The 144,179-nt window shown below is 43.4% G+C and overlaps 2 protein-coding genes and 1 pseudogene across 3 annotated transcripts in view; 1 reads left to right on the top strand and 2 right to left on the bottom strand.

Moving 5' to 3' along the window:
* Positions 1-12,779, bottom strand: part of LIMA1 (LIM domain and actin binding 1) — a 113,618-nt gene extending 100,839 nt beyond the window's left edge. For both annotated transcript variants that reach the window (XM_055129095.1, XM_004601813.2), the window contains exon 1: positions 12,664-12,779. The gene's annotated coding sequence lies outside the window, so the exon portion shown is untranslated. The remainder of the gene's footprint in view (positions 1-12,663) is intronic.
* Positions 12,780-29,824: 17,045 nt separating this feature from the next.
* Positions 29,825-79,751, top strand: LOC101558833 (ATP synthase F(0) complex subunit C2, mitochondrial-like; annotated as a pseudogene).
* A 66-nt stretch (positions 79,752-79,817) lies between these two features.
* Positions 79,818-139,011, bottom strand: FAM186A (family with sequence similarity 186 member A). Its single transcript, XM_055124588.1, has 19 exons — positions 138,949-139,011; positions 131,321-131,537; positions 128,462-128,632; positions 108,195-110,565; positions 107,840-107,978; positions 103,688-103,909; positions 103,196-103,261; positions 102,911-103,018; positions 102,626-102,697; positions 102,263-102,412; positions 102,056-102,085; positions 101,684-101,842; positions 100,268-100,411; positions 93,744-97,252; positions 86,992-87,184; positions 82,328-82,482; positions 81,136-81,138; positions 80,126-80,308; positions 79,818-79,848 (listed from the first exon to the last, which is right to left on the bottom strand). Exons 1-19 carry the CDS (start codon positions 139,009-139,011, stop codon positions 79,818-79,820), a joined length of 7,986 nt encoding a protein of 2,661 aa, XP_054980563.1.
* Positions 139,012-144,179: the final 5,168 nt, after the last annotated feature.

Genomic DNA, 144,179 nt, shown 5'->3' with positions numbered 1-144,179 from the left:
ATGAATACTGAACCTATATTTTTAGATGATTAAAGACTTCTTTACAGAAAAGCAAACAAAGAAATATCAAAGGGTCAGAGAGATAGTACAGAGGCTAAAGTGCTTGCCTTACATGCTGCAGACTGGTTAGATTCCTCACACCACAAATAGTCCCCTTAACACTGCCAAGAGTAATTCTGAACACAGAGCTAGGAATAAACCCTAAGCACCACCAGGTGTAGCTCCCCCAAAAATACTGAAGAAAGAAATGTATAGACAATAATATATAAAATTAAAAGGCACACAACTAAATGATTGACCATAGGACAAGGAATTTGAGGGGGGTGGAACACCTGGTGGTGCTCAGGGCTTACTCCTGGCTCTGTGGTGAGGGGTCACTCCTTGTAGTGCTCAGGAGAACCATAAGTAGTAGTGCCAGGAAAGAAACACCAGTAAGCCCAAGCATCACTATCTGCATTCTCCCCAGCCTTTTTTTTTTTTTTTTGCTTTTTGGGTCACACCCAGCAATGCTCAAGGGTTACTCCGGGCTTTGCACTCAGGAATTACTCCTGGTGGTGCTTGGGGGACCATATGGGATGCCGGGGATTGAACCCGGGTCGGCCGCATGCAAGGCAAACGCCCTACCCACTGTGCTATCGCTCCGGCCCCTCCCCAGCCTTAAAGAATATTTTTCAGATGAAGAGCTTATATGAATCACAAAGAAAATGACTAAGAATAATTTCTATATAGAATATTGGAAGCTATTAAACTGGCCTGTCAATATAAATCTCTTGTCACAGGTGAGACTGCTTCATATCTACTAGAAATGATGGGGTTTTGTGGAAGAAATCTGGAGGGGTCTTATTAGTTCACCAGATTGCCAGGTATTTAGCTATAGAAACTCCTGAAAAATATTTGAACTAGAGAGATTGCTCAAGTGGTTAGAAAGCATGCTTTGTATGTGGGGGGCCTGGGTTCTAATCTCTGGACAGGATGGTCCCCCAAAATCAATGGGAAGGACCCCTAAGCTGAATAGAAGTTCCCGATCACAGCCTGGTGTGGCCCCAAACAAACAAAATCCCTCAATCTTTGCAATTTTAATTGTCCTAAAAGTTAAAGGGCTGGGCTGGAGAGACAGTAGGTTAAGGTTAAGGCACTTGCTTAGAAGGAAGTTGCCTCTGTGACCCTGATTCAAACCCCAGAACCCATATGGTTCCCCTAGCACAGCCAGACATGGCCTTTGAGCACAGAGCTAAAAGTGGCCCCTGAGTACAGAGTGTGGTCACAAAACAAGCAAATGTTAAAGGATGTAAATACATTGAATAGTGTCTAGGTTTCAATCCACGGTACTCCATGAAAACTGCCTTCACTGCTGCTAGGCTCTACAATGGGGGAAGGATTAAGACGTGACAAAAAAATAATTTTAGAATCTCAAGTGGAATGGTGACTCAAAGTTTCCTTTAAGTACAGAAATTGTATGGACTTTGTTGGCTTTTTGTTTTGTTTGTTTGGCCACACCCGGCTGTGCTTATGGGTTCTTCCTGGCTCTGAACTCAGGAATTACTCCTGGCAGGGGACCATGTGGGATGTCAGGGATCAAACCTAGGTTTATCACGGGACAAGCCAAGCGCCCTACCCACTATCACTATCTCTCTAGCCCCTGAAATGGTATGGACTTTGGAATCTGAAGGCCAACCCTCTTATCTTACAGATAAAGCTCAGAGAGAATGAATGATTTACCCAAGACCAACAGGTTAATTCCTAAAACCAAATTAAAATCTTGAGTATCAAACCAGCACCCTTTCCATCTTTACTACTTTTTTACCAATGACAAAACTGATTTCTCATAACAATCACATTTAAAACATCACAATTTAACTTCTGTACACTTTTCACTTTATTATCCCACTCAATTTGATTTAATAAAAGTCTGTACTCCCTCCTCAAAAGCCTCAGTTAAAGAATTTCAAACAAAAATATAACAAAAACATAACTAAAATGTTAATGGGCTGAGGACAGAGCTCAATCCTAGCACAGGAAAAAAAAAATACCCAGGCCAGGGAGAGAGCTCAAAAGGCCAAAGTGTATGCTTTGCATGCAGATGCCCAGGCTAGATTCCATCTCCCCCACAGCACTGCATGGCTCCCCAAATGCTCCTTCAACTCCGAGCACAGAACGAGGAGTTGCTACGCACCTCTGGGTGTGGGACAAAAATAAAACAACAAAACAGGGGCTGGAGCAATAGTACAGTGGATAGGGCGATTGCCTTGACATGGCACTTGGGTTTCAATCCCTGGCATCCCATATGGTTCCCCAGCACTTCTAAGAGTAACCCCTGAGCATCGCTGGGTGTGACCCAAAAAAGCAAAAACAAACAAACACACAAAAAACCCCAACAAAACATACTTAAGACCCTTGGGAGTCAGAGAGGTAACATAGTGGTAGTCTTTTAGGCAACCTAACTGGCTTCAATCCCAGGATGTAGGGTTCAATTCCCAGAGACTGAGTATGGTTTCCTGAGCACTGCCAGGAGTGATCCCTAGCATAGAGCCAGGAGTAAGCTCTAAATATCATTGGGTATAACCCCAAACTAAAAACAATACAAAAAACACACAAGTAAAAAAAATGGAAAAAAGATTAGTCAAAAGATAACAAAAAACACATTAATCTACTTTGCTCATGAAATTAGGAAAGAATAGAAAATTGAGCCTTGGGGACCAGAGTGGGTAGGGCGCATGTCTGGCATGAGGCCCACCCAGGTTCAATCTCTGGCATCCCATATGGTCTCCGTGAGGGCGAGCCAGGAGTAAGCCCTGAACACAGCTGGGTATGCCCCCCACCAAAAAAAATTAGCATTATTATATACTAAGATAGGCATGATCACTGCAGGTGAGAACATTAGCCTTAGAAAAAATAATTTGGCAACAAACTTTACTATTTTTAAGTTGCCATGCCCCATTGACCCAGTAATTCAACTCCTTGGAATCTAATCTCGGAAAATAATGATTTGTATGAGTATTTATGTATAAATCTTGTCCTCAATTTCTCCACTTATTAATAATGTAACACTCAAAAACTAACCAAGTGCACAGTAAAATTATACATCAACATAATACCCAACAACAAATATTAGGGTATTAAACATCCACTGACATTGTCATCAAATAATTTTGATGTGGGGCTGCAGTGATAGCACAGTGGGTAGGGTGTTTGCCTTGCACACAGCTGACCCGGGTTCAATTCCCAGCATCCCATATGGTCCCCCGAGCACCACCAGGAGTAATTCCTGAATGCATGAGTCAGAAGTAACCCCTGTGCAATGCCAGGTGTGACCCAAAAAGAAAAACATTTTTTTTTGATGCTACAGAAAATCATGATGTAAAGTATAAGAAGCACATACAAAATGATAGCTACTACAATGCTAGCTCAAGTGCTTGAATATTTTTGCATGTATGGGTGTGTGACAAAGAAAAATGGTTTAAAGGAAATAAAACAAATGCTAGTTCTCCTTTGAATGATTATGAAATATTTTGTTCTCTTTTTAGTTTGTTTTTATTGGGGCTGAGCTGTGGCAGTAGACTGTATGCCTTGAATCCGTGAGTTGGGTTGATCTTTGGGACAAGAAAAAAAAGCTTTTCAGATTTTTTTCCTTTCCTTTATGTTTTTGGTGAAAATTAATTTTATTGTGGTAAGAACAATTATATTGTATAAATCTACTCTCAGCAGATTTTTTAGTGTATTTTTATACATAAAAGCAAATTTTCTATAACATCCTAAGGACATGTATCAAGAACATATTCACCTTGCATAATTTAGATCTTATGCTATTTGGGGTCTCCAAATTTTTTTTATAATAAATATACAAAATTATTTTCTTTTTATTTGGGCCTCCAGAGGGGTGACTGGTGGTTCTGGTGGGTCACTTTCTATGATCCTCAGTAGGTGGTTAAATGACAGGGATCAGGGGCTTGATTGACAGTACAGCAGGTAAGGTACTTGTCTAATAGATGTTTGACACACGTCCAATCCCCAGCATCCCATATTGTCTCATGGGTCTTGCCAAGACTAATTCCTGAGTGCAGAGTCAGGAGTAAGCTCTGAACAATGCTGGGTGTGGCCCAAAATTAAAAAGTTCAATGCTAGGGCATGAGGATGCAGGACTACTTGGGCCCTGAGGTACCAGGATTACCTGGGTCACTGCGGCAGTGCTTAGAGGCCCACTACTAAAGGCCTTCAGGACCACCCCTCAAAATGCTCAGGGCCCCCTGTGGTGCTAAATGTTCCAGAGTCCATATAGTGCCAGGGCTCTAACTCTTGTACTATCTTCTGATTCCTGAAATTCTAATTTCCTATATGTGTATGTATGTTGGCATGTGTTAAAATAATCCAAAACCATGTATATATAAATAGTACCACAAAACTTTCTAAGAAGATAATTTGGCAAGTCACACATATGGAGGTATAACTTGAAGTCATGGATAAAATCGCATTGCAAGGGGAGTGTATAATACACTATACAGCAATACTACTGGACAAAGTCATGGCAAACACCCACATTAAGGGCAGAGAGACTTAGTGAAAATAAAGAGAGAAAGTCGGGGGCTGGAGCAATAGCACAGCGGGTAGGGCATTTGCCTTGCATGCAGCCCACCCAAGTTCGATTCCCAGCATCCCATATGGTCCCCCAAGCATTGCTAGGGGTGATTCCTGAGTGCAAAGCCAGGAGTAATCCCTGTGCATTGCTGGGTGACCCAAAAAGCAAAAAAAGAGAAAGAGAAAGAGAGAGAGAGAGAGAGAGAGAGAGAGAGAGAGAGAGAGAGAGAGAGAAAGTGGTTAGATCAGAAGATAGAAAACCAAAAAAGCCAAGTGAAGGAAGAACCAAATGTCCACTTGGTCAAGTGTTGCCAAGTAGGAGGAGGAAAAATGTGACCAGTGATCTGAAGAAAATCACTAGATACTATTCTAAGACAAACAGGTTTTCTTTTAGTGCTGGAAGTTGAAGCCAAATCTGAGCAAATGGTACCTGTTCTATGTGGATGACTATTAAAAAAAAAAAATCCTGGCTTATTTACTTGAATTTCAATTTAAAAAAATGGGTTAGAGAGATAGAAGGTGTTTGCCTCACATATGGCCAGCCCTGGTTCAATCCCTGGCACTGTACGTTTTCTATACAATAGTCAGGAGAGCAATCCCCAAACACAGAGCCTGGAGTTGCTCCTGAACACCACTGGATGTGACCCGCAAACAAGCAAAACAGAATAATGGAAATCTAAACCAAGCAAAGCCTATAAGGATTACTACTCTGTGAGTAGTTAAGACAAAAATTGACAATACTTTGGTGTGTATGAAAAAAACCATGTTTGACGGCTTATTTATTTTATCTTTATTTATATGGTTTTGGGACCACACTCAGTGGTGCTCAGAGGTTACTCCTGGCTCTGCATTTAGGAATTACTCCTGGCATATGGGGCCATTATGGAATGCTGGAGACTGAATTCAGGTCGGCTGCATGCAAGGCAAACACCCTACCCATTGTACTGTAGTTTTGGCCCCAACGTTGAAGGCTTTTAAAAGTTTTCTAACGGCGATAGCTCAGTGGACTAACTGCATGCTTTGCATGCTATTCCCATCTTCTGTCTGGGTTCAATCCCTGGTAAGGAATTGGAAACACTATGACCCCAAGCACAGAGCTGAGAATAGACCCTAAACACTGCTGGGTGTGGCAGCCTCAAAACAAAAGGAGCAAACAAATCTGAAATAAAGAGGCTGAAGAGATAGCACAGGAGATAAGGAGGTTGTCTTTTTTTTTTTTTGCTTTTTGGGTCACACCAGGCACAGGGGTTACTCCTGGCTCTGCACTCAGGAATCACCCCTGGCGGTGCTCAGGAGACCATATGGGATGCTGGGAATTAAACCCGGGTGGGCCGCGTGCAAGGCAAACACCCCACCCGCTGTGCTATCACTCCAGCCCCCCCCCTTTTTTTTTTAAAGAAAGTTTTATTGAAACTTATTTAGAAAGATGTGATGGAAGAAAAAGGTAGAAATGGGGGCTGGAGCGATAGCACAGCGGGTAGGGCGTTTGCCTTGCACTCGGCCAACCCGGGTTCTAATCCCAGCATCCCATATGGTCCCCTGAGCAACGCCAGGGGTAATTCCTGAGTGAAGAGCCAGGAGTAACCCCTGTGCATCGCCGGGTGTGACCCAAAAAAAAAAAAAAAAAAAAAAAAAAAAAAAAAAAAAAGAAAAAGGTAGAAGTACATATTTTAGAAATAATACAAGCTTCCCCAGCGTGGAAATAAGCAAGAAAAGATATGTAGAGACAAGCAAGAGAGATACATGTTCAAAGGAGAACACAGGCTTGAAAAGCAAGTCAGAGTTTGTCTTGTATGTGGCCAACTCTGGCTTGAATCCCTAATACCTTATGATATGTATCAAGGGTCACCCCTGATACAGAGCCAGGAATAGCCCTTGAGCACTGCTGGGTGTGGCCTCAAACATCCTCCCCACTAAAAATACTTTTCTGTATTGCAAAATATGTTATAGGATAAATAAGGGGGTATTAGCTCCACACATGTATCGAGAAGTAAAAACAAGTTGCATCAATTCCCCCAGAAGATTAAAGTTCTTAAGCTCAAAGAATTATTAAGGAAGTCTGGAGAGAAAATAAAAGAAAAATGTGAAATTTCATGGTATCATACTAACATTTTATGAATAGATATGTGACGTCTCTGGAAACATTTTCAGGTATAAAGAAATCTTTTGACAAGCTGAATAATGGATTGCCTGTTGGGACAAACCCAGTTCCTCTTATGAAAAAAAGGTCTGCATTAGCACAGTAAATTGACTGAATTTCAAAGGCTTTTCATTTAGTCACAGAATAAACATACCAGTATAGCCCTATCAAGAGCACTATACAGTGCCATTTACTATAAAATCCCAGTATCTGGAGAGAGAACTCAATGGACTGAGCCAATACTTTGCAAGTTAGAGACAGGGCTCAATAACCAGCACCCTGCCCTATACAGCCTCGCACTGCAGATGGAGTGACCCCACTACACTCCTAGTGTAGCCCCCAAACAAAAACAAGCAAACAAAACTCCCATACTAAAAGCCTCAATTCCACAATTATTACAGAGAAACTACTCCATTTATAACCGCTTAAATGATTTATAACCACTTGCTAAAGAATCTAAAGAAATTGAGAATCCGTATTAAGTAATTTAATATCAGATTGGAGTGACGGTAGCAGTAAAGTGCTTGCCTTGTACATAACCAACCTGGGTTCAATCCCAGGCACCATATATGGTTCTCCATTACCCCAGCTCTACCAGAAGTTGTCCCTGAGCTCAAAGTCAGGAGTAAGTACTGAGCACTGCCAGGTGTGGCAAAGAACAACAACAAAATTTCCTTAACTTTCCCTCAAAAAACACAGAGAAATGACATAGCAATCTTTGAGTCTTTTTAAAATGAACTTCTGATTTAGAAAACTTATACACTTTCCTATCTGCGGAAAGAATACAATTCCAATCCAAATGCAAGTCATCTATTTCTTAGTGTATGAATTAACAATGATTTAAAACTAGTTTACTGTCAATTATAAATAATAAGACTCTTGGGGCTGGAGCAATAGAACAGCAGGTAGGGTGTTTGCCTTGCACGCGGCCCACCCAGGTTTAATTCCCAGCATCCCATATGGTCCCCTGAGCACTGCCAGGAGTAATTCCATAATTCCTGAGTGCAGAGCCAGGAGTAACCCCTGAACATCGCTGGGTGTGACCCAAAAAGCAATATATATATACATATATATATACTTATAGAATAATAATAAGACTCCCAATTCATATGGACTTTTATCACAAAGTTTTCTAACTATCTACACTCTCAACATTCTTTTGTACTTCTGTATATACACACATCTTTGATGGAGCACTGAGGTAATTACAGTTGAGAGTTGAAAAATATGAGAGGAAACCCTAAGAGGAACCAATAATTAAAATTGTTTTTGAAAACATTACAGGAAAACAATATAACTGTTGCAGATAAACAGAATACATGAAAATATGATTTAATGTCTTTCCAAACATTCCTAGTGGAGACTACTTCTCTAGAATGTAAACACAAAGAAGGTAATCAGTATCAAAGAAATGTGTTTTTTCAGCAGGTAGGGCGTTTGCCTTGCACGCGGCCAACCTGGGTTCGAATCCCCGCATCCCATATGGTCCCCTGAGCACCACCAGCGGTAATTCCTGAGTGCAGAGCCAGGAGTAACCCCTATGCATCGCCGGGTGTGACCCAAAAGGCAAAAAAAAAAAAAAAAAAGAAATGGAAAAAAAAGGGAAACTTTGATAAATGAAATCACCACCATTTGCATTGGGAAGATGCTCAAAGGACTGGGCATATGCTTTGCATGACGGAGTTCTGGGGTTTAAACCCCAGTAAAGTTTGGTTCTCTCCTCCAATATCAAGTACCAGAGGGTGCCCCCTCTCTAAAAACAAGAAACAGCCATATCCTCTATGTCATTAATTCAAAAACCTATTTTTTAAAAATGAAGAGGGGGCAGAGGGCAGAGGGATAGCACAACAGGCAGGATCCTGGGTTTGATACTTGGCAAAACATGTTCCTCTGAGACCAACAGGAGTAGAAGTAATCCCAGTGTGGAAGGAGAAGAGAAGACAATAGTACAGAAGGGATCATGTCCAGTTCATTCTCTGTACTAATGAATACTAGCACACAGTAGGCAATTAATGAAGCCCACAGTTACATGGAGAGCACTTACATCTATTACAGTCTTAAGATCATCAATACTCTGTAAATCTGAAACTTCTGATTCATTGCTTTTTTACCCATCCAGATGGAAAAAAAGAAAACAAAGAAGAAAGACAAAGAATGGAAAGAAGGAAAAGCCATTTGGGGGCATCTTTAGCAAGAAAAAGTAGTCTATGTTATAAAGATGTGTATTTGTTTTGGGCCCATACCCAGAAGTGTCAGGGCTTACTCCTGGCTCTCTATTCAGGGATCATACCTGGCAGTGCTCAAGGGACTACATGTGGTGCTGGAGATTAAACTCAGCTGTGTGCGAGACAAGTACTCTACCTGCTGTCCTATTTCTCTGACCTTAAGATGTACTTTTTGGTTTGTTTTGTTTTGGGGCCACACCCAGAAATACTCAGAAGTTAATTCATGCTCTGCACTCAGGAATTACTTCTGGTAATGTTTGAAGGACCATATGGGATGCTGGGGATTGAACCTGGGTTGGCCGCCTGCAAAGCAAATGACCTACCAGCTATACTATCACTTCGACAATCTTAAATTAAAAAAAATTTTTTTTTTATTATTACTTTGGGGCATTTTTTTGTGGGGGGGAGGTGGACACCAGGCATGCTTACGGGTTACTCCTGATTCTGCACTCAGGAAATACTCCTGGTGGGCTTGGGGAGCCATATATGGGAAGCCAGGGATTGAACTCAGATCAGCTCTATGCAAGGCAAATGCCCTACTCACTGTGCTACTGCTCCAGCTCCTAAGATGTGTTATTATTTATTATTTATTTTATTTTTTTAAAGATGTGTTTGTATTTATTTATTTATTTATTTATTTTATTTTTGGGTCACATCCAGCGATACACAGGGGTTACTCCTGGCTCTTCACTCAGGAATTACTACTGGCGGTGCTCAGGGGACCATATGGGATGCTGGGATTCGAACCCGGGTTGGCCGCATGCAAGGCAAACGCCCTACCCGCTGTGCTATCGCTCCAGCCCCTAAAGATGTGTTTTTAATAGATTTTTTTTTCTTTTTGGGTCACACTCGGTGATGCACAGGGGTTACTTCTGGCTCTGCACTCAGTAATTATCTCTGGCGGTGCTCAGGGGACCATATGGGATGCTGGGAATCGAACCTGGGTCGGCTGCGTGCAAGGCAAATGCCCTACCCACTGTGCTATTGTTCCAGCCCCAAATAATAGAATTATTTTTCACTTCTGAAGCTTTTTCTTGGAATATTAGTAAGCTGAAATTTGGTTTTATTTAACAAGAGTCTGGAACAAAGCTTAAATACACCATGCTAAACAAAGTAACACACAAAGTGATTTTTACAAAATGGTGCTGTTTTGCTAACGTTGCCAATACATCATTCTTTTCTTGGAGGCTCTCAGTTCAGGCATTGCCTGATAACAACACTCCAACAGGAACAGAGAGAAGCTAGCTCCTCCAACTATTTACTGAACTGCTGCATATTTAAGGACATGACCAAACGCCTCTTCAAAGGCCATATCTTGGCAGAACACAGCGAAAGAAATATAAGTGATATAAATACATGAAGGGGTGAGGGCTGGAGAGGCAGCACACAGGGTAGGGCATTTGGTACATAGCCAAACTGATTTTGATCCCTGGCACCACATATGATCCCCAAAGCAAACAAACTAAATACATGACAAAAGAGAAAGAGAAGCACTATACTTTTTTTTTTTTTTTTGGGTAGGAGGGTGCCACACCTGGCAGTATTCAGGGTTCATTCCTGGCTCTGTGCTTGAGATCTCGTGCTGGGATAGAACCCAGGTCTGCCATATGTAAAGCAAGTGCCATACCTGTTACAATATCTCTCTGGCTCTCTATTCCTGGCATCCCATATGGTCTCCTGAGTACTGCCAGGAAAGATTCCTCAGAGCAGAGACAGGAGTAATCCCCCCCAATTATATATATGTAATATAAATTATATAATTATAATATAAAATGTAAATTATATATTATAATGATATATAAAATATATTTGCTCTAAAAATATTTTTATTATTCATTCTTATTTTTGCTTTGTTTCTAATAGTAGAAAGGGTAATAATAAATAAAGAACTATATTCTTTGTACTACAGGTACAAAAAATTCTACTCTGATTTTAAGTACTGCACTGACTTTACTAATACTATAAATTCTGTTAATATGTCTAAACCATTTGATTTTAAGTCCTAATTTTATTTTAGATTTTGGACCATACCCAGTTGTGCGTAGGGATCATTCCTTGCAGTGCACAGTGAACCATATTTGGTGCTGAGATTAAACAGGAGTCACAGCATGCAAACCAAGCGCCTTTACCCTCTGTAGTATCTCTCTGGTGCTATACAAGCACTTTTAAAAATCATTTTTTGGGGCCAGAGCGATAGCACAACGGGTAGGGCGTTTGCCTTGCACGCGGCCGACCCGGGTTCGATCCCCGGCATCCCATATGGTCCCCTGAGCACCGCCAGGAGTAATTCCTGAGTGCAAAGCCAGGAGTAACCCCTGTGCGTCACCGGGTGTGACCCAAAAAGCAAAAATAAAATAAATAAAAAATCATTTTTTGGGCCAGAGCAATAGTACAGCAAGTAGGGTGTTTGCGTTGCATGTGGAGATCCCAGGTTCGATCCCCGGCATCCCATATGGTCACCCAAGCAACAGTAGGAGTTAATATCTAATTTCAGAGCCAGCAGTAACCACTGAGGATCACCAGGTGTGACTTAAAAAGGGAAAATAAATCATTCTCTTCAATTAACTCTATAAAGCTTTGAACACCATCACCTTCGTCTGGCTACAATTCTACAGGTTTATTTCTACTTTGTTTTTATGTCACATCAAGTGATGCTCAGGGGTCACTCCCTGTGGTGCTCAGTTGGGAACAGAACTTGGGGCTTTTGCATATACTGTTCCAGCTCCAGCCCTTTGAGTCATCTCCAGAGTATCCAATTTGTTTCTCTATCAGCTCTCCGAATAAAATATTATTTCATGATTCTTGAAACATTTATCATTTGTGAATAGTTCGTAACAGTTACTACATAAATAAAAAGTATTGTTCAACTGTTTTAATCAAGCTCAGAGAGAATATTTAATCCAAAAGAAAACTTCACTCCCACCTCTCATGGGCATTATCTTAAAGACTGAAAACTTCCTACATACTTTTGATTAACTCCAAAAATCAAGCCAATGTAACCATCGGGATTAGGCAGGCTTTGAAAACTGGAATTAGTTGAAAGACAATAGTAGCTGCACTATCTCTCACCAGGATCAGCTACCTCCTTGTTACAAGCACCAGTAAAGAAGCAAGGAAGGGCGCCAGATGGTTCGCTCCTAGCACATACAACTTCAAGCTGAGTAGGTGTATCCAGGGGTATACAATTACCTTATATTAACACCTACTTATGCTGGTGACAGGTGCAAGTGGTATACACACTATAGCCATCCGAGCTGACGCTTCGAACTGCAAAGACTGTTACAGTCTCAACACATTGCACACGTATCTTAAACAAGTTTATTTGGCAAAATGGGAGAGGAGAAAACTTGAAGACGGAAGGAATTGTTGAAAATGAAGGGAAAAGAACAATTTACTACCAGAATGTGCCCTGGGAGGTTACTTTGAATTTTGGTGAGCCACCTTCCTCCAAAAAGAAGTTAGCGAGCAGGGTTTCTGATGGAAGAGGGACGTTTTAACAGCTCCCTCCCTTAGGGAAGAAAGGTTCAGTACATAATTACTCCCAACCCAGCGCAGTACCCCTAAGTGATCAGCGACTCCTCCACTCCCCGCCTCGAGGGGGAGGGGTTCACGCTTTTTTCCCCCCCGGCAGCTCCAGAAGTCGCGGGAGACAGAGGGTGCGGAGGGAAGCTGGGTTCTTCGCGCTCTTTCTTGCAGTTGCAAGACGTGGAGAGAGCAGGCTCTTACCTCGCTAAAGGCGGTCTTTCCTCAGCGCTGCAGCCAGCCCTGCCGCGGGTCCCCGGCGTTTAGTCCAACGCACCTGTCGCTACCTAGCAGGAGCACCTACATCCCCTGAGGCCCCGCCCCGGTCCGGCTCCGGGCCCCGCCCCGGGACCCGCCCACCGCCGCGGGGACGAGCACGCCCACCCGTCTCCCGTGCGCGCCCCCGGTGCAAGCGTGCGCGCTGCCGGCCACGTCCCCTGCCGGTGGCTCGGGCGAAGCTGTTCCCCGTGAGGGGCGTGACTGACGGCTGGGGCGGGCGGCCCGTGTCCGACTCCGGACGCTGCTGGGACTCGCCCACCTTAAAGGCCTCAGCCTTAACCTGCTACTGACTCAGTTACCCAGTCTGATTTGGGAGCGACTGAACGCTTCGTCCGAAACTCAACTCGAGGCGTCCTGGGCCCGGGTGCGAGGGCTCTGGGTTCGGGCCTCAAGTAGAGCGTGTTCTAGGCGTTCGTCGGGGGCGCTGGAAGAACGTTCTCTGAGTCCGGCTCCGCCTGCCCTCAGAACTCGCGTCTCCTCGCTCGCTCCCTCGCCAGGGAGGGCGTGGACGGGCGCGGGCTCCCCAGTCGCCCGGGGCGCTGCGAGGTGCCGCGGGGAGAGTCCGGAGACGGTCGGGCGGCGCCGCGCTTCACTTCCGGTGGCCTCCGAGGGGCTGTGGAGTGGGGTCCGTCCCAGGGGTGGGCTCCGTCCGTTTTCCCGCCCCACGCCGAGCCCCGTAGCCCGTGAGCATCGCCGGGCTTGCCACCCACCCCCCACCCCCGAAACAAACGAAGTTTCCGTTCTGAAGTTTCTCGTAATTTACGTAGTTTGTAAGGTACGTATTAGGGGCTCGCGGTGACACTTCGGACAACAGTTGAGGAATTTTTTTTTTGGTTTATATTTTTCCTTTGGGGGCCACACCCAGCAGTGCTCAGGGGCGATTCCTGGCTCTGTGCTCAGGAGTGACCTCTGCCGGTGCTCAGGGAATCTTTTTTTTTTTTCCGCTTTTTGGGTCACACCTGGTGATGCGCAGGGGTTACTCCTGGCTCTGCACTCAGGAATTACTCCTGGCAGTGCTCAGGGGACCATATGGGATGCTGGGAATCGAACCCAGGTTGGCCGCGTGTAAGGCAAACGCCCTACCCGCTGTACTATCACCCCTGCCCCACACGGAATCATTTTGTGGTGCCGGGGTCGAGCAAGGTTTGCGTGACGGGATCAGCCTTGTGCAGAGCAAGCGCGTTCTTAGCTCCTGAACCCCTACAATTTTATTTCAAAGGAATCTCCCTTTTGAAAGAAAATTAGGGGTCCCCTACAGATCATACTCTGCTGTGGGTACTGGCTTGGGCAGGGCCACCAGGGCTGCTTGGAGTTTAGGCTTCACTTCCGTGTGCAAGTGCTCTTCCACTTGACTTTTTCCTCAGTCCCCAACTCTTTTTTCCCTTCTCCCTTTCCTTTTGTAGTCACTACTGAAATGATAGTGGGGCTCTCACCTACTTGGTTTTGGTACTTGAGCAGAGATTGGGGTGGGGGTGGGGGTGAAGTGAGGGGTTGCACGCTTTAGTTGTGTCCCTTGTACATTTGCTCGCTCAGGGTTGCTCTCATTTAGTTTAGGTGCTGGAGCATAGAGTGCGTACTCACTTGCCAGGTTTGTGCTACTTTCCCTCCTGCTGAAGCTTTTATTGGGTTTCGGGTCATCATACCCTGGTGGTGTACAGGGCTTAGTCCTAGCTCTGCTCAAGGATCACCCCTGTAGTGCTTAGGTGACGATATGTGTTTGGTGACAATAGAACCTGGGTCTCCGTGCCTTAACCCCTGTACTATTTCTCCAATCCCTGCAGGTTTTTTGTTTCGTTTGTTTTGGGGCGGGGGGGCAAGCCCGGCAATGCTCACGAGTTACTCCTGGCTCTACTCTCAGGAATTACTCCTGGCAGTGCTCAGGGAACCATATAGGATGCTGGGGATCCAAGCCGGTCTGCCGCATGCAAGGTAAGAACCCAATCTCCTCCAGCCTGCCCCCCCTGCACTTTTTAAATACTGTAAAATAAATATATTTATTAAAGATTTAATGAAACAATAAACTTATCGATAGTAAGGAGGGCAATAGAAGTAAAAGAAAATGAATTGATAGCCAATTGTTTGCATCTGTAATACTGTATAACAAGAATACTGTAATGCTAAAGATAATGTAGTCATACTTAAGACTATTAGAAAAGAATGCCTCGGGGGCTGGAGTGATAGCACAGCGGGTAGGGCGTTTGCCTTGCACGCGGCAGACCCAGGTTCAAATCCCAGCATCCCATATGGTCCCCCGAACACCACCAGGAGTAATTCCTGAGTGCATGAGCCAGGAATAACCCCTATGCATCACCGGGTGTGACCCAGAAACCAAAAAAAAAAAAAAAGAAAAGAATGCCAAATGTATACTGTAACTTATTTGGCACATACATATTTGACTAAAATTGACTAAAATTGCCAAATAAGATATTAGCACATATTAACGTCTCACATTCTTTTTTTCTAGTATTGCTTCAGTTAGCAGTTGAATCAGTTTCTGTACTGGTTATGATACTTGTTTCTTTAAAAGAATTGTTGTGAGGCTGGAGCCATAGTACAGTGGATAGGGCACTTGACTTGCATGTGGCTAGTTCCCAGGTTTGATCCCCAACACTTTTGAGCCCACCAGGAGAAATTCCAGAATACAGATTCAGGAGTAAGCCCTGAGACCGCTCAGGCGTGGCCCCCATAACAAACAAACAAAAGAATTGTAAGCAAAAGAGTGTATTTCTAATACATTATTGTCTACCTTTAAATAATTGTGTCTTTGATAATGTATGTTTGATTGAGAACTTAATTGAGTTTTATTGCTTATGCATTAATTCAAAGACATTTGAAATAGCTACAAATTTATTAGAAAATTGTCTTGAAGTAGTTTGGCACTGTGTAAATCAATTACAATTCAGTATCTGAAATAAATCCATTACTTAAAAGTATTCTGGATAGAATTTATTGTTTATCACCAATCCAATAAAAATAAAGCTGAACTTGAAACTCTGGTAAAAAATTGGTATGATTGAAATCAGTAAAATTTATGAGACTCAGGGGGCTGGAGCGATAGCATAGCAGGTAGGGTGCTTGCCTTGCATGCAGCCGACCTGGGTTCAATTCCTTTGCCCCTCTCGGAGAGCCCGGCAAGCTACTGAGAGTATCTATCCCGCATGGCAGACCCTGGCAAGCTACCCGTGGTGTATTTGATATGCCAAAAAGCAGTAACAACAAGTCTCACAATGGAGACATTACTGATGCCTACTCGAGCAAACTGATGAGCAACAGGATGACAGTGACAGTGACAGAAACTCAAGTAGAGGAAGTGTAATTTACAAACTGCTGTTGTTATATGTCAAGCATATTCTTCATTATATATGCATTTTTCTCATTCTTTTTATTCTGGTTTGGCTAAGATATTAGCACATATTAACTTCTCACAAAGCCATGCTTTTAATGATGGTATTTTAAAAGAATTTCCATTACTTTTTTTTTTCCTGGTGATTTTTTTCTTGTTGTTGTTGGGGGGACACACCTGCAGTGATGGTCTCTAGTCTTAACTTTATGCTTAGGAGTAGCTTTCCAGAGTTTCTTAAGGAATCATGTTGTGCTGGGGATCAGTTATGGGTCTCCTGCTGCAAAGCATGTGCTCAGTTCTCTGAGCTCTCTCAGCTTTGGAAAACTTTGATACTAGGAACCATGAATCTCATGTTAAAGATTTTAGTCATTTGGATTTTTTTCCCCACCCTGGAGAAGCCTATGTTCTCTCTAAGTACATATTTTCTATTTTTCTCCCATCACATCTTTCTAAATATATTTAATTCAATAAAAACGATCTTGCTTCACTTAAAAAAAGAGATTTAAGTCATTTAAGTTAAAAGACATTCATAATAAAATAGAAAGTTTACATAGAAATGTGACTAAAAACAGAAATGTTACCAAAAGTAGAAATGTTACTAAATTACTTTTCTTTTTATTAGAAACTAATCATTTATTTTTAAGTTAAAAAAAGGTGTATTACCTCTCCCTTTTTTGTTGATGTTGTTGTAATGACTTGGGGGTTCCTTACCTGTTATTCACACACTTATCTTTGGAGCTTGTCACATCAGATTGTGGTGCTAGCACATTTAGCCTTGTTATATGTCAAGCGTTTTCTTCATTATATATATATTTTTCTCATTCTTTTTATTCTGGTTTGCTTACTGAGGTTTGCACTCTTTTAGTTTTCATGCTTGCTAGGGGCCTTATTATTTTAGGAGCTTTATTATTGCTATTATTATTTTGTTCTTGATAGGCACTGTTCACACCTATATTTCAAGTTTGGAAATGCCCAAGTTGGGGAAGAGAGAAAGACAGACTGACAGAGACAGATAAAGAGAGAGAGAGGGGAGAAAGAAAGAGGAAAAAAGAGGAGGAAGAGAGAAACCTCAATTCCTTTTTTTTTTTCTTAAGATTTTGGCAGGACTGGAGCAATAGCACATCGGGAAGGGCGTTTGCTTTGCATGCGGCTGACCTGGGTTCGATTCCTCCGTCCCTCTTGGAGAGCCCGGCAAGCTACTGAGAGTATCCCGCCCACACGGCAGAACCTGGCAAGCTACCTGTGGGGTATTTGATATGCCAAAAACAGTAACAAGTCTCATAATGGAGACGTTACTGGTACCCGCTCAAGCAAATCGATGAACAACAGGATGAGAGTGCTACAGTGCTAAGATTCTTGGCCACTCTCCTCTGTGTTTAGGGTTTACTCCTGGCTCTGCACTCAAGAATCACTCCTGATGGGATTCTGGAGACCATATGGGTTGCAGGGGAATTGAACCTGGGTTGGCTATGTGGAAGGCAAGAACCCTATCCACTATACTATTGCTCCGGCCCCCTCAATTCCTTTTAATTATTAACTAATATATTCCAGTATATGAACATACTGAAATATATTAGTTTACCAAAATATATAAATATACTGTCACTGTCACTATCACTGTCATCCCGTTGCTCATCGATTTGTTCGAGCAGGCACCAGTAACGTCTCTCATTGAGACGTTTGGATATGTTTTTGGCATATCCAATACACACGGGTAGCTTGCCAGGCTCATATAAATATACATAAACAAAAAATATAAATATATGAATCAAAACATATAAAAATATATAACCAAAATATGTAAAACAAAATATATTTTGTTTCAAGTTGGGGGAATTGGAAATAAAGCTACTTTGAATATTTTGTAAATAGCCTTACACATTTTTTTTTTGTTTGTTTCATTTTGGGGGGCCAAACTCATTTATGGTCATGATTTACTCCTGGCTCTGTGCTCAGGATCATTCCTGGTGATGCTCGGGTATCATATGCAGTGCCAGGGATTGAGCTTGGATTGGCTGCATGCAAAACAAGTACCTTAACTTCTACTATCTGTCTCTGGTCCTGTTTCTTTATTAAAAATTAATGATGCTGTCCCAGGAGAAATTTCAAGGTTAGTAAGTTATTGTAGGGAACATGTCTTTTTATTGTTGCTGATAGGTAGTTAGGGGGCCAGAAGATAGTATAGTGGTTAGGGCATACAGTTAACATACACCCAATCTGTGCTCTATCCCCAGAACCTCATGGCCTCCTGAGTATCTCCGGTGTGGCCCAGGTATTTCCAGGCACCACAAAGCCCAAACAGCACTGCATCCTAAGGCTCTCATTTTGAACCACTGGCCAGTTGGCAGAATATTGCAGTGAGTTGACCTCTTGAGAATCACTTGGGAGTCCCCTCCCCCCAAAGAAGCAATTTTTTTGATTGCTTATATAGCTTAATTTTTTCAGAATTAGAAAGGGAATAAAAACTTGTTTTATTAAAAATAAAAGCTGTTTATTATTAAGGGAATAAGAACTGTTGTGTGGTAGAATCTTTAAGCTGCTGAAATTGTTAAGAAAGAAAAAAAATTTAAATAGCAAAGGATATACGAGAATAAATTCTGTTCTTTGGGAATAACTGCCACATAAGTACTACAAATTAAGGAAAGGGATTTCCTGACTTTTGCTTCCAAGCAGTTCCAATAAATGAAGGAAGATTTTCCATTTATAAAACATAACTGGCAGGATTATTGTATTTCCTTTTACTCTTTTAGGATTTTTAAGCAGACATACACTAATATTCTTTATAAAACTATGGGATCCTTCAGATTTATAGTTTGCAAAATGTTAAATTATTCCACCACTCTACTGGGAGGCATCCTTTGCTTGGATGGAATGGGCTTTGGGCAGAATGCTGGACCTTCTGGGATGGGAGAGATAATACAGTGGGTAGGGTGCTTGCCTTACACAGAGCTTGATCCCTAGCACCTCATATAGTCCATATGGGTCCTAAACCTTGCCTGCAGTAAGCCCTGATTACCACTGGGTGTGGCCCCCAAACAAAAGAACAATGTATTTTCTGTACACACCTTCCCCTTCCTTTTAATTAAATTAAACTTTGCGGGGCTGGAGCGATAGCACAGCGGGGAGAGCGTTTGCCTTGTACACGGCCCACCCGGGTTCGATTCCCAGCATCCCATATGGTCCCCTGAGCACCGCCAGGGGTAATTCCTGAGTGCAGAGCCAGGAGTAACCCCTGAGCATCGCCAGGTGTGACCCTAAAGGCAAAAAACAAAACAATAAATTAAACTTTGCCCCTGCGCCTGAATGTATTCACCCAGGGCCCCTCATAGGGCATGGGTTGAGTTTCCCTTCCCACCCTGAGCAGAGCCCCCATGGTAGAGGACCACCAGAACCCAGCCACAGCCATGCTCAAGCTCCCTCTCCATATGTTTGGACTAGCCTCATGCATGAAGAAACTGGCAGAGTTCCCAGGTGTGTGGGACTCAGGGCCAAGATTTCCAAGCCTGCTCGGATCGGGATTGGGCCTCTTCTGCTCAGATCCCCCACTTTCCAGTTGCTAGGCGGTCACGCCCAGAAACTGCCCCCAGCGCCATGTAATCCCACCAACGGCCAACATCCAGAGACTACAAGACCAAGCTCCTGGTAGTTTATAGCCTAATTCTCCCCTTTGGAGAACCTGGCAAGTTACCAAGAGTTTCCTGCCTGCATGGGAGAACCTGGCAAGCTCCCCGTGGTGTATTCATATGCCAAAACCAGTAACAATGATGGGTCTCATTCCCTGATCCTGAAAGAGCCTCCTTGTGGCACCGTTGGGAAGGACGAGTGAAAAGAGGCTTCTAAAATCTCAGGGATAGGATGAATGGAGCCGGTGCTGAAATCGACAATCAACAGGATGATGATGACGATGATGTAATTAAACTAATTATTTTGGTTTTGGGACCACACCTGGTGCTGCTTGATGGCTATTTCCAATACAAGTGCACGGGGATTGCTTCTGGCAGTGTTCAGGGGACCATGTGGCCCCAGAATCAAAACCAACTCTGGTGTCCAAACATGTACTCCAGCTCACTGAACTAACTCTCTCACTCTAATTTACTTTTTTACTTTCTTCTGTTATTGTTGATGTTGCAGTAGCCAGGGCCACACATGCACCTGGCTGTGGTTCTCTCTAGGGGTTGCATATTAGGCTGCAGTGCTTGTACACATGGTGGTTACTCAGGTTTACTCTCCTCTAGTTATGGTGTTTTTAGTCATATTTGCTGAGGTTCTTACTCTTTTTTTAGGAGATATATGTATGAGTGCAGTGATCACTTGTTGTCAGTATGTACTCATACATTTGCTTACTGTGGTCTCAATTCCTGGCCATGGTGCTTCCACACCTTTTCTTGTGCTGGCTGAGGGATGCACCCCTTGTGATGTTTATATGCATCTGGTAATGGTGCAGCTGGCAGTCACTTGTGGTACAGGGATCACAGACAGCAGAGCTGCAAAGCTGAGAGAGCAGAACTACCAGAATCATGATTTGTGTATGTAGGGACCAGGGATTTGAACTTCTAAGCATACACTTGCAAGGAAGGCATTTTAAGCCACACCCTATTTCTCTGGATCATCTTTTACTTAAAAATAAGTCAGGGGCAAGTTTCTTGCCTTCTCTAAGGCTCAACTTCTTTCTTGGCAATAATTCTTCTGTGACTGTTGTCATGAGGATTAAAAAGTACCTACTATTCTGCTTAGCATATAGTATACATGTAGTAAATAATAGATCCCTTTCCCACTTCTAGTCCTGCTCATATAGACTGAAAAGTTTTCTGGAGGTAAATTGCATACCCTGCAGCAGAAGCTAATCCATTGGCTCTTCCTCATTCTTTTCAGTAACAGGATGACTAAAGTTTAAAAAGTCCTGGAGAACAGGAGAACATCTGAGCTGGGGAATCAGACTCTAGGATAAGAAACTAGTTCAGCAGGAAGTGTGTGCACTGTCAGTCTCTTAAGGATCATATGCTCAAGGTGTCCAATCCCATCTCACATGTTTAATACCTCAAATGTCACTTGATGGGAGAAGACTCTCTAGGGAACTCTGTGAGAACAGTAACCAGCTGTAGTAGAGGGCTGACCTGAGAGCACCTTTTAGTCTTTCTTTATCCTTCTTTGTCCTTGTGTAATTTAATTATCTCTTGCTGTGACTTTTACATTCAAAGATACTTATTATTAGCATCCGTTACCTTAAATCACCAGGTCCTAACCCTTTCACCTCCTTCCACCTTTACCCATTAAAGAGACAGCATTGTTGCCTAATTTGTGTCTGGTTCCTCCATCATGCTCCCTAGCACACTTTTTTTTGTATAGTGAAATTTATTTCTAGATGCAGATAAAAAATCTTTTCAAAATTCTCCACCTTGGGACTGGAGAGATAGTACAGTGGGTAGGGCACATAAAAACTGACCCAGGTTTGGGGCTGGAGTGATAGCACAGCGGGTAGGGCGTTTGCCTTGCACGTGGCCGACCCGGGTTCGAATCCCAGCATCCCATATGGTCCCCTGAGCACCGCCAGGGGTAATTCCTGAGTGCATGAGCCAGGAATGACCCCTGTGCATTGCCGGGTGTGACCCAAAAAAGAAAAAAAAAACTGACCCAGGTTTGATGTCTGGCACCACATATGGTCCCCTGAACACTTCAGGAGTGATCCCTGAGCACAGAACAAGGAGTAAGCCCTGAGCACTGCTGGGTGTAGCCAAACAACTAAAAATAAACTAACATAATTTCTTATTTATTGGAAAGATTACTCACATTTCTGAGTATTTTGTTCACATATACAATAGCTCTTGTGTATGTGAACATTTCCATACTTTTGAGATATTGCAGAAAAATTACCAATTTCTATTTTTTAGAATATCTGCCCAAAGGCAGAATACTTTTAGATTAATAATACAAATTTATTATTATGTTTATATTATCAGTTCAGTTCTATTGAAGAGAAAAGTGAAGATTAAGCTTTATTATACCATTTATGTCCCAATTATAAAATGTTAGGCCAGATTGATTGTTCAGTGGGTAAGGCTTGCATATGGCTAACTTGGGTACGGATCCCCAGCACCCCAAAATCTTCTCCCAGCCCACCAGGAGTGATCCCTGAGTGCAGTGCCAGGAGTAATCCCTGAGCACCACTGGGTGTGGTCCAAAACCAAACAAAAAATAAGATTTGGACTTTATAGTTAAATCACAAGGAAGGAAACTAGGATTACAACATAAAGTTGCTAATTATATTCTTTTTTTTGGGTAGAAGGGAAGTGGTGAGGGGTCACATCTATAGGTACTCAGGGCTTACTCCTGGCTCTGTGCTTAGTGATCACTCCTGATGGTGCTAGGGAGACAATGTGCAGTGCTGGGGATTGAACCAGCATCAGTATGTACAAGACAAGTGCCTTACCCCTATATTATCACTCTGGTCCCTAATTATATTCTTTTTCACATATATAAAACTTCTATTGTATAGTATGTTGAACCTATTTAAAATATATAATATACCTTGCACGAAGCTGACCAGGGTTCAATTCCCAGCATCCCCTATCATCCCCTGAACACCGCCAGGAGTTAAAAGCCAGGAGTAACCCCTGTGCTTTGCCGGGCGTGACCCAAAAAGGCAATAAATAAATTAATTAATTAAATAAATAAATAAATAAATATGCAGGCCTCTGATTCTATATGAAAAATATACTCATATGTATGAATATGTATTCAACTTAAACTATAGCACTATTAAATATTTATTTGATTGGTTGATTTCTAAAAGCTCATTGTATTGCTTCTTTTATTTGTGCATAAATTTGTATCTGCTTGGATGTGTATAGAAACTTTTAAGACTTTTCTTTTACAGTGTTACTGTGATGCAGTACTCTCAAGTGTAAGAAAAACACCAATTCCTTAACATTTTCCTAGAGAGAACTCTACCTAGAATAAACGATGAGATACCTCATTTTTTTGAGATGGGGGACATACCAACATTGCTCTGTGCTCAGGGATCACTCTTGGCAGTGGTTGTGGGGGTGGCCATATGTGGTGCTTAGAGATGGAACCTAGATTGGATACGTGCAAAGCACTCTCTACCCGCTATTGCTCTGGCTCCTGAAATATATTTATTAAGCTACTATTACATGATAGACATATTTGCTGCTATACCTGACTGAATATCATTTAAAAATATTTCAGTCTGCACCTGACCTAGATGGTTTTATTTATATATTCTTCCAACTTAAAAATAAAAACAACAGAAAACTGAGCCAGAGAAATAGTACAGCTGGTAAGGTGCTTGTCCTTGCGTGCGACTGACTGGATTTGATCCCTGGCTTCCCATATGGTCCACCAAGCACTGTCAGAAGTAATTCCTGAGTGCAGAGCCAGGAGTAACCCCTGAACATCACCAGGTATGGCCCCAAAATTAAAAAATGAGTAAAATTTAAAAAGAAAGCTATGACCAGAAAGATAGTATAGGGGCTGTAGTGCTTTGCCTTACATGCAGCTCATCTCAGTTAGATCCCTGACACCATTGTGATCTCCTGAACAATCCCGTACAGAATTGATTCCTGAGCACAGAGCTAAGGGTAAGTTGAGCATTCCTGGAAGTGGTCTGACCTACCCCTGCTACCTCACCCCCCCAAAAAAAAAAGTGGAGGGGAGGAAGGTATAAATAGGTAAGTTAAATCTAATTAAAATATCTCTAGGACATAGGAAAAGTGAAAATGTTGGATCCCAGGAATGCAGTCCTGATAGTTCTGTTATTTGTGTCAGGCAGTTCTGCTCTCTGCGATCCCTGGTGTCACAGTGCTTGTCTGCCCTCCTGTCTTAACATCAATAAGGAAGGGAATGAAAAAAAAAGTGAAATATTACTCAACTCTTTCCATAAGATCACGATAGTCTTGATACCAAAAACAGAGAAATAGAGGGTTGGAGAATATAGTAGTACATTGGTTAAGGCATTTTCTTGCTTGCCCCTGACCAGGAGTTGCTCTTAAGTTTCAACCAGGTGTGGCCCAAAATTTAAACAAACAACCAGATAGGGAGAGAAAGAATTTTTCTTTTATCTTCTATTTTTTTTTATTTTTAGGGAAATAAAATTAAAGGTCAGTGTCAAGTTTCACAATAAAATTGTTAGTGACCTGACTCCTGTAGTTATAGATGTTTTTCAGGAACACAAATTTGCAGTTAGTTACGTGCTGGAGAACAGCCCCTGGTGAATAGGTCTGAGGTAAGGAGGATGCCACTAATATTAAGAAAAGAGACAGAAATAAGAGAGATAAAGCTTGGTGTCAGGAGGCTAAGAGTCTCCTCGGCTGAGAGCCCTGAGTGTCCTCCATATATAATATTTATTGTTTAGAACCAGTATTCACCAGAAGGTGAAGGACAGGAAGACCAAAAGATAGGCTTTTTATTTATTTATTTATTTTTGTCAAATGCCTGTCTTAATCTACCTGGGCTAGATTTTCACACGAGTGGGCCTCAGACTGTCAGGCCAACATCTTCGTAATGAGATTTCTTTTTTTAAAAAAAATTTTATTTATTTATTTATTTATTTTATTTTTAAATTTTATTCTTTTACTGAATCACCATGTGGAAAGTTACAAAGCTTTCAGGTTTAAGTCTCAGTTATACAATGCTCAAACCGTAATGAGATTTCTTAAGGGGAGATTCTTGGGAAAAAATAGCAGAGACAAAGCAGTTACAGGACCTCTGGTGGGGCACCATTCCTCCTTGGATACCAGCATTCTGGGTTTAAAGGTCATATAAGCTACCCTTCCCATCCGATTTCCTCATCTATCTACTTAGTTCCCAACATGTATGTATGGGGTGTTTGTCCAGACCTAGTGGTACTCAAGGCTTACTCCTGGCTCTGTGATGAGGGGTCACTCCCTGGCAGTACTTGGGGGACCATTATACAGTACAAGGATTGGCCATATCAAGGCAAGCACCTTAATCTCTGTACTAGCTCTCAGGTCGAGGAACACTAATATTCAAACCAAAAATAAACTATAGTTTATCTGTAACTTTTTATTATTATTAAAAACATGGGAGGGCATACTTGGTGGTGCTGAGAAGGACTTATAGATGCCAAGAATCTAGGATTCCCCAAAACAAAGCATGCACTTAAGCTCTTTAAGCCATCTCTTGGCCTCTTAGAATTAATTTAAAATGTAGTAACTATTTTAGTTCATGAACCATATGAAATAGGTTATGGGCCATAATTGACTTATAGATTATGGTTGTCAAATTCTATATTAAACTATTTAAATTATATAACTCAGTGCTTTTCATCCTTTTTCATTTGCAATTCTAGCACCTTCCCACATACCTGTTGTTGAAAACCAGTGCTGTAGATTTTGTTTAGATGAACTCATATTGTCATTAACTGCTATATCTTGAAAATTTAGATTTAATATTACTATTGTGATTTTAGAGGTCGAAAATTGAAGCAAAGAGGGATTAGATAGTTTACTTATGGTCATAGTTTCTGTGTAATAGGCCTCAGATATGATATTTTATTTTTTCAGAGGAGGGTGGGAGCACACCAGGCAATACTCAGGACTTACTCCTGGCCCTGTGTTCACAGATCACTCCTGGTGGGCCCCGGGGAACCTACTTTCTTTTATTATATGCGTGTTGAATAGATCATAAAATATTGTGTCTTTATAAATAAACTGAAACTGAAATTGTCAGAAATGTAAACATTTTCCAGACATTACTGGTGCCCACTTGAGCAAATCGATGAGCAACGGGATGACAGTGACAGTGACAGAATATTAGAGGGACATCCCAGAACTGGATCCATTAGGTAAGTGGGTTGTGTGGAACATTGGCTTGTGGTAAAAAACATTGGAATAAGGAGTGAATAAAGATCTGCAGTCTCCTCTGCATTCTCACCCCATGGGAGCTGACCTCATCTAGAAAGCACAATGTTTATCCAGTCGTTTCAGTGTGATGGAAGTTCCTGATAATTGAACTTTGGCAGTTGTTTCTAAATAGCGAACCACAGAATTTTTACCTTCATTAGAGTCTCACATGTACTCAGTTTATCTTTGTTATGCAGAAGAGTTATTAAAATTAGATTTATTTAATTTGTATTTTTTTAAAAAGGGGACCACACCTATCAGTGCACAGGGGCTACTCCCAGTCTGTCCTTGGGACTTCCTCCTGTTGCTGCTCAGAGGACCATATGTGGTGCTAGGGATCAAACCTAGTTTTCCTGTATGCAAAGCATGCACACAGCAAGCTATTATATCTGTAGATTTATTAGATTAGTTCCTATAATTAGATTTATTAGCAAAGTCTTTTAAAAAATTTTTTTAACTAGTGAGTCACAGTGAGGGTGCAGTTACAGATTCAAACATTTTGTGCTTGTTTTTCCCTCATGCAGTGTTTGGGAGCCCATCCCTCCACCAGTGTCCATTCTCCACCACCAATGAACCCAGTATCCCTCCCTTAATATCTTTTTCTTGCTTAATGGCTATTGCTAGTACTTCCAGTACTATATTGAAGAGAAGTGGTGAGAGTGGGCATCTTTGTCTTGTCCCTGATCTTAGAGGAAAGGCCCTTAGTTTTTCCCCATTGATGATAATGCTTGCCATAGGTTTGTGGTAGATGGCTTTGACTATCTTGAGGAAAGTTCCGCTAAAACCCATTTTGGTGAGAGTTTTCATCATGAATGGATGTTGGATCTTGTCAAATGCTTTCTCTGCATCTATTGATATGATCATATGGTTTTTATCTTTACTTTTGTTGATATGGTGGATTATGTTGATTGATTTCTGAATGTTAAAGCATCCTTGCATCTCCAGGATGAATCCCAATTGATCATGGTGTATGATCTTTTTGATGAGTTGTTGGATTCTGTTTGCTAGTATTTTATTGAGGATCTTCACATCCGTGTTCATCAGGGATATTGGTCTATAGTTTTCTTTGTTAGTGGTGACTTTGTTTGCTTTTGGTATTAGGGAGATACATGCCTCATAAAAACTGTTCAGGAGGGTTCCTGTCTTTTTAATTTCCTGGAAAAGCTTGAGGAGAACTAGCAACAAGTCTTCTTTAAATGTTTGGAAGAATTCGCCAGTGAATCCGTCTGGACCTGGGCTTTTGTTTTTGGGGAGACTTTTGATTACAGTTTCGATTTCCTTGATATTTATGGGCCTATTCAGGTACTTCAAGTCTTCTTGGTTCAGTCTTGGGAGATAGTAGAAATCAAGGAGTTTGTCCATTTCTTTTAGGTTCTCTTGTTTTGTGGCATACAGACTTTCAAAGTAGTCTCTGGTGATCTTTTGAATCTCCTTGGTTTCTGTTGTGATGTCCCCCTTTTAATTTCTGATTCGGTTTATTAGGGTTCTCTCTCTCTCTTTCCTTGTGAGTCTTGCTAGCGGTTTATCAATCTTATTTATTTTTTCGAAGAACCAGCTCTTTGTTTCATTGATCTTTCGGATTGTTTTTCGGGTTTCCATATCATTAATTTCTGCTCTAAGCTTTATTATTTCTTTCCTTTGATCTGGTTTGGGTTCCTTTTGCTGGTCCTCTTCTAAGATCTTGAGCTGCGAAGTCAAGCTATCTATATAGGCTCTTTCTTCCTTCCTGAGGAAAGCTTGCAGAGCTATAAAATTTCCCCTTAACACAGCTTTAGCAGCGTCCCACAAGTCTGGTAGCTTGTGTCTTCATTCTCATTTGTTTCGAGGTTTTTTTTATTTCTTCCTTGATTTCCTTCATGACCCACTCATTGTTCAACAGTGAGTTGTTTAATTTCCAGGTGTTTGATTTGGCTCTCCGTGTCTGTGTGTGATTAACTTCCATCTTCAGTGCATCATGGTCTGGAAAGATTGTTGATACAATTTCTATCTTCCTGATTCTATTAAGGTATAATTTGTGGCCCAGAACGTGGTCTATTTTGGAAAACGTTCCATGTGCACTGGAAAAGAATGTGTATTCTTTCTTTGGGGGGTTGTATAGCCCAGTATAGGTCTATTAGCCCTGTCTCCTCCATTTCTTCCTTCAGAGCCATTGTTTCCTTGCTGAGTGTTGTTCTTGTCGATCTGTCCAGAGGTGATAAGGCAGTGTTGAAGTCTCCAACTACTATCGTGGTGCTAGTTATGTCCCACTTAAATTCTGTTAGGAGTTCTTTTAAGTATTTTGCTGGTCGTTCATTAGGTGCGTATATGTTTAAGAGTGTGATTTCTTCCTGTTGTACATATCCCTTGATAATTAGAAAATGGCCTTCGCTGTCTCTTCTGATCTTTTTCAGCCTGAAATCTATGTTGTCGGATACTAGTATGGCCACCCCAGCTTTTTTTGAGGGAGTTGTTTGCTTGCAGGATTGTTTTCCATCCTTTGACTTTGAGTCTGTGTTTGTTCTGGCTATTCAGATGTGTTTCTTGTAAGCAGCAGAAAGTTGGGTTTAGTTTCCGAATCCATTTTGCCACTCTGTGCCTCTTGATTGGTGCATTTAGATCATTAACATTGAGAGAAATTATTGTCATGGGATTTTGTGCCATCTTTCTGTAGGGTTTGTTTTTCTTGTAGGGTTTTTCCTTGTCTTATAATAGCACTTTTAGTCCTTAAGTTTGGTCTTGAGTCTATTAAGTTCCTGAGTTGTTGTTTCTCCGTGAAATAGTGTATGGTTCCTTCAAGTTTAGCTGAGAGTTTAGCCGGGTATTCTTGGTGAGGCATTCATTTCATTAAGTTTTTTCACTATATCCCACCATTGTCTTTGGGCTTGGAAGGTTTCCTCTGATAGGTCTGCTGTGAATCTAAGGGGTGCTCCTTTGTATGTGATTTCCTTCTTTGATCTTGCTGCTTGCAGTATTGTGTCTCTATCCATGGCATCCATCATTCTGACTACGATATGCCTTGGGGATTTTTTATTTGGGTCCCTTTTAGCTGGCACCCTTCGGACTCCTTGGATCTGGATGCCACATTCTTTAGCTCTGGGAATTTCTTAGCAATGATGTCTTTAATTGTGTTTTTTTCATTGGGATTGGTTCTCTGTGCTTCTGGTACTCCAATGATTTTTATGTTGTTTCTCTTGAGGTCATCCCCTAAGACTCGAATTCATTCTAGAGCCATTTTGAGGTCTTTTGCCATTATTTGTTGTTGCCTATATGCTTTCTGCAGCTCATCTTCAAGCTCACTGATTCTGTCTTTGGCTGTAGTCATTCTACTATTGAGGGCTCCTACTGAGTTTTTTTTTTTTATCTCATCTACCGATTCTTTTAATTGTGTCACTTTTGTTCGTAGCTTTGAAATTTCTACTGTCATTTCTTCCTGGATTATCTTGGTGGACCATTCTAAAACTGCATCCATATCCTCTCTTAATTTATTGGATGTTCATTCCATAGTTGCTTTGAGTTCATCAACCATCTTTACTATTTCCTCTCTGAATCCTTTATCTGAGAGGAGGTTGTATTTCTGGGAAGTCCCTGTTGAGGTTTCTGAGATCCTCTCTTCCATCTCTCCTGGCGGTGGGGATTTTCGCTGTTTCTTCATGTTGCTATGGGCTTTACTGTCAGGCGCACTTCCTTAGCTTGTGAGGGACCTCAGTTGAAGATGTGGGGCTATGGTCTCTTTACAAAGGACTTTTTGTGCAGCTTGATGTGTTCACTGACAGTTTTTGTGAAATTAGGATAGGCTAGGCAAGTTGACTATTAGCATATAATGACTAAGATGACCAGGGTATTCTTCATAGGAATAGGTTATACCGATTGTGATCAAAGTGCGATGTATGTAATGGGAAAAATAACTGCGCTGGCCGCTGCTCCAGAAGGAGGCCACGCCCCCTTTGAGACCACGCCCCCTAAAGTGAGGGCACGCCCCCAGCAACCTGGGGAAGAGGCGGGGCTCAGGATGACGCCAAGAGGTGACTGAGAGCAGTGAGGCCTGGCTGGGAGCATCAGAGCCCCAGACCCCAGGAGGGGAGGGGCGATAGGAGAGCTCTTCGTTGGGCAGGGTGGGCAGGGTCACCAGAGGAAAATCCCATCTGATTACCTGGGGAAGAGGCGGGGCTCAGGACGGTACCAAGAGAGCAAAGTCTTTTAAGATTATGTTTAAGATTGTTTGATTAATTTTATTGGGGAGTGGCTTTTGGGCCATACCCACTGGTGCTCAAGAAGGGCTTGCTCTTGAATCTGTTCAGATGTCATTCCTGGCAGTGCTTAGAGGACCATATACAGTACCAGAGATTAAACTGGGTCAGTTACATGCAAGGCAAGTGCCTTACACGCTATCCTATCTCTCTTTCGTAATGTATTATAACCAGTGTTTCTCAACCAGGAGTCATATGGTCATCTGTGTACCCTCAGGATGTTCCAAGGGGGCCACAAATGAAAATGGTATAAACATGGGGCCATGGTATGTGACTTGAGGGCCAACTGGTAAAGTAGAAGGGGTACAGGAAGGAAACAATGTTGGGAGAGGCCATGGTTGGAAAAAGATTAAAAGTTTTAATTAGACAATGACTGTATCTCTGCTGAACTTGAGACTTTTGTTCGTTGGGGGTTACACTTGTGGTACTTAGGGCTTCTCCCCACTCCCTGCTCAGATACCACTACTCATGGTGGTCAGGGGACTATGTAGTGCTGGGGATCAACCCTGGACCTCCAGCATGCAAGAGATGCACTTCACTAACTTGACTTATCTCTCTGACCCCATAAATCTGAGATTTTAATTAATTAGTTTATGTTTTGGGAAACAGTCCACATCCAATGGTGCTCAGGGGTTACTGTTGGATCTGAATTCAGGAATTACTTCCGGGGATGCTAGGGATTGAAGCCAGGTGGGCTGCATGCAAGACCAAGTCCTACCTGCTGTATTACTGCTCTGGACTCTAAATCTGAGATATTTTAATGGGAGATGAATAGAACTATGTCTTTTGTTTTATTTTGTTTAGGGTCCATCCCTGTTGGTGCTGGGGGCTGCTTCTGGCTCTGTTCTTGGGAGTCTATGCAGTACTAAGGATTGAACCCAGGGCTTCTACAAGCAAAGCATGTACTCAACGTTTTGAGCTATCTCTGAGCTCATTTAGCCTTTTGCTGAAAATTTCTCAGACCTTTATAGGTTGGGTACAGTTTAGCCTCAGGAAGAATTCATGAATATAATAGTCAGACTGAAAACTTTTTCTGTAACTACTTATAGGACTGTTTTCATTAATAGTTCTTGATGCACAATTCCCCGATTAGTATAGATGTTGCTTTAATATTTTCCTGGCTTTGAGTATTGTTGAAAACTCTGGTGCTGCTGGTATTCATTCTTAGAGTTCTGCTTATCAAACCATATGATTTTGTCATTTCATTTCTATGTATTTACTATGGAGAGAAGATATTTACACAAAGACTTAAAGATGAATATTTATATCCATGATATTCATAATACCTAAAAGCTAGAAAAGAAGCCAATGTCTACTAACTGGTGAGTTAATAAAACAAATTAGAATTCAGTGAATTGCTGCCCATCAATAGAAAGGAACAGAGTTGGACTGGCGTGATAGTACAATGTTAGGGGGGACTTGCCTTGCATGAGGCCCACCTAGGTTCAATCCCTGATATCTTACATGATCCCCGAGCATCACCAGGAGTAATTCCTGAGTGCAGAGCCAGGAGTAACCCATAAACTTTGCTGAGTGTGACCCCCTTCTCTCCCCCCAAAAGAGAAAAGTCTTAGTACACAGAGTATAGTCTGCTGTGTAAAGGAATTTAAGCACAGTAGACTGTGTGCTGTGTTGTTTAATTTATACAAAATTCACAAAGAAGCAAAACCATAGTGAGTGGAAATAGAGTAGTGTTTTATAGGGATCAGGAATGAGGGAAGACACTAATTGTCAAGGGTTCCAGGGGACCTTGTGGGGTAATGTAAATATGCTATATTGATTGTGATGGTGCTTACATATTGTATAATAAAAATCAATGAATTTAATTACATATGTAAATTGTATCTTAATAAAATTACCAGAAAGGATAAGGAAGAAAAAATGTCATGCTAAACTGCATTGCTATCTTTAGAAGGATAAGGACAGCATGCTATCTTTAAAAGGATAAAGACAGCATGTGATCCTTATAAGGGTAAAGATAGCATGCTATCCTTAGAACGTAGCTTGGTCTTTCTGTCAGTAACTGCACATACTGTTTTCTTTTGTATTAAAGCATAATAATTTTCTTTTTTGGACCACACCCAGAAGTGCTCCTGGCAAGGCCAGGGCCTTCCCCACTATACTATCTCTATGGAACTCAGGACTAATTTTCTAGGGCTGGAGCTGTAGCACAGTGGGTAGGGTGTTTGCCTTGCACTTGGCTGACCCAGGTTCGATTCCCAACATCCCATATGTTCCCCCAAGCACCTCAGGGAGTAATTCCTGAGTGCATGAGCCAGGAGTAACCTCTGTACACCTATCTCCGGGTGTGACCCCAAAAAGCAAAAAAACGAAAAAAAAAAAAGGAATAATTTTCTAGGCTGTATGTCAGAGTTGGCCAAGATGAAAGGACTAGGGAAGTAGCTCAGTTGTTTATCTGTGGCGGCCCCATATGTGCTTGTAGTCCTGTTTTTGGTACTTGGTAACTCTGCTGTTCTGATTCTCAGTGCTATGCATACTGTACAACCACTCCATAGCCAGTGTGTGTGAGTATCACAACTAAAGGGGCATAAGCCCTACTGAGCACTACTGGAAAGATGTAAAAGTGCACCATGGCCAAGAAGTGTATTCTCTGGCAAGTCTGTGTATACCATGTGACTTCAGACAAGTACTGCAGCCAGAATGTGTATGATCACACAAATAAAGACGTTGACTCTTAGAGAACACCTCAGCTAAGTATGTGAACACCATAAGTAAATATAGGAGCACTACAGCCAGATGTGTGTAAGATGTGTGTATGTGTGTGTGTTTGTGACTTCCCTCCCCCCCAACCTATCGTGATAATACCATCAACAACAACACAAAGAGAAGGAAGGAAGGGAAAAAAGAGTTGACTATTCTGAATTCATTTGATTTGGTATATGCCACTCTTTTGTTTTTTATTTATTTATTTATTTATTTTGCTTTTTGGGTAACACCTGGCGACGCTCAGGGGTTACTCCTGGCTCTGCACTCAGGAACTACTCCTGGCGGTGCTCAGGGGACCATATGGGATGCTGGGAATCGAACCCAGGTCGGCCGCGTGCAAGGCAAATGCCCTACCCGCTGTGCTATTGCTCCAGCCCCTCTTTTGTTTTTTAGTTAAAAAATATATTTTTTTCTTTTTGGGTCATACCCAGCAATGCACAGGGGTTACTCCTGGCTCTGCACTCAGGAATTACTGGCCATGCTCAGGGGACCATATGGGATGCTGGGAATCGAACTCAGGTCAGCCGTGTGCAAGGCAAATGCCCTACCTGCTGTACTATCACTCCAGCCCCCTAGTTAAAATAGTTTTAATGTGGGGCTAGAATGATAGTACAGCAGGGAGGGCATTTGCCTTGCATGCAGCCAACTCAGGTTCAATTCCCGGCATCTCATATGGACCCCCAAGCACTGCCAGGAGCAGTTCCTGAGGTGCAGAGCCAGGAGTAAGCCCTGAGCATTGCTAGGTGTGACCCATAAAGAAAAAAAATTTTTAATCAAAGAACTATGACTTATAAAGTTACTGATAGTTGAGTTCTAGGCATATAATATTTCAATACCAGTTCCATACAAGTGTGAACTTCCCCCCATCAGTGTTTTCCTGTACTTCATCCCTCCTCCCTGCCCCTTGACAGGTACATTACAGAATTCTGTGGTTGCAGCTTAGATCTCATGTTTTCAGCGTTATTGAGTTTGTGCTTTGGATGTATAATTATACCACTCTTCCACACCATCAGTATAACCAAAGCCCTAATCCCTGTTCCCCATTACTTCCTTTTCTCATTTTATTTATTTCCCCCTTGATTTCTTTCTTTCTCTGTCCTCCGAAAGCTCCGGGTCAGTGGTGATCTGGGTATTCTTTCTTTACTACATTATATTTCTTCATCCAATTGTTCTATATACCAAAGATCCACAGATAAGTGAGATAAATCTTGTGTTTGTCTTTCCTCTTCTGGCTTGCTTCATTCAACATGATTATCTTCCAGTTCCAACCAGGTTGCAGCAAGTTTCATGATTTCATTGTACCTTGTAGCTCCATAGTATTCCATTCTGTATATGTATTATATATTCATAATCCATTCATCTGGCATTGGGCATTAGGTTGATTCCTTATCTTAGGTACTGTACTAAGTGCAGCAATGAATAATGGTATGTATATCACTGTCATCCCGTTGTTCGTCGATTAACTTGAGTGGGCACCAGTAACATCTCTACTACACTCAGCCCTGAGATTTTAGTAGCCTCTCCTTACTTGTCTTTCCCAAGGATTGGAGGCTCTTTCAGGGTCAAGGGAATGAGACCTATCATTACTGTTTTTGGCATATTGAATACGCCATGGGTAGCTTGCCAGGCTCTGCTGTGCGGGCCGGATACTCTCGGTAGCTTCCCAGGCTCTCCAAGAGGTATATATCTTTTACTGTGTTTGGGATATGAATACACCAGGGGGAGCTTGCAAGGCTCTTTCATGTGGGCAATAGACTCTTGGTAGCTTGTCAGGTTCTCTAAGAGGGAGAACAAGGCTATTAGATGTCGTGCGGCTGCAACAGGCTGCACGCTTCCGGGAGCTTGATCTTATAGTCTCTGGATATTGGCCATTGGTGGGATTACACGGCACTGGGGCAGTTTGTAGGTGTGGCTGTCAAGCTACTGGAAAATGGGGGGTCTGGGTGGAGAAGGCCCAGTCCCAATCCAGCAGGCTTGGAGATCTCACCCCCGGGTCCCACACACCTGGGTTCCTCTGCCAGTCCCTTCATGTGTGAAGCTTGTCCGAACGTGTGGAGAGTGGCCTTGAGCATGGCTGTGGCTGGGTTCCGGGGGTATTCAACAGTATGTATATATTCTTTCTTTTCCTTTTTGGATCACGACCAGTAATGCTCAGGGGTTACTCGTGGCTCTGCACTCAGGAATTACTCCTGGCACTGCTCGGGGGATCATATGGGATGCCAGAAATCGTACCAGGTTGGCCACATGCAAAGCAAACACTCGCTGTACTATTGCTCCGACCCCCTGTATATATTCTTTGGAAAGAATGTTTTTAAGTCCTGGTTGTAGATGTCCCAGAGCAAAACTGATGGGTTACGTAGCAGCTCAATTCTAAGTTTACTGGGGACTCTCCATACTGTTTTCTACAGAGTCGAACCTGTAACATTTCCATTAGCAGTGGATGAGAGTTCCTTTTTCCACCACATTTCCACCATTTGCTATTCTTTTAATGTACATTCAGGACTTCTTTCCTAGTGCAAAAGTGTTATGAAAGTCAATTCTATTCTATTATTCTGATTTTCTTTATGCAAGTGACTTTAAGAAGCATGTACATTATTTGTCTATTTTTCTTCCTCTTTGGTCTCTTTAATTGTTTTATTTTATTTTTATTTTTTGCTTTTTGGGTCACACCTAGTGATGCACAGGGGTTACTCCTGGCTCTGCACTCAGGAATTACCCCTGGCAGTGCTCAGGGGACCATATGGGATACTGGGAATCGAACCCAGGTTGGCCGAGTGCAAGGCAAACGCCCTACCCACTGTGCTATTGCTCCAGCCCTAGGTCTCTTTAATTTTTAATTTCATTTTTCTTGACTTCTCTTTATTTCCATCCTACAGTTCATTTGATTCTAGCTATATTTTGTTATTGTTGTTTTAGGTTGCATTCTCTGGAAACAGATTTTGAGATAGATTTTTTTTCTTTTTTTTGCTTTTCTTTGTGGTCACACCTGGTGATGCACAGGGATTACTCCTGGATCTGCACTCAGGAATTACTCCTGGCGGTGCTCAGGGGACCATATGGAATGCTGGGAATCAAACCTGCGTCAGCCGTGTGAAAGGCAAATGCCCTACCTGCTGTGCTATCACTGCAGCTCCAAGATAAAGATTTTTATACTCAAAATTTATTGGAGGGTTTACTTGGTGTGAATTCAGAAAGCATGGGTGCATGGGATGCGAGCATTTGGTGGCCAAGAACTGTCCCCCTGGCCAGCCCACTGCAATGACGGATGAAGGACAAGGGAATAGTGGGATGGAGAAACAGGGCCCCAGGCTGGTTGGTAGTCAAGGACCATTTATTTCATTCTCATCGTCATCCTTACAGTTGCATTCTCCTACAGCATAGGATTTCTTCCCCTTTTACAGCATAGTAATTTCTCTAGTATACTTAGATCTCTTGAGGGTCATTATTTTTCTTTTTCCCCTTTTAAATGTTGTTATTTTCTTCCCTTTCCCTCCTTGCAGCATAGTTATATAGAAATCATGAAGGGTGAGGTACACGTAAGTGGGGCTGAATGTTATCATAACAATAAATAGATGTAAAACCCCTTCTTCAGGGCAAGTTCTTCTAGGAGATTAATTTAAGGACAAAATCTCATTTGAGGGTTCAGTACTCTAGATTAACAGAATATCCACTCAAGGGCGGAATCCCATCTAGGGTTTATTGCTTTCTTCTTTTCTCAGCTAGTATTCCTTTTAAACTTTCACTGTCACTGTCATCCTGTTGCTCATCGATTTGCTCAAGCTGGCACCAGTAACGTCTCCATTGTGAGACTTGTTGTTACTGTTTTTGGCATATTGAATACGCCCCAGGTAGCTTGCCAGACTCTGCAATGGGGGCAAGATACTCTTGGTAGCTTGCTGGACTCTCTGGAGGAATGGAGGAATTGAACCCAGATTGGCCACAGCCTCGTGCAAGGCTAATGCCCTACCAGCTGTGCTATCGCTCCAGTTTATAAACACAGTAGGAGATATATTAAGCTTAAAGAGTGGCTCCTCACTGGCCAAGCAAGTGAAAACAGAGATAAATAAATGGGACTATCTCAAACTAAGAAGCTTCTGCACCTCAAAAGAAACAGTGACCAAAATACAAAGACAATATACAGAATGGGAAAGGATATTTATGCAGTACCCATCTGATAAAGGGTTGATATCAAGGATATACAATGCACTGGTTGAACTCCACAAGAAGAAAACTGCCGACCTGATCAAAAAATGGGGTGATGAAATGAACAGAAACTTTCCCAAAGAGGAAATCCGAATGGCTGAGAGGCACATGAGAAAATGCTCGACATCACTAATCATCAGGGAGATGCAGATCAAAGCAACAATGAGATTTCATCTCACATCACAGAGACTGGCCCACATCCCAAAAAACAAAAGCAACCAGTGTTGGCATGGATGTGGGGAGAAAGGGACTCTCCTTCACTGCTGGTGGGAATGCCGACTGGTTCCCAAAAAATTAGAAATTGAGCTTCCATTTGACCCAGCAATACCACTCCTGGGAGTATATCCCAGAGAGGCAAAAAGGTATAGTAGAAATGACATCTGCATTTCTATGTTCATTGCAGCACTGTTTACAATAGCCACAATCTGGAAAAAACCAGAGTGCCCAAAAACAGATGACTGGTTAAAGAAACTTTGGTACATCTACATAATGGAATACTATGCAGCTGTTAGAAAAGATGAAGCCATGAAATTTACATATAAGTGGATCAACATGGAAAATATCATGTTGAGTGAAATGAGTCAGAAAAAAAGAGACAGACATAGAAAGATTGCACTCATATGTGGAATATAAAGAAGCAGAGAGGTATGAGTTTGCAATGATGCAATTTATGGCAGAAATTTCTCTGGACTTAGTTACTAAGATACTAAAATACAGAAATCCAAAACCACGCGGCTGCTATTGCGGCCGCTAGACCTCATATCTCTTCATTCTCAGCAATGGAAAACAAATTCTCAAATGCTTTCTTTTCAGCAGGTTCAACTTTGGGGGGAGAAACTCCAAACAATAATAGTGAGTTTTTTGTTGAGATATTGAATGTAATCAAAGTAAAGTGAAAGTAAAGTGAAATTTATCAGCTACACAGGCAGGGTGGGGAGTTGAGGGGGCGGTGGGGGGGGCATACCGTGATTCTTGGTGGTGGAATATGTGCACTGGTGAAGGGATGGGTGTTCGAGCATTGTATAACTGAGACTTAAACATGAAAGCTTTGTAACTTTCCACATGGTGATTCAATAAAAAAAAAATTAACCAAAAAAAAACCTGGTTTGACCTCATGTGAGGCAACTGTCCAACCCACTGTACTATCTCTAGCCCCTCAAATAATTGCTTTACATAAATAGAATATTATTTAGTAGAAAAATAAATGAATAAATAAATAAAAATAAATAAAGAGTGGCTCCTCCTCCGGACATCTTGCTATATATCCCAGACTACAGTCCTCAGGCCAGATTAGTCCTTCCTAACCCCAGCAGGGTCCTTGTCCAATTCTTTTTAGGTCATGACAGAGTTTGTTCCATGATTGTACTCTTAATTTATTATGCTTCTAATAGCACTTAGCTTGACCCTTTTTGATGCCAGGGTAGCTTACAGCTTGCCCTGGGTCCATCCATGTCTCTCGCTGGGACCCTTCTTTTGGGGGTGTTAGAAAGTAAGGGCAACTGAGGCTTAAGTCAAGTAAATATGATGGATGCCCAGGAGTAAATAGTAAATATTATTTCAGTCAATTAACTCCTATGTTACAAAAGCATAGCATCAACTGTCTTCCTGTGTCTATACAAAAAGGGCATTGCTAAACCAGGTGAAGGACATAAAGGAAAGAGAAAAGCAATATAGGATTATTAGTGCCCGATAGAATTGGGGGTGCCTCAGAAGCACTGTTGTGAGAGTAACTCAATAAACCTAAGCTCCCTGTAGGAGGAGCAAGACAACGCACAACAACTTGTGGTCATTCACCCTAGGACAGTAGATACAAGGGCCAGGGGGATCCCATAGCTGGAAAACTGTTTCATGAGCGGAGGGGAGAAGGCAGATGGAATAGAGAAGGGATCACTAAGAAAATGATGGCTGGAGGAATCAGTCAGGATGGGAGATGTGTGCCGAAAGTAGATAATGGACCAAACATGATGACCTCTCAGTGTCTGTGTTGCAAGCTACAATGCCCAAAAGTAAAGAGAGAGTATGGGGAATATTGTCTGCCATAGAGGCAGGGGGAGGGTGGGAAAGGAGGTGTATACCCGGGATATTGGTCGTGGGGAATGTGCACTGGTGGAGGGATGGGTGTTTGATCATTGTGAGATTGTAACCCAAACATGAAAGCTTGTAACTATCTCATGGCGATTCAATAAAATTTAAAAAATTAAAAAAAAAGTTTTGGCAGCATGGAAAATGAACTACACTGCAGTTAGTGGTATATTTGTGAATAGTTAACAACCATTGCTAGGGGAATCAGGAGGTTTAGAACATTTTCCAGGATCTACTTCCAACATACCTCTATTCCCCCACCTTTTTTTTTTTTTGGTCATACCCACTTCTGTTTTGGGAGTTGTTGCCAGCAGTGTTCAGGGAACCATGCAGTGCTGGAATTTGAACCTGGGTCAAAGTATGCATTCCAGCCCCTTGTTCTGTCTCCTCAGCCCATGATGACCAATTTTAAGCCACCAACATGAATTACTGACTATGAGTCTGGAAAGATTAATAGTGTGTGTGTGTATATATATATTAGACATAACTCTAAAAACACAGATAATAGTGTGGTGGGGCTAGAGATCAGGTAGGGCACTTGCCTTACATGTGACTGGCATCCCATATTGTCCTCTGAGCACCACCAGGAGTAATTCCTGAGTACAGATTCAGGGATGTCCTCCAAGCACTGACAGGTATAGCATAAAAACGAACAATAAATAGTCAATCTAGCAAGATTATTGGGAAGTAATTGTGGTGAATAGTGAGAGGTCCCCCCCCCCAATAGGGATAATGTTCAGCAGTGTTCAGCACGGCGGCTTGGACCTACTTGCTGTTTGGGCTCTGTGGTGGCAGGAGGCCACCTGGGTCATACCTGGTTGGTGCTACTGGTCATTACCTTGTTTTTCAGCACAACTTCAGTTTCTTTAAGTTTTTTTTTTTTTAAAATGTGTATGTTTGAGGCTGGAACGATAGTACAGCAGGTAGGGTGTTTACATTGCACGTGACCAACCCGGGTTCGATTCCCAGCATCCCATATGATCCCTTGAGCACTGCCAGGAGTAATTCCTGAGTGCAGAGCCAGGAGTAACCCCTGTGCATTACCAGGTATGACCCAAAAAGAAAAAAAAATGGGTATGTTTAATGACCTGCTTTCAGAATTCTTAAAAATATTAACAATCTGGTCTAGAGAAATAGATGAGTGGGTAGGGCATTTGCCTTGCACATGGTCTCCAGCATCCCATATGGTCCTCTGAGAATCGTCAGGAGTAATTCCTGAGTGCTGAATTAGGAGTAACCTCTGAACATTGCTGGGTGTGGTCCCCAAACCAAAAAATAAATAAATAACAATTTTAAAAATGTTAGTAGTCTGCTTTCACAATACAATAGGAGACCAACTGTAGCCAACAGATCTCTGAAGTTGTGATGACCTGTAGAGCTGTTTCACTTTTGGTCAAGTCATAGGATGTAGGTAGGCTGTGGAAAGAAAGTTGAACCTGGGCTAAGGGGTGTTTTATTGTCCTAAAGGAATTTCTAGGGGATGGAGGTGCTGGAGGTGGGTAGGGTGCTTGACTTGCACTAGGCCACCTTGATTAGATATCAGCACTGTATATGGTTCCCCAACACTGCCATGAATGATTCCTGAGCAGAACCAGGAGTAATCCATGAACACCGACAATTGTGACCCAAAAACTGAAAGAAAATAAAAAGGTAAAGAAATTCCTAGAGAAGGACTTAGTCACCAACATTTCCCCAAATTAGGTATGGGTGCTTCATCCCTGAAGGTACTATTTTGGGAGCAGAGCACAGAGTCTACTATACTTTTGCATCTTATTTAGTCTTGCTTTCTGCTTTGGGACAACTTTTTTTTTCTGTTATGGTATCATCCCAAGCACTTCCAGGAGTGATTCCTAAGTACCAGTACCTTGGATGTGGCTCCACAAAGCAAACAAAACAAAAAAACTTATGATACTTATTTCTGGGGTTTTCTTTTTCTTTTCTTTTGTGGTGGGGGTAGGCTTCTAACCAGAGTTCTGGGGACCTTGGAACCACTCCCAATGATACTCAGCAACCTGGGCTGCTTGGGTCAGTGCTCATTGGCAGTGTGGTGCTGCTGGGGTCCTGTGGTGCTGAGGGGGAAGAGGGAAGAGACATGCAGTGCTGGAGGGATCTGATTCCCACCCTCCCCCTTTTTTCCCTAAGGTAAAATTGTATTGATACTGAACTCTTGTTATTATTTATGTTGAAACATGTTGGATTTCTGTGGTTTAAGTTTTTTTTTTTTTTAATTTATTTATTTTTAATTAGAGAATCACCGTGAGGGTACAGTTACAGATTTATACACTTTTGTGCTTATACTTCCCTCATACAAAGTTTGGGAACCCATCCCTTCACCAGTGCCCATTCTCCACCACCCGTAAACCCAGTGTCCCTCCCACCCTCCCCAATCCCATCTCCCCCCCACCCCACCCTGCCACTGTGGCAAGGCATTCCCTTCTGTTTTCTCTCTCTAATTAGCTGTTGTGGTTTGCAATAAAGGTGTTGAGTGGCCACTGTGCTCAGTCTCTAGCCCTCATTCAGCCCGCAACTCCCTTCCCCCACATGGCCTTCCACTACAATGTAGTTGGTGATCGCTTCTCTGAGTTGACCTTTCCCCGGAACGTGAGGCCAGCCTCGAAGCCATGGAGTCAACCTCCTGGTACTTATTTCTACAGTTCTTGGGCGTTAGTCTCCCACTCTGTTATTCTATATACCATAGATGAGTGCAATCTTTCTATGTCTGTCTCTCTCTTTCTGACTCATTTCACTCAGCATGAAACTTTTCATGCCCATCCACTTAACTGCAAAATTCTTGACCTCCTTTTTTCTAACAGCTGCATAGTATTCCATTGTATAGATGTACCAAAGTTTCCTCAACCAGTCATCCGTTCTGGGGCATTCGGGTTTTTTCCAGATTCTGGCTATTGTAAACAGTGCTGCGATGAACATACATGTGCAGATGTTGTTTCGATTGTACTTTTTTGCCTCTCTGGGATATATTCCCAGCAGTGGTATTGCTGGGTCAAATGGGAATTCAATATCTAATTTTTTGAGAGTCGTCCAAATTGTTTTCCAGAAGGGCTGAACCAGTCGGCATTCCCACCAGCAGTGAAGAAGGGTCCCTTTCTCCCCACATCCTCTCCAACAGCGGTTGCTTTTGTTCTTTTGGATGTGTGCTAGTCTCTGTGGTGTGAGGTGGTATCTCATGGTTGTTTTGATCTGCATCTCTCTGATGATTAGTGATGTAGAGCACTTTTTCATGTGCCTTTTGGCCATTCGTATTTCTTCCTTGGTAAAGTTTCTGTTCACTTCTTTGCCCCATTTTTTGATGGGGTTGGATGTTTTCTTCTTGTAGAGCTCAACCAGTGCTTTATATAAGTGGTTTAAGTTTTGGATAGAAGTTTTAGAGAGAATGAGGATGGTTTGGGGAGTATTTTTTTTCTTCATTTTCTTTTAATTTTAATTTTTAAAAGCTCAAGTGCTCCCTCTTCTGTTGCTCTAGTGAAGAACAGTTTTCCTGATTTTACTGTAATTTTTTGTCAGACTTCTGATCTTCTTTCCTGCCTTACACCACTTGCCACCTGAGATTACATTTTGCAAGTTACTATTTTTTGGGTTATTTTTCATTTTGAGACTGCTATATTTGGAGTCTATTACTTTTTAAAGTGCCATTTTGACCCAGAGTACCACTTTGATCCAAAATTTGTCCCTGTGGATTTTCCAAATTTAATTTCAACCCCTTCCTTCATTATTGTGATGATAGAGGTCATGCATACTAGGTTATAGTGTTCACGCACTTTAGTTGTGGTAGTCTTTCACACTTTGGTTGCAAGCCAGGCCCTGTTGCCCACACTGATCCAGGTTTCAAACCAGCTCTCAGCTTGTTCCACTAAGGTTCAGATAATGAGGAGTAGCTATTTTATTTTACTTATTTTGTGGAGTAGCTATTTTATGTATCACTGTCATCCCATTGTTCGAGTTACTCGAGTGGGCACCAGTAACGTCTCTATTAAACTCAGCTCTGAGATTTCAGCAGCCTCACCTTATTTGTCTTTCCCAACGATTAGAGGCTCTTTCAGGATCCAGGTTCTTATTTTTTGTAAAAAAAAAATACAAACTGAAAATTCACAGCAAACCTTTCATCAGGTACAGAACATAAGGAATAGACTTGATGTAGACTTCCAGGAGTTCAGCCAAGGGGTGATAAATCAGTGGACAGGAATCAAGGACAAAGTTCAAAGGCAAAATCAAAACTGAGATAGAAATTTAGAGTAACCATCATATAAGTGACATTTAAAGCCACAAGACTGAGAAGATTGGAGAGAGAGTATAGGAGTTAAGGCTTTTGCCTCACATGTGGCTGAACTCACCTCTTCCATCCCTTATTTAATCCTTGGCATTGCTAATCTCCCAGAAGCACTGGGTATAGCCTCAATCCCTGCTTCCCCTCCAGTAAAAAAGAAAAGGCTGAGAAATTAAGGGAATATATACAGGAAAAGAGGTACAAAAAATTACCATTCCAACATTAATTTCCCTCCTCTTTCCATTATTATTTTTGCTTAGTGAAGAAAGGGTGTCAAACACATTTGATTTTGATGCTCGATCATTCTTATTTGTTTATTTTTTGTCTTTTGCTCACACCCAGAGATGATCTTGAGTTATTTCTGGCTCTGCACTCAGAAATTACTCCTGGTGATGCTCAAGGACCATATGGGATGCTAGGGATTGAATCTGGGTCGGCCATGTGGAAGGAAAATGCCCTACCACCTGTACTATCACTGTACTATTACCGGCCCCAGATGCTCACTCATTCTTTGTTGTGATTGGGGATCCCAAATGACACTGCCTCAAAAATCATAGGCATGTGGATGGTGCTAGAAATGGAATTTGTAGCCTCATGCTTTCAAGGCAAGTGTTCTACTTATGAGTTATCTCAGGACTTCATACTCCAATATTTTGAGTTCAGGAGGGTAAAGAGGAACTAGTAAAGGAGATATGAGTGGCCAGAAGGGTAGGAGGCAAACCAGGAAAATACAATACATTGGATGCCATATCAAAAAATTATTTTAAAAAAATGATTGGCACTTTCAAATATGTGATAGATCATGAAGAAGGAGAAGTGAACGTTCACCATTAGGTTCAACAATATTGAAATTGTTGGTAATTTTGCTAGTAGGGCAAAGTATGACAAAGTAGGGCAAAGATTTAAGAGAGGAGAAATATTGAAGACAAATGGGTTTACATAACTTTTAAAGATGAGCTTTGCTGTGAAGGGGGTGGGGTGGGCATTTGCTAGTAGAAGAAATAAATCTAAGAGACTTTGGTGGTGGGGATTGGACCACACCTAGTGGCGCTCAGGGCTTACTTCTGACTTTGTGGCTAGGGATCAAAACCAGCAGTGCTTAGAGTTGCAAGGCAGATATTTTTTTTTTAATTTTTTTTTTTGCTTTTTGGGTCACACCCAGCAATGCTCAGGGGTTACTCCTGGCTTTGCACTCAGGAATTACTCCTGGCGGTACTTGGGGGACCATATGGGATGCTGGGATTCGAACCCAAGTCGGCCGCGTGCAAGGCAAACGCCCTACCCGCTGTGCTATCACTCCAGCCCCATGCAAGGCAGATATTTTAACAACCCTGACTATCCCTCTTTCTTTTTTGGTGTGGGGTACACCTGATGGTGCTCAAGGATCACTCCTGACAGTGCTCAGAGGACCACGAATGGAACTGGGTCAACTACATGAAAGGCAAGAACCGTAATCTCTGCACTGTCAAGACTTTTCTTTGTCAAGTTGAGAAAATAACACTATGTTAGGAGGTGGGTGGAATTGATGGTTAGAGATGGAAGAATTACTAGAACAGTGTCCTTGAAAATGATGTCCTTGAAAAGTTCTAGAATACAAGTGGAGGGGTTGGTACTAAATGAGAGTCTGATAGTTCATCCACAGGTAACAAGAAAGAAACCAGAATATGTATACAAATGCAGATAGGGAATTGTGGTAGTAGTAGTAGTAGCTAGTAGTAGTAGTAGTAGTATGTGGAATTAAAATAATTTGTCTCTTCTCTTCTCAGTGAAGTAAGAAACTAGGCCATCAGCTGAGAAAGAGGATGAATGCCTCATAGATAGGAGACAGGAGAAAATGCAAGTTTTGCCCAGGAAAGTCAGAAGTTATGTATTAGGATGTCTGCCATGCAACATTATGGGGATATTTATGGTTAATAGTTACTTAAAGAGAGATAGCACAGCGGTTGGGCTTTTGCCTTTCATGCGGCTGACCCGAGTTCGATTCCTCCGCCCCTCTCGGAGAGCCCGGCAAGCTATGGAGAGTATTGCACCCGCACAGCAGAGCCTGGCAAACTACCCATGCATATTGGATATGACAAAAACAGTAACAATAAGTCTCTCAATGAGAGATGTTACTGGTGCTCGCTCAAACAAATCGATGAGCAACGAGATGACAGTGACAGTAACAGTTACTTAAAGACCAGTGCTGATTGTCTTTTTCTGAAACCATATTGAGCTGCCAGAGTACAGATATGGAATAAATGGAGAAAATTGGATTTAAGGTTGTAGTAAAATAAAATGTATCTTAATACATATTTTTTATTGTTTGGGACCATACCTGATAATATTTGGGGGCAGCTCTGGCTTTTGGGGTGTTTGGGGGGTTATTACAGATGATGCTTAGGGGACCATGCAGTGCTAGGAATCAGAACTCCAATCTCCAGGATGCAAAGCATATGCTTAGCCTGTTGAGCTAGGTCTCTCCCTCAAACAGACTGTTAGAGAAAAGAGGAGCTTAATTGTGATTAATATATACAAAGAACTGATTATAATGATCAAACATAACATTTATTTTATTAAAATAATTTTAGGCACCATAACTTACAATACTATTAATGATTGAGTTTCATGCACAACACACCAGCACCATGCCCCCATCCAGAGTGTCTGCTTTACTGCACCATTGTCCCAGTGTTCCCTCCCACCCTATCTCTCTCCTTTCCCTTCCTTGTGGTGAGCATTGTACTGAAGACCAGTTCTCAGATTTTGTTATACACCTTTGTTTCTTTATATCCAACACATGAGGTCATTTTGTATTTGTTTCTCTCCTCTGACTAGCTTTACTTAACATGATACTCTCCAGATCCAACCACTTGCAGTAAATTGCATAATTTCATCTCTTTTTTTCTAGCCAAGTGGTATTCCATTGTGTATATAGTATTATAATTTCCTTATCCAGTGGTTTATTCTGGGGCCCTTGGTTTTGTTTCAAAATTCTGACTACTGTAACTAGTGCTGCAACTAATATTGAAGTCCAGATGTCTTTTCTTTCTGTTTTTGGTTGGAGGGATCTCACTCAGCAGTATTCAGAGCTTACTCATGGCTCTGTGCTCAGGAATCACTCCTGATGGTGCTCAAGGGACCATATGTTGTGCCAGAGATTCACATAGGTCAGCCGTGTGTAGGCAAGCGCCCTGCCCACTGTACTATCACTCTGACACAGTGTTTGGAAACTTTTAGGAAGCCCACTTTCCAGCCCTTCTTCCTCTCCCTATGGTCAATGTATTGACCTCCCTAAAGTCAATGCAGGCAAAAAAATTAAAATAAATATAAATTCCAAACATCTTTTTGTTGTTGTTGTTGTTTTGTTTTGGGACTATACCCAGCAGAGCTCAGGGGTTACTCCTGGCTTTATGCTCAGGAATAGCAGGTATGCGGGACTATATGGGACACTGGGGATCAAACCCCGGCCAGCTGCATGTAAGGCAGATACCCTACTTGCTCTACTATCTCTTCAGTCCCCAAGTTCCAGTCTTTGATCAGTCTGTTTTGTTTTTATTTTGGGGGATGGTACACCCAGCAGTGCTTAGGGCTTCCTCCTGGCTCTGCACTTAGGGAACCATATGTGGTGCTGGGGTTTGAGTCACCCTCTTTTGGTGACTCAACCAGCTGCATCTTTTAAAAAATACTGTTTTTATTAAAAAAATTTTTATTACTACTTTTTATTGAATCACCATGAGATAGACCATTGCAAAGCTGTTCACAATTGGGTTTCAGTCATACAATATCCTAACACCTATCTCCCCACCAGTGTACATTCCCACCACCAGTGCCCCCCCATTTCTCTCCCACCATTACCCAACCTCCTTTCTCCCACCTGCCTCTATGGCAGGCACCTTTCTTCTCCTTTTGTGCATTATGGTTTGCAATACAGGTGCTAAGAAGTCATCGTGTTTTTCACGGTGTTCAATATTTTTATCAGGAAGGTACATCTGGAGTAGCTTTTTTTTAACTGGTTGGCAACTTTGGGGTGTGAACATGACTGCCAGGGTTTCCAGCAGTCAGAAAGGTGGGGGGAGGTAGTCCCTACAAAACCCAAGAAAGCCAGGAGATTTCAGTCACAAAATCTATATACCCAAATTTTCAGCAGATTAGCAGATTTATATCTTGGTGAGGGCTGTCCCAAGATAGTGGAGTCCAGCCAAGGGGCATGGCAGCAATTTTGGATTGTGGAAGCAAGTGGCTGCTGGGGCTTTGCTTGGGTGGGCACCGGGCCAACCCTTCCCCCACCACCTGCATCTACCCCCATCTGTTCAGCCTTGTATGAGTCCAAGATTAACTGTGGCTTCTGATCTCTTTTGAGATTTATGTACAGGTCTCTGGAGCAAGGCCAATAAATGAGCTTGTAAGGCTGAGCTGGAGGCGGTTTGTGGGCGTGGTTCCCATATACCTAACTTTTGGCAGTTTTAATTTCTTGGAAACCTTGGTCAGAGTCTGTCCAGAGGCAAAGCAGTGATTTTGGAGTGTCAGAAAGGCCAAGAGAACCATCAGGCTGCTGATGCCCTTGTTCCCTCTACCCCCATGTCCAGATTGACCAGCTGGTGGCGCTGCACCCTCTGGGCCCAGTGGCAGCAGCAGCTGCGGCCCAGCAGAACCAGGACTGAGGCCAGGGCTGCTGCTGTTCATAGCTCAGGCGCTCTGGGTGGGCCTTTAGCCACCATTCTGACAGAACCTGACCAGGGGGTACACACCCCCATCCTTGGTCTCCAGACAGTTGGTGCTCAGGGAAAATTTCCTCCATGATGTACTGCGGGTAGCACTGGTGGCATGGGCTGGTCCAGGAAAGAAATGGTGGCAGTGACACCCTACTGGTGGCGAGTTGCCTGAGCCGGTCTCCCATGGTGGGAGCCCGGTGCCCCCTCAACTCTGGGACCCATGCTCTGTGGTAGTGCCAAGTGGGACATGAAGAACCCTATTAATTCATGCTTCTGCCTCCATGGTGGCCAACTGCCCAGAGCTGTGGTAGCTCCGTCAGCTTTGAAACCTGTACGAGCGCTGTAGCCATCTTCATGAGTTCAATTCTGGCCAGTGCTCCACCCTGGGTGCCAGTTTGATTACACTTAAAGCCACTCTTTTTGAAAGAAAGTATATAAAGGGCACTTATAGTCATTCACGCAGAAATTTTATGATCCCATCAGCCCCATTGTTCAGAGCGCTGAGAGTTGCTGCCACTCTGCCAGCTCTTGTGCCTGATGCCACACCGCTGTCATCTTCTCTCTTCTTGCAAATGTCTTTTCTAAATAGTTTTTTGGCTCTTGGGATAGGTGCCAAGAAGTGGAATTTCTGGGTCATATAAAAGCTCACTTCCTCTCGGGCTGGGGCTGATACCGGCTCACGCTCCGCTGAGATTCGACCCCGGTGGCCATGCTTTTGCACGGCCGCTTTGCTGCTGAATGACCAAGATCCAGAGGCCAGCTACACTACTTCTGGTCCCAGCAAGTGCTTGCAACCATGTCTCTAGACTGTGAACTAAGCCTTTGCCCCACGCCGGCCGAGGAGGGGAAATATTCTTCTTCCTCGATTTTTCTTCCCTTTGTGGGAAGAAGCGGTGTGGCGTCCGCCATATTATGGGACTTTTAAGCAGGTATGAACTCGGTGGCGCGGGAAGGTGGGAAAAAAAAATGTGTTTTGAACTTGAAACAGCGGGACACTCGGGCAGTCCCGGGCCAGGGCTGATACCGGCTTGCACTCCGCCGAGATTCGACCCGGGTGGCCATGCTTTTGCACGGCCGCTTTGTTGCTGAACAACCAAGATCCAGAGGCCAGCTACACTACTTCTGGTCCCAGCAAGTGCTTGTAGCCATGTCTCTAGACTGAGAACTAATCCTCTACCCCAGGAAGGGAGATGATGCAATTTCCAACATAAATCTCCCTGGACTTAATTACTAAAATACAGAAATTCTAAACCACGCGGCTGCTACCGCAGCCACACGACTTCATATCTCTTCATTCTCATCAACGGAAAACTAATTATCAAATGCTTCCTTGTCAGTAGGGTCATATTTTTGGGAGGTAAACTCCAGCAACAATGGTGAGTTGTGTGTTGAAACTCCAACAACAATAGTGAGTTTTGTGTTGAAATATGGAATGCAATCAAGGTAAAGAGAAAATGAAGTGAAATTTATCAGTTATGCAGGTAGGGGTGGAGCGTGGGGGGGTTAGGGGGGTGGGGGTGGGAGGTATACTGGGTTTTTTTTGGTGGTGGAATATGGGCACTGGTGAAAGGACGGATGTTTGATCATTGTATGACTGAGACATAAGCCTGAGTACTTTGTAACTTTCCACATGGTGATTCAATAAAATAAATTTAAAAAAAAGCTCACTTCCTAGTTCTTTTGAGACATGCCTGTAGTTTTCCCAAAAGGGTTAACCAGTTGACATTCCTACCAGCAGTGAATGAGGCTCTCTTTTCTGCCATATTCCCACCAACATTTTTTATTCTTTGTTATGTGTGCCATTCTCACTGGTGTGAAACAATATCTTGTTAATTTTATTTACATTTCCCTGATGTGAAGTGATGCAGAGCATTATTTCATATACCTGTTGTCCACTTTATGTCTTTTTGGAGTAAATTTCTTTTCATCTTTTCCCCCATTTTTTTCCATGAGCTTTATTTTTCTTGTAAAGTTCTACCAGATCAAGCATGGGATTTATAATCCAGTACAAAGGAAGTAAAAAAAATAAGGGGGTGACGTTTATGATGAAAAATCTCAGCAAAATGGGCATCAAAGGAACTTTCCTTAATATAGTCAAAGCCATCTACCATAAGCCCACAGCAAGCATCATTCTCAATGGGGAGAAACTAAAAGCCTTCCCTCTAAGATTGGGCACAAGACAAGGTTGCTCACTTTCACCACTCCTATTCAATATAGTACTAGAAGTACTGGCCATAGCAGTTAGGCAAGAAAAAGATATCAAGGGCATACAAGATAGGAAAGGAAGAGGTCAAACTATCACTATTTGTAGATGATAGGATACTAAGAAAACCCTGAAGACTACAGAAAAGCTCTGAGAAACAATAGCTCTGTATAGTAAAGTGGCAGGCTACAAAATCAACACCCAAAAGCCCTTGGCTTTTATGTACAAATAATGAAAGAGAAGAAAGAGACATTAAAAAACAATCCCGTTCATAATAGTACCTCAGAAAATCAAGAAACTCAGAATCAGCTTAACTAAAGATGTGAAAGACCTATACAAGGAAAATTACAAAACACTACTTCAAGAAATAAAAAAGGGTACTAGGAAATGGAGACACATCCCCTGCTCATGGATAGGGAAGATTAACATTATCAAAATGGCAATACTTCCCAAAGCACTATACAGATTTAATGCAGTCCCTAAAGGATACCCATGACATTTTTTAAATAAATAGAAAACTCCAGAAACTCATATGGAACAATAAACTCCTACGAATAGCTAAAGCAATCCTTAGGGAAAAGAAGATGGGTGGCATCACCTTCCCCAACTTCAAACCGTACTACAAAGCAGTAGTCAATAAAACAGCACGGTATTGGGCTAGAAATAGACCCGCAGACCAATGGAACAGAGTTGAATATTCTGTCACACACTCTCAAATATATGACCACTTAATCTTTGACAAAGGAGCAAGAAATGTGAAGTGGAACAAGGAAAGCCTCTTTAACAAGTGGTGCTGGGAAAACTGGATAGCTACCAGAGTTCAAAAAAATGAACTCTGACCTCTGTCTAATGCCAAGCACAAAAGTCAGATAAAAGTGGATTAAAGACCTCAATATCAGACATGAATCCATAAGGCACATGGAGTAAAATATAGGTAGAACCCTCCACAATATTGAAGCTAAACGCATCTTTAAGGATGCGTTTAAGGATGAAACACCACTGACCAAGCAAGTAGAAACAAACAAACAAATAGTACTACAGCAAACTAAGTAAGAAGCTTCTGCACTTCAAAAGAAATAGTGACTAAAATACAGAGAGAGTCCACAGAATGGGAAAGAGTATTTACCCAATACCCATCTGATAAGGGATTAATATCCAGGATATATAAGACACTAGTAGAATTGTACAAGAAAAAAACCTCCAACCCCATCAGAAAATGAGGAGAAGAAATTAAGAGGCTTCCTTTAGAAAGAGATTCAAATGGCCAAAAGGCACATGAAAAAATGCTCCGCATAGCTAATCATCAGAGAGATACAAATCAAAACAATGATGTGATATCTCACACCACATAGACTAGCATACATTCAAAAGAACAAAAGCAACCAGTGCTGGCATGGATGTGGGGGAAAAGGAACGCTCTTTCACCATTGGTGGGAATGCCAAATGATCCAGCCTTTCTGGAAAACAATATAGACATTCCTTCAAAAACTAGAAATTGAGATGCCATATGACCCCACAATACCTCTTATGGGAATATATCCTGAGGGTGCAAAAAATCACAGTAGAAACGACATCTGTACCTATCTGTTCATTGTAGGACTGTTCACAATAGCCCAAATCTGGAAATAACCTGAGTGCCCAAGAACAGATGACTGGTTAAAGAAACTTTGGTACATCTACACAATGGAATACTATGCAGCTATTAGGAGAGATGAAGTCATGAAATTTGCTTATAAGTGGATAGACATGAAGAGTATCATGCTAAGTGAAATGAGTCAGAAAGAGAGGGATAGACAAGGAAGGACTGCACTCATTTGTGGAGTGTAAAATAACAAAACATGAGACTGATACTCAAGGACAGCAGACACAAGGGTCAGGAGGATTGCTCCATAGTTAGAAGCCTGCCTCATGTGGGGGGAGCTGGGGGGAGAGAAGGCACCTGGAATAGAGAAAGGATCACTAAGAAAATGATGGTTGGAGGGATTGGACCGGATGGGAGATGTGTGCTGAGAGTAAATAAAGGACCAAACATGATAACCTCTCAGCATCTGTATTGCAAGCCATAATGCCCAAAAGTAGAGAGAGAGTATGGGGGAAATTGTCTGCCATGAAGGCAGGGGAGAGTGGGAAAGGGGAAAGGGGAGGTATACTGGGGAGATTGGTATACTGGTGGAGGGGTGTGTGTTTGATCATTGTATGAATATAACTTAAACATGAAAGAAAGCTTGTAACTATCTCATGGTGATTCAACAAAATTTAAAAAATAATAAAAAGGATGTAAGTTTTTTAAAAATGAAGGGGTGAGAGTAAGATTGTGGTAGAATCAGTGAAGTAAAGGTTTTTGTGGAGATCAGATTTTGGAGGGTTGGTAGTAATCAAGGAAAATATACTATAAATAGGTGATAATTAAAACAGATTTTAGAAAGGTTGCAGGTTTGTTTTTCTTTTTAATCTCAAGGTCAAAGGAATGATTTATGGCTAGAAAATTAAATCACTAAAGAGAACATTAAGAGGCCAGGTGTTGGAAGGTTCTGGACAAATGCTGAAATTGCTGGAAATTGTGAGAAAAGTACTGGTTAGGGATAGAGCAACAGTGATCAAGGAGGAGGTAAATCACTACACTAGGAAGGATGATGGGAGGTAGGTAGTCTAATGATAGATTTATTTTAATTTTATTGGGAGGCCTCTTAAGGAATATTGAGGGGGCCTAGGACCAACTCAGTGATTCTTCACCAATTAGGCCAATGGTTCAATGCTAGAGCCCAAGGATGCTGTACTGCTCAGACCCTCTTGTACCAGGGAAGATCAGGAACCCTACTAGTGTTTAGGGGAGCTCAAGTTCTACATCTGGTGGTACTCAGAGGACCATGTAGTGCCAGTGATCAAACCAGGTTGAGATGCATATGGGGTATGTATCTCAACTGCTGTAGTATGTCTTCAATCTGATAGGAGACTTAAGTATTATTGAGAATAGGGAATGATGATCTGAAGATAGCAATGAGAAATGAGGAAGAACTCCATTTCTGGGCTAAGTGATAGGGGAATGTGGCAATTAAAATAGATTTGAGAGAATTGTAGATGAGACAGTACTATTAGGGAAGAGCCAGGGGCCAGTTATTGTAATGTTTGAGGGCTATATTGTTATTGTTTCTATATTAATAATCGTTAAATATTTTTACCTACTATCTCCCTTTGCCCCTAATATTTTTGTCCTTAAATTCTAATTTTGCCTGAGATTATATATCTGCTTGTCTTCTTGGAGCTCTTACTAGCTCTTTTCCAAACTGTTGGCTTGTTTTATTTTTGTTGGCTTTTGGGTCACACTTAGTGGTGCTCAGAGACTATTCCAGGCTCTGTGCTCAGGAGTGACCCTTAGTGGTTCTCTGGGGAACACAGGTGCTAGGGAATTGAACTGGGGTTTGCTATGTGCAAGGCAAGTATCATGCTTCTATTACTATTTCATCAGCTCTTATGATTTTGTTTTCTTTGTGGCGACAGGGGTTGAACTCAGAGTTTCATACCTACAAGGTACATACTACTACTGTCATATCCCTGGATTCTTAGTTTGATTTTTTAGGTTTTTGAGCTATACCTGGAAGTGCTTGGGAGTTACTACTTCCTTGGTGTTTGGGGGTCACTTCCAGTGGTTTTGGGGAACCATACAATTCTGGGGATCAAGCCCAGGTCTTCAGTATGTAAAGCATATGTTCTAGCACTTAGCTTTTTCTGGCCTTGGGGTGTTTTTTTGTCGCTTGTTGTTTCTGGCCTATTTTTATCTTTTAATTCAATAATTATATCTTTGGATGGGGTACGGTGCTGCCAGCAGTTCAACCTGTACCTCAAACTGTTTGTTCAGGGTCTTGACGAAGAAGTCTGACCATCTCATAGGTAAGTGGCCACATGTTCTTTTAATGTCCTGTGGAATCCAGTCAGTAACAGCTCTAGTCCAGTGGTCATCTTCAAATTGCATTATGTGTCTGACCCATTTGATTTTCAACGCCTTGGCAAATGAGACAGCGTCCCTGATTCTTGATCGTTGATGGAAGTTGGAACTCCTGATTCCTTCTCTCACTTGAGTGAAACATGATATTCCAGGCACAGCTCTTTTGATTCCTCTTTAGGAGACCCGAATAGAGTTCTTATCCTGTTTTTGTAGGGCTCAGGTCTCTGATGCATATGTTAGTGCAGGAAGAACGCTTCAGTCAAAAAGATGTGCCTGGAGCTGGAGTTTCTTCGTCCTCTTAACAACTTCTTTGACGCTCTTGAAGGCATTCCACGGCACTCTCTTCCTCCTGCACAGCTCAGGTGCCAGGTCGCTCGTCATGATGAGTTCTCAACCTAGGTACACATAACTGCTGCATTCGGAGATGTTCGTCCCGTTGAGGGCAAATGGAACATTAGGAACTAGTCTGTTTCTCATCAACATTGTCTTCATGAGATTCAGCTGCAGTCTGACCTTTCCACACTCACCGTTGAAGTCGGCCAGCATTTGTGCTGCTTGGCTGATACTTGGTGTCATTAGAATGATGTCATCAGAGAAGCAGAGGTAGTGTAGTTGCCGACCGTCTATCTTCACTCTCATTCCTTCCCATTTTGGTCATCGTATGACATTCTCGAGGATGGCACTGAAGAGTTTCGGTGAAATGGTATCACCCTGCTGAGCCCCTCTCTTTATGTCGATAATCACTTCCATGTAGAATGGTGAGAGCCTGGTGGTGAATCCGTAATACAGCTCACGGAGGAGCGAGATGTACTGAGTTTGAACGCCCTGTTTGGCTAGGGCTTCAATGGCCACTTCAGTCTCAACAGAATCAAAGGCCTTCTTTAAATTAGACAGAGCGGCAACTTGAACTCTCATGAAACCTCAATAAGCTTGGTCACTGTGTGGATATGGTCGACCCTGCTGAATCCTTTTCAGAACCTGGCTTGCTTGCGTGGTTGTCCTTCATCTAGTGTTCTGCCAATCCTATTCAGGATGACTCAAGTGAATAACTTGTAGATTACAGACAATGGGCAGATCAGGAGATAGTTGTTGATGTTGTGGATGTCCCCCTTCTTGTAAAACAGGACGGTCCTGCTGGTTTTCCACTGGGACGAAACCTTGCATTCAGACAGGTAGCATGTGAAGGGTTCTATAAAGAAGTTCTAAAAGAAGACCACACCTATACAAGGTCATTGTCAGTGATTTTAATGCCAAGATAGGACCTAGAAGGTCGCCCAAAGAGCTCCACATCAGGACCAATGGCCTAGAATGGAACGATCAGGGTGAGAGACTGTCTGAGTTCTTTATGTTGACCAAGACCATCCATGGTAACTTGAAGTTCCAGAAGGCCGAGTCTAAACGTTGGGCATGGGAGTCTCCTAGTGGACAGTTCTACAACAAAATTGACAACATCATATACAATTGATGGTTTTGCCTGACCAATGTCGCTGTGGTCCCAAAATTCCAAATGGGATCAGACCACCATCTCCTTCATGCAAAATTCTACTTGACAGAGCAGAGAGAAAGAGCTGCAAGGTTTAAGATGAGAACTCCCAGAACGACCACCAACTGGGACCTCTTTGGCACTATTGGGACAATATGGGAAGATGCTGTCATTGACAACATCAATGAGAAATACGATCGACTGGTTCAGCACCTTCATGATTGTGAAAGGAACGCTGAGAGAGAGAAAGCCACAAAAAGACGTTTGTCTTCGGAAACTCTCGAGCTCATTCACTGATGTGGTTTGGCGCGAGCCTCAGACAATCACAAGCTAACGTCCGAGCTCGAAGAGCTGTGCAGAGAAGTGATAAAGGAAGATCTCGGGCTGGAGCGATAGCACAGCGGGTAGGGGGTTTGCCTTGCATGCAGCTGACCCGGGTTTGATTCCCAGCATCCCATATGGTCCCCCGAGCACTGCCAGGAGTAATTCCTGAGTGCAAAGCCAGGAGTAACCCCTGAGCATTGCTGGGTATGGCCCAAAAGAGCAAAAAATAAAAATAAAATAAAAGGAAGACCTCAAAGAGAGAAGAGCAGCAGTGTTGGCTGATGTGGCAGAAGCTGTGAAAGTATTCTCAATACCCGCCTGTCTTTTGCCAGCTATAAGACCAAGATAACTGCCCTCCAATGTCCTGGTGGATCTATCACATCTTCCAGAAGGGCAATGGGGAATGTCATCCATGACTTCTACTAAGATCTCTTCGATAGACATGTCCACCTGCCCCACATACCAAATTCTGCAAGATGGATTTGTCGTTCCCAGTATTCTCCCTTCCAAAATCCGACACGCCATTTCGTCGGTAAAGAAGCATACAGCACCCGGTCCAGACAAGGTCAGACCCGAACACCTGAAGAATCTGACGCCAGTCCTCGTCAATACACTGGCTTGGTTCTTCACACGCTACCTGTCTGAATGCAAGGTTCAGTCGCAATTGTTATGAATAACCCACTAAAAATAATCAAAAAAAGTTTCTTTAGAGGAAAATGTCTGAGGATTGTTAGATTTCACCCTGGAGCCAGTAAGCCCTTGTATGAGATTACTAACATGTTAAAGGTTGATCCTTGTGTGCTAATATATATATATATATTATATACACACATACATACATATATATATTAATTTTTCCCCCGAGATTGGTTGCCTTCTACTTTACACCCCATCAAATGTGGTGTCTTGGATGAGGCTTGTCCAAGCCTATGGAGACCGGTGTGAGCATGGAGGCAATTGAGTTCTGGAAGTTTTTGGCTGCCAGGGTTCTGATGGGGTGGGTGAGGGATTCACTTGCCCCTCTCTGGGTTGCCCAGATCAGACAGCCTGGCGCAGGGTCCAGAGACATCTCTGCAGCACATTGCTCTTGTCTTACTCTCTCCTGAGAGATTTATTTGAGTCTCATTTTTCTTGTATTTGTTTTCCCTAATTTATGAAACTCATTAACATCTGTCTGTAGCTGCACCAGGATAGGACAAATAGTTTAGCACACATACTTTAACTTTTCATTGTTGTTTGGGTGAGATCACACCTATTGGTGCTCAGGAGGTACTCCATAGGCTTTGTGTTAAAAGGTTGCTTCTGGTGGTGCTCGGGGAATTATGTGGTGCTGGGGACTGAACCAGATCCAGTCACATGTGAAGCAAGCACACTAACCCCTACACTATCTCTTCAGCCTCAGCACACACATGAACCTCTGAATTTCATTGTTCTCCACTGTGTTAAATATGCAATATATATCCCAGATATAAATAGATAAGTATTAAGTTTATAATAATATGTATGATTACGTGTTTTTAGTTTGCAGTTTTTGGACCACACCTGGAGGTGCTCAGGGGCTACTACTTGCTTGGTGCCTAGGGGTTTCTCTCAGTGGTTTTCAGGGAACTGTGGGATGCTGAGGTTTGTACCCAGTCCTCCTACATGCAAAGAATGAGTTCCAAACCTTTAACTATTTCTCTGGCTCTATTATACTTAACTTTTGTTTTATGCTGGGGGGGTTCATCTTCTCTGCTCTGAAAGCATCTCTCTGCGACATTACCTCGTCCCCTGAAAACGTATGCCTGCGCCAAATTCATCTTCACTTATTTCTTGGTCAGGAGCTCCTCCGGCTGCAGAGCAGATAACTGTTGTGGTGCTGAAACAACCAGAGGCACTTAATAGATGAGAGCCTCAGCAGCTTGGCTACCTCATGTACCCTGAACACTTTGCTTATTCTAAGCCTATTCATAGCTTTCAAACAAGCACCATTTCCTGAGACATCAACATAGCAGCCAAATTCACTGGGGCTGGGGCTGCCACAGTAGGCTTGGCTGGATCTGTGGCTGGGTTAAGGACTGTTTGAAGAGCCGCTGCCGGTCTTCTCTACAGGTGCGTCCAACCTTGCGCTTCTGCCCTGCATGGCCCCAACACTGGCTACCCGGACAGAGCCCTGTGAACTCCTGCCCCAGTTCTGCCCTGAGCGCCCGCCCACCTAGCCGATGCCAGTCTTCTCTGCAGGTCCGTGGGCCCAGGGACTAGCATCTGGACCAGCTAGGGGTGTGGCCTCCACTGTAGGGGGCGTGGCTTCCACAGAAGTTGGCGTGGTCTCATTTCTATTCCCTCTTCCCAGCACTCTAGACTCACATCCCAATCTTCATCACCTAATTCTGTGGAAAACATCCTGGCTGCCTCAAACACAATACGACAATACGACAGTAGTCTACTGACCTACTCCAATTTCACCAAAAGACCAGTGTACACAAGAAGCTGTCTAAGCCCAATATAAAAGAATACATCCTCCGAAGCTTCACTAGATGCCTATCATAAGTCACAGAAAAGTATCTGAGAGGAAGGTCCTATTCTAGAAGAGGAGAAAGGTGACCATCATCGACCAAGCTCATCCAGAATCCTTTCCTGCAATAAGGGGGAACAGTGCTAGTGAACTGGAAGGTTTTACCTCTATACAACCACAACCATATGAAGAAACAGCACAAATCTCCACTATGAGGAGAGGACAAAGAAAAGAGTCTAAAATCCTCAACAGGGGTTACCCACAAATACGATCTCTCTGATAAAGAATTCCGAGATGAAATGCTGAGGATGTTCAAGGAACTGAAAGAAACAATGGAGCAGACATCCAGAAATTAAAGAAGAAAATGAAAGAAACAGTCGAACAGCCAGCCAACAAAATACAAGAAGAAATGAGAGCAGAAATAAAAAGGCTACGATGAGAAGTGTCACTAATAAAAGTTTTGGTAGATGAAATAAAAAAAATCTCAGTGGGTGCCTTCAACAGTAGAATGGCTACAGCCGAAGACAGAATCAGTGAGCTTGAAGATGAGCTGCAGAAATCATACAGGCAACAACAAACAATGGGGAAATACTTCAAAATAGCTCTAAGGCGAATCAGAGATCTAGGGGATGATTCCAAGAGGAACAACATTAGAATCAACAGAGTACCAGAAGGACAGGGAAGCAACCTCAATGAAAAAAAACACAATTAAAGAAATCATTGCTGAAAAGTTCCCAGAGTTAGAGAATGCAGACATCCAGATCCAAGGAGTCAGAGGGTGCAAGCTAAAAGAGACCCTATCAGAGGAAACCCTCCAAGCCCAAAGACAATCGTGGGATATAGTGAAAAAATTCGATGAAATGAATGCCTCACCAAGAATACTTTATCCGGCTAAACTCTCACTCAAACTCGAAGGAACAATACACCATTTTATAGATAAATAACAGCTCAGGAACTTCATAGACTCAAAACCAAACCTAAAAGAAGGACTAAAGGGGCTCCTGTAAGACAAGAAAAAACACCTACAAACACAAAAAACACCTACAGAAAGATGTCACAAGACCCCATGACAATAATCTCTCTCAATGTCAATGGTCTAAATGCACCAATTAAGGGACACAGAATGGCAAAATGGATTCATAAACTGAAACAAAACATTCTGCTGCCTACAAGAAACACATCTGAACAGTCAGAGCAAAAACAGACTCAAAGTCAAAGAATGGAAAACAATCCTGCAAGCAAACAACTCCCTCAAAAAAAAAAAAAGCGGGGGTGGCCATACTATATCTGACAACATAGATTTCAGGTTGAAAAGATTAGAAGGGACTGCGAAGACCATTTTCTAATTATCAAGGGATACATACAACAGAAAGAAACCACACTCCTAAATGTATTTGACCTAATGAGGGACCAGATAAATACTTAAAACAACTGCTAACAGATTTTAAAGAGGACATTGCTAGCAACACGATAGTAGTCGGAGACTTCAACACCACCTTATCACCTCTAGATAGATCAATAAGAATAAAACTTGGCAAGGAAACACTGGCTTTGAAGGAAGAAATAGAAAAGAGGAGGTTAATAGATCTATACAGGGCTTTATACCCCCAAAAGAAAGAATACATATTCTTTTCCAGTGCACACGGAACATTTTCCAAAATAGACCATGTGCTGGTTATAAAACATACCTCAGTAGAATCGGGAAGATAGAAATTGTGTCAACTATCTTTTCAAACCACAATGTGCTGAAGATAGAAGTTAATCACACACAGACGCGGAAAACCAAATCAAACACCTGGAAATTAAACAACTCAATGTTGAACAATGAGTGGATCAGAAAGGAAATCAAGGAAGAAATCAAAAGATACCTGGAAACAAATGAGAATAAAGACATGAGCTACCAGAACCTATGGGACGCAGCTGAAACTGTGTTAAGGGTTTTTTATAGCTCTGCAAGCAATCCTCAGGAAGGAAGAAAGGGCCTACATAGATAACTTGACTTCACAGCTCAAGTTCTTAGAAGAGGACCAACAAAAGGAATCCAAACCTGGCTGAAGGAAAGAAATAATAAAACTTAGAGCAGAAATTAACGACATAGAAACCCAAAAAACAAATCGAAAGGTCAATGAAACAAAGAGCTGGTTCTTTGAGAAAATAAACAAAATTGATAAACCACTAGCAAGACTCACAAAGAAAGAGAGAGAGAGAACCCCAATAAACCGAATCAAAAATGAAAAGGGTACATCGCAACAGAAACCAATGAAATTCAAAAGATCATAAGATACTACTTTGAAAGTCTGTATGGAACAAATGGATAAATTCCTGAATTCCTATAATCTCCCAATATTGAATCAAGAAGACTTGGAATACCTGAATAGACCCATTAATATCAAGGGAATCGAAACTGTAATCAAAGGTCTTCCCCAAAACAAAAGCCCAGGTCCAGATGGATTCACTAGCAAATTCTTCCAAACATTTAAAGAGGACCTGTTGCCAGTTCTTCTCAAGATTTTCCAGGAAATTGAAGAAACAGGAATGCTCCCAAGCAGTTTCTATGAGGCACATATCTCCCTAATACCAAAAGCAAACAAAGACACCACTAACAAAGAAAACTATAGGCCAATATCCCTGATGAACACGGATGTGAAGATCCTCAACAAAGTATTAGCAAATAGAATCCAACAATTCATCAAAAATATCATACACCAAGACCAAGTGGGATTCATCCTGGGGATTCAAGAATGGTTTAACATTTGGAAATCAATCAACATAATCCATAATATCAACAAAAGTAACGATAAAACCATATGATCATATCAATAGATGCAGAGAATGCATATGACAAGATCCAGCACCCGTTTATATTGAAAACTCTCACTAAAATGGGTTTTGAAGGAACCTTCCTCAAGATAGTCAAAGCTATCTACCACAGACCTATGCAAGCATTATCCTCATTGGGGAAAAACTAAGGGCCTTTCCTCTAAAATCAGGGACAAGACAAGAATGCCCACTCTCACCACTTCTATTTAATACAGTACTAGAAGTACTTGAAATAATGGTTAGGCAAGAAAAAGATATTAAAGGCATCCAGATAGGAAAGGAAGAAATTAAGGTCTCACTACTCGCAGATGATATAATACTATATCTAGAGAATCCTAAAGCCTCTACCAAGAAACTCCTAGACGTGTAGACTAGGAGTCTACAAAACAAATAGACTTGTACAGTAAAGTTGCAGGCTATAAAAATCAATACCCAAAAGTCCATGGCCTTCTATACGCAAATCATGAGACAGAGGAAAGCAACATGAAAAAAGCAATCCTGTTCACAATTGTGCCCCAGAAAATCAAGTACCTTAGAGCCAGCTTAACTAAGGAGGTAAAGGAATTCTACAAAGAAAATGACAAAACACTACTCCATGAAATAAAAGAGGACATGAGGAAATGGAACATATCCCCTCCTCATGGATAGGGAGAATTAACATTGTTAAAATGACAATACTCCCCAAAGCATTATACAGATTCAATGCAATCCCTATAAGTATACCATTGACATTCTTCAAAGAAATGGATTAAATACTCCTGAAATTCATATGGAACAACAAACCCCCACGAATAGCCAAAGCAATTCTTTGGAAAAAGAAGATGGGAGGTCTCACCCTCCCCAACCTCAAACTCTACTACAAAGTGGTAACAATTAAAACAGCATGGTACTGGAACAAAGGCAGAGCCACAGACCCATGGAACAGGGTGGAATATCCTTACACACAACCCCAAATATATGAACATTTAATCTTTGATAAGGGAGCAAGAAGTGTGAAGTTGCGCAAGGAAAGCCTCTTTAACAAATGGTGCTGGCATAACTGGACAACCACATGCAAAAAAATAGGTTTAGACCTCACCATGCACAAAAGTCAGATGAAAGTGGATTAAAGACCTCAACATCAGACCAGGATCCATAAAGTACCCTCCACGATATTGAATCTAAAGGTATCTTCAAGGAGGACATGCCATTGGCCAAACAAGTGGAAACAGAGATAAACAAATGGGACTATGTTAAACTAAGAAGCTTCTGCACCCCAAGAGATACAGTGACCAAAATACAAAGGCAACCTACCGAATGGGAAAAAATATTCACCCAATACCCATCTGATAAGGGGTTGATATCAAGGACATATAAGGCACTGGCTGAACTCTACAAGAAGAAAACATCCAACCCCATCAGAAAATGGGGCGATGAAATGAACAGAAACTTTCTCAAGGAAGAAATACGAATGGCCAAATGGCACATGAAAAAATGCTCTTCCAGCTGGAGCGATAGCACAGTGGGTAGGGCATTTGCCTTACACTTGGCCCACCGGGTTCAATTCCCAGCATCCCATATGGTTCCCCAGCACCACCAGGAGTAATTCCTGAGTGCAGAGCCAGGAGTAACCCCTGAGCATCGCCAGGAGTGACCCAAAAAGAAAAAAAATGCTCTTCATCACTAATCATCAGGGAGATGAAGATCAAAAAAACTATGAGATACCACCTCACACCACAGAGAGTGGCACACATCCAAAAGAACAAAAGCAACCAATGTTGGTGTGGATGTGGGGAGAAAGGGACCCTCCTTCACTGCTGGTGGGAATGCTCACTGGTTCAGCCCTTTTGGAAAACTCTATGGACGATACTCAAAAAATTAGAAATTGAGCTCCCATTTGACCCAGCAATACCACTTCTGGGCATATATCCCAGAGAGGCAAAAAAGTATAGTCGAAATGACATCTGCACTCGTATGTTCATTGTAGCACTGTTTACAATAGCCAGAACCTGGAAAAAACCCAAATGCCCGAGAACAAGATGACTGGTTAAAGAAACTTTGGTACATCTACACAATGGAATATTATAAAGCTGTTATAAAAGATGAAGTCATGAACTTTGCATATAAGTGGATCAACATGGAAAGTATAGTATCATGCTAAATGAAATGAGTCAGAAAGAGAGAGACAGACATAGAAAGATTGCACTCATCTGTGGAATAGAAAGTAACAGAATGGGAGACTAACACCCAGGAATAGTGGAGATAAGTACCAGGAGGTTTGTCCATGGCTTGAAAGCTGACCTCACATACTGGGGGAAAAGGCAGCTCAGATAGAGAAGGGAACACCAAGTAAAGGGTGTTTGGAAGACCTGCTTAGGATGGAAGATGTGTGCTGAAAGTAGACTACAGATAGAACACGATGGCCACTCTGCACCTCTACTGCAAACAACAACACCCGAAAGGAGAGAGAGAACAAAGGGGAATGCCCTGCCACAGAGGTGGGGTGGGGGGAGTAGGGGGGATGGGAGGGATACTGGGATCATTGATGGTGAAGAATGGGCACTGATGGAGGGATGGGTACTCAAGAATTGTATGACTGAAACACACACACCAAAGTTTGTAAGTCTGTAACTGTACCTCACAGTGATTCACTAATAAAAAAAGAAAAGAAAAGGACTGTTTGGAAATCTATTCATCAGTTATGCTAGAAACCCTTCTCTGAAGCAACAGCTCTTCTACAGCATTTTGGACTTCACCCTCTGGGAGGCACGATGCTCTTTTGCTTGATGCTAGTCTTTCTCATTCTCTTTGAAATATGTGGGAGTAGTCTTCACCTCTCGAAGCTATTATTTCTTTGTATTATCTGCTCTGAACTGGGTTCAGCTGACTCAGGGTTTGACAGAGAAGAGACAAATAAGTACTGTTTTAATAATAATAACTCAGGGACCATCCCCAGTGATACTTGAGGGTTACTCCTTTTGCTTGGAGTACTCCTTATGCTTGGGAGACCATATAGTGCAGGGGAATGAACCCATGGCTCCTACATGTACATGAAAATGTAGGTGCTCAGGGAGTTAAATTGTGCTTCTGGTCTATTATTCATTAACAACTTAAAGAAATTATTTATTTTAGTTCTTGGGTCACACTTGGTGGTGCGCAGTGCCTGTTTCTGGCTAAGGAGTGACCCCTGGGGTGCTTAGGAAACTATATGTAGTGTTAAGGGATAGAACCACAGTCACCGTAAGCAAGGAAAGCACCTTACTTTCTGTACTGTCCACCTTACCACCACCACATCATTGGACATTTTTAAGTGGAAAGCTTCTATTTTTCTTTACGTTTCTCTACTTTCACTCTTAGGGTCATACCTAGCTGTGCTCAGAGTTTACTCCTGGCTCTATGCTCAGGGATCACTCTTGGAGGTGCTTGTGTGGTATAGGGAATTGAACTGGGTTCAGTTGTGTACAAGGCCCAGAAACCAAAATAAGTAAATTTTAAAAGTTGTTAATAGGCCAGGATCAAGGGGCCATATGGGGTGCTGGGGATCAAACCGAGGTTGGCCATATACAAGGCAAGTACAATACCTACTTACTATTTCTCCATCTCCCATCTTTGGAGACATTTATTTATCTTGTTCTCTAGAATATGCTATTTTGTTTCTTTCCCTTCTAGTTTTCTTGTTATTTTCCCCTTTGAGGTCACTTCTTTTTATAGGTATCAGTTATCTTGGTGAGTGAGGTGTTTGCCTTGCAAAAGGCTGACCCAGGTTTGATTTTCAGCACTGTCCTGAGCAATACCCTAAATACCACCAGAACTGACTTCTGGGCACTGAGTGATAGATAAGTCCTGATGTGGTACAAAATACAAATACATAGGCAACAGTGATTACATAAAAAATAGTGGGTAAAGATGAATGGGTGAAAAATAAAATAAAAACTCATAAGTTTGTGCCACTTCTCATGAATTAGGGGTCCAGCTTTGAATATTGTCATATACATCTTTCTTATTAGATATCTTTGGCTTTTTATTGAACATCTCTGTATCTTAACTCTAAACTTCCTTCATTTCTTTCCTTTTTTTCTGGGGGGGGAGTCGGATGGGGAGTACACTGGGAAATGCTCAGGGATCACTGGCTGCTTAGGGATAACTCCTGGCAAGGCTTGGGGAACCATATGGTGTGCCAGGGATTGAACCCACATGCAAGGCAAATGCCCTACCTGCCGTACTATTGCCCCAGCCCAAAGCTTTTTTCATTTCTAAATCTGTAGTTTTTTAATCTTTGGCTTAAAAAAAAGCAGACTTGGAAAGTCGGGCCCGTGCTCGGCTCCGGCCGGCCGGGTTTTCGGCCCGGGCGCCCATGCCCCTGCAGAGCCGGTGGATGTGGAACAAGCGGGAACCAGAGACAGCTTTAGGAATTGGGGTTCCAGCAAGTGCCTGCACCCATGTATGGAGACTGTGAATTAAGCCTTTGCCCCACGCCGGCTAACGGAGGAAAGAACCTTCCTTCTTGGTCTCTCTCCCCTCCGGGAGAAGGCGTGGTGTCCGACATTTTGTGGGTCCGTTGAGAAGGTACGAACTTGGTGGCGCGGAAAAAAAAAAAAAAATGTGTGCTTTGAACTTGAAACAGCCGCAGGATACAGAGCCAGCCCTAGTCGGCCCGTGCTCGGCTCCGGCCGGCCGGGTTTTCGGCCCGGGCGCCCATGCCCCTGCAGAGCCGGTGGATGGGGAACAAGCGGGAACCAGAGACAGCTTTAGGAATTGGGGTTCCAGCAAGTGCCTGCACCCATGTATGGAGACTGTGAATTAAGCCTTTGCCCCACGCCGGCTAACGGAGGAAAGAACCTTCCTTCTTGGTCTCTCTCCCCTCCGGGAGAAGGCGTGGTGTCCGACATTTTGTGGGTCCGTTGAGAAGGTACGAACTTGGTGGCGCGGAAAAAAAAAAAAAAATGTGTGCTTTGAACTTGAAACAGCCGCAGGATACAGAGCCAGCCCTAGTCGGCCCGTGCTCGGCTCCGGCCGGCCGGGTTTTCGGCCCGGGCGCCCATGCCCCTGCAGAGCCGGTGGATGGGGAACAAGCGGGAACCAGAGACAGCTTTAGGAATTGGGGTTCCAGCAAGTGCCTGCACCCATGTATGGAGACTGTGAATTAAGCCTTTGCCCCACGCCGGCTAACGGAGGAAAGAACCTTCCTTCTTGGTCTCTCTCCCCTCCGGGAGAAGGCGTGGTGTCCGACATTTTGTGGGTCCGTTGAGAAGGTACGAACTTGGTGGCGCGGAAAAAAAAAAAAAAATGTGTGCTTTGAACTTGAAACAGCCGCAGGATACAGAGCCAGCCCTAGTCGGCCCGTGCTCGGCTCCGGCCGGCCGGGTTTTCGGCCCGGGCGCCCATGCCCCTGCAGAGCCGGTGGATGGGGAACAAGCGGGAACCAGAGACAGCTTTAGGAATTGGGGTTCCAGCAAGTGCCTGCACCCATGTATGGAGACTGTGAATTAAGCCTTTGCCCCACGCCGGCTAACGGAGGAAATATGTAATTTCTGGCAGAATTTTCCCAGGACTTTATACAGAAATCCAAAACCGCGCGGACGCTGCCGCGTCCGCGCAACTTAACATTTATAATTGTCATCAATGTGAAAGGGTTCCATTTGAACAGGTCAGACTTGGGGGGGAAACTCCAAATAATAACAGTAAGTTTTTGTTGAAATATTGAAGGTTCTTAATGTAACAGCCACCTCTGGACTATGAGCTAAGCAAAAGCCCCACGCTGGCCAACGTGGCGTGGAGTACACCATACTATGAGGCGCAGAAAGGGGGATGAGGGGGAAAAATTTAAAAAAAAAATAAATGGAAAAGGAAAAAGAGAAAAAAAAGAGAGAGAGAGTTATGTCAACTATAGTGAGTTTTGTGTTGAATTATGGAATGTAATCAAGGTAAAGAAAAAATGAAGTGAAATTCATTAGTTATACAGTAGGGGGTAGGGGGTGGGGGCGGGGGGTAAACTGGGGTTTCTGGTGGTGGAATTTGGGCACTGGTGAAGGGATGGGTGTTTGAATATTGTATAACTGACATATAAACCTGAGAACTTTGTAACTTTCCACATGGTGATTTAATAAAAATTAAAAAAAAAAAAAGCAGACTTGTAGGAGAGGAGATAAGGGTGAGAGACATAGGAGCAAATTTAGGTCTTTGTTCTACTTAGGTTTTTGTTGATTGAATCAGCATTTTCCATACTACATTTTCCTTCCTAAACCCTATATCCACTAATGTTTCCCTGTGTTCCTACTTTTCAGTATTGTAGTAGGACTGATAGAAAAGGCAGTAATCTACTCCGGACAGTGTGGTAGATAGAAAAGACCTCAAGTCAAACTTTGGGTTAGCCCAAACCTAACCCTGTGTTCAGTGCCAGATCCTCTCCTCTTCTGATCAGTGTTTCTACTTGCCATCTTTACTGCATCGTAATCACCTCTGATCCACCAGGGACTTACTGTTTTATTGGGGTATTTTTTTAAACTTTTTTTTTTTTATACCACATCATTCCCCCACCCCTGTTTTTTTTTTTGTTTGTTTTGTTTTTGTTTTTGTTTTTTGTGTGGAAGAATTTCCAAGTGGTACTCAGGGAGCCCTGGGTACTTGCAGAACTTGATCAGCAGTTAAGTGCTAAAGTTCGAGGATGGGATGCTTCTCAAGCTCTGCTGTGCTGGGTGACCACCAGAATCACCGATTATGCTCAGGCCATGTGGTGTGAGGTATAAAATCTAGGTTGGGTACATTTTTGCTTTCTAATATCTTTTCTATCTCTTGACCTGATGACTTCCCTTTTATGAGACCTTACCCCAAGATTTGGTGAAGCATTCTCTTTCTAGTAATTCACTTTATCATTGTCATCCCATTGTTCATTGATTTGCTTGAGCGGGCAAATAACGTCTCCATTCATCCAGTAATGTCTTCATTCATTCTTGTCACATGCTAGTGTAGCCCAATGGCGTCTGCTCACTCCAGGAACACAAAGAGCCTGAGATTTTAGCAGCCTCTCCTTACTGGTCCTTCCCAACACTGACGCATTGGGGGCTTTTTCAGGGTCAGGGGATTGAGGCCTGTTATTGTTACTGTTCTTGGCATATTGAATACGTCACCGGTAGCTTGCCAGGCCCTGCTGTGCAAGAGCTTACCCCAAGATTTGGTGAAGCATTGTTTCTAGTAATTAGAGCAAGATTAATCTTTTCTTGATTGATTATGGTAGTAGACTGGAAATGAATATATTCAACTACAGAAAGAGTAAAAAATCAAAGAATAGACAAAGTAATATATATATGTGAAAGATAAATAGGCATTCCTGTGGAATTTATTTTTAACCTGCTCGTGTTTTACAGTCAGTTGGGTATCTTCTTAAATCTGAAAATAAGACAAGAAAATTCATCTTATTACAATTTGTTCTTAAACACATTGTACAAATATAAATGGTTTGTATTTATATAGGGAAAATAAGAGTTCCTTCAGAATTTATCAGATTAGACTAAAAAATAAAATTGGTATATGATTTATATTTATAAGATTACTTTAAGAAGATATAATGTCTCTTGGGATCAAAACCAGAAAGAGCAGAGCTTATCTACAAGCTTATTACTTATTAAATAGCATTCTTTTTTGGAAGGCATGCCTAACAGTGCTCAGTAGCTACTCTGTGCTGGGGGCATTGCTCAGAAGGGATCTTGACTATATGTGATGTAAGTGTTCAAGGACTATATGTGATACCAGGGATTTGAATGAGGGTCACAAAAGAATCAAAAGAAGAAATAAAATAGTCATTGATACAAATGAGAATAAAGGCACAAGCTACTAGAACTTATGAGACATAGCAAAAGCTATAGTAAGGATAAGTTCATAGCACTACAGGCATTCATCAAGAAACAAAACAAGTACAAATAAACTGCCTAACCTCATTCCTGAAGAAACGAAAATGAATAACAAAGGAAGCATAAGTAAGTAGGAAGAAAATAATAAAATCCAAGCAGAATCAGTGATATAGATGCTGGAGCCATAGTACAGCAGGTAGAGTGCTTGCCTTTTACATGGCATACCCAGATTTGATTCCCTAGCACCCATATGATCCCCTAAGCCCTGCCAGCAGTAACCCTTGAGCACTGAGCCAGGAGTCAGCCCTGAGTATCGCTGGGTGTGGCCCCAAACCAAAACAAAACAAAAACAAAGAAATCAATGATACTGCCCACTCCAAATGAACCCCTGGTGGCCACAAACTTTTAGAAGAAAAACCCAGATACACAGGACCAGGGACTGAAGACTCTAGGCCACCTGGTGGCAGTGGGGCCTGGGCTGGGCCATCTCTTCTCTTTTCATCTCCCCGATCCTTCAGCGTCCTGGCTGTCACACCCACGAACTGCCTCTGGGCAGTTTTGATGCATTTAAGTGCATCAATAGCCTTGATCCAGAGATTCATAAATTAATCTCAAAATGGATTAGCTCCCTACAGAGATGTCTCCAGACCCCAATCATTTACAGTTTTAGAATTCCAGGAGCACGCAGCCATTTTTGCAGCCATGCAACCTTTCATGATATTCATAATAAGCAATAGAAAATAAATTATCTATCATCTGTCTGCGGCAGGCAGGCTTGGATGGTGGTGGGAAAATTTGAAATAATAGTGGTGGGAAGGACCCTCTGCGCCTAAAGACTTTGATTCCAGAGACCTAACACATCCGGGCATCCAGCGCAGCTTCTAATAGCAATGCACTGGGACTGCGAACTGGGCTACAACTCCGTGCTGCCCGGGGGTGGATCTTCCCTCCCCATCCTGTCTTCCTGCACGGAAAATGGTGGCGGCAGCAGCATCCACATGGCAGGAGCCATCTTTTAAGACTCCTAACCCAGAGGTAGATGATTTTTACACTTGGGGCTCCTAGGGAATCATGGGAAGTGGGTGTAACCGGCACGCCCTCGGCCCAGATAAATTCAGAGCTGCTGAGAGAGTGAAACGGACCCTCTGCGCCTGAAGACTTTGATTGCAGAGACTTCTTATAGCAATGCACTGGGACTGGAGCTGGGCTATGCAATTTCTGGCAGAATTTTCCCTGGACTTTATACAGAAATCCAAAACTGCGCGGACGTGGGAGCTTAACATCTGTAATTGTCAGCAATGTGAAATGGTTCCTTTTTAACAGGTCTGACTTGGGGGGGGAAATCTCCAAATAATAACAGTGAGTTATGGTTGAAATATTGAAGGTTATTAAAGTAACAGCCACTTCGCTGGACTGTGAACTAAGCAACAGCCCCACGTCGGCTGAGAAGAGGAAATATCCCTCTTTCCCGGTTGTTTCCCATTTTCAGGGAGAAACGTGGCGTGGCGTCCACTATACTATGAGGAAGGGGGATGAGGGGGGAAAAAAAAAGGAAAAGGAAAAACGAAAAAAAAGAGTTATGTACTTGGATCAGTGGGGCTACATATCTCTTTATTCTCAGCAATGGAAAACTAATTATCAAATGTTTCCTTGGTAGTAGGGCTGTCTTTCTTGGGGGGAAACTCCAACAACAATAGTGAGTTTTGTGTTGAAATATGGAACGTAATCAAGGTAAAGAGAAAATGAAGTGAAATTCATCAGTTATACAGTTGGGGTTGGGGGGGCGGGGGCAGGGGGTATACTGGGGTTTTTGGTGGTGGAATATGGGCACTGGTGAAGGGATGGGTGTTTGAATATTGTATAACTGAGATATAAACCTGAGAACTTTGTAACTTTCCACATGGTGATTCAATAAAAATTAAAAATAAATAAATAAATAAATAAAATAATAATGTTGGTGGGAAGATGTAATAGTGGTGGGATGGGTGTTGAAATATTGAATGTAATCAATTAATGTGAACAACCTTATGAAAATAAAATTTAAAAATTAAAAAAGAAAAGGAATCAATGATACATAAATAAAAAACACAGTAGAAAAGATCATGAGGCCAAGAGTTGGGTTTTTTGGAAAGAATTAAAATAGACAAATTCTGGGTTGAGTTGCTAACAAAAAGAGAGAAATAACTAATAAATCAGACTAGAAATGAAAGGGGAAGAAATTAGAACAGATACCTGAAAAACACAAAAGATCATATGAGATTACTGTGAATAATTTTTTTCCAATAATCTGGAGAATTTAGAAGAAATGGATTGATTCCTAGAGGTTTACTACTTTAACTTGAATAGATCTATTGCTATCAAGGAAATCAAGACAATTGTCAAAAGTTTCCCAAGAACAAAAGCCCATGACCAGATGGTGAGTTATTCCAAATCTTAAAAGAGGGCTTACTACTTATCCTTCTCAAGTTATTCAAGGAGGTAGAAGAAACAGGCATCCTCCAAAACAATTTCTATGAAACCAGAATTACCTTGATACCAAAAATCAACAAATTATATCAACAGATATAAAAAATCAACAAAAATCAACAGTGAAAATATCTTTGTGAATATGGATGCAAAGATACTCTTTCAATTCCTAAGAAATTGAATACAACAGTACATTAAATATATCATACACCAGGATCAAGTGGGATTCATCCCAGGGATGCAAGGATGGTTCAGTATAAGCAAATCAATTATGTGTTTTACCACATTAATAAAAGGAAGGATAAAAACCATATGTGATCATCTTTATAGAAAGAAACAAGATTCATCATCCATTCATGATGAAAACTCATAACAAAATTAGAATTGAAAGAATGTGATAGTGTAAAATCTATAAGCAGTAAGCCCAGAGCTAATGTTCTTCTTAGTTGTGAAAAACAAAGCTTTAGTTGTGAAGAGCTGAAAGCTAGAAATGAAAGTCAATTCAAAATACAACCTGTTTGCAATGTGAATTAAAACATCAGGTTTCAATATCAAGCCTGCTTCTATAAAATATATTGATAAAAACATAGCCAAGAGTCTCCAAGATTTTTATTTTATTTTATTTTATTGGCCACACTGGTGGTTCTCAAAACTTACTTCTGGGGGGTATCGTGCTGCCAGCAGGTCAACCTATACCTGTGGGACAACTACATCAGCAAAATAATGGTGTCTTCAGGCTTCCTGATACCCCAAAACTGCTGCTGTGCTTTTGGCTGAACTCCAACAACTTGGGATCAAGCTTACCAAGAAATTAAATGACCAAAAGTTAGGTATGTGGGAGCCATGCCCCCAAACCACCTCTGACTCAACTATACACGCTCATTTATCGGCCATAAATAAATCTTGAAAGAAGTTAAAGCTGCAGTTAATCTCGGACCCGTGCATAGATGAATAGACCAGGGTACCCCGAGCCTGCCAGGAGTAATTTCTCAGTGCAGAGCCAGAACCAACCCTTGAGTACTTCCAGGTGTCCCCCCCCCTTAAAAAAAAAACCAAAAAAGACCTGGAAACCCAAGTACCCAACAACCGGTGAGTGGATAGAGAAATTGTGATGTAGAAACAGTGGAATACTACTCAGCTATGAGTAGTCTTGCTGCAATCCGGATGGAATTGGAGGGTATCATCCTAAGTAGAGTGAGTCAGAAAGGAAGACAAATATGAGATAACCTCACTCACATGCATTGTACAGAGAAGTAAAACAAGGGATTAGATGGGCCTGAGTGGGAAAAGACCCTGAGATATGACCCTGAGACATTCCACAGCCTCTCTGATACAACGGTCCAGATTCAGGACCTTATGTCAAATCTTGAAAGAGACTCCAAGCCAACTGGACGAACCTCACAGGCACACAAATCTTCAGGCAGAAAACTAGAGCCCCTCAAGAGGGGGGATGCCAACAGCCCTGGTCCAGAGACACAGCAGTGAGTCTTGGAAGACAACATATCGCCGGAGATCTCTCTGGGTCCTGTACCACGCCAATTTCACCAGGGCACCTCAGATGGAGCAGGTGGGGCACCTCAAATGGAGCAGGTGTTCTCTCCCTGCTTGCTCTGGATAAAGTCCCGGCGACCACAAGCTGCCGGAAGCAAGGCCCAGGTATGTGATTCCAGGACTAAGACTCCAGGCCACACAGTGGCAGTGATGGCAGCAAAGGAGCTGGGCTGTCCCTTCTCAGCTCTCCGCTGGCTTGGGATCCTGGATGTCACACCCACAATCTGCCTCTGGACGCCATCTCAGCGCACCAATGGCCCTGGTTCAGGGACTCCCAGTTGAGTTCCAAAATAGGTTAGCACCTATTTTGTCTCTCATTGAGAGACTTATTGTTACTGTTTTTTGTTTTGTTTTGTTTTGTTTTGGAACCACTCCCAGCAGTGTCCAGGGCTCACTCTTAACTGCCCAGTCAGGGATCTTTCCTGATAATACTTAGAGGACCATATGTGATGCCAGGGATTAAAACCTGGGTCAGCTGCAAGCAAAGAAAGTGCCTTAACTACTGTACTATCTCTCTAGCCTTAGAAAAGAACTATTTGTTACAAACAATAGCAGCAACAAGATTGTTCAAAGGGGTGGAGTATATGCCTTATATGCGTGAAGTCTAGTTTCAGTCCCTGGCATTAAAAGGTCCCCTGAGACCACCAGGAGTGAATCTTGAGCACCTCACTGGGAGTAATTCCTAAGCATCACTAGGTGTGATCCCCATTTTTCAAAGGCAACAATTTATTTAGTGTGTATACTTATGCATATATTTTATACATATGTATAAGAATAATAGTGACAGAAATGGAGGAATATGAAATTTGTTATTGTAAGGCATCTGCACTACCCATTAATTGATATGGTGTTGAGTTATTTGTATTTATTTTGTGGAAGAGATTTGAGGGTCACACCTGGTACTTAGGAGTAATCCTTGGCAGTGCTTGGAGAATTTTGTGGTGGGGGGGCATAAACTGGGGTTGGCTGCATACAAGAAAAGTGCCTTACCTCCTAACTACCTCTGTGACTCAGATCATTTGTAAAAACACACTGCAATGTCCAAGGAAACAATATTGTGTGTGTAAAACATCGTATAGTGTATATATATACACTATATATACATATATAATATATGTATATATATTATATATGTATATATACACTGTATATACATTGTATAGTGTATATATACACTATATATACATATATAGTGTATATGTATGTATACACTATACAATGTTTTACACACACAATATTGTTTCCTTGGACATTGCAGTGTTTTATATATATAACAAATGTATAACTGATAAAGAAAGGAGATAAAATAAAATTATAAAATCTCAAAACCACAAAAGGAAGATGTCTGGCAGGGGGCCAGAGTGATAATACAGCAGGTAGGATATTTTCCTTGCACGCAGACAAACTAGGATGGATTCCTTGAATTCCACATGGTCTCCCAAGCAAGCACTGCTAAGTATAATCTCTGAGCACATAGCTAGGAGTAACCCCTGAGAATCACCAGTAATGCCTCTCCAAACAAACCCTAAAATGTATGACAGACAAAAATAGGAGCAAAGAGGGCAAAAAGAGAAAATAGTAACAAATATGGTACATATTAGTCCAACTATGTAATAGTTTTGGATTGGAGGCTGGTGTTTTAATGATGAGGCATAGCTAAATAAATAAAATATTTTGGCCATAAGTAGCAGAATACCTGGGAAAGAATGATCGAAATTGTAAGATCATTTATTTCTCACTTAACTAAAGCTCAGAGACAATGTATCCAGGATTGTACTGCCAATTCAGTTTAAGTTCAGGGTTTTACTTATCTTCCTCTTTTGTGATCCTTGGTGTATGTCCTATGGTTATCACCTCAGCTTACCAAAAATGACAATAGTTACAAACATTATTTAATTCAACAAAGCAGGAAAATAAATACTACTACTTGTTCCTTCTTAGAAATAGGGAAAAAAAGTGGGAGTAGGGGATGTGGTTTAAAAGGTAAGTAAAATGGTAAAATTCTATTGGTCATAAATATTTTTTGTTTTTGTTCTTGGGGCACATCCTATGGTGCTGTGCTACAGAGATGATATGCAGTGCCAGGGATCAAACCAGGAGCCTCCCAAATGCTTTGCGTACACAAAACATGTCACGCTATCGTCACAGTTCTAGCTCTGGATCTTTGCAGGTACAATTTCTTTTGTCTAGCATTCATGGTATTTTGAATGCTTCCCACTTATTGTACCTGAGACTAGCTATAGTTCTGACACATAGTAAGTAGTTAATAAATATTTTTTGAAAGTAAAGAAGGCAGAGCAAAAGTAAAGACAGGTAAACACAATAGGTAGCTAATCTCCTCAAGACAGATTGCTTCTAGCAAGTATGCCTGCCCAAAGAACAATGAGAATACCTGTCAAAGCTAGCATTTAGATTTAAAAGATAAATGAAAGGATTTTCAGATCAACAAACTGTAAAGAAGTTTATGCTACTAAACCAGTATTTCAAGAAATGTGAAAGTTCCAAATTGGGAGAGAGAAAAAAAAAGTCTAAAATCAACCAAAGACTCCTGGCACACAATCATCCCAATTACTGCCAGGAGTGACCCAGGAGTACAGAGCTGGGAGCAGCCCTTAGCATCACTGGATATCTCCCCCAAGCCAAAACAGTAAAAAAGACTTAAAAAAAATTTTTTTTTAGTGTTTTGGGCCACACCCAGCTGTGCCCAGGGCTTACTTCTGGCTCTGTGCTCAGGAATCATTCCTGATGAGGCTCAAAGGACCATATGGGGTTCGGGGACCAAATCTAGGTCAGCTACTTGCAAGGCAAAAGTCTTACCCACAGGTCAGAGCATTATTACAGCAGGTAGGGCCTTGCATGCGGTCCACCCAGGTTTGATCTCCCGCATCCCATATGGTCCTCCATGCCCGCCAGGGGTGATTCCTGAGCACCACCAGGTGTGGCTGGCCCCAAAATTAAAAAATAAAGGGAATTACCCTTTGTACTCTCTCTAGCCCCTCAAAAAGACATTTTAGAAAGATGAAATTTTAGGGCTGGATTATGCCCAGGTCTATTCACCGTATGGTTACCTGAGTATCACCTGGGTATCACCTCATACCTATTAGACTAGCTATTAGAAAAAAAAAAGACAAGAATCAATAGATGTTGACAAGGACATAGAGGAAAAAGGAATCCTCATACACTATTAGTGGGAATATAAATTATGCTACCGCTGTGGAAGGCAATATGGAGGTTTCTCAAAATATTAAAAATAGATCTACTGGGGGCTGGAGTGATAGCACAGCGGGTAGGGCGTTTGCCTTGCACGCGGCCGACCCGGGTTCAAATCCCAGCATCCCATATGGTCCCCTGAGCACCGCCAGGGGTGATTCCTGAGTGCATGAGCCAGGAGTGACCCTTGTGCATTGCTGGGTGTGACCCAAAAAGCAATAATAAAAAAAATAGATCTACTGTATGCTCTGGAAATTCCACGTCTGTGGTTTTCATTTTTAAAAACTTATTTGAACACTATGAACTTATTTGAGCAAAGTTGTTCATAATATAACTGTTGTATTATGCTGTTTCAGTTGTTTCAGGTATGTAATGTTCCAACACTAACTCCACAATCTATGTGAAATTCCCTTCATCAGTGTCCCTAGTTTCCCACCCACCCTCCAAGCCTCTCCTTAAATTTACTTCATATTGTTTGTTAAAACAAAATGACAAATGGAATTATCAAACCTAGATTAATATGAGTCAATTTGTGACAATTGTTATATCTCACAATGGTGTCACTAAACTCATTGTCTGAGAATTTACTGTGCTGGATGAATGCTAATTGAGTCTTTTTTGTTACTGCTTTCACTCATTCATTGAGCTTGGTATGTTTCTATGCAACTTTCCCATTAAATTTTCTGTGCTCCTACTGGGCTGTCAGTATTATGAAATTTGGAAGTGTTGTGTGACCACATATACAATCTTCTCCAACTACAGGATCTGTGGAGCTGGGATCTGGTGTCTTGGCAACTTGATGAGGTTCAGTGTGGAGCTGGGTTGTTCTTATGCTGGAGCAAACCAGAGGTGCAGGTGAGGGCTGCTGAGCCTTCCCTATTCTGAAAAGGCCCCAGAGTTATCAGCCTGGAGATTGATCTACCTGGGACAATTCAGTGGCTTGGCATTTTTCCTCTACTTCTGTGTTTTTGTCTAATGACACTAAAAACATGAATTTGAAAATATTTGAACTTCTGTGCTCAGTGTCATTCATAATAGTCAAGATAAGAAAACAAGCTAAGTGCCCACTGTCTAATAAATGGATTAAGATATGGTATACTTATATAATAGAATAATATTCAGCTATTCAAAAAAGGGAAATCTTGCCATTTTGCTTGCAGCAATATGAAAGGACTTTGAAGGAATTATACTAAGCAAAATAAGTCAGAAAATTAAAGACAGATCATTTATGATCTTGCTCATATACAGAAATGAAATGGACAAATAAAACAAAACCAAAAATGAACTCTTGAAGATAGCATAGTGGGTAGGGCGTTTGCCTTGCACGCAGCCCACCCGGGTTTGATTTCCAGCATCCCATATGGTCACCCAAGCACTGCCAGGAGTAATTCCTGAGTGTATGAGCCAGGAGTAAACCCTGTGCATTGCTGGGTGTGACCCAAAAAGCAAAAAACAAACAAACAAACAAACAAAAAACAAAAAATGAACTCTTGAAATGACAAGTAGGGTTACCAGTGTATGTAACAGGTAGATAGTGGTGGTTGGTAAAAGACATTTGGTGGTATGAGGAGGGTAGAATATACAGTTGTTGAGGTGTGAAGCAGTACACCTGAAATAGGCAATATTGCAAACCAGTGTTAACCTGAAGGTTTTTGCTTTATTTGTATTTGAGTCACATCTGGTGGAGCTCAGGGATGTTCCTGCTCTGTGCTTATTGTTCAATCCAGTGGTGCTCAGGGGACTATGTGGTTCTAGGGATGGACCCAGGCCTCTAGGATGAAAAACATGTACTCAGAATTGTCTCCCCAGTCAATTAAACCTTAATTTTTAAAAAACTGGGTCAAGAGGATATTGAATAAATAGGAATGTAATATGAAAAATATTATTCAAAGAAAAATGTATATATCTATACAACCATTGTAGTCATGAGAAATTCTATCCCTTAAAATAGGCTGTTGATTTACTCACTTCAAATATGTAAAGGAAACTGATAAAAATTAAATTTCTAATTATACTCTATAACTTATTTAGCCTAATGGTTATTAGCCTGATAACATCTAAATATTAGCCTGATAACATTTCTTTTCATTAACATTTATGCTAATAGTTATGATTTTATATTGCATACATTATATAGTAATGTTTTTGCTATTGTTTACTCTATTATAGAACATTAAATATTTTATTTGATGTTCTCTATTGTCAGGACAAATTTGTGATTTTATAGTTTATTGGGGCCAGAGAGGTAGTACAATGGGTAGGGCTCTTGTCTTGCAGATGGCAAACCCAGATTAGATTCCTGGCACCCCATTTGGTTCCCTCAACCCACCAGGAGTGATCCCTGAATGCAGGGTCAGGAGTAAGCCCTGAGCACAGTTGGGTATGGCTCCTAAACTACAAAAAAAAAGAAGTACTTCTTACTATTGGATTTGAATTTCACCTGATAAAAATCAGACTGTTCCTGTGAAATCTTTTAGTTTATAAAAATTCCATTTTCTTAGATTAGAACTTCAACTAATTCTTCTGTTCTGAAATAGGTAATACAAATTTCAAAACTTTTCACTAACAAAGAAAAGAGCTTCTCTGGTTTAAGAATCCGATTTAGAGCTGAAGACATAGTACAACATATAGGGTGCCTGTTTCACATGTCACCAACCCAGGCTCAGTCCTCACTCCCACTTACGCTTCCCCGAGCCCCACCAGGATTGATCCCTGAGAACCACCTGGTCTATGGCTCAAAACAAACGAACAAACAAAATCTGGCTTAAAGGATATGGGAATGTGGAGCCATATGACCACTTAAATTATCCTCTCCAAATTCTTTCAGTCTATCCTGGAGTAAAAAGCACAGAATTAATCTCAAAATAGGCCTAAATATGATAACTGCATTTCAGATCATACTTCTGAATTATATGGGCAAAAGCATGCTGTTTCTCCATCATTGTGGTTGTGTTGTAGTATAATAATAAATCCTTAGGGTAGATTTCAAAGTACATATGTCTAGTATTAGTTTTAGGCTTCATGGTATTATTAACTGTTACTGGATTATGATTATTTTGGGGAGCGAGAGCATTCTATCCTGTGCTTATTTCTACCTGTGTGCTCATGGATCGTCCCTGGCAGGACTTGGGGCACCTCATGGATCAAATATAGGTCTTCTACATGCTAGGCCAAGTGTCTTACCCACTCTACTATCTCTTAAGCCCCTGTTGTTTCTTTTCTCTTATTCCAGGAGAAACAGCTGCAGCCCTATAAAGAGAAACACTAAAGGACCAATATTGGATTTACTGTGAGTTTATTTCTGGTATGAGTACAACTACTTCAAGCATTGACTTTTGGCAATTTCCTGATGCTACAGGAGAATCAAGTTTAGGAAGTAAAGGTATATGACTAAAGGGTATGGAGAGAGTACAGTAGGTACAGGGTGCTTGCCTTGAATGCAGCTGACCTGAGTTCAATTCACAGCACCTCATATGGTCAGAGTAATGCCAGGAATGATGATTCCTGAGTGCAGAGCTAGGAGTAAGTCGTGAGCACAGGTGTGGCCTCAAAACCAAAAAAAAAAACCTAAAAAGTATATGACTGAAGACCCTAGCAATAGGTATAGTGTTTTTAGAACTTTAACTTACCGTGACTGAATAGATGAAAGAGATTTTCTGAGAATAGATTGAATATCTAACTGGAGTAGCAGAGGAATATCTGGGTACCCTCCCAGTTCATCCCAGAGTAAATTTAATGATTTCTTCTCTGTTATTGGATAACTTGATGTGGACAGATCAGTGTTCCAAATGGCTTCCATCTGATCTCCTTGTCTAGAGAATTAAAAAACAGTAAGTGGAAGCATCAGAGTTTTCCTCAGCTCTATAGACAACATGATTCTGTTCGCCCCTCTTTATCACCATCCTTTTTATCACCATCCTTTTTATCACCATCCTTTCTCCCTGGCAAAACTAGGTGAAGTTTTAAAACTACCTTCTAAAACTACCTTCCAGGGGTACAGTGCCACCTAGCAGGTAAACCTGTACCTGCGAGGAGAGTGCATCAGCACCCTGATGGTGACTTCAGGCTTCCTGATACCCCCAAATTGCCTCTGTGTCTCTGACTGGACCCCAACAACTTGGGACCAAGTTTCCTGAGAAATTAAACAGCCAAAAGTTAGGTGTGTGGGAATCATGCCCACAAACTACCTTTGGCTCAGCTGTACCAGCTCATTTATGGTCTTGCTTCAGAGACCCATAAATAAATCTCAAAAGAGATCAAAAGCAGGCCATTTAAGTGCACTAATGGCCATGATGCAGAGACTCACAAATGAATCCCAGATGAGAATAGCATACCGCAGATATATCTCCCCACTTTACACAGGGCAACTCAGAGGGGAACAGGTGTGTCCCTCCACCTGTCCCAAATGAACCCCAGCATAAGCAAACCTCCTGAACCCAATTGCTGCCACGCTATGGCTGACATTCGCAGACTTGTCCTGAGCCCCCTACAAATGAGAATGAATCCGGTAAAAAAAAAAAAAAAAAAAACAGGTATGTTGGACCAGTGACTGAAAGCTCCAGGCTTGACGGAGTTGGGTATAGGTGACCTTCCCCCATCTCCCCACCCTTCCAGTTGCCTGGCAGCCACACCCAAGAACTGCCTGTGGGCACCATTTAAGCACATTAATGGCCATGATTCAGAGACTCACAAATGAATCTCAGGAGAGCAACATGCCACAGAGATGCCTCCAGACCCTAAATATTTAAAAATTTCAGAATTCCAGGAGTGTGCGGCCACTTTCACAGCCACGTGATACCTCATACTATTCGTGGCAAGCAATACAAAATTAATTATTTAGCATCTACCAAAAGGGTAGGATGGGGTGGTGGTGGGAAGATTCAAAGTAATAGTGGTGGGAAGGTGCAATGGTGGTGGGATGGGTGGTGAAATATTGAATGTAAATAATTATGTGAACAACTTTATGAAACATTTAAAAATTTTTAAATTAAAAAAAAGTAATGCAGAGTTTATGCCTGCTTCAACCAGCTTAATTGGTAGCAGAATAAATAGCAGTATTATTACATAAAAAAATAAAAACTACCTTTCTAACTTCATGGACTATACAGATTGTATATAGGTCATCCCTCCTGTAATATTTATTTTTCCGTTTTTTCCCCTAATCTTTTTTGGGATGGGGGCACACCCAGATGTGCTCTGGGATTACTCCTGGCTTTGTGCTCATGGATCATTCCTGACTGGGCTCTGGGAACCATATATGGTGCCTGGAATCAAATCTGAGTTGACCAAATGCAAAGCAAACACCCTACCCTCTCTACTATCTCTCTGGCCCTAAAACTTCTAACTTTCTTTTTAAAAACTAATGTTTTAAAAAATAATATTGCTTTAAAAATATTAAGAAAACTAAGATAATTTGTTTCTTAATAAGGTAAGTGTGTCTTCACACTTTTAAAGGAACTTAAAATCAAATATTAAATCTTTAAGTAGAAAATATGTAAACAGTTTTAAGTTAACTAAGTTAGAATCTTCACTGCAGGGGGTCAGAGAGATAGTACGGCATATAAAGTAAGTCTCTCATGCAGCTGAACCAAGTGCTATAGCTATCATCATATATGGTTCCCTAAGCACCACTCAGTAATCTAAGTACTGAGCCAGAATTAAGCCCTCGGCACAGCCAACTGTAGCCCAGAAACAAAACAAATGAACAAAGCCCAAATACAGTTTTCACTGCACCATATCTCAGTTGTGGGAAAGGTAAACTCTTGGGAAGAAAAATAAAGCATAGCTTTCACACATCATCTGAAATTTAATGTCAGTCTTTTATCACATACCTAAATTCCTTGAAAGTATGGTATTTTCTGTCCTCTTCCATTAGTTCTTCTGGGAATGGTTGTTGGACAGGTTTGCTAGGTGCTTTGGTTACAGGTGTCTGCTCTTTGATTATGGGAATGGGTAGACTAAGATTCAAGCCATACATCTCTTGGAGCTAAAAAAAAATCAGAAAAGGAAACTTTAGAAAAGTATTCTGGGCTCTCCCTAGACTGAAATATGTTGGTTTTCTGGTTCTTAAAAGATTTGCCTAAGGTCTTTCATTGAATTGATTTTAAATCTCTTAGTCACTGTCACTGTCATCCCGTTGCTCATTGATTTGCTCAAGTGGGCACCAGTAACATCTCCATTGTGAGATTTATTGTTACTGTTTTTGGCATATCACATAAGCCACGGGTAGCTTGCCAGGCTCTGCAATGGCTCAGCAAGATACTCTTGGTAGCTTGCTGGGCTCTCCGAGAGGGGCAAAGAAATCGAACCCGGGTCGGTCTCGTGCAAGGCAAACGCCCTACCTGCTGTGCTATTGCTCCAGGCCCGTCTCTTAGTGACTTGGCTTTAATACAATCAATCTGATTCAGAATCAATGGTGTCTTGACCACCATCCCGATACAGTGTAGGCTATTCATTAATCTAATCTACCTTTTCTTCTTTTGTTTTTCCTTTCCCCATAATTATGCATTTATATCTACCTCATCATTTAGTTTTCTTGAACACTCTCCCCTCTCCCATATCCTTATTTATCCTGTGAAATACTCTATATATTGTGATTTTTGTTAGACCATTCACGACACTGCCAACTTATTTTGCTTTACTCCATCGCATTGACCATATTTTCCATGCCAAAAAACTATCAAAGATAACTTTTTTCCTTTTACAATTTTTTTTTTAAAAACAAAGAGTGCCTCTGTTTGAAATATAACAGTTTTGGATGCTGGAGCAATAGTATAGTATAGAAACTTGCCCTTTTTTCTCCTGACCCAGATTTGATCCCCAGCACTCAGTATGGTCCCCTGAGCCCTGCCAGGAGTGATCCCTGAGTGCAGAGCCAGGACTAAGCCTTGAGCAATTAAAAGAAGAAAAAAAAACTATTCTGGGAAATTCAGATGCCTTTGATTTGGATCAAGGCAAAATGAGGAATATTTCTGAATCTCTAAAGTAGCAAGTAAATTAATCTTATAAATGAATTTGAAAAATAAAAGGCTATATAGATATTAAGTGTTTGTGGAACTCCAGCTTATGATATTTTCCTGAGTACATAGTCCTAGAGCAAATAACTCTGTTCTCAGTACTATAACTTTTTGGAAGTTCCTATTACTTCTGAGAAGTACTGCTGTTTATCACAGTAAAAGAGCTGATGTCAGAGTTCTGCAATATGATCTATATCTGGTGGTATGTAAGCAAGTTAAATAAATTCTCTTATAGTAAACTTATAATATCAAAACTTAATTTCTGATAGTTTTGAAAAGCGAATTAATCACCAGTAATCTATTGTAGAGCAATGAGGAGGAGTTACACTGTATTTCTAGAAGCTGATGGATGGGGGGATGTCTAGAAAGAAGTGGCACATATTCGAATATCTCCTAATATATATTTTTAATTTAATTTTTAATTGAACTGGAGCGATAGCACAGCGGGTAGGGTATTTGCCTGGCATGCGGCCGACCCGGGTTTGATTCGTCCATTCCTCTCGGAGAGCCCAGCAAGCTACCGAGAGCATCCCACCCACACGGCAGAGCCTAGCAAGCTACCCGTGGCATATTTGATATGCCAAAAACAGTAACAAGTCTCACAATGGGGACATTATTGGTGCCCACTCAAGCAAATCGATGAACAATGAGACAGCAGTGCAACAGTGCTACAGTGCTAATTTTTAATTGAATAACCCTGAAACAGACCATTACAAACCTGTTCATGATTTTGTTTCAGTCATACAGTATTCCAGCACCCATCTCTCCACCAGTGTACATTTCCCACCACCAATGTTCCCCATTTCCCTCCCACCATCTCCCAACTCTCATCCCCCATCCCCCAGCCTGCCTCTATGGCAGGCAATTTTCTTCTCTCTCTCTATCTCCTTTTGTGCATATGATTTACAATACAGGTAACAAGAGGTCGTTATGTTTGTTTAGGGAGTTCAGTTTACTGTGGCTTTTGATCTCTTTTGAGATTTATTTGTGGATTTCTAGAGCAAAGCCAGTGGAAGAGCTTACATGGTAGCACAGGAGTTGGTTTGTGGGGGTGACTGTCATGACCTCTGGAAGTATAGGAAGTAGGGGGAGGTAGCCCATCCTGACTCCGAGAAAGCCTGAAGATTTCAGTAATGAAACCTGCATACCTAAATTTTCAGCATGTTAATTTCTCAGTGAGGTCTGTCTTGAAATGGTGGAGTCCAGCTGGGGACATGGCAATGATTTTGGATTTTGGAAGCAAGAAGCTGCCAGGGGCTCTGTTTGGGCAGGCACTGGGCTAACCTCCAGTGTGTCCCAAAACATGACAGAGTATTCAGCCATGCACAGGTGTAGAGAAGATGTACTGCATCTTTTTAAAAAAAATCTCTTTTATGACTTATTTATGAATCTCTGGAGCAAGGCTGATAAATGAGTTTGTGTGGTGAAGCCAGAAGTGGCTTGTAGATGTGGCTCCCATGTACCTAAATTTTAGTGGTTAAATTTCTTGGAAAACGTGGTCTCAAGTTGTTGGAGATTAGCTAGGGACATAGTGGTGCTTCGGGGTGTCTAGAGGCCCAAGGATCCCATCAGGCTGCTGATGCTCTCGCCCATCAGGTCCAGGTTGACCCGCTGGCAGTGCAGTGCCCTCTGGGCCCCAGAAGTGATGACAGCAGTGTCCCTAGTGGGGACCAGAACCAGGGCCAGGACAGCTACCTTTTGTGATTCGGTTGCTCTGGGCAGGCCATAGCTATCAGTCCAGTAGAACCTGACCATGGGGCACATGCACTGGTCTTCAGGTTCAATATCTAACATTTAGTACTCAGGGCGATCCTTCCTCCAGAATATGCTGCAGGCTGTACTCTTTTTTGAGATTTACTTGGGCACTGCAAGTGCTCTGAGCCACGGGAGTAGTGGCGGAGTTAATCTGGACACAGTTTTGGGGTCTGGCATGCACCCACAGGTACTTGGGCAGTGGCAGTGCAGCGGGCCACAGCCCTTGCTCTGAGTCATGGAATGGTGGTGGCGGCTCTGATCTGCTTGGGACACTACAGCAGCTCCGTGGCCCACACCCTGAGCCACGGGAGCAGCAATGGAAATCTCTTAGTCTTGACACGGATTCAGGCGCAGTGCAGGTGCCTGGGTGACTGCGTGTTTCTGGGGCCACTCAGGCACCCAAGTCAGCTGCTCATGGTTGGTACTTGGGGTCCTGCTGCAGCTCTGCAGCCTGCGCCTGTTGCCACAGGAGCGGCCAAGGAGGTCTTTTAGTCTTGTGCAGGCTCTGGGCTCAGTGCAGACACTGTGCAGGCACTTGGCCAGCAGCAAGCTTCTGGGACCACCCAGCCGCCCCGCAGGTCGTTCATGGTGGAAACCTGGGGCGCCACAGCAGTTCCAGGTGCCAAACTGGCCTTGAAAAATAAATGACACTTATATTCATTCCTGCAAAATTATGCAGAGTTTCTGTGCCGTCGCACCCTGCAGTTAGAGTTCTGAGAACTTCCACCTTTCCACCCATCCTGGCCCCTGTGTCCACACAGCTGCCATGTTGGTTCCCCTCCCCCCTAATATTTTTTCATCAACATTCTAGCCTGTATCCAATTAAGAAATTTCACTGGGACTGGAGCGATAGCACAGCGGGTAGGGCATTTGCCTTGCATGCGACCAACCAAGGTTCAATTCCCAGCATCCCATATGGTCCCCCTAGAATTGCCAGGAGTAATTCCTGAGTGCAGAGCCAGGGGTAATCCCTGTGCATCGCCAGGTGTGACCCCAAAATAAAAAGAAAGAAATTTCACTGGACTAATGATATTGTGGGTTTAATGGTGAATACCCCAAAATATATGTTACTAAGAACTTCTGAATGTGGATTTCTTTGGGAAAAAAATGTTATTTGCTCTGGAGATGAGATCACTCTGGATTAACAAGACAATGGTTTTATGTGAGATAGAAAAGAAGACAAAACATACTGGAAAGGACATGGGAAGGACAGGTAGAGGTTGGAGTTAGGCAGTTTCAAGCTAAGTAACAGGATTGTCTACAAGTCTTTCCTAAAGTGTCCACCCTCACCCCACATGGGGTGTAGGAACAATTGAAGGAGCAGTAGCACCTCAGGTGTACCTGGTGAGTTTGTACATGGTGAGTTTTCTGTTTGCTTTTAAAAGGTTGATTTCTAGGGGTTACTCAGTATATTTTTTTAAGGTAGGCCAAATAAGTTTGGGAACCTCTGAATCTAGGCTAAAGGCATGAAAACAAATTTCTCCCTCAGAAAATCCAGAAGGATCCAACCCTGCCAACACTCTAATTTCATGAACTGGCCTCCAGAACTGTGGAATAATACATTTCTATTGTTTTGGGCCATCAAGGTTGTGGTGACTTGTTTCGGCAGCTCTAGGGAACTAACATACATGGTATCTCCAGGTTAATGTGTTTCAAAATTTACTACTTTGATTTATTTGTTTTCATTTACAGAACACCGAGAAAGGAAATAGAAAACAGGTTACCTGGCTAAATGTGGTTATCATTTCCCTTAGGCACAGATCCCTTTTTTCCTCTATAGACTTTTGCTTCTTCATCCAGATCTGCATCACCTTTTTTTGGTAGTCATCAAGTCTGCTTAGCATGATACTGAGGTTCTGAAACTCATAGCCTTTCCCAGTGTTTTGGATGGCTTTCATTCGTTTGATTATATTGTTTCTTGAAACAAATGAAAAGATTTTAATAGATTCTTTAATATATCTTAGAAGAATATAATAATATCGATACACTCACATTTTTCATATCATCCTTAGTATGTGGGGAGGGATCACCTAGATGAGGGAGACTTCATTAAAATTGACCTTAATCTGGGGGCCAGAGAAATAGTACAGCAGGTAGGTGTTTGACTTGCATGCGGCCAACCCGGGTTTGATTCCTGGCATCCCATATAGTCCCCTGCGTACTGCCAGGAGTAATCCCTGAGCACAGACAGAGCCAGGAGTAAGCTCTGAGTACAGTTGGGTGTGGCCCAGCCTGCTTCCAAATAAAAACCACACAAAAGTTAGACATTAATCTGTTTCCTTATATGACTAAACTCTCAAAAATATTTACAATTATTACATTTTATTTTCAGTATTTTAACATTATATAGTATTACTATTTTATTTATTATTATTATTATTTTAATATATTAAAATTTAAATGTCTGTTTATAAGAAATATTACCTTGGGAACAAGGTAATATTTATTATACCTATTAAATAAATATTAAATAACTTTGGGGAAGTGTACTCGGGGCTTACTCTTGGCTCTACACTCAGGAATTACTTCTGGCTGGGTCAGAGGACTGTATTTGGTGCCAGGAATCGAATGATCACGTGCAAGGCAAATACTATCACCCTAGCCCTCAAATGATTTTTTGGGGGGAGGTCATACCCAGCAGTGCTTAGGGCTTACTCCTGGTTCTGCACTCAAAAATTACTCTTGGTGGGTTCTGAGGATCCTATGGATTGCCGGGAATCAAATTTGGGTCAGCTGCATGCAAGGCAAGTGCCTTACCTGCTGTACTATTTCTCCAGCCCCTTAAATGATTATTTTTTGATACATGCAAGACATGTAGGGGAATGTAATACAATAATGAAAAAACAATGTTCTTGTCTATAAAGCAATGATAAGCCAGAATGAGAAACTACCAAATTATGTGTTCAAAAGATGATAAATGATAAATAGAATATAAATATGCTATCTAATCCCACAAAAGTATAGCTAATTCTGTTTATTTTTATTTGTTTGTTTTGGGGCCATACCCAACTCAGCTCAGTGCCTATTCCTGGCTCTGCACTCAGGGACCAACTACTGGCAGTGCTTGCAGGATTATGTGGGTTCTTGGGGATTGAACCTTGATTGGCCATGTGCAAGACAAGCACCCTCCCCACTGTACTATCTCTCTGGCCCCAGTAGAATTAATTCTAACAAGAATAATAAAGATTTCAGGGCAAGATGTTGAACTCGCTATTGAAGAACAGCCACAAAATATACTTCCTCTCTTTAATATATATTATCATATTTTGACCTGCTAAATAGTGGAAGTTTTTTTTGGGTGCATAATTCTGGATTGAATCCCTGGTCCTAATGGTCCCCTGAGTTAGTTCTTCCAGGGGTTTCTCCTTATCATATACCCTGAGCACTGCAGGATATAGTCCAACCATTCTATTCCTTCCAAAATGCATAGTCCAGGGCTGAAGGTAGAGCATCTGCCTTACAAGTATAAAACTAGTGAATTTGATTTCCAGTGTCATTTTATGTGCTGAGGGTGATCCTGGCAGCTATGCTGTATGTGATTCTTGACACTGCAACTCTAAAGGTATGTGAGCACTGTGGCCAGGAGTGTGACCATTGGTAAGCACTGCCATAAAGTGAGTAATGTGACCTGATATGTGAAAGCTGGTGAGCACCACAATTAAATGTATGAGGCACTGCAACCAGGCATATGTATGACCCCTGGTTATCATATCATCATCATCAACAACAATAATAAAGAACAGAAAGGAGGAAAATAAAAAGTAATAAGATAAAATTGCATTACGTGTCCGGCCCATTTGATTTTCGATGCTTTGGCAAATGAGACATTGTCCCTGATTCTCGATCAACAGAGGTCGGAACTCCAGATTCCTTCTCTCACTTGAGTGAAACGTGAAATCCCAAGTATAGCTCTTTCAAGGGCCGGACACATAATGCAATTTGGAGACAACCTTTGGACTAGAACTGTTACCGACTGGATTCTACGGATGTCAAAAGAATGCCCGGCCACCCACCTACTAGATGGTCAGACTTCTTTCTCAAGACCCTGCCATTTTATGTGCATTTTATGTGCTGCGGGTGATTATGAGTTTGAAGCTCTTGTGTTCCTGGAGTGAGCAGACACCATTGGGCTACACTAGCATGCGACAGGGACAAATGGAGACATTACTGGCACCCACTCGAGCAAATCAATGAGCAACGGATTGACAAGTGATACAAGTGAAGAAGATAAAATAAAATTTTCTCTATAGGGTTGCACATTAACTCAGTAGTAGAGTGCCGCTTCATATGTATGAGGCCCTGGATTTGATCTCAGTGGGGATGGGGCTGTCGGTCCACAAATGGCAGTTCTCAGGGCTTGCTCTATGCTAAAGTACCACTTCTGGTAGCTCTTGGAGAACCATGTGGTGTGAGGGACAAAACCAGTATCAGTTACATGCAAGACACGTGTCTTAACTTCTGTACTATGTCTCTAGCTAGCTAGATTTCATCTTTTTTTCCATCTCCCAAATAAATAAACTTCCATATCTAAAAACCTAGGCTGGAATAGGATAGCACAGCAGTAGGGCGTTCGCCTTACACGTGGCCGACCCAGGTTCGATTCCTTCACCCCTCTTGGAAAGCCCAGCAAGCTACAGAGAGTATCTCGCCCACATGGCAGAGCCTGGCAAGCCACCGGTGGTGTATTTGATATGCCAAAAACAGTAACAACAAGTTTCAAAATGGAGTTGTTACTGGTGCCAGCTTGAGCAAATCGATGACAGTGATACAGTGAGTGATTTAGAAACCTAGTTACTTGAGCCTTTCTACTTTTTACTCCCACTTAAATCTCACTTATATGGATAAAACATTGCCCTTTATAATGGAATGTGTGTGTGTGTGTGTGTGTGTGTGTGTATTTTTGCCTTTCAAGTGTTACTAAAGATACCTGGGGGCCTCTCCTGGTGATTCTTAGTCAACAGAGTAGACAGTTCAATATGAGAGTCCAAGGATGCGGTGCTGTTATGGCCCCTCGGTGCCAAGGATTACCTGAGTCACCTGGCAGTATTCACCAAGGGTGACCCATCTATGCTTGGGGGATCATTTGGTGCCAGGGACTGAACAGGGATCAGCCTCATGAGAGGCATGCACCTTAATCCCCGTACTATATCTCCAGCCCCAGGAATATCTTTTCTGGTATTTGACTAGAATCATTGTTGAATAAAAGGGCTTTGTATTTATGGTGTCAGAGCATTTTATTATGTCAGTCATTATGCCAAAACCTAAAATCTGCATTTTAACATAGTCTTCCTAAAATTATGCCTACTTTAATTTCCGTATCTAAAATTCTCGCTAAGCTGAGGCTGTCCCTGCTAGCAGAATCAGCGTGTTCAGGAATCTAGAGGCCCCAGTGCTGCTTAGTTCTGCTGCTCAGTTCCTAGAACAGGCCTGTCCTCTCACTTCCCAGGATAGGCACAAATTATTTAATACATATTTTACTCCCTTCTCATGGTGGGCGAAGAATGTTTATACGTAACTCATTCCATTCCCAGTAATGGCTACTACTCTTAGAATGGTAGAAATGTCCCTCCTAAGAAGCCTGAAAAATCACAATAAAAGGTTCTCCAAGACTATGTGAAGCGTGTCTTTCTCCTTGGAGGCCTCCGCTCTGTTAGTCTGACCAGTGTTTACTTCTCTCAATAAACTTATGTTGCTCTTTGGGGCCTGGGGTAGTACAGCAAGTAGGTGCTTGCCTTGCATGAGGCTGGTCAGGGTTCTATCAGAGCACCCTATATGGTCCCTTGAGACTGCCAGGAGTGATCCATGAGCACAGCATCAGGAGTAAGGCCTGAACACTACCAGGTGTTACCCAAAACCTGAACTAAAACAATTTACTGTTGCTTTGCCTAAATCATCTCACTTCCTGGCACATTCTTTTACCACAGCATGACTGGCTCAGGACCCAGTAGGGCCTGGGTTTGAGCAGCTACTCCTCTCCCTTCATTTTGGAACCTGAACAAAAGTCTGGAGCAAGATACAGTTTTCCTTTCTACATACTCTTTCCCTTCTCTTTCTAGACAGGAGCAATCTCACAGTTTGGCTATTGATCTGATAAATGAGATAATGCTGGGCATGGCCCCCAAATCAAAATAAAATAAAGTATACTCATGTCCTGGCTAGATTATTGCTCCACGGGTTAAGTGTATACTTTACACGTAGGAGGCCCAGGTTTGATTCCCAGTAGCTCATGGCCCCCATCAAGGGTCACTCCTGAGCACAGAACCAATGATAGCACATTGCAGGGTGTGGCTTAAACACACACACACACACACACACACACACACACACGCATATGTGTGCAATAAAGGAAAAAACTAAACAATGGCATAGAGAGCCTAATGGATCCTAATGGATTAAAATGCATGCTTTTCAAGCAAAATCCCTGGTACCACATGATCCCCTGAGCACCACCAGCAGTGACCCCTGAACACTGTTCTGGAACTAGTCCCTGAGCATCTCTGGGTGTGGCAAAAAAAAAGGAAGTAAAAGAAATCTTAAAGATACTGTCTTGTTGGGGCCGGAGCGATAGCACAGCGGGTAGGGCGTTTGCCTTGCACGCGGCCGACCCGGGTTCGATCCCCAGCATCCCATATGGTCCCCCAAGCACCGCCAGGAGTAATTCCTGAGTGCAAAGCCAGGAGTAACCCCTGAACATCGCTGGGTGTGACCCAAAAAGAAAAAAAGAAAGATACTGTCTTGTAACATACAAGTTAGAAAGTGTGACAACCTCTCCCTAAAAGAAGCCATTTTGGGGGCTGGAGAGATAGTATAGCAGCTAGGGCATTTGCCTTGGACACAGCTGACCTGGGTTCAATTCCTGGCAACCCATATGGTCCCTTGAACACTGTCACACTGGAGTAATTCCTGTGTGCAGAGTCAGGAGTAACCTTTTAGCACTGCCAGGTGTGGCCTCAAAACCTAAAAAAATTTTTTTAATAAAAAGAAAAACCACAAAAAAACCCTCCAACAAACATTAAAAAACAAAAAGATGCCACTTTGGAGACCAAAGAAATAGTACAGAAGGTAAAGTGCTTGCCTTGCATATGGTTCATCCATCTTCAGTCCCCAACATCCCATATGATCCCTGAGCACCACCAGGAGTAATTCCTGAATTCAAAGTAACCTCTGAGCATTGTTGATGTGGCCCAAAAAAAACAATAAAATATGGTATTCCTGGGGCCAAAGTGATAGTTTAGCAAGATACTACAGCAATTAATAAAACAATAGGGTTCAAATATGGTCCTAAATGCAAGACTTTATACTGAAGTTACATACAAATAAGTAGGTGGGAAAGATGGATTATCTTATAAACATTGATGGGACAACCAAATATAGCCATGTCTGGTTGTGGGGTAATGCAGACCTATCTTTTTCTTTGATTTTCTGTCTGGGGACCACACCTGGTCATGGGGGGTGCAGGCGGAGGGGCACTGTATTTAAAGACTGCTCTTAAATGTAGTCGAGGACCATGATGGCACTGGAAAGCAAGCCAAGCTTCTTGCCTATAAAGCATGACCTCGTGAGACCAATCTTTAGCCTGATGTACAACAGAAAGTAGTAAATCAAAGACTGGTATGTAAAACAAGCAATGAGGCTTGAAAATACAAAAAGAAACAAGAAAAAAATTGACAGGCAAATAACACTAATACTTTTCTCAATGACAAAAAAAAAACCGTTAAAAGCAGAGTCAGAACAAACAAGTGAGGGACACTTAGTACTTTATATCAAAGATAAGGAACTTATTTTCCTAACACTTGAACAGTAATTTTGATCCACACACTGGATAAATTTTTTGTTTTATTTTGGGGTCATACCTGGCAGTGCTTAGAACTTACTCCTGGCTCTATGCTCAGGCATCACTTCTGGCAGTGCTTGGGGAACCATACATAGTGCCAGGATTTGAACTAGGGTCATAGCCACAACTTCATGCTAAGAAAACCACTATCTCTTCAACCCCCAAACAGGCAAATTATTTTTAAAAAATAGGATCTCTACAAAAAATGAAGTCTAAATAACTCTGGTCCATAAAAAAGTGCTTAACCCCACCAAAGGTAAAAGAACAAGTAAAACAAATCTGGTAATGCTTCTTTGACTTAATGTAGGAAAATACTCTCTAAAAATGCCAATTCATTTGATAAGTAAATTGTGACAACCTGGGGCTGGAGTGATAGCACAGCGGGTCGAGATTTGCCTTGCATGCTTTGAATGCAGCAAGCCCCAGTTTGAGTCCTAGCTCTGTATGGTCTCCTGAGCACCAAGTCAAGACTAACTTCTGAGCATTATGGACTGTGGCCCCCAAATAAATACTTTCATCCCACAGAACATCCATCTATGAGAATATTTTGGAACATCTGATATGAAAAGCAATAATATAAGGCAATAAGGGAGAATATTTAAAAGTAGGACTAAACTAAAAACCTGAGTCTATAGTAGTTACCTTGCCTGCTGAATGAGTCTGTAGGCGATGTACTTGCGGAACAGGTATCCCATCTGAGCACTGTCTGTGTGAAGTGTCTCAACTATGAGATTCCGAGCTGTTGTGTGTAGCTGTGAAGGGAGTCCGGCAGCTTTTGAGGCCTGATTTAAGAGTATAAGATTCTTCTTTTGAGCCTCCACATCAATGAAGAATTTCTGTCCTTCAAGCTCTTGGGGAGAGGGCACTGTCATCTTCGGTTTCTTGATGCTTGAAACAGACATCACTGACAGGGGTTTGTTTAAAAGGGAGAGTTGAGATTTTTTGTCCAATTCAGAAGGTGAGATGTGAGGTGTTTTGAGGTGTTTGTGAGGTGTTACAGACTTCACAAGAGTGGGAAGGGCTGCCCCATCAGTGAAAGGCTTGTGTGATACTGCTCTGCTAACATCAGTTTCATAGGATTGAAGTATTCTAAGTGGTTCCATGGCAAGAGGATCACGGAGTCTCTGGATTTCTTCAGCAGTGTCAGAGGACTTTGACACTGGGAACCTCTCAATTGTGGTTCGAGGTGCTTTGAATTGTGGGGCACCAGGATAGGCCAGTGTTGATTTAGCTTTCGGAGAAGAAATAGTAGGCAATCCTTTTCTTTTCATAGAGACAGAAGAGGGAAAGTCTCTTTGGAACTCTTGAGAAGGTGAGGGAGATTGGGGTGTTGGAGGATGTCCAGGAATGGGAGGAATCCATTGTGGGAAAGTTTTCCCTGAAAGAGGCCTTGGTGCCCAATACTGCCCCAGGGGAGAAGGGGCTTGATACTGGGGAGATTGCTTAGGGACTGCAGAGAATGACTGCGGCTTCTCCTCCTTGAAGGAAGTTAAGGGTCCAAATTCTAGACGCTTCCCAGGAAAGGAAGAGGGAGTAGGAATCTGTCTCGAGGTGAGTGGGACTTCAGGTATCAGAGGCTGGCTGAAGTCTGGAGAACGCTTTGCTTTCAGGGGTGGCCGGGTTGTCGGAACATCTTTAGGAGTGAGAAATTGCCTGAAGCTATGGCTCTCCCTCCCTGGGGCAAGGGGCTGGTCTGGAGGGTGAGGGACCACTGATACCCCTTGTTTTCTAGTAGCAGGAACTTGTAAAGAGGAGCCTTTAGAAATTAGGCTTGGGGGGATCCTAGTTCCTTGGGGGAATTTCAGAGCACCAAAGCTGGGCTTGGGAGCAATAGAACTCTCAGTCTTGGAGGACTTCTCAGCTATAGGAGCAGAGGATTCTTGGGCCTGGCTTGGTGTCATGGATTTCCCAAAGGGATGAGTTATCTTTGATTTGGGGAAAGGTTTAAGAGTGGAGGGAGCCTGAACAGGGGAGGACTGCTCTCTAAGGAGGGAGGCTTTTAAGTTTAGGTCCTGTTCAAACATGACAGTACGACCTCGACCTCGGGGTGAGGCCTTATCTGAAGTGAAAGGGACTTTCACAGATGGGATTGGCTTAGATATGAGGGAAGATTCTAAGTCTTGGGCTTTATCCGAGGTGAGAGGCAGCCCCAGAGCCTGCGTCTGTTCAGAACTGGGAGGGATAATCAATTCATCAGCACTTTCTAGAATGATAGGAAGCCCCGATACCTGGGCCTGATCCAGGGCAGGAGTGCCTACCGTCTGCTTCTGCTCTTGGGAGGGAGTGTCCCCCAAAGCTTGGGTCTGCTGAAGAGTAACTGTTTTCGATACTTCCTGAACCATTCCTGGCGGAAGAGGAACTGCCAGTTTCCGTGCCTGATCCATGGTGAGAGGAGCCTTTAGTGCTGGAGAGTGGTCAAGGGTAGGATGGACCCCCAATACTTGCGCCTGCTCAGGAGGGAGGGAGATTCCCATGGCCTGGCCTTGTTCGGCCTGTTCAGAAGCCAAAGGAAGACCCAGAGCCTGTTTCTGCTGCTGAGTGAGAGTAACCCCCATTGCCTGAGACATGGAGGTGATGCCCAGTGTTTCTGCCTGCTGAGTCGGGTGGGTAATCGCTAGTGACAGTGCCTGTTGAGGGGTGGGGATGACTCTCAGGCTCTGCTGAGGGGTGAGAGTGATGCCCTGTGCCTGTTCAAGGGTAGGGGTGACCCCTGCTTCTTTTACCTGATGTGGGATGGGAGTGATCCCCATTGCCTGTGAAGGGGTGAGGGTAACTCCCAATTCCTGTGCCCTCTGAGGGCTGGGGGTGATCCCCAGTATGTGTTCCTGTTGAGGGGTGAGGGTGACCCCCAGTTCCTGTGCCCTCTGAGAGGTGGGGGTGATCTCCAGTTCCTGTGCCATCTGAGGGGTAGGGGTGATCCCCAGTATCTGTTCCTGTTGAGGGGTGAGGGTGACCCCTAATTCCTGTGCCCTCTGAGGGGTGGGGGGGATTCCCAACATCTGTTCCTGTTGAGGGGTGAGGGTGACCCCCAGTTGCTGTGTCCTCTGAGAGCTGGGGGTGATCCCCAACATCTGTTCCTGTTGAGGGGTGAGGGTGACTTCCATTTCCTGTGCCCTCTGAGGGGTAGGGGTGATCCCCAGTTCCTGTGCCCTCTGAGGGGCAGGAGTTATCCCCAACATCTGTTCCTGTTGAGGGGTGAGGGTGACCCCCAGTTCCTGTGCCCTCTGAGGGGCGGGAGTGATCCCCAGCATCTGTTCCTGTTGAGGAGTGAGCGTGACCCCCAGTTCCTGTGCCCTCTGAGGGGTGGGGGTGATTCCCAGTTCTCGTGCTATTTGTGGGGTGAGGGTGATCCCCAGTTCCTGTGCCCTCTGAGGGGTGGGGGTGATCCCCAGTTCCTGTGCCCTCTGAGGGGTGGGGGTGATCCCCAGCATCTGTTCCTGTTGAGGGGTGAGGGTGATCCCCAGTTCCTGTGCCCTCTGAGGGGTGGGGGTGATCCCCAGTTCCTGTGCTATCTGTGGAGTGGGGGTGACCCCCAGTTCCTGTGCCCTCTGAGGGGTAGGGGTGATCCCCAGCATCTGTTCCTGTTGAGGGGTGAGCATGATCCCCAGTTCCTGTGCCCTCTGAGGGGTGGGGGTGATCCCCAGCATCTGTTCCTGTTGAGGGGTGAGCATGATCCCCAGTTCCTGTGCCCTCTGAGGAGTAGGGGCGATCCCCAGTATCTGCTCCTGTTGAGGGGTGAGGGTAATCCCCTGTTCCTGTGCCCTCTGAGGGGTGAGGGTGACCCCCAGTTCCTGTGCCCTCTGAGGGGTGAGGGTGACCCCCAGTTCCTGTGCCCTCTGAGGGATGGGAGTGACCCCCAGTTCTTTTTCCCTCTGAGGGGTGGAAGTGATCCCTAGTATCTGTTCCTGTTGAGGGGTGAGTGTGACCCCCAGTTGCTGTGCCCTCTGAGGGGTGGGGGTGATCTCCAGTTCCTGTGCCCTCTGAGGGGTGGGGGTGATCCCCAGTTCCTGTGCCATCTGAGGTGTAGGGGTGATCCCCAGTATCTGTTCCTGTTGAGGGGTTAGGGTGACCCCTAATTCCTGTGCCCTCTGAGGGGTGGGGGTGATCCCCAACATCTGTTCCTGTTGAGGGGTGAGGGTCAACCCCAGTTCCTGTTCTCTCTGAAGGGAGAAAGTGACCTTCAGTCCCTGTATCTGCTTAGGGATAGGGGTGATGCCCCGTGCCTGTCCCTTTTGGGGGATGAGGGTGACCTCCTCACTTGTTGCCCAAGTTTCCTCAAAAGAGTGCGTGATCCCCTGTGCCTGCCATTCCTGAGCCTGGGCTTGCTCAGGTGTTATAGAGACTCTCTGAGCCTGATCTGGGGTGACAGTCATCAGTGGTAATTGTGCACGCTGAGGAGTGAGAGTACCCCCCATTGTTTGGGCCTGCTGAGAGGGAACAGTAAACACTGAAACCTGGGCCTGCTCAGGGGTGACAGTGATCCCTGGTACCTGGGCCTGCTCTGTTCTGATGGTAAGCCCCAGAGCTTTTATCTGGTGAGGGGTGAGTGGCACCCCCAGTACCTGTGCCTGTTGTAGAGTGAGAGTGACCCGTTCTGCCTCAGCTTGCTCCCGAGTAAGGGTGATTCCAAGTGCCTGGGCCTCTCTGGGAGTAAGGGAGATTCCCTGCACCCCATGCGGAGATACCTGTATAGGTCCACCTTCTCGAGTTTCTTGCTCTTGTTGGGTGAAAGTGATTCCTCCTGCCTGGATCTGACCAAAACGGAGGGTGAGCCCCAGTTCCTGGGACTCTTGGGAGCTGAGAGAGATCTCTTTCTCTGCCTGGTCCTGGTCCTGGGTAGTGATTCCAGGTATCTGTATATGCTCAGAACTGACAGTGATCCCTGGTACCTGGAGCTGTTCAGAGGTGATAGTCATGCCCGACACCTGGGCCTTCTCAGGAGTGACAGTGATCTCTGGTACCTGGACCTTCTCAGAGGTGGCAGTGATCCCTGATACTTGAGACTCTTCTGGGATAACAGTGATTTTTGTTAACTGGATCTGCTCAGGAGTTAAAGTGATCCCTGGTTTCTGGATCTGCTCTGTACTGAGGGTAACCCCCAGAGCTTGGATCTGGTCAGGAGTAAGGGGCAACCCCAGTGCTTTTGCCTGTTGCAGAGTGAGAGTGACCCCTCCTGCCTGGATCTGCTCAGGGGTGAGGGTGATCCCCAGTTCCTGGGCTTCCTGAGGGGTGAGAGTAATCCTCTGTCTCTGTTCCTGTATCTTACCAGGGGTGCCAGTGATCCCAGGTAACTGTGACTGCACAGGGGCACCACTGATCCCTGCTAACTGGGCCTGATCAGGGGTGCCAGTGATCTCAGGTACCTGGGCCTGCTCAGGAGTGACTGTGATTACTGCTGCCTGGGCCAGGTCAGGTCTAAGTATGTCCCTCAGTGCTTGCACCTGATCAGGGACCTGTAGGGAACGAAATTGTTGCTGAGACAGAGTGACCCTTTCTGCTTGTTCTTGCTCACGGGTGAGGGTGACCCCCGGTGTCTGAACCAGCTCAGGAGTAACAATAATCTCAGGTGACTGGGCATGCTCTGTGATCACTGGCATGTCAATCTCTTTTGGGGTGAGAGTGATTCCTGGTAGTGGGGACAATTTGGAGGTGATGGTGATCCCTGGAATAGGTGTTGGCTCAGGGGCAATAGATATCCCTGGTAGCTTGGCCTGCTCTGGTCTATCGATGACCCCCAATACTTGCATCTGATCAGGGGTTAGAGGAAACTGCAGTGCCTTTGCCTGTTGCAGAGTGAGAGTGACCCCTCTTGCCTGGACCTGCTCAGGGGTGAGGGTGACCCCTAGTGCCTGGGCCTGCTCAGGGGCAAGAGTGATCCCTGGTACCTGGGCCAGCTCAGGGGCAAGAGTGATCCCTGGTACCGGAGACTTTATAGGAGTGGTGATCCCTGTCACTGAAGTAGGCTCAGGGGCAAAAGATATCCCTGGTACTATGGCCTGCTCTGGTCTCTGGATGACCCCCAGTACTTGCATCTGATCAGGGGTTAAAGGCAACCCCAGTGCCTTTGCCTGTTGCAGAGTGAGAGTGACCCCTCCTGCCTGGACCTGCGCAGGGGTGAGGGTGATCCCAAGAGCCTGGGCCTGCTCAGGGGTGAGAGTGACCCCAGGTACCTGGGCCTGCTCAGGGGCAAGAGTGATCCCTGGTACCGGAGACTTTTTAGGAGTGGTGATCCCTGTCACTGAAGTCAGCTCAGGGGCAACAGATATCCCTGGTACTATGGCCTGCTCTGGTCTCTGGGTGACCCCCAGTACTTGCATCTGATCAGGGGTCAGAGGGAACCCCAGTGCCTTTGCCTGTTGCAGAGTGAGAGTGACCCCTCCTGCCTGAACCTGCTCAGGGGTGAGGGTGACCCCAAGTGCCTGGGCCTGCTCAGGGGTCAGAGTGACCCCAGGTACCTGGGCCAGCTCAGGGACGACAGTGATCCCTGGTACCAGAGACACTTTAGGAGTGGTGATCCCTGTCACTGAAGTAGGCTCAGGGGCAACAGATATCCCTGGTACTTTGGCCTGCTCTGGTCTCTGGGTGACCCCCAGTACTTGCATCTGATCAGGGGTTAAAGGCAACCCCAGTGCCTTTGCCTGTTGCAGAGTGAGAGTGACCCCTCCTGCCTGGACCAGCTCAGGGGTCAGGGTGACCCCAAGAGCCTGGACCTGCTCAGTGGTGAGAGTGACCCCAGGTACCTGGGCCTGCTCAGGGGCGACAGTGATCCCTGGTACCGGAGACACTTTAGGAGTGGTGATCCCTGTCACTGAAGTAGGCTCAGGGGCAACAGATATCCCTGGTACTATGGCCTGCTCTGGTCTCTGGGTGACCCCCAGTACTTGCATCTGATCAGGGGTCAGAGGGAACCCCAGTGCCTTTGCCTGTTGCAGAGTGAGAGTGACCCCTCCTGCCTGGACCTGCTCAGGGGTGAGGGTGATCCCACGAGCCTGGGCCTGCTCAGGGGTCAGAGTGACCCCAGGTACCTGGGCCTTCTCAGGGGCAAGAGTGATCCCTGGTACCGGAGACACTTTAGGAGTGGTGATCCCTGTCACTGAAGTAGGCTCAGGGGCAACAGATATCCCTGGTACTATGGCCTGCTCTGGTCTCTGGGTGACCCCCAGTACTTGCATCTGATCAGGGGTTAGAGGCAACCCCAGTGCCTTTGCCTGTTGCAGAGTGAGAGTGACCCCTCCTGCCTGGACCTGCTCAGGGGTGAGGGTGATCCCAAGAGCCTGGGCCTGCTCAGGGGTCAGAGTGACCCCAGGTACCTGGGCCTTCTCAGGGGCAAGAGTGATCCCTGGTACCGGAGACACTTTAGGAGTGGTGATCCCTGTCACTGAAGTAGGCTCAGGGGCAACAGATATCCCTGGTACTATGGCCTGCTCTGGTCTCTGGGTGACCCCCAGTACTTGCATCTGATCAGGGGTTAGAGGCAACCCCAGTGCCTTTGCCTGTTGCAGAGTGAGAGTGACCCCTCCTGCCTGGACCTGCTCAGGGGTCAGGGTGACCCCAAGAGCCTGGACCTGCTCAGTGGTGAGAGTGACCCCAGGTACCTGGGCCTGCTCAGGGGCGACAGTGATCCCTGGTACCGGAGACACTTTAGGAGTGGTGATCCCTGTCACTAAAGTAGGCTCAGGGGCAACAGATATCCCTGGTACTTTGGCCTGCTCTGGTCTCTGGGTGACCCCCAGTACTTGCATCTGATCAGGGGTTAAAGGCAACCCCAGTGCCTTTGCCTGTTGCAGAGTGAGAGTGACCCCTCCTGCCTGGACCTGCTCAGGGGTCAGGGTGACCCCAAGAGCCTGGACCTGCTCAGTGGTGAGAGTGACCCCAGGTACCTGGGCCTGCTCAGGGGCGACAGTGATCCCTGGTACCGGAGACACTTTAGGAGTGGTGATCCCTGTCACTGAAGTAGGCTCAGGGGCAACAGATATCCCTGGTACTATGGCCTGCTCTGGTCTCTGGGTGACCCCCAGTACTTGCATCTGATCAGGGGTTAGAGGCAACCCCAGTGCCTTTGCCTGTTGCAGAGTGAGAGTGACCCCTCCTGCCTGGACCTGCTCAGGAGTGAGGGTGACCCCAAGTGCCTGGGCCTGCTCAGGGGTGAGGGTGACCCCAGGTACCTGGGCCTGCTCAGGGGCGACAGTGATCCCTGGTACCGGAGACACTTTAGGAGTGGTGATCCCTGTCACTGAAGTAGGCTCAGGGGCAACAGATATCCCTGGTACTATGGCCTGCTCTGGTCTCTGGGTGACCCCCAGTACTTGCATCTGATCAGGGGTCAGAGGGAACCCCAGTGCCTTTGCCTGTTGCAGAGTGAGAGTGACCCCTCCTGCCTGGACCTGCTCAGGGGTGAGGGTGACCCCAAGAGCCTGGGCCTGCTCAGGGGTGAGAGTGACCCCAGGTACCTGGGCCTGCTCAGGGGCAAGAGTGATCCCTGGTACCGGAGACTTTTTAGGAGTGGTGATCCCTGTCACTGAAGTAGGCTCAGGGGCAACAGATATCCCTGGTACTATGGCCTGCTCTGGTCTCTGGGTGACCCCCAGTACTTGCATCTGATCAGGGGTTAGAGGCAACCCCAGTGCCTTTGCCTGTTGCAGAGTGAGAGTGACCCCTCCTGCCTGGACCTGCTCAGGGGTGAGGGTGACCCCAAGTGCCTGGGCCTGCTCAGGGGTGAGGGTGACCCCAGGTACCTGGGCCTGCTCAGGGGCGACAGTGATCCCTGGTACCGGAGACACTTTAGGAGTGGTGATCCCTGTCACTGAAGTAGGCTCAGGGGCAACAGATATCCCTGGTACTATGGCCTGCTCTGGTCTCTGGGTGACCCCCAGTACTTGCATCTGATCAGGGGTCAGAGGGAACCCCAGTGCCTTTGCCTGTTGCAGAGTGAGAGTGACCCCTCCTGCCTGGACCTGCTCAGGGGTGAGGGTGATCCCAAGAGCCTGGGCCTGCTCAGGGGTCAGAGTGACCCCAGGTACCTGGGCCTGCTCAGGGGCAAGAGTGATCCCTGGTACCGGAGACTTTTTAGGAGTGGTGATCCCTGTCACTGAAGTAGGCTCAGGGGCAACAGATATCCCTGGTACTATGGCCTGCTCTGGTCTCTGGGTGACCCCCAGTACTTGCATCTGATCAGGGGTTAAAGGCAACCCCAGTGCCTTTGCCTGTTGCAGAGTGAGAGTGACCCCTCCTGCCTGGACCTGCTCAGGGGTGAGGGTGACCCCAAGTGCCTGGGCCTGCTCAGGGGTGAGGGTGACCCCAGGTACCTGGGCCTGCTCAGGGGCGACAGTGATCCCTGGTACCGGAGACACTTTAGGAGTGGTGATCCCTTTCACTGAAGTAGGCTCAGGGGCAACAGATATCCCTGGTACTATGGCCTGCTCTGGTCTCTGGGTGACCCCCAGTACTTGCATCTGATCAGGGGTCAGAGGGAACCCCAGTGCCTTTGCCTGTTGCAGAGTGAGAGTGACCCCTCCTGCCTGGACCTGCTCAGGGGTGAGGGTGATCCCAAGAGCCTGGGCCTGCTCAGGGGTGAGGGTGACCCCAGGTACCTGGGCCTGCTCAGGGGCGACAGTGATCCCTGGTACCGGAGACACTTTAGGAGTGGTGATCCCTTTCACTGAAGTAGGCTCAGGGGCAACAGATATCCCTGGTACTATGGCCTGCTCTGGTCTCTGGGTGACCCCCAGTACTTGCATCTGATCAGGGGTCAGAGGGAACCGCAGTGCCTTTGCCTGTTGCAGAGTGAGAGTGACCCCTCCTGCCTGGACCTGCTCAGGGGTGAGGGTGATCCCAAGAGCCTGGGCCTGCTCAGGGGTGAGAGTGACCCCAGGTACCTGGGCCTGCTCAGGGGCAAGAGTGATCCCTGGTACCGGAGACTTTTTAGGAGTGGTGATCCCTGTCACTGAAGTAGGCTCAGGGGCAACAGATATCCCTGGTACTATGGCCTGCTCTGGTCTCTGGGTGACCCCCAGTACTTGCATCTGATCAGGGGTTAAATGCAACCCCAGTGCCTTTGCCTGTTGCAGAGTGAGAGTGACCCCTCCTGCCTGGACCTGCTCAGGGGTGAGGGTGACCCCAAGTGCCTGGGCCTGCTCAGGGGTTAGGGTGACCCCAGGTACCTGGGCCTGCTCAGGGGCGACAGTGATCCCTGGTACCGGAGACACTTTAGGAGTGGTGATCCCTGTCACTGAAGTAGGCTCAGGGGCAACAGATATCCCTGGTACTATGGCCTGCTCTGGTCTCTGGGTGACCCCCAGTACTTGCATCTGATCAGGGGTCAGAGGGAACCCCAGTGCCTTTGCCTGTTGCAGAGTGAGAGTGACCCCTCCTGCCTGGACCTGCTCAGGGGTGAGGGTGATCCCACGAGCCTGGGCCTGCTCAGGGGTCAGAGTGACCCCAGGTACCTGGGCCTGCTCAGGGGCAAGAGTGATCCCTGGTACCGGAGACTTTTTAGGAGTGGTGATCCCTTTCACTGAAGTAGGCTCAGGGGCAACAGATATCCCTGGTACTATGGCCTGCTCTGGTCTCTGGGTGACCCCCAGTACTTGCATCTGATCAGGGGTTAAAGGCAACCCCAGTGCCTTTGCCTGTTGAAGAGTGAGAGTGACCCCTCCTGCCTGGACCTGCTCAGGGGTGAGGGTGACCCCAAGAGCCTGGGCCTGCTCAGGGGTGAGAGTGACCCCAGGTACCTTGGCCTGCTCAGGGGCAACAGTGATCCCTGGTACTATGGCCTGCTCTGGTCTCTGGGTGACCCCCAGTACTTGCATCTGATCAGGGGTCAGAGGGAACCCCAGTGCCTTTGCCTGTTGCAGAGTGAGAGTGACTCCTCCTGCCTGGACCTGGTCAGGGGTGAGGGTGACACCACGTGCCTGGGCCTGCTCAGGGGTGACAGTGATCCCTGGTACTTCTGTCCTGCTTGGGGTGATAGTGACACCTGGTATCTGGGAGTGTTTAGGTGTGATAGATATATCGGGAATTGAAGTTATCTCAGGGGCAATAGTTACGCTGGTTACTGTGGCCTGCTCTGGTCTCTGTGTGACCCCCAGTACTTGCATCTGATCAGGGGTTAGAGGGAACCCCAGTGCCTGTGCCTGTTGGAGAGTGAGACTGACCCCTCCTGCCTGGACCTGCTCAGGGGTGAGGGTGATCCCAAGAGCCAGGGCCTGCTCAGGGGTCAGAGTGACCCCAGGTACCTGGGCCTTCTCAGGGGCAAGAGTGATCCCTGGTACCGGAGACACTTTAGGAGTGGTGATCCCTGTCACTGAAGTAGGCTCAGGGGCAACAGATATCCCTGGTACTATGGCCTGCTCTGGTCTCTGGGTGACCCCCAGTACTTGCATCTGATCAGGGGTTAAATGCAACCCCAGTGCCTTTGCCTGTTGCAAAGTGAGAGTGACCCCTCCTGCCTGGACCTGCTCAGGGGTGAGAGTGACTCCAAGTGCCTGGGCCTGCTCAGGGGTGACAGTGATCCCAGATACCCCGGCCTGCTCAGGTATAACACTGACCCCAGGTACCCGAGACTCTGTAGGAGTGATGGTGATCCCTGGGATTGCAGTTGGCTCAGGGGCAATAGTTATCCTTCGTGACTTGGCCTGCTCTGGTCTCTGGGTGAACCCCATTTCTTGCATCTGATCAGGGGGAGGAGCGATCCCCAATGCCTGTGTTTGTTGGAGAGTGAGAGTGATCCCTCCTGCCTGGACCTGGTCAGGGGTGATGGTGACACCAGGTGTCTGGGCCTGCCCAGGGGTGACAGTGATCCCTGGTACCTGGGCCTGCTCTGGAGCAACAGTTTTCCCTGGTACTTCTGTGCTGCTTGGGGTGACAATGACTCCTGGTATCTGGGAGTGTTTAGTTGTGACAGATATATCAGGAAATGAAGTCTTCTCAGTGACCTTCTCTGGCCTATGAGTGACCCCCAGTACTTCCATCTGATGAGGAGTTAGAGGCAAATCCAGTGCCTTTGCCTGTTGCAGAGTGAGAGTGACCCCTCCTGCCTTGACCTGCTCAGGGGTAAGGGTGACCCCAAGTGCCTGGACCTGCTCAGGAGGAACAGTGATCCCTGGTACCAGGGCCGGCTCTGGGGCAACAGTTTTCCCTGGTACTTCCGTCCTGCTTGGGGTGACAATGACTCCTGGTATCTGGGAGTGTTTAGGTGTGATAGATATATCAGGAATTGAAGTCTTTTCAGGGGCAACGGTTATCCCTGATACTATGGCCTGCTCTGGTCTCTGGGTGACCCCCAGTACTTGCATTTGATCAGGGGTTAGAGGGAACCCCAGTGCCTTTGCCTGTTGCAGAGTGAGTGTGACCCCTCCTGCCTGGACCTGCTCAGGGGTGAGGGTGACCCCTAGTGCCTGGGCCTGCTCAGGGGTGAGAGTGACCCCAGGTACCTTGGCCTGCTCAGGGGCAACAGTGATCCCTGGTACTGGAGACTCTTTAGGAGTGGTGATCCCTGTCATTGAAGTCAGCTCAGGGGCAATAGTTATCCCTGGTACTATGGCCTGCTCTTGTCTTTGGGTGACCCCCAGTACTTGCATCTGATCTGGGGTTAGGGGGAACCCCAGTGCCTTTGCCTGTTGGAGAGTGAGAGTGACCCCTCCTGCTCGGACCTGCTCAGGGGTGAGTGTGACCCCAAGTGCCTGGGCCTGTTCAGTGGTAACAGTGATTTCAGATACACGGGCCTGCTCAGGGGCAATAGTTTTCCCTCGTACCTTGTCCTGTTCTGGTCTCTGGGTGACCCCCAGTACTTGCATCTGATCAGAGGTTAGAGGAAACCCCAGTGCCTGTGCTTGTTGCAGAGTGAGAGTGACCCCTCCTGCATGGACTTGCTCAGGGGTGAGGGTGATTCCAAGAGCCTGGGCCTGCTCAGGGGTGAGTGTGACCCCAGGTACCTGGGCCTGCTCAGGGGTGACAGTGGTCCCTGGTATTTCTGTCTGCTTTGGGGTGACAGTGATTCCTGGGATCTGAGTGTGTTTAGGAGTGATGGTGATCCCTGGAATTGAAGTCTTCTCAGGGGCAATAGCTATATCTGACACCGGTGCCTGCTCTGGTCTCTGGGTGACCCCCAGGACTTCCATCTGATCAGGGGTTAGAGGCAACCCCAGTGCCTGTGCCTGTTGCAGAGTGAGAGTGACCCCTCCTGCCTGGACCTGCTCAGGGGTGAGTGTGACCCCAAGTGCCTGGGCCTGTTCAGTGGTAACAGTGATTTCAGATACACGGGCCTGCTCAGGGGCAATAGTTTTCCCTCGTACCTTGTCCTGTTCTGGTCTCTGGGTGACCCCCAGTACTTGCATCTGATCAGAGGTTAGAGGAAACCCCAGTGCCTGTGCTTGTTGCAGAGTGAGAGTGACCCCTCCTGCATGGACTTGCTCAGGTGTGAGGGTGATTCCAAGAGCCTGGGCCTGCTCAGGGGTGAGTGTGACCCCAGGTACCTGGGCCTGCTCAGGGGTGACAGTGGTCCCTGGTATTTCTGTCTGCTTTGGGGTGACAGTGATTCCTGGGATCTGAGTGTGTTTAGGAGTGATGGTGATCCCTGGAATTGAAGTCTTCTCAGGGGCAATAGCTATATCTGACACCGGTGCCTGCTCTGGTCTCTGGGTGACCCCCAGGACTTCCATCTGATCAGGGGTTAGAGGCAACCCCAGTGCCTGTGCCTGTTGCAGAGTGAGAGTGACCCCTCCTGCCTGGACCTGCTCAGGGGTGAGTGTGACCCCAAGTGCCTGGGCCTGTTCAGTGGTAACAGTGATTTCAGATACACGGGCCTGCTCAGGGGCAATAGTTTTCCCTCGTACCTTGTCCTGTTCTGGTCTCTGGGTGACCCCCAGTACTTGCATCTGATCAGAGGTTAGAGGAAACCCCAGTGCCTGTGCTTGTTGCAGAGTGAGAGTGACCCCTCCTGCATGGACTTGCTCAGGGGTGAGGGTGATTCCAAGAGCCTGGGCCTGCTCAGGGGTGAGTGTGACCCCAGGTACCTGGGCCTGCTCAGGGGTGACAGTGGTCTCTGGTATTTCTGTCTGCTTTGGGGTGACAGTGATTCCTGGGATCTGAGTGTGTTTAGGAGTGATGGTGATCCCTGGAATTGAAGTCTTCTCAGGGGCAATAGCTATATCTGACACCGGTGCCTGCTCTGGTCTCTGGGTGACCCCCAGGACTTCCATCTGATCAGGGGTTAGAGGCAACCCCAGTGCCTGTGCCTGTTGCAGAGTGAGAGTGACCCCTCCTGCCTGGACCTGCTCAGGGGTGAGGGTGACCCCAAGTGCCCTGGCCTGCTCAGGGGTGAGAGTGATCCTCCATTCCTGGGACTCCTTGGGGGCTTGAATGATCCTCTGCGACTTTACCTGTACCTGCTCTGGGGTGACAGTAACTCCTGGTAACTGAGCCTCCTCAGACATGAATGTGGTCTCTGACAACTGGACCTGCTCAGGTATAAATTTGATCCCTAATGCTTCTCTCTGGTCCATGGTGAGACTGAATCCTAGATCCTCAACTTGTTGCCGTGTGAGAGTGACCCCTCCCTCCTGGACCTGCTCAGTCGTGAGGTTGATCCCCAGTGATTCCGCTTGTTGGATCGTTAGAGTAATCCCTTGTTCCTGGATTTGTTTAGGAGTAAGAATAGTCTCCTGTGATTGGACTTGTCCTTGGGTAGTTGTGACCCTCAATTTTTGTTCTTGTTTAGAACTTGGAAGAATATGTTTTGCCTTGGTATATTCTAATGTAAGAGATTCTTCTGATGGCTCAGCCTGCGCAGGAAGAAGAGTTGTCCCCAGTTCCTGCTCTTGCTTAGTTGTGGCAATGATATGCTTCTGTGGATCCTCTTCCTCGGAAACAGGAATGATCCTAGATGGGGGTAATTTTGTTTGGGTTTTAGAAGTGATTGGAGATGGGAGAGTTCTATCGAGTTTCTCTGATGACTGAGCTCCCTGGAACTCTTCTTTTTTGTATGAGTCAGATGCGTCTTTCAATTGCTCTTTCCCTCTGATAGATGGAGAGATCTCAAGTCTTACTTCTTCAGTTTTTTTCTCCTTACCACCCCCTTTTTTTTTCTGCTTCTGCCTTTCATAGTCTTCTGTCTTTTTCTTTCCTGTCTTCATTAACACTTCTTTTTCCCTACTAATATCTGTCTTTGAAAATTCCATTTCCCCTTGCTCTTCCTCACTTTTTGTCATCTGAAATTCTTTCAATGTCATTTTATACTTTTCTTCTTCCAGTTGCTGTTGCTTTGACCTCCCAAGCTGCGCTTCCCTCTCTTCATGTCCTTTACCTTGTTCAATCTGCACTTGCATCCTCTGTTTTGGCTGCTTCTCCCTCACCTCTTTTTCCTGCCCCTCTGTTTGCTCTTCCTCTTCCATGTGGAAGTCTGCTTCTCCCTTCTCTAAATTCTGATCTGTCATCTCATCTCTTTCTTTTTGCGACTGGGACTTAAGACTCATATCAATATCTTTTTCTTTACTTTTTTGTAAATAATCCTCTTGATTCTTATTTTGCTCCTCCTGGTCTTTGTCTTCTACAGAGACTCCTGAAATATCTCCTTCACTTACTATTTCAGTCACCATCCTTTGCATTAAATGGTCAGTTTTGGGGTCCGTGCTCCTATATGAGACTGAGGTGCTAATTGCAGATGTTGCTGTACTTGGCATCTGAACATTCAATTCTGGTATAATTGAGTCTTCCTCTTTTTGTTTGTCTACTCTTTTTTTCTTCTTTTTTATATCTTTGTATTTTTTCACAACAGCTGTCACGGTGTCAGCCACTTTTTCAAAGTATTCCTCTATTTGTTCCTTTATAACTCCTAAATCTTCATCTTCTTTTTTGTCTACTAACTCTTTGTGCCAAGTTTTTTTATCCCAAAGCTTTTCTGCCTCCTTAATTCTGTCTTTTAGGTAATCTACTACAGATTTCTGAAAGTCCTCTATATTTCTCTGTTCATGTTCATCTTGTTGACTTTCTAGATCTCTAGTAAATTCTGAAGTCTCTCTGGTTATTTTAGATGCACTTTCAAGTTTATAGGATTTGGTGGAGGCTGGGACATTCTTATCAATTTCTCCTTCTTCACTTGCAGCTAGTTTTAAAATCCGTTTCTGGCGTTTTGGTTTTACTTTCTCAATAGGAACCTTTAAACGGCTTGTCTTTGACTGTACTTCACCAATCTGCCTAGAATCTTTGTGTATGGACTCTGGGGTCTCTTCTTTGGTAGCCTCTGAATGAGTACCCTTTTTTCGTTTCACTTTCTCAGTGGGAATCTTTATTTGGCCTGTTTTTGACTGTCCTTCACCAATTTGCCTAGTATCTTTGTATTTTGGCTCAGGGGTCTCTTCCTCTGTACTCTCTGAACGAGTATCTTTTGTATCTTTTTTATCAAATAAATAGTCTGAACGAGTATCTTTTGTATCTTTTTTATCAAATAAATAGTCTGAACGAGTATCTTTTGTATCTTTTTTATCAAATAAATAGTCTGAACGAGTATCTTTTGTATCTTTTTTATCAAATAAAAATGCAGATTTGATCTTCCTGAATCGATCAGTTGTACTCCTCTTGTGACCAATAGAAGAGGCATCATAAGAGACATCTGGACTTTTGGATACAAGAGTGGAGTCTGATCCTGTTTCTTCTTTCATCTCTTCCAGCGGTGGTAACTCAACTTGGATATCAGTTTTGGTGACTTCAATTTCCTCTTCGTCTTTATCAATTCTGTGTTTTGATCCAGAAATCTTAGGTGCACTCAGGCTTCTAACATGCCTTTTTTTCTGTGGCTGATCAATCCCATAACTACTTCTCTTCTGTGATAACTGGCCTTGGGAGATTTCTTTATCAGGGGATATCTGTTCATCTTCATATATATGTGGAACAGTTGAGTCCCACTTCATCCCCAAAGTTCCGGCCTCTTTTTGAAGGCCCGCATCTACAATACTTTCAGTTTCTTTATCTGCAGTGCTTCCTGTGGTACTAGCCAAGGATGACTGGGGAGGAAGCTCAGGTGGTGGTTTAATGAATGTTGCGGACATTACTTGCTGACAAAGTCTTTCGTATTTTTCTTCTGCAATTTGAAGACTCTGCTGAAGCATTTCATTTTTTTCACAAATATAACTTATTATTTGCTTATTTACTAGATTTTTTTTATTTTCATCTTCCTCATCTGTTTGCCCAGTGTCACTTTGGACTGTTAATACTTTTACTTCATCATTTAGTGTAGTCAAAGCTTTAGAAAGACTTGATATTGTTGCTGATATATACTTAATAGCATTGCTTTCCAATTTAGTGAACATTGAAGTACCTGCAAGTTCCTGTAACATATCTTGGATTTCTGAAATCTTTGTTTTTGTTGCAAAGTCGTCACTAAGTATCTGCTCTGGTTTTAAAGCATGGGCTGTTGCAGGTCGCTTTGTAGCTCTTTCTTTCCAAGATTTCCATAGGGTACCTCTAAATACTAGAAGAAGAAAACAGAACATAAGATAAAGATTGCTCTTATTCTTTTGTGTTATGCTCTTCCTAAGATTAAGAAGTTTACCTTAAATTAATAGATAGCTGTAAGATAAGATTTATCAGGGTACCAGAGTGATAGTACAGTAGGTAGGGTAAGGCACTTTCCTTGTATGTGGCAAATCTGGGTTCAAATCTAGCACCCCATATGATCCCCCGAGCTCACCAGAAGTGATCCCTAAGTGCAGAGCCATGTGTAAGCCTTGAGCATAACTGCATATGGCCACAAAACAAAAACAAACCAAAAAATAATGGCAGCAATTGTTTATCAAATAGAGTATATTAATCAACATATTAAATTAGGAAAACTAAACTAAAGAAGTTTTGAAATGTGTAATTAGAAGTACTGGGGATGGGACCCAGGTCAGTTGCATGCAAGGCAAGTGCTGTGCTATCACTCTGGTCCAAACCTATGTTCTCCTTTGAACACATATATCTGTTTTTTATCCATTCAGGAGAAGCCCAAGTTCTCTCTTGAACATATACTCCTCTTTCTCTTCCCTGTTTAGGTAAATTTATTCCAATAAAAACTATCTTGCTTCACTGAAATTTTTAAAACTCAAGACGACAGGAATCTTTTGTTTATTTGGCTTGATTTGGGGCTATACCTGCCAATGCTTAGGGGTCACTCCTGGCAGTGCTCAGGGGACCATATGGGATGCTGGTGATTAAATCCAGCTTGGCCACCTGCAAGGCAAGCACACTACCTGCTGGATTACTGCCCCGGCCCCAAGAGTACAGGAACTTTATCAAACAAATTCCTCACCACAATGCTTTGAAAGTAGAAATTAACCACAAATGACAAACTAGAAAAACACAACACTTGATTTTTTTTGGAGGGGTCACACCCGGCAATGCGAAGGGATTACCTCCTGACTTTGCACTCAGGAATTACTCCTGGTGGTGCTCAGAGTACCATATGGGATGCTGGGAATCAAAGCTGGGTTGGCCACGTGCAAGGCAAACGTCCTACCTGTTGTGCTATAGCTCCAGCTCCAACACTTGAAAATTAAACATCATACTACTAAAAAAGTAGTGGGTCAATGAGGAACTTTAAAGTGGTCAAAACATTTTCAGGAAATGGGGTTACGTCAGTAGTACAATGGGGAGGGCACTTGCCTTGATTGTGCTGAGCCAACTTATCTCCAGCTCCCTATGTGGTCTTTCCAGCTCCAAGCTTCTCCAGGAGTCATCTCTGAGCTCAGGAGTAAACCCTGAGCATCATTGGGCATGACCAATAAATAAATAAGTTCTGGAATACTCTCAGTCCCGCCCGCACAGCAGAGCCTAGCAAGCTACCTGTGGCATATTCGATATGCCAAAAACAGTAACAATAGGTCTCATTATCCTGACCCTGAAAGAGCTTCCAATTGCTGTGAAAGACGAGTAAGGAGAGGCTACTAAAATCTCAGAGCTGAGTATAATAGAGATGTTACTGATGCCCGCTCGAGTAGATCGATGAACAATGGGATGACAGTGACAGTGATACAGTGAAGTTCTGGAAATGAGTCAGGCAGTTAGTCAAAGGATTAGTGTACATGCTTTGCCTGTGGGATACCAAGATTTGATTCCTATTAGTGCATGTCCCCTGCAGTTTAAAAAAATTTTCAGTTACAAAAACACTTAAAGATGTCAGAGTGATAGTAGATTGTGTAGAGCATTTGCTTTGCATGTGGTCAACCCAGGTTCTATCCCTGGCATCCCATATGGTCCACCGAGAACTGTCAGGAGTAATTCCTGAGTGCATAGCCAGAAGTGATCCCTGAGCATTGCTGGGTGTGACCCAAAAAGCCAATAAAACAAAACAAAATATGACATTAAAAAAAACAACAACCATGGGGCTGGAGAGATAGCACAGCGGGTAGGGCGTTTGCCTTACACGCGGTCGACCCGGATTCAATTCCCAGCATCCCATATGGTCCCCTGAGCACCGCCAGGACTAATTCCTGAGTGAAGAGCCAGGAGTAACCCCTGTTCATGCCCAGGGGTGACCCCCCCCAAAAAAAAAGCAGTGGTGGGAGGATAGGAGACAATGAAGAATGGATCAGAGGTGACATAAAGATGATGGTGAAAGGTCATGGACACTTTGGTCATGATAAATAGTAACTTTTTCTATCACTATGTCACTGTCACTGTCATCCCGTTGTTCATCGATTTGCTCAAGCGGGCACCAGTAACATCTCCATTGTGAGACTTGTTGTTGCTGTTTATGGCATATCGAATATACCACGGGTAGCTTGCCAGGCTCTGCCGTGAGGGCAGGATACTCTCGGTAGCTTGCCGGGCTCTCTGAGAGGGACAGAGGAATCAAACCCAGGTTGGTCACGTACAAGGCAAACATCCTAGCCGTACTTTTAAATTAAATTTTAAATGTTAAAAATGTAAGGACTATTGTAACCATATTACCTAACCTATAACAAATAATTAAAAATAACTAACGCTATAGCTATTAAAAAATTAGGCAAGGAGATCTCAAATTTCTGAAATGCATGTTTTGCACTTCAACTCAATCCTTGGCACCTGTGGTCCCCTAAGCACTGTCAAGAGTGGCCCTCAACCACTAAATTAGTAGTCCTCAAGCACTATAAGATGTAGTTCAAAAAACAAATAATGCCCTCCGCCCAGATGAGATCTGGAGCAGCCGTGCATGACACGCCCCCTCTGCTCCTTAAAGACTATGATCCGGGAGGTCTACTAACACATTTTGGCACCGAGAGACTTATAGAAATGCATCTAGACTGTAAACTGAGCTAAAACAACAGAAATCCAAAACTGCGCGGCTGCTGTTGTGGCCGCGTGAGCTCCGATAATCTTCATTCTCAGCAATGGAAAACAAACTATCAAATGATTCCTTTTCAGCAGGTTTGATTGTTGGGGGAAAATTCCAAATAATAATAGTCGGTTCTCTGTTGAAATATTGAATATATCCAAAGTATAGAGAGAATAAAGTGAAGATCATTGGCCACTCAGGTGCGGGGGGGTGGGGGGTGGGAGGGGGATATATTGGGGTTCTTGGTTGGGGGACAGGTGCACTGGTGAAGGGATGGGGGTTTGATCATTATAAGACTGAGACTTAAACCTGAAAGCTTTGTAACTTTTGTCACGGTGATTCAATAAAATAAAAGAAAAGAAAAGAACAGACTATTAAGACATGTAGGTGAAGAGCAAGAAAGATAGTATATGGGGGAAGGCACTTGACTTGTTCATACTGATTTGATTCCTGCATATGGTCCTGTTATTCTCCAAGCTTAGGGATCATACTGGGAATGATCCCTGAGCACAGAACCAGGAATAATCTCTTGAGCACTTCCAGGGATACCACCTCCTTCAAAAAGAAAAGAAAAGAAACAAGCAGATGAAATATATATCACTGTATCACTGTATCACTGTCATCCCATTGTTCATTGATTTGCTCGAGTGGATGCCAATAACATCTCCATTCGTCCTTTCACTTGTAGCCCAATGGTGTAATGGGGCCTCTTTCAGAATCAGGGGAATGAGGACCGTCGTTGTTACTGTTTTTGGCATATCGAGTAAGCCACAGGGAGCTTGCCAGGCTCTGCCGTGCGGGCAGGATACTCTTGGTAGCTTGCTGGGCTCTCCAAGAAGGACGGAAGCTTTTGGGGTAGCCTCCAATTGCCTTTACAGGTGTTCCCAATCTACCGAATGTAAGCTTTTGGTAGACTGGCATGTTGTAATGATCTGCACACTGACAAACATGCACCTGCTTGCATCTCTGGGCAGCACCTGGGACATCTGCAGCCTCATGTTGGTTGATCTCCTTGAGGTTGATGGAATGCACCTGGAGGTTGTTGAGCAGCTGGCAGAACAGGACCCTATCGTGGAGGGTCTGTGCCAGGTTGAACACCTGCACCAAGTCCCAGGTCACTGGGTGGTTGTCTGACAGCACTCCACAGTGGATGAGTCACTGTGCTCACTGCCACCATGGCACTGCGACTCGGCCCAGCCCAGGCAGGCGGCAATGCTGCAGCTGCCGCTGTGGTTTCTCTATGCTGGGCTGATGCCATTCTGTCCGAATCTTGCAAAACAGCTGGCAATGTCCATCAGGAATCACGTAGAGTTTCAGCAGGGATCATGCCTAGAGTTCCATGTCTGGCGTGCTGAGTCACACCCTGTCTAAGGTGAGATGGTGAGCTGGGTTCAGAAGAGTGCAAGGGGTTCCAGTGGTGTTGGTGCCATCTTGCCTCCAATCAAATATGGTGTGGTAATTATGGAAAATGAATAGGGAGTGTCTTACGATGTTTAGGTATGTTCACTAATACGTGAAGCTCAGCCTGAGCATGTAGAAAGCAGCCTAGAGCATGGCAGCAGTTGGGTTGTGGAGGATGGCAGCCGGGGCTGGGTCCCTTGAGATAGGGAGCCCCTCTCTGGGGCACCCTGAGTGAAAACAGCCTGGCGCAGAGTCCTGAGCAGCATTCACTGTCATGCATATGCGACGCTTCTGCCTGGGTGGGAGGGAACCACCACACCCACTTTCTCTCTAGCAGCCAGCTGGACAGTTTTCCATGTTTTTATTGAAATACAAAAGTGCAAAGGTGAAATACATGATTGGTGCTGGGAAGCCGGGTCATAGGGCGGCCAACAATATATATATTCCCGAGAAAAAAATAGAAAAATTATGTAGCTAGTAGCCATACTTACAAGAAATTTTGAAGAAGTTCTTCAGGATATAAATTCATACAAAGAAATAAAGAGCTACAATATATGTGGGTAAATATAAAGAGACAATAAAATTATTTTCTATCAAGTACCTCAGAATCAGTTTAACTAAAGAAGTGAAGGCCCAATCCAAAGAAAACAACTAAACACTGCTTCAATAGATAAAAGAGGACATGAGGAATGGAGATACATCCCCTGCTTATGGGTTAGAAGGATTAACATTGTCAAAATGGCAATACTCCCCAAAACATCATGCAGATTCAGTATGTCCCTATAAGTATACCTATGACATTTTTCAAAGAATTAGATCAAACAGTTCTGAAACTCAGATGGAACAACAAACCCTCACAAATAGCTAAAGTAATCTTTGGGAATAAGATGAGAAATTGCCTTCCCCAACTTCAAACTGCACTTACAAAGAGGCAGTAATTAAAACAGCATGGTATTGGAATAAAGACAGTACCATAGATCAATGGAAAAGAGCTGACTATCATGCTGATACAGACCCTCAAATGTATGACCATTTAATCTTTGACAGAGGAACAAGTAATACGAAGTGAAGCAAGGAAAGCCTCTTCAACAAGCAGTGCTGGGAAACCCAGGCAGCTACATGTACAAAAATGAACTCAGGGGCTGGAGCAATAGCACAGCGGGTAGGGTGTTTGCCTTGCACGCGGCCGACCTGGGTTCGATTCCCAGCATCCCATATGGTCCCCTGAGCACCGCCAGGAGTAACTCCTGAGTGCAAAGCCAGGAGGTAACCCCTGTGCATTGCCAGGTGTGACCCAAAAAGAAAAAAAAATGAACTCAGACCTCTATCTAATGCCTTGCACAAAAGTCAGGTCAAAATGAATTAAAGACCCTAACATCAGACCTGAATCCATAAACTACATGAAGGAAAACACAGCCAGAACTCTCCATGACATTGAAGCTAAATCTTCAAAGATGAATCATCTTCAAAGATGAAACACCAGTGACCAAGCAAGTGTAAGCAAAGATAAATGAGACCACATTAAACTAAAAAGCTTCTCCTTGGTCATTGTAAAAGGAGACAATGACCAAGATACAAAGACAGCCCATGAAATGGAAAAAATTACTTACCCAATGCCCATCTGTAAGGGGTTAATAGCAAAGATATATAACGTACGGGTAGAACTTTATAAGAAAAAAATCCAATCCCATCAAAAAATGAGAAGAAGTGAACAGAAAATTTCCTGAAGAAGTAAAAATGGCCAAAGGCACATGAAAAATGCTCTCCATCACTAATCATCAGGGAGATGCAAATCAGAACAACAGTGATATATCATCTCACACCACAAAGACACATCAAAAAGAACAAGAACAACCAGTGCTGGTGTGGATGTGGGAAGAAAGGGATTCTCATTCATTGTTGGTGGAATTCCAACTGATCTAGCCTTTATGGAAAACAATGTGGGCATTCCTCAAAAAACTAGAAATTGAGCTCCCATTTGACCCAGCATTACCACTTCTGGGAATATACCTTGGGAACCCAAAAACACACAATAAGGAGTGCCACCTGCACTTCTGTGATCACTGCAGCACTATTTTCAATAGCCAGAATCTGGAAACAACCCAAGTGCCCAAGAACAAATGACGGGATAAAGAAGCCACGACACATCTATGCAATGGAATACTACTCAGCCACCAGGGAAAATGAAGTCATGAGATTTGCTTCTAAATGGATGGACATGGAGAGTATAATACTGAGTGAAATAAGTCAGGGGAGAGAAACAGATATCGAATGAGTGAACTCATTTGTAGGATAAAGAACATAGTATGAGACTAATACCCAAGGACAGTAGAACAAGGGCCAGAGGACTATTTCATGGTTAGGAGATTGGCACATTCTATGTCTGTTCTCTCCCCTGACTCATTTCACTCAGCATGATACTCTCCATGTCCATTCATTTAGAAACAAATTCCATGACTTCATTTTCCCTGGTGGCTGAGTAGTGGAGGAGAGGCAAGTTAGGATAGAGAAGGTACTACTGTAAGAATAGTTGGAAATGATCACTCTGGACAAGAACTGAGTGCTGAAAGTATGTAGAGGAATGTACATAATAACCCTTCAATACCTGTATTTCAAACCATAATACCCAAGAGGAAAAAGGGAGAACAAGAGCAAGAGAAGAAGAAAAATGCCTGCCACAGAGGCAGATGTGGGTAGAGTTGGAGGGAGGGAAAATGGGGACATCGGTGGTAGAAAATGTACACTGGTGAAGGGACAGGTGTTAGAACATTGTATGAATAAAACCCAATCATGAACAACTTTGTGTATCTCAATAAAATAATTTTCTATTAAAAAACAATTTTCTACTTTTAAATATTTTAAGACAATTGCTAAAAACTATAGTATTGGATTTATGACATATAAAGATGTGAAATACATGTTACAACACCAAGGTAAGATAAATAATGGAGCTATTGAAACAAGAATTCTATATTTTTCTTGGATTAATCTAAAACAAATTATGATATCTTAACATGCAATCTATAGAACACAACCACTAAGAAAATTACTCAAAAGATATAAAGCAGGGTAGAGGTGATGGGAATTGAAACAGGCTATAGAGAAGAACAGAAGTTAAAAGAGAGATATGAGGAATATGTAATACAGTGAAATGGCAAGTATAATTCCAACCATATCAGTAATTTCATTAATTATGAATTAATATTCTTTAAAATTTATTTTTATTGCACTTTAAGTAACACTGTGTAATAGTGAAAACATTTATGGTTTTGATGTACAGTATACCGTCAAAATGCCCCAAATTTCATGAATGTCCTTATTTCACTTCTCTCCCCTCTTGGTAATATCAGTTTGTAAACTAAGGCCAAGGATTTATCATTATTCATTATTGTCTATGCTCTTGTTTTGTTTCTCTAAATACTACAAATGAGTAAGATCATCTTCTTATGTCCTTTGCTCTCTAATATATATCCTCCCCGCTCTGACTTATATCCTCCAGATTGACCCAAGTTGCAATGAACTGCAAGACAGCTTCATAGTATTCCGTGTGTATATATGCCACAAGACTGTGTGTGTGAGGGGGGTGAAGGGCAGGTTGAAAGCTTGCCTTGCTACAAGAGTGTGTGTGTGAAGGGGGTGAAGAGCAGGTTGGAAGCTTGCCTTGCTACAAGAATATGTGTGTAAGGGGGGTGAAGGGCACTTAGGATAGAGAAAAGGCCAACTTAACAGTAATAATTGGAAATGATGATTTTGGACAGGAATTGAGTGTTGAAAGCAGGTAAAAGGATATACTTGATAACCTTTCATTATTTGCATTGCAAACCATAAGGCCCAAAAGGAAACAGAGAGAGAGAGAGAGAGAGAGAGAGAGAGAGAGAGAATAAAAGTGCCTGCCATAGTGGCAGACATGTGGGGGATTGAGTGGGGCCCGGCCAGAGAAAGGAAACTGGGACCACTGGTGGTGGGAAAAGTACACTGGTGAAGGGATGGGTGTTGGAACATTACATGACTGAAATCCAATCATGAAAAACTGTAAGGGCTGGAGTGATAGCACAGCAGGTAGGGCGTTTGCCTTGCACGCGGCCGACCCAGGTTCGATTCCCAGCATCCCATATGGTCCCCTGAGCACCGCCAGGGGTAATTCCTGAGTGCAGAGCCAGGAGTGACCCCTGTGCATCGCCGGGTGTGACCCAAAAAGCAAAAAAAAAAAAAAAAAAAGAATCATGAAAAACTGTAAATGTTTCACTCTCTCTCTCTCTCTCTCTCTCTCTCTATATATATATATATACACACACACATATATGAGTTCTTAAACTATTATTAAATTATTCATCTCTCCTCTTAATTTTTGCCAACTTGTATTTTAAGAATATGTTATTAGGTGTGTACATTTTCACTGTGATAGCTTCCTGATGAACTGATTCTTTTATCATTATAAAATGTTTCACATTAAAAATGCCCCTCATGGGGCTGGATGGGTTTTAGAACATATAATATTCAACAGCAGGTTGAATCACTGTGATTCAATTTGTCACTGTCACTGTGATTTGTTTGAGCGGGCACCAGTGACGTCTCTCATTGAGAGACTTATTGTTACTGGTTTGGGCATATCCAGTACGCACGGGTAGCTTGCCAGGCTCTGGCGCACGGGCTCGATACTCTCTATAGCTTGCCCGGCTCTCCGAGAGGGAAGGAGTAATAGAACTCGGGTCGGCCACGTGAAAGGTGAATGCCCAACCGCTGTGCTATCGCTCCAGCCCATGTGATTCAATTAAAAAAAAAAAAGATATAGAGAAATTTAAATCCTGTTGCTGTCACCTGGGAAATATGTTAATAATTTCTTAAAAATTAAATATGAGACTGAGCGTCCCAGCCCTTGGTGCCAGCGCGCTATGCGCGCAGCCCCCGACCCAATCTCCAGCCAGTGTCCAGCAGACAGGGACCCCGCCCCTCGCCGCCAGCCACTGAGCCTGCTCCTCCTGCTTCCTCATCCAGGTGCGCCACTTCCCCTCACTGAGCGTCCCAGCCCATGGTGCCCGCGAGCTGCGCGCTCTCATGGCTCCCGGACCCCATCTCCAGCCAGTGACCAGTGGCCAAAAGGGGCGTGGCCCCTTTGGTAGTGGGCGTGGCCCCACTTCAGTGGGCGTGGTCGCCGGGAGTGGCGGCCGCTTGCGCTGCAGCAGTTATTTTCCCCTGTTCTAGTGTACTTGACAGATGTCGCAATCCCCATTAACCGACTTTGTGGAGATCTCCCCAGTTACCTCAAACACAAAAGCCTAAATTTACCACTAGCCTACTCCATTTGCACTAAAATATCAAAAACTCACGAAAAGAGAGATTAACTAGTTAGTTGGAAGGTCCCACTCCATACAACAGTGACAGCATGAAGAAACAGCTCAAATCCCCACAGCAAGGAGAGGACGAATAAGAGTCCAGAAGCCTCAGCGGGGGGTTCCCACAAATGCGATCTCTCTGATAAAGAATTCAGAGAAGAAATTCTGAGAATGTTCATCGAACTTGAAACGGTGGAGCAGTCATCGAAGAAATTACGGGAAGAAATGAGAGCAGAAATAGGAAAGCTACATTCAGAAATGTCACGAATTAAAGACAGTGTAGACAAAATAAAAAACACAGTGGGAGCCCTCAACAGTAAAATGGCTACAGCTGAAGAGAGAATTAGTGAGCTTGAAGATGAGCAACAGAAAGCCCACATGCTACAACAGACAATTGGAAAAGATCTTAAAATAGCTCTAGGGCGAATCAGAGACCTACGGGATGATGCCAAGAGGAATAACATAAGAATCATTGGAGTGCTTTTGGACCCGGCTGTGGAAGGAGCATGATGGAGGGGCCCGAGGGAGCGCCCTCGGACCCCAAGCAGCCCACTGAACTAATTCCGGCATGGGACCAGAGACCCCACGGCGTGCTGAAGCTGTGGGACCCGGGCATCCCCCAATTCTTTTAACCTGTCTCTCTCTCAACTCCTCCCTCCTGAGCACAGCGCAGGGGCCGCGGTTTTCCTGAGCGCAAAACGGAGACGCCGAGCCTCTCTCTAGGTTTCTCCATCTTATGAGCACCATAAAAGGGTAAAAGTTTATAGTGATGTTATTTCTGGTTGTACTTTCCCTGGACTTTATACAGAAACCCAAAACCGCGCGGCCGCGGCAGCGGCCGCGCGACTTAATGTCATCTTAGTATGAGCAATATGTAATGGTTCCTTTCTAATGGGGCGGACTTTTGTGGGAGATCCTAATAGTAAGTCTGTTGCTGAAATATTGAAGGCAATCAAAGTGGTAGCCATCTCACTAGACTGAACTAAGCTATATCCCCACGCCGGCTGAGAAGAAATTTTCTTCTTTCTCGGGAAGAAACGCGGTGTGTCATCAACTACAGTGTGATGTCCATTAAGCAAACAGACCTGGTGGCGTGGGAATGGGATATAAGGGGAAAAATTATGTACAAGGAACAGCGGGACGCTGGTGGAATCTCGAGCCGGAGCCGACACCAGCGCAAGACCGTCGGTTCCAGAGACTGCTTGCAGATACTCTACAAGTCTATCAACTAAGCCAGAGCCCCACGCCTGCTGATGACGGGAAATAACCATCCTTTTCGGTTTCTTTTTCCCTTGTCAGGCAGCGTGGCGATTACTAAAACAGGCGTGAACTCGGTGGCGCGGGGCAAGGGGGAAAAAGAAAAACTATGTAACAAACAGCGGGACTTAATATCTCTATATTCTTAGCAATGGAGAACTATCAAATGCCTCCTTGGCAATAGGACTGCTTTTCTTTTTTGGGGGAAACCCCAACAACGGTAGTGAGTTGTGTGTTGAAACATGGAATGTAATCGAAATAAGGCGTAAACGAAGTGAAACATATCATGTGCAAGGGTTGGGACTGGGGAGGTGGGAGGGGGCGGCAGGTATACTGGGGGGGTTGGTGATGGAAGATGGGCACTGGTGAAGTGAAGGGTGTTTGAGAACTGTATAACCGACATAATCCTGAGAACTATGTAACCCTCCACATGGTGATTCAATAAAATTAAAAAAAAAAAAAAAACCAGTGCTAATTTAAAAAAAAAAAAAAAAAAAAGAATCATTGGAGTTCCAGAAGGACAGGGAGGCAAGTCTAATGAGAAAGCCACAGTTAAAGAAATCATTGCTGAAAAGTTCCCAGAGCTGAATAATGCAGATGTTCAGATCCTAGGAGCCAGAAGGGTGCCAGCTAGAAGGGACCCTAATAAAAAGACCCCAAGACATATCATAGTCAGAATGATGGATGCCACGGGTAGGGACACAATACTGCAAGCAGCAAGGTCAAAAAAAGAAATCACATACAAAGGAACACCCCTTAGATTCACAGCAGACTTATCAGAGGAAACCCTCCAAGCCAGAAGACAGTGGTGGAATATAGTGAAAAAGCTCAATGAAATGAACGTCTCACCACGAATACTTTATCCGGCTAAGCTCTCATTCAAACTCGAAGGAACCATACACAATTTCATGGATAAACAAAACTAAGGAACTTCATAGACTCAAAACCAAGCTTAAAAGAAGGACTAAAGGACTTTTGTAAGACAAGGTAAAACCCTATAAGAACAACAAACCCTGCAGAAAGATGACACAAGACCCCATGACAATAATCTCTCTCAATGTCAATGGCCTAAATGCACCAATTAAAAGACACAGAGTGGCAAAATGGATTCGGAAACAAAACCCAACATTCTGCTGCCTACAAGAAACACACTTGAACAGTCAGAGCAAACACAGACTGAAAGTCAAAGGATGGAAAACAATCCTGCAAGCAAACAACTCCCTCAAAAAAGCTGGGATTGCCATACTAATATCCAACAACATAGATTTCAGCTGAAAAAGATTAGAAGGGACAGCGAAGGTCACTTTCTATTTATCAAGGGATATGTACAACAGGAAGAAATCACACTCTTAAACGTACACGCACCTAATGGGCGACCGGCTAAATACATGAAACAAGTCCTAACAGACTTTAAGGAGGACATTGCAAGGAGCACAATAGTAGTCAGAGACTTCAACACCGCCTTATCACCTCTGGATAGATCGACAAAAATAAAACTCACCAAGGAAATAATGACACTGAAGGAAGAAGTAGAAGAAAGAGGCCTAATAGACCTATACAGGGCTTTATACCCCCGCCCCCCAAAATAAAGAATACACATTCTTTTCCAGTGCACACGGAACATTTTCCATAATAGACCATGTACTGGGACACAAAACATACCTCAATAGAATCGGAAAAATAGAAATTGTATCACAAATTGTATCAACTACCTTCTCAGACCACAATACTCTGAAGATAGAAGCTAACCACACACAGACGCAGAGAATCAAAGCAAACACCTGGAAAATAAACAGCTCAGTGTTGAACAGTGAGTGGGTCAGGAAGGAAATCAAGGAAGAAATCAAGACATACCTCGAAACAAATGAAAATGAAGACACAAGCTACCAAAACCTATGGGACACAGCTAAAGCTGTGTTAAGGGGAAAATTTATAGCTCTGCAAGCATTCCTTAGGAAGGAAGAAAGGGCCTACACAGACAGCTTGACTTTATAGCTCAATGCTTTAAAAAAGAACCAGAAAAAGGAACCCAAACCAGACCGAAGGAAGGAAATAATAAAAATTAGAGTAGAAATTAACGACATGGAAACCCAGAAAACAATCCGAAAGGTCAATGAAACCAAGAGCTGGTTCTTTGAGAAAATAAACAAGATTGATAAACCACTAGCAAGACTCACAAAGAAATAGAGAGAGAAAACCCTAATAAACTGAATCAGGAATGAAAAGAAGGACATCACAACAGAAACCAATGAAATTCAAAAGATCATAAGAGACTACTTTGAAAGTCTATATGCCATGAAACAAGAGAACCTAAAAGAAATGGATGAATTCCTTGACTCCAAAGACTGAACCAAGAAGACTTGGAATGCCTGAATAGACCCATTAATATCAAGGAAATTGAAACTGTAATCAAAAGTCTCCCCAAAAACAAAAGCCCAGGTCCAGATGGATTCACTGAATTCTTCCAAACATTTAAAGAAGACCTGTTGCCAGTTCTCCTCAAGCTTTTCCAGGAAATTGAAAAAACAGGAACTCTCTCAAATAGTTTCTATGAAGCACATATCTCCCTAATACCAAAAGCAAACATAGACACCACTAAGAAAGAAAATTATAGACCAATATCCCTGATGAACACCGATGCGAAGATCCTCAACAAGATATTGGCAAATAGGATCCAACAACTCATCAAAAAGATCATACACCATGACCAAGTGGGATTCATCCCGAAGATGCAAGGATGGTATAACATTCAGAAATCAATCAACATAATCCAGCATATCAACAAAAGTAAAGATAAAAACCATATGATAATATCAATTGACGCAGAGAAAGCATTTGACAAAATCCAACATCCGTTCATGATGAAAACCCTCACCAAAATGGGTTTTGGAGGAACTTTCCTCAAGATAGTCGAAGCCATCTACTACAGGCCTATGGCAAGCATTATCCTCATTGGGGAAAAACTAAGGGCCTTTCCTCTAAGATCAGGGACAAGACAAGGATGCCCACTCTCACCACTTCTCTTCAATATAGTACTGGAAGTACTTGCGATAGCTATTAGACAAGAAAAAGAGATTAAGGGCATCCAGATAGGAAAGGAAGAAATCAAACTCTCACTATTTGCAGACGACATGATACTATATCTAGAGAAGCCTAAATCCTCTACTAAGAAACTCTTAGAAACAATAGACTTGTACAGTAAAGTTGCAGGCTATAAAATCAATACCCAAAAATCCATGACCTTCCTATATGCAAACAATGAGACAGAGGAAAGGGACATGAAAAAAGCAATTCCATTCACAATTGTGCCCCAGAAAATCAAGTACCTCAGAATCAGCTTAACTAAGGAAGTAAAAGATCTCTACAAAGAAAACTACAAGATGATACTCCATGAAATAAAAGAGGACATGAGGAAATGGAAAAATATCCCCTGCTCATGATTAGGGAGAATCAACATTGTCAAAATGGCAATACTCCCAAAAGCATTATACAGATTCAACGAGATCCCTATAAAGATATCCATGACATTCTTCAAAGAAATGGATCAAGCAATCCTGAAATTCATATGGAACAACAAACCCCCACGGATTGCTAAAACAATTCTTGGAAAAAAGATGATGGGAGGCATCACCCTCCCCAACCTCAAACTTTACTACAAAGTGGTAATAATCAAAACAGCATGATACTGGAACAAAGGCAGAGCCTCAGACCAGTGGAACAGGGTGGAATATCCCTACACACAGCCCTAAGTGTATGACCATCTAATCTTTGATAAGGGAGCAAGAAATGTGAAGTGGAGCAAGGAAAGCCTCTTTAACAAATGGTGCTGGCACAACTGGACAACCACATGCAAAAGAATGGGCTTAGATCTCGACCTGACACCATGCACAAAAGTCAGATCAAAATGAATTAAGGACCTCAACATCAGACCACAAACCATAAGGTACATTGAAGACAAGGTCGGCAAAACCCGCCACAATATTGAAGCTAATGGTTTCTTCAAAGATGACACGGAACTGACCAACCAAGAGGAAACAGAGATAAACAAATGGGACTACATTAAACTAAGAAGCTTCTACACCGCAAAAGATACAGTGACCAGAATACAAAGACAGTATACAGAATGGGAAAGGATATTCACCCAATACCCATCAGATAAGGGATTGATATCAAGGATAAATAAGGCACTGGTTGAACTCTACAAGAAGAAAACATCCAACCCCATCAGAAAGTGGGTCGAAGAAATGAACAGAAACTTTCCCAAGGAAGAAATACGAATGGCCAAAAGACACATGAAAAAGTGCTCTACATCACCAATCATCAGGGAGATGCAGATGAAAATAACCATGAGATACCACCTCACACGACAGAGACTGGCACACATCCAAAAGAACAAAAGCAACCACTGTTTGGAGAGGATGTGGGGAGAAAGGGACCCTCCTACACTGCTGGTGGGAATGCCGAATGGTTCAGCCCTTCTGGAAAACAATATGGATGCTTCTCAAAAAATTAGAAATTGAGCTCCCATTTGACCCAGCAATACCACTACTGGGAATATACCTCGGAGAAGCAAAAAAGTTTAGTCGAAATGACATCTGCACTGATATGTTCATCGCAGCACTGTTTACAATAGCCAGAATCTGGGAAAAAAACGAGTGCCTGAGAACAGATGACTTGTTAAAGAAACTCTGGTACATCTATACAATGGAATACTATGCAGCTGTTAGGAAAAAAAGGAAGTCATGAACTTTGCATATAAGTGGATCAACATGGAAAATATCATGCTAAGTGAAATGAGTCAGAGAGAGAGACAGACATAGAAAGATTGCACTGTGGAATATAAAATAACAGAGTAGGAGACTAATATCCAAGAATAGTAGAAATAAGTACCAGTAGGTTGGCTCCATGCCTTGGAAGCTGGTCTCACATGCTGGGGAAAAAAACAGTTCAGATAGAGAAGGGAAGACCAAGTAAAATGTGGTTGGAGATCCCGTGCGGGAAGGGAGATGCATGCTGAAAGTAGACTAGAGACTGACACAATGGCCACTCAATGCCCCTATTGCAAGCCACAACACCCAATTGGAGATAGAGCGATCAAAAGGGAATACCCTGCCACAGAGGCGGGGTTGGGGGGAGATGGGATTGGGGGGTGGGAGGGATACTGGGTTTTTTGGTGGTGGAGAATGGGCACTGATGGAGGGATATGTTTGCGAACATTGTATGAGGGAAAAACAAGCTCGAAAATGTGTGAATCTGTATCTGTACCCTCATGGTGATTCACTAATTAATGAATAAAATAGGGGGCTGGAGTGATAGCACAGCGGAGAGGGCGTTTGCCTTGCACGCGGCCGACCCGGGTTCGATTCCCAGCATCCCATATGGTCCCCTGAGCACCACCAGAGGTAATTCCTGAGTGCAGAGCCAGGAGTGACCCCTGTGCATCGCCGGGTGTGACCCAAAAAGCCAAAAAAAAAAAGAATAAAATAAATTTAAAAAAATTAAATATGGGGCTGGAGCGATAGCACATCGGGGAAGACCCAAAAAACAAACAAAAAAAATTAAATATGAACCTTCTACTTGTTCTCCACCATTCCAGGTGAGGCTTGCCTCCAGCTGACATCTCTGGGCCTACTCTGAAATGGGAGGAAGAGCCCCTCCCTTCCGACTAGGTGCCAGCAGCCTCCACATCCAACCTGCACCATATCAACAGGCACACCACCGCTCCTGAAGCAACAGACCTACTCAACAACTACATGCTGTTCACAGTTATTCTTCCTGTCATTCGATGAAAAAAGGCAGAGAAGAAAGAGAACAATCTCAGCCCAATCCCTCCGCATCTTCCAGGGGGTAACTACAATGACTCACTCCCATCACAGCAAGAACATTAGAAAATAAATGGGATTACACATAGAAGCCCACCAAGCTTATGAGAGCAAACAGTGTCACCAAAGACATAAATAGCACCAGTAAATCCTCAATGGTTTTAGTCACACCATGTTGTTCAACGAACTTAAAGAAATACAGCACAGGTAGTCATCAAAGCACAAGAATTTATGAGTTGCAATAAAAAAATCTGCTACAATCAGAAATTACAGAAATGAAGAACATGGTATGTGATATTTTAAAAAATTCAACAGAAGCTCTGAATAGCAGAACAATAGAATTTGAGTAAAAGATGAAGGAACTCCAAGATGATAAGGAGGAAACCACTAGAAAATAGTAGAGGTGGAAAATAGTCTGAAAATAAATGAATAGCATGGCACAGAACTATGGAATGAGTTCAAGAGGAACAGTGTAAGAATCATCGGTAGCATATGGTTATCCTTAAGAAAGGCATATCTGCTCTTAACTTGTTAAGGGATCTCATACATTTTCAATAACAAATCAACATCTCATTTATATTGGTTAAAAACACTTAGCAATCAATCATCACAAATTGACTTTTATTGATTTACTTTCTGATAATTTAACTTGCCAATTCTTTAAGTTTTGTTGGAGCAAGTAATAGGAAATAAATTTGTTATATGCATATCAAAGGGGCAGCATGGGGACATTGGGGCAGGGAGGGGAACACTAGTGATGGGACATGAGCACTCTTGGGAATGGTAGAAATATTCTAAGATCAAATGTTGATAATAGGTCTACACAACTCTAAATTTACTCAAAATACAAAGTAATTGAATTGTAAAGGATAAAATTTTATCTTAATATGGATGGAATTTTATGGCAAAATAAAAACTTTTATTTTGCTCAGTCAGGGCTTACTCCTGGCTCTGTGCTCAGGGATCACTCCGGAGACCTTATTTGTTGCAGAGAATAAAACCCAGGTTGGATTCATGCAGGGCAAGAACCCATCCACTGTACTATCACTCAGGCCCCTATGACATGTAAATTGTAACCCAATAAAGCATTTTTTGTTTTGTTTTTGGGTCACATTTCTAGCAGTGCTCAAGGGCTTCTCCTGACAGTGTTCAGGGAACATTCCTCAGGTGGTAGGGAGACCATCTGAGCCCAGGGCTCTTGTATGCACTCCTTCCTTTACCTCTCCAATCCTTATTTTCAGTATCTTAAGGTACTCTTACCTGTTTTTCTCTTTTGTTTTCTTCTCTCATCAATCAAGTATGTACAAATTCTAGACAGTGTATCAACATTATTCTCAATAGACTTAAGTGTGGTGGGTAAAATCTGAAGTTTTGCTATGCAGTGGTAGTACTCATTAATATCAGCTTCAGTCATATCAGGCAAAAAACCACCTGAAAGACAGTAAAAAATATTTGGGGATAGAAAAATAATTAAAATCATGTAGGCTTGTAATACTGACTACTCAGTGCTGCAGTATTAAAAACATAGGTAACTCACACTTATTGCTATTGAGGCATTTCTCTCTGAAGAAGTGAAAGAGAAAGATTAGACTGAACAGTAGGTCTAGGACATGAAATAGGAATAAGTATCCATTTGGCTATCCCTTTCCCTCTTCCTCTTCCTCTTTCCCTCACTCTCTTTCCTGCCCTCCTACTCTCTCTCTCCCTCCCTCTCTCCCTTCTCCCTCTCCACCTCTTTCCTTCACCCTCTACCTCCCTGTCTCTCCCTCCCCCACCTCAATTCACTTCCCAGAGAGTGAATCATCTTCAAAAAGGTCAATATCCCACAAATGATCCCAGTCATCTGCCTCACGGATCGCTTCAACTTCTTGAACATTTGGTTCATTTGAGGGCCACACCTGATGGTGTTGGGGAGCTGGTGTCCTGTCTCAAACCTACTGCTGCCCCCACACATAGTGCAGTCCTGTGGCCTTGGAGCCAGCTCTGCACCTGTTCAACTGTCCTTCCTGGAAAGCCCTGGGCAGGAAGAACCTTGTCCCAAGGCCCCCAGTATTCTGGAATGTGGCCTTATTTGAAAAGAGAGTGGGTGCAGGAGTGCCGAATTCCCATGAGATCTCACTGAGGAAATTCGAGGGTGTCTGAGGGCCCTGATGTAAACAGGGGGAGGGGCAGGAAACGGAGACCCAGAATCAAATGTCGAAGGCAGAAGGGGGGAGGAAAGTGGGGAGCAGCACCAAGAGACCAGCATTCTGCAGCCCCAGGCTACAAAATAGCTAGATGCCAGGAGAAGACTCCCTTTCCAGGAAAAAAAAATTTTAATAATAAACAAAAGCTATCTACTTTTTTCAGTTCCCTGACTCCAGGCAACTGTGTAGCTAAAACGTGAATATGCTTTAATATTGCTTTATAATGCTATCAAATAAGTAAATTATAACCACATGTATATGGTTATTATAACTTATAATTAAGCCTTATAACTAAGCAAAATAACTTATTTATTTTAGATTGATTTTATTTATTCTGTTATTCAATCCATGGCTCCTCTCTCATGTACTATCCTAGATATTGATAATAAAGCTTTGACTGAAACAAATTACCTAACTATATATTTCTTATTGCTTATTGCTTATATTACTTGTATTCTATTGGAAAGACAAAATAAAATTTAAATGTTAAATTATACAGTATGTCAAATGATAAGAAATGCTATAGACAAAAGTAAAGACTAATGGACAGTGCCAAAGGCTAGAGGAGGAGATAGCTGGAGGATGTCTCATTTTAAAGTGAGTTATAAGGGGCATGTGGCTATCTTGTGTGAAATGTTCCAGGCAAGGACAGGGTAGGCATAAAGGTAAAGATTGGTAGGTGCATGCTAATGTGTTTAAAAATAATCAAGTGGGGGCCGGAGTGATAGCACAGAGGGTAGGGCGTTTGCCTTGCACGCGGCCGACCCGGGTTCGATCCCTGGCATCCCATATGGTACCCCAGCACGGCCAGGAGTAATTCCTGAGTGCAAAGCCAGGAGTAACCCCCGAGCATCGCTGGGTGTGACCCAAAAAGCAAAAAAATAAAAAATAAAAAATAAAAAAAATAAAAATAATCAAGATGGCAGCACCAGAGCGATAGTACAGTTGATAGGACATTTGCCTTGCATGCGACTTATCTAGGTTCAATCCCCAGCATCCCATATGGTACCTAAAGCACCACCAGGTAAAAATTCCCATCAGGTGTGACTCCAAAAGACAAAAAAATTATTAAGAGGAGCTGAAGTGATAGTGCAGCAGGTTTGGGTATTTCGCATACCGTTCCATCCCTGGCACCTCATATGGTCCCCCAGCCTGCCAGGAGTAATTCCTGAGTTCAGAGCCAGGAGTAATAACCCCTGAGCATCACCAGATATGGCCCCCAAACCAAAATAAACTATATATTATATATACATACATATATATATAATAAAGAGGATATCATGCTGAGTAAAGTCAACCAGAAAGAAAGGAATAAGTATAAATGAGTGCTCATATACGGTACTTATGAGATACACAAGGTAATGAAAAAGGTTGAAATAATGGGAGAACTGATCCACACAATTGAATTGGTGAGATTAGGAGGGAGGAGTGTTAGGGTTATTAGGAGAGGAAGGAGACACACTGGTGATGGGTGTGATGTTACAGTTATGTGCACGAGAAACCATTATTAATAATATCATAAGCCACAGAAACTCTAAAAATTGGCGTGGGGAGACCAAGCAAGCCAGAATAGGGGCCAGAGTGATAATACTGCAGGTCGGGCGCTTGTGTTGCACATAGCCGACCAGGGTTCAATTCTTGTCACTTCATATGGTCTCCGGACCCCCAATTAGGATTGATCCATGAATGCAAAGCCAGGAGTAGCCCGTGAGCACAGCTAAGTATGGACCAAAGACAAAAACAATACAAAATGAAATGCCAAAATAGCATAAAGTGAGAAAACCTGTTATTTTTATTATCTAATTTTAAAATTTTTACTAGAGGACAATTGTTTTCTTAAATCTTTTCTTCTTTAGACTTCAACATTTACTTAGAGATCCTGTTCTCTAGTTTATCTTTGTGGTTCTCCTATGAACTACTTTTGGAAACTTACTCCATTCTTCCAACCAGGCCAGGATGTAAGCAAGAGTCTTTTCTGAATTTTCAACACTCTTAGCATGACTGTTTATTTTCTCCAGGAAAAGATTTCTTCGTTTCTTATGTTCTGTAATAGAGATTTTCTTTCCAGAGTACGTAGGATCCTCATAATTATAGCGATTTATTATCCGTTGCACATTTTCAGTTATGCAATTTAATTGCATCATAACTTCCTGTAAAGGTAATCAGGGGAATATACTGATAAATTTTGTTTGGCAGTAAGTTTTGGTTATCTTCTCAAAATGTCAGTGACAGTTACTATGAATATACCCAAAGTTACACTACTTCTCTATTTACTGTGGGTCTCACATTTTCCCATTTTTCTACTTTCATCATTATAGTATTTCTATGACATAATTAAAAGAACATTGAGCTTAAAATTTAACAGGTCTTTTGTCAAAATTACTTTTAATAAATCGTTTAAGAATTCTATGCTATGTCTATCCCATCTGTAAAATAGTAATGATACTAAATTCACAGCTAGTGGGAGTTGTGTAAACAGAAGAAAGTGTCTTTTAAATCATGGGAGCTATCAATGTATTTATAAATAAATCCATCTATAAATAAGGGTACTAGACCTGAGCGATAGTACAGTGGTAGGGCATGTGCCTTGCACACAGCCAACCATAGGTATCTGTAATTGAATCTCCAGGACATGAGGTCCCCTGAGCCTACTAGGAGTGATCCCTGAGCACAGAGCCAGTATTAAGTTCTGAGTACTGCTGGGTGTGGCCCCAAGACAAAAATTAATAAATAAAGAATAACAAATTTATTTGTTTCCTCTATTGTTACCTAGACCCTACTCCAGGAAAAGTTTTCAAAATATTCCTCAATGTGACTTTGGGGGGCTGGATCGATAGCACAGCGGTTGGTCGTTCTCCTTTCACGAGGCCGACCAGTGTTCGATTCCTCTGCCCCTCTTGGAGAGCTACCAAGAGTATTGAGCCCGTGCGGCAGAGCCTGGCAAGCTACCCATGCATATTGGATATGCCAAAAACAGTAACAATAAGTCTCTCAATGAGAGACGTTACTGGTGCCTGCTTGAACAAATCGATGAGCAATGGGATGACAGTGACAGTGATGACTTTGGGATGTGTGTTGTGGACAGGGGATGGCAGGGGCAGTGGAGGGCTAGGGGGCAGGAAGGTTGGGCTACAACTAGCAGTGTTTAGAGTTTACTCCTGGCTTTGCATTCCTGACAGTGCTCCAGGAGCCAAACTGAAGTCAGCCACATGCAAGACAAGCACCTTTTGCCTGTACTATTTCTCCAGCCCCTAATAAATATGATTTTCTTCCCCTCACTCATGAGTTTATCTGAATACGTGTCCCATTCACCACTCTGTCCCCTTCTTTCTCATTAAGGTCTAATTCCTCACTGTAGCATTCAGAAATTCATGGAAATATTTTTGGTTGAAAATAGAAGAAAGGTTCTAGAAATCCCAGCAGTAACACCAACAAACCACCTCCAGCACCATGTAAGCTCATCTACCGGTCTTGCTCCAGAGACTCATAAATAAATCTCAAAAGAGATCAACCAGCTGCCAAAATTCCTTCGCGTGGCTGAGACATCTGGGGCACCTGGCATGGGTGAGCCAGCCATGGCTGCCCAAAGCCCCAGCAGCTACTCCTTCCCACACTGCAAAATTGCCACCATGCCTCTGGCTGGACTTCATTGTCTCAGGATCAAGCCTCACCCAGAAATTAACCTACTGGAAATTCAGGTATGAGGGTCTTTGGAACTGAAATCTCCAGGCTTTCTCAGAGTCAGAATGGGCTACCTCTCCCCACCTCCCTATACTTCTGGAAGTCCTGGCAGTCACGTCCACAACCCTAAGCTTCTTCCCAGTTAAAAAATTAAAAAAAATTTTTTTTATTGAATATCTGGGAGATAGACCATTACAAAACTGTTCACCAATACCCATCCATCCATGGGTTTACATTTCCCACCATCAATGTCCCCCATTTCCCTCCCACTATCCCTCACCCCCCATCCCCAGCCTCCCTCTTTGGCAGGCACTCTCTCTCTCCCCCCCCCTCTCTCTCTCTCCCTCTTTCTCCCCTCCCTCCTTCCCTCCTTCTCCCTCTCCCTGTCCCTCTTCCTCTCCCTCTCTCTTACCCTCTCCCTACCCCCTTCCTTCCTCCCCCTTTTCCTTTAGGGTTTGAAAGACAGGTACTAAGAGGTAATGATGTTTGTTCAGGGCATTGAGTATTTTTATCAGGATAGTAAAGCTGGAGTAGCTTTTTAATTGGGTGGAAGCTTTGGGGTGTGGCTGTGACTGCTGAGGCTTCTGGAAGTACAGGGAGGTTGGGGGAGGTAGCCCATTCTGACCCTGTGAAAACCTGGAGATTTCAGTCACAAAACCTGCATATACCTAAATTTTCAGCATATTATATCTCAGTGAGGTCTGTCCTGAGATGGTGGAGTCCGGCCAGGGACATGGTGGTAATTTTAGATTGTGGAAGTAAGTGGCTGCTGGGGGCTCTGCTTGGGCAGGCACCAGGCTGACCCATCCCCCTCTGATTTACCCCAGTATGTTCAGCCTTGCATGGGTCTGATATTCACTGTGGCTTCATTTATTTATGGGTCTCTGAAGCAAGATCAGTAGAAGAGCTTACACAGTGGTGCTGAAGTTGGTTCACAGGGGTGACTTCTGGTGCTTCCAGAAGAATAGAGAAATGAGAGGAGGTAGCCCATCCCAACTCCAGGAAAGCCTGGAGGTATCAATCATAAAATCCACATACCTATCTCAGCACATCAAGGACCTTGATCCACTGACACAGCAGTGAATTCTGGAAGACAGCAGCTCACCGGAAATCTCTCTGGATCCTGTACCAAGCCAATTCTACTGGGAGCAGGGTTTGCCCTCTCCACCCACTCCAGATGAAATCCTGATGGTCATGAGCTTCCAGAAGCAAAACCCAGGTTCTCAGATTTAAGGATTAAGACTCCAGGCCACATGATAGCAGTAGAGATGGGCCGTCCCTTCCTGCCTCCCATCCTGCTTGGGGTCCTGGCTGTCACACCCATGATCTGCCTCTGGGCACCATCTCAGCACATCAACAACCTTGATCCAGATAATCTCAAAACGAATTAGCTCTCTACAGGGATGTGTTTGGACCCCAACCATTTACAATTTTAGAATCCAGAAGCGCATGGCTGCTTTTGTGGCCATGCGACTTCTCAAAATATTCATAATAAACAATAAAAAATAAATTATCGGGGCTGGAGCAATAGCACAGAAGGTAGGGCATTTGCCTTGCACGTGGCCAACCCGGGTTCAAATCCCAGCATCCCATATGGTCCCCCAAGCACCGCCAGGAGTAATTCCTGAATGCAGACCCAAGAGTAACCTCTGTGCATCACCGGGTGTGACTCCCCCCCCCCAAAAAAATATTATCTAGCATCTGCCCCTGGCACACAGGCTTGAATGGTGGTGGGAAAAATTCAAAACAATGGTGGTGGGAAGGTGTAATGGTGGTGGGATTGGTGTTGAAATATTGATTGTAATCAATTAATGTGAACAACCTTATGAAAATAATTTTTTTAAAAAACTTAAAAAAAATCCTCATACCCAAATTTTCAACAGGTTAATATCTCGGTGAAGTCTGTCCTGAGACGGTGGAGTCTGGCTGGAGACATGGAGGCAATTTTGGACAATGGGAACAAGCGGCTGCCAGGAGCTCTGCTTGGGTGGGCACCAGGCTAATCTGCCCCCTTCGGTTTACTCTGATCTGCTTAGCCTTGCACAGGGCCAAGATTAACTGCAGCTTTTTATCTCTTCTGAGATTTATTTATGGCTCTCTGAAGCAAGGCTAATAAATGAACTTGTATTGCTGATCCGAAGGTGGTTTGTGAGTGTGGCTACTACATACCTAACTTTTAGCCTTTTAATTTCTTGGGAAACTTGGTCCCAAGTTGCTGGGGTCTGGCCCGAGGCACAGAGGCAATTTTATGTTATCAGGAAGCCTGAAAGCACCATCAGGCTGCTGATGCACTTGCTCCTCAGGTACAGGTTGACCTGCTAATGGCACTACATGTGCGCACCCCCACCCCCAATTAAAAATTTAACTCAATTGTACCACCTAGTTTCGGCCCTGGGCAGAGAGTCTCTTGCCTGCACACCTGGCTGTCTTCCCCGGGACCCCTCGAAGGGGATGGGCTCCAGCTTCCTTCCCCACCCCGAGCAGAGCTCCCGGCGGTTGAAGACCACCGGAACCTAGCTACAGCCATGCTCAAGACCCCTCTCCACACATTCGGACAGGCCTCACGCATGAAGGTACCGGCAGAGGAACCCAGGTGTGTGTAACTTCATCAATGGCTAACATCCAGAGACTTAAAAGCGAGCTCCCAGAAGCGATATCTTTTAGCCTACTTCTTCCTCTAGGAGAAACTGGCAAGCTTCTGAGAGTTTCCTGCCCACATGGGACATTCTTGCAAGCTTCCTATGGTGTATTCATATGCTAAATCCAGTAATAAGCTGGATCTCATTCCCCTGACCCTGAAAGAGCCTCCAGTGCAACATCGTTGGGAGGGCCGAGTCCAGAGAGACTTCTAAATTCTCAGGGAAAGGACAAATGGAGAGGTTACTGAGCCCACTTGAGAAATCGATGATTAACAGGGATTTTGTGATTCGTGATTCGTACCACCCAGTTAAAAATTCTGGACTTCCTGGAGTGCACAGTTGCCTTCATGGCCATACAATATCTCCAAACTTTATGACACTGATAATCCAATAGTAGCACACCAGATTAAATGGGATGTAACACGTAACAATAAATACTGATTAACCAAACAATAACACAGAAATGCTTAACCTGTAGCATTTTAGTAATCCCTCAGACGAGGACTTAATGTCTTCATGGTGAGATACAACAATTTACACTGATTTTCTTCTAAGAAAATATTTTTTATCCTTCTGTTAGCAATTCATTGATAAGCAATACAAAATAAATTATTGTGGGCCTGCTATATGGCAAGGCTTGAGTAGTGGTTGAGAAAATTTGAGACAATGGTGGAGGGAAGGTAATAATGGTGGTTGGATTGGTGTTGGAATATTGAATTCCTATAACAAATCATCATGAACAAAAAAATACTAGAAGGAACGATTCGTTGATATTTAGTAGATGCTGATGGATACTAGCCCATCTTACTGTGTAATGGACAATCCACACAACAAAGAATTTATCTAATCCTCCATGTATTTGGCACATGTGGGTCAGTGCAGGGAATTGTACTGGCAGCCTCACATTTGCAAGACACGTGGTAAATTTCCGGAGCCATTCCTGAGCCCTCACATTAATTTTTTTTTTTTTTTTTTTTTTTTGCTTTTTGGGTCACACCCGGCAACGCTCAGGGCTGACTCCTGGCTCTGCACTCAGGAATCACTCCTGGCGGTGCTCGGGAGACCATATGGGGTGCTGGGAATCAAACCCGGGTCGGCCGTGTGCAAGGCAAATGCCCTACCCGCTGTACTATCGCTCCAGCCCCAAATTTTTTTCTTGATTTTGGGACCATACCTGGTGGTGTTCAGGGGTTTCTCCTGACTCTGCACTCAGGGACCACTCATGATGATGCTAGAGGAACCTAACGGGATACCAGCTGCATGGCAAGGCAAGTACCTTACCTGCTGTACTATCTCTCCAGCCCCTTACATGAACATTTTTTAAGCTTGTTTTTTGACATTTCATATATATTTTAATTTAGAGAATTACAATGATGCTACAAATATTTTACAGTATAGCAGATCTGGTGGATGAAGAATTACTGCCCCATCCTTTCTAGTTTATCAGCTAATCTTTTGATTTGGCTTAGGACAAGCCAAACTTTATACTTACTCTTTAAGAGGACAAAGATCTTGGGCCAGAGAAATAGTAGAATGGGTAAGGCAGTTACCTTGTATGCAGCCAATGTGGGTTTGATCCCTAGAACCCCTAATAGTCCCCAAAACACCACCAAGAGTTTACTTAAGTTACGGAAGTTAACTCTTAAGTTACAGAAGTAACTCCATCCCTAAAAGTTGAGCCAGAGTAAGCCCCAAGCACAGCTGAATTTGACTCAAAACCAAAACAAAGGTAAAAAGAGAACGATTTGTGGGCCTGAGAGTTAACTCAATAGTCTGAGTGCGTGTTTTGCATGTGGGAGGCCTGGGCTTCATTCCTGACATTACATGGCATTACCTGAGTAGGAGTGACCTCTGAGCACAAAGCCAGGAGTAGCTCCTGAGCACAGTTGGGTGTAGCCCCCCTAAAAAATTAATATTTGGGTGTGTTAGTGGATGCCATCAGAGAGTTTGATGCCATTTTCACCCCATTTTTCTAGTAGAGCTTATCAGGAAGCCATAAGGCAGAACCTCTGATGATGAATTTGTGAATGAATGTATGGAAGGTATTTGTGAAATGTATGAAGAACATACGATAAAAACTAATCCCTTTAGAGAGAGAACAAAAGGGAATGTCCTGCAACAGTGGTGGGGTAGGGGGCGGGTAATGGGGTGGTGGTGGTGGTGGGAGGGATTCAGGAACCATTGGTGGTGGAGAATGAGCACTGGTGGAGGGATGGGTACTCGATCATTGTATGACTGAAACGCAAGCACGAAAGTTTGTAAGTCTATAACAGTACCCCCACGGTGATTCACTAATAAAATTTAAAAAAAACTAATCCCTTTATCACTTGATATCAATTATTCAATTTTATGACTAATCTGGTGGACCTCAGTTGCCTTATTTGCCAAACTGATACCCAGAACTACCAGTTTTATAACAAAATTTAAATGGGAGAGAGCTCTCAGTGCTTCTTTGTCAGTAGCCCAACAGGCCTGGGAATAGTTAAGCTGGAAGCATTAGGAGGATAGAGATAAAATTGGAATGCAGGTGAGTATAGCTTGTAATTGTTGACATTCTGTATTTTAGCAATCTTATTTTCATTTGAATATACTCTTTCTTAACTGTAATTGAATATATTGGATGAAATGTGAGGTTCTTGCTCAATCTGAAACCCTCACCCTTCAATTCATATTTTAAGTTGCTTAAGCATTTTTATTATGGTCTACATAAAGTTTATTATAAAAATAAAACTGTTATTTTTTTCTATTTGGGCCACAAATGTCCAATGCAATATGCACTAAGGTAAGGAAAGAAAATAAAAGAATATTGCTTGAAGAGAGATAAATAAAATGGCTTCTGTTTTTAGACAATATAAGATTATGTAAAAGTTTCCAAAGAAAAGTTAACAATGTCTTTAACATGTTCACAGGATATAAGACCAGCATGCAGAAATCAAAACTATTTTTTCACCCCACTTTATTTAAACACTGGTTTACAAGTTGTTCCTGATGCATTTTTTATAGTTATTCAATATTACAATACCATTCTCACCACCACTGTGACCTTCCCTCCATCATTCTCCCATTTTTCCTATCCACCCCTCAAACCTGCCCCCATAGCAGGCCCAAAACAATTTATTTTATATTGCTTGTTACCACTAAATGGTTAATTGAATTATCAAAAAATGCTTCAGTAAAAGAAAATTTGTGAAAATTGTTGCATTCCACCATGGGGACATTAAGTCATTGTCTTAGTGCTTACTAAGAGCTTTCTGTGTTGACGTTTTTGATAATCAGCTAAGTTGGCTTCTGTATTACAGTCCATCCAATCTGGAGTGCTCCTTCTAGGATGTCAGTATTGTAGAGTTTGGAGATGAATATCCAGAACATTTAACTAAGCAGTGAGCTTACATAGCAAAGATGGAATGTGGGTGTGGCTCCTGGGACTTCCAGAAGTACAGGGAGGTAGGGGGAAGTCACTTCTACTCTGAGAAGGTGCAGAGTTTACAGAAACGAACAAACAAAAACCACCAATATACCTGAAACTTTTGGCAGTTTGGCATCTCTGTGGAGCTCAGTTTTGAAGCAGTAGTATGGTCATAAGCATGGCAGCAGTTGTTGGGGTGTGAGTGCAGCTGGGTTTTGACTGGGCAGAAACTTGACCTGCCCTGCCCTCCCAAGATTGCCCTGGAAGTCCCAGCCTGGGACCGGAGTATCTAAAAAAATTTGAGGCTAGTTGATTTCTTTCTAGATTTAATTATGAGTCTCTGGAGGAGCAAAGCGGTAAATGAACTTACATGGTGATGGCAGTGGGATGTGGATATGCCTGCCAGGATTCTGGAAGTATGAGGAGATGGGGGTGCCCACCTCGACTCCAAGAAAGCCCATAGTTGAAAACAATTTTTATGCCCTATCAATAAGCAATTAAAAACTAATGAGACTACTATTATTTGTAATTACACTAAAATATAAAATATTTAGTATGATTCTTACAAAATATGTGCAGTGTCTATACGTTGAAAATTACAAAACAGGAGCCAGAGAGATAGTACAGTAAATAAAGTGGCCTCAAAACAAAACAACAACAAAAAAGAGACATACAGTGAAAACTAGAAATCACTGCTAAAAGAAAGGGGAAGTAAAAGAAGACAAAACTTGGAAAGACATTTCCCATTCATAGACTGAAAGAATAGTGTCAAAATGATCATCCTGCCCAAAGTGTTTTAATATAATGCCCATTAAAATTCCAATGAATTTTTTCAAAGACATGGGACAAACTACTAAAATTTTTATGAAACCATAAAACACCCTGAGTAGCCAAAGCAATCCTAAGGGAAGAAAGAGAAGTTGGGCAGTATTGCATTTCCCAACTTTGAGCTATTCTACAGAGATATAATAATCAAAACTGTTTGGTATTGGAATAAAGATAGGCCCACAGATCAATGGAACAGAATTAAGATCCCCAAATTAAACCCCCAGATTTATAGACAGCTAATCAATAACAAAGTATATATATAAGTGTATATATATACCTCAGTAAGTGTTACTGGCAAAGCTAGCCATATAAAAACTGAAATTAGAACCATACCTCACACCATTAACAAAAGTAAACTCGAATAGATTAAGAAACCTTGAAACAAATGAGAATGAAGACACAAGCTACCAAAACCTATGGGACGCAGCTAAAGCCGTGTTAAGGGGAAAATTTATAGCTCTCCAAGCATTCCTCAGGAAGGAAGAAAGGACCCACATAGATAGCTTGACTTCACGACTCAAGACCTTAGAAAAGGACCAGAAAAAGGAATCCAAACCAGACCGAAGGAAAGAAATAATAAAAATTAGAGCAGAAATTAATGACATCGAAACCAAAAAAACAATCCGAAAGATCAATGAAACAAACAGTTGGTTCTTTGAGAAAATAAATAAGATTGATAAACCGCTAGCAAGACTCACAAAGAAAGAAAGAGAGAAAACTCTAATAAATCGAATCAGAAATGAAAAGGGGGACATCATAACAGAAACCAGTGAGATTCAAAAGATCATTAGAGACTACTTTGAAGGTCTTTACGCCACAAAAAAGGAGAACCTAAAAGAAATGGATGGCTTCCTTGATTCCTACAATCTCCCAACACTGAAGAAAGAAGACCTGGAATACCCGAATAGACCCATCAATGTTAAGGAAATTGAAACTGTAATCGAAAACCTCCCCAAAAACAAAAGCCCAGGCCCAGATGGTTTCACTGGCGAATTCTTCCAAACATTTAAAGAAAACCTATTGCCTGTTTTCCTCAAACTTTTCCAGGAAATTGAAAAAACAGGAACTCTCCCAAACAGTTTCTATGAAGCACATATCTCCCTAATACCAAAAGCAAACAAAGACACCACTAAGAAAGAAAATTACAGACCAATTTCCCTGATGAACACCGATGCGAAAATCCTCAACAAAATACTAGCAAATAGGATCCAACAACTCATCAAAAAGATCATACATCACGACCAAGTGGGATTCATCCCAGGGATGCAAGGATGGTTTAACATTCGGAAATCAATCAACATAATCCAGCATATCAACAAAAGTAAAGATAAAAACCATATGATCATATCAATAGATGCAGAGAAAGCATTTGACAAGATCCAACATCCTTTCATGATGAAAACCCTTGCCAAAATGGGGTTTGGAGGAACTTTCCTCAAGATAGTCGAAGCCATCTATCACAAGCCTACAGCAAGCATTATCCTCAACGGGGAAAAACTAAGGGCCTTTCCTCTGAGATCAGGCACAAGACAAGGATGCCCACTCTCACCACTCCTCTTCAATATAGTACTGGAAGTGCTTGCGATAGCTATTAGACAAGAAAAAGAGATTAAGGGCATCCAGATAGGAAAGGAAGAAATCAAACTCTCACTATTTGCAGACGACATGATACTATATCTAGAGAAGCCTAAAGCCTCTACTAAGAAACTCTTAGAAACAATAGACTTATACAGTAAAGTTGCAGGCTACAAAATCAATACCCAAAAATCCATGGCCTTCATATATGCAAACAATGAGGCAGAGGAAAGGGACATGAAAAAAGCAATCCCATTCACAATCGTGCCCCAGAAAATCAAGTACCTCGGAATCAGCTTAACCAAGGAAGTAAAAGACCTTTACAAAGAAAACTACAAAACGCTACTCCATGAAATCAAAGAGGACATGAGGAAATGGAAACATATACCCTGCTCGTGGATAAGGAGAATCAATGTTGTCAAAATGGCAATACTCCCTAAAGCATTATACAGATTCAATGCGATCCCTATAAGTATACCCATGACATTCTTCAAAGAAATGGATCAAGCAATCCTGAAATTCATATGGAATAACAAACATCCAAGGATAGCTAAAACAATTCTTGGGAAAAAGATGATGGGAGGCATCACCCTCCCCAACCTCAAACTTTACTACAAAGCAGTAACAATTAAAACAGCATGGTACTGGAACAAAGGTAGAGCTGTAGACCAATGGAACAGGGTGGAATATCCCTACACACAACCCCAAATGTATGATCATCTAATCTTTGATAAGGGAGCAAGAGATGTGAAGTGGAGCAAGGAAAGCCTCTTTAACAAATGGTGCTGGTACAACTGGACAACCACATGCAAAAATATGGGTTTAGACCTTGACCTGACACCATGCACAAAAGTCAGATCAAAATGGATTAAAGACCTCAACATTAGACCACAAACCATAAGGTACATTGAAGACAAGGTCGGCAAAACCCTCCATGATATTGAAGATAAAGGTATCTTCAAAGGTGACACGGAACTAAGCAATCTAGTAAAAACAGAGATCAACAAATGGGACTACATTAAACTAAAAAGCTTCTGCACCGCAAAAGATACAGTGACCAGAATACAAAGACTATCCACAGAATGGGAAAGGATATTTACACAATACCCATCAGATAAGGGGTTGATATCAATGGTATATAAAGCACTGGTTGAACTCTACAAGAAGAAAACATCCAACCCCATCAAAAAATGGGGCGAAGAAATGAACAGAAACTTTACCAAGGAAGAAATACGAATGGCCAAAAGGCACATGAAAGAGTGCTCTACATCACTAATCATCAGAGAGATGCAGATCAAAACAACTTTGAGATACCACCTCACACCACAGAGACTAGCACACATCCAAAAGAACAAAAGCAACCGCTGTTGGAGAGGATGTGGGGAGAAAGGGACCCTTCTTCACTGCTGGTGGGAATGCCGACTGGTTCAGCCCTTCTGGAAAACAATTTGGACGACTCTCAAAAAATTAGATATTGAATTCCCATTTGACCCAGCAATACCACTGCTGGGAATATATCCCAGAGAGGCAAAAAAGTACAATCGAAACAACATCTGCACATGTATGTTCATCGCAGCACTGTTTACAATAGCCAGAATCTGGAAAAAACCCGAATGCCCCAGAACGGATGACTGGTTGAGGAAACTTTGGTACATCTATACAATGGAATACTATGCAGCTGTTAGAAAAAAGGAGGTCAAGAATTTTGTAGTCAAGTGGATGGGCATGAAAAGTTTCATGCTGAGTGAAATGAGTCAGAAAGAGAGAGACAGACATAGAAAGATTGCACTCATCTATGGTATATAGAATAACAGAGTGGGAGACTAACACCCAAGAACTGTAGAAATAAGTACCAGGAGGTTGACTCCATGGCTTCGAGGCTGGCCTCACGTTCCGGGGAAAGGTCAACTCAGAGAAGCGATCACCAACTACATTGTAGTCGAAGGCCATGTGGGGGAAGGGAGTTGCGGGCTGAATGAGGGCTAGAGACTGAGCACAGCGGCCACTCAACACCTTTATTGCAAACCACAACAGCTAATTAGAGAGAGAGAACAGAAGGGAATGCCCTGCCACAGTGGCAGGGTGGGGTGGGGGGGAGATGGGATTGGGGAGGGTGGGAGGGACGATGGGTTTACGGGTGGTGGAGAATGGGCACTGGTGAAGGGATGGGTTCCCGAACTTTGTATGAGGGAAGTATAAGCACAAAAGTGTATAAATCTGTAACTGTACCCTCACGGTGATTCTCTAATTAAAAATAAATAAATTTAAAAAAATAAAAATTAAAAAAAAAAGAAACCTTGATATTATACCAGAATCCATAAAATACACTGAAGAATACAATAGTAGAACTCTCCAGGAAATTGACTGCAGAGGTATCTTCAATGAGATAACCACAGAGATAACAAAAATAAACAACTGGAACTACATCAAATTCAAAAACTTCTGCACAGCAAAAGAAACCCATACTATATTGGAGTTGGAGTGATAGTACAGTGGGGAGGACATTGATTGGCCTTGCATGCAGCAAACCCGTGTCCAAATCCTGGCACCCCAGATGGTCTCCCAACTCAGTCAGAAGTTAATTCCTGAGTTCACAGCCATAAGTATTCCATGAGCACTGCTGACCGTGGCCTCAAAACACACACACACACACACACACACAC

Source organism: Sorex araneus, chromosome 2, assembly GCF_027595985.1.
Source record: "Sorex araneus isolate mSorAra2 chromosome 2, mSorAra2.pri, whole genome shotgun sequence".
Taxonomy (NCBI): domain Eukaryota; kingdom Metazoa; phylum Chordata; class Mammalia; order Eulipotyphla; family Soricidae; genus Sorex; species Sorex araneus.
The sequence above is the reverse complement of the archived record's forward strand: the minus strand, read 5'-3'. Positions and strand labels throughout refer to the sequence as shown.

Bases quoted from the DNA above. Each gene is read 5' to 3' on its own strand.
- FAM186A (XM_055124588.1), bottom strand. From the start codon at position 139,011: ATGGACTGTAATACAGAAGCCAACTTAGCTGATTATCAAAAACGTCAA. The intron at 110,566-128,461 runs GTAAGAGTACCT...TTCTTCTTCTAG, and splicing joins AAAACAAAAGAGAAAAACAG to TATTTAGAGGTACCCTATGG. The intron at 79,849-80,125 runs GTAAGTTAAAGT...ATTCTCCTGTAG, and splicing joins CTTTCATCTATTCAGTCACG to CATCAGGAAATTGCCAAAAG.